The sequence below is a fragment of the Melitaea cinxia genome, chromosome 5 (genome assembly GCF_905220565.1).
Source record: "Melitaea cinxia chromosome 5, ilMelCinx1.1, whole genome shotgun sequence".
In the NCBI taxonomy this organism is placed as follows: domain Eukaryota; kingdom Metazoa; phylum Arthropoda; class Insecta; order Lepidoptera; family Nymphalidae; genus Melitaea; species Melitaea cinxia.
In genome coordinates this window covers 13,788,644-13,914,549 of record NC_059398.1, presented here as the reverse complement: position 1 = coordinate 13,914,549, position 125,906 = coordinate 13,788,644, and the positions used below count along the sequence as shown (strand labels likewise).

At 31.7% G+C, this 125,906-nt stretch overlaps 7 protein-coding genes and 1 long non-coding RNA gene across 11 annotated transcripts; 5 read left to right on the top strand and 3 right to left on the bottom strand.

The window, feature by feature from the left end:
* The first annotated feature begins 4,579 nt into the window (after positions 1-4,579).
* Positions 4,580-93,930, top strand: LOC123653643 (cerebellar degeneration-related protein 2-like). Of its 3 annotated transcripts, none has more exons than XM_045589639.1 (6): positions 4,580-4,941; positions 83,278-83,390; positions 83,803-83,951; positions 84,231-84,671; positions 85,194-85,362; positions 91,846-93,930. In XM_045589639.1, exons 1-6 carry the CDS (start codon positions 4,866-4,868, stop codon positions 93,271-93,273), a joined length of 2,376 nt encoding a protein of 791 aa, XP_045445595.1. In that variant the 5' UTR covers positions 4,580-4,865; the 3' UTR covers positions 93,274-93,930. The 3 variants fall into 3 exon arrangements, with proteins under 3 accessions (XP_045445595.1, XP_045445594.1, XP_045445593.1); XM_045589638.1 differs by lacking the exon at positions 4,580-4,941 and adding an exon at positions 59,238-59,587; XM_045589637.1 differs by lacking the exon at positions 4,580-4,941 and adding an exon at positions 75,151-75,413.
* LOC123653644 (ATP-binding cassette sub-family F member 3) lies at positions 93,921-103,810 on the bottom strand. The gene is made up of 12 exons (XM_045589640.1): positions 103,594-103,810; positions 102,484-102,589; positions 102,211-102,379; positions 101,647-101,861; positions 101,125-101,388; positions 100,317-100,517; positions 99,845-100,027; positions 99,302-99,475; positions 97,750-97,924; positions 96,917-97,097; positions 95,134-95,354; positions 93,921-94,504 (listed from the first exon to the last, which is right to left on the bottom strand). Exons 1-12 carry the CDS (start codon positions 103,664-103,666, stop codon positions 94,349-94,351), a joined length of 2,118 nt encoding a protein of 705 aa, XP_045445596.1. The 5' UTR covers positions 103,667-103,810; the 3' UTR covers positions 93,921-94,348.
* LOC123653646 lies at positions 101,563-102,647 on the top strand. Its single transcript, XR_006743134.1, has 2 exons — positions 101,563-101,630; positions 102,509-102,647. It is a non-coding gene; the product is annotated as an uncharacterized LOC123653646 (long non-coding RNA).
* A 684-nt stretch (positions 103,811-104,494) lies between the features above and the next one.
* LOC123654066 lies at positions 104,495-106,391 on the top strand. The gene is made up of 4 exons (XM_045590027.1): positions 104,495-104,763; positions 104,845-104,943; positions 105,153-105,289; positions 105,486-106,391. Exons 1-4 carry the CDS (start codon positions 104,709-104,711, stop codon positions 106,005-106,007), a joined length of 813 nt encoding a protein of 270 aa, XP_045445983.1. The 5' UTR covers positions 104,495-104,708; the 3' UTR covers positions 106,008-106,391.
* Positions 106,046-107,478, bottom strand: LOC123653642 (protein ALP1-like). Its single transcript, XM_045589636.1, has 2 exons — positions 107,138-107,478; positions 106,046-106,984 (listed from the first exon to the last, which is right to left on the bottom strand). The coding sequence occupies exons 1-2, from the start codon at positions 107,421-107,423 to the stop codon at positions 106,182-106,184; spliced, it is 1,089 nt and encodes a 362-aa protein (XP_045445592.1). The 5' UTR covers positions 107,424-107,478; the 3' UTR covers positions 106,046-106,181.
* Positions 107,479-111,237: 3,759 nt separating this feature from the next.
* LOC123654065 lies at positions 111,238-114,094 on the top strand. 2 transcript variants are annotated; one of them, XM_045590026.1, is made up of 4 exons: positions 111,238-111,309; positions 112,927-113,013; positions 113,088-113,224; positions 113,316-114,094. In XM_045590026.1, the coding sequence occupies exons 2-4, from the start codon at positions 112,950-112,952 to the stop codon at positions 113,865-113,867; spliced, it is 753 nt and encodes a 250-aa protein (XP_045445982.1). In that variant the 5' UTR covers positions 111,238-111,309; positions 112,927-112,949; the 3' UTR covers positions 113,868-114,094. The 2 variants fall into 2 exon arrangements, with proteins under 2 accessions (XP_045445982.1, XP_045445981.1); XM_045590025.1 differs by lacking the exon at positions 111,238-111,309 and adding an exon at positions 112,235-112,347.
* A 2,273-nt stretch (positions 114,095-116,367) lies between these two features.
* On the top strand, positions 116,368-120,687 carry LOC123653640 (transcription factor E2F5-like). The gene is made up of 7 exons (XM_045589634.1): positions 116,368-116,604; positions 116,703-116,812; positions 116,886-116,987; positions 117,218-117,389; positions 118,734-118,805; positions 119,406-119,481; positions 120,393-120,687. Exons 1-7 carry the CDS (start codon positions 116,494-116,496, stop codon positions 120,491-120,493), a joined length of 744 nt encoding a protein of 247 aa, XP_045445590.1. The 5' UTR covers positions 116,368-116,493; the 3' UTR covers positions 120,494-120,687.
* Positions 120,677-124,816, bottom strand: LOC123653641 (WD repeat-containing protein 46). Its single transcript, XM_045589635.1, has 11 exons — positions 124,692-124,816; positions 124,501-124,608; positions 124,198-124,430; positions 123,586-123,837; positions 122,915-123,065; positions 122,524-122,759; positions 122,040-122,204; positions 121,731-121,870; positions 121,378-121,568; positions 121,047-121,145; positions 120,677-120,819 (listed from the first exon to the last, which is right to left on the bottom strand). Exons 1-11 carry the CDS (start codon positions 124,707-124,709, stop codon positions 120,697-120,699), a joined length of 1,716 nt encoding a protein of 571 aa, XP_045445591.1. The 5' UTR covers positions 124,710-124,816; the 3' UTR covers positions 120,677-120,696.
* Positions 124,817-125,906: the final 1,090 nt, after the last annotated feature.

Here is a 125,906-nt window from a genome sequence, read left to right as displayed (position 1 = left end):
GAATGTCGCATTGTGATGAAAACACCATTATCCATTTATTGATGATAATAATATAATAAATAACTAATTTTAAGCGGTTGGGCCGTCTCATTTGTCGCAAGTGGGGCAAGTTCGTCTTAACGAAGAACGCAAATATAAGATCAAAAAGATGACTTACGTTATCGAAGCATTTTGTCAAGCGCTACTCTGTAAATGTGTTTCTTGTAGTTGTAACTCATTTGAGAAAGCAACAAATTCGCCTAAGGTGAGTTTACAAATAAATACACAAAGCGCGATTATATTTCAATTACAACTATTCTTATTGTACGGTCCTTTTTAAAAGTTTAATGAACTAGAATCGTTGTGATATCATAACATGTCTACACTCCCGATAGCTCGAGTCTTTCACTGACTTTCCCGGTTTTGGGATATTACTACAGCCCTTTTGGATCCTCCATATCCATAGGTTTTTCATAATTTTAAGATAAATTATTTTAGAACTAAAGAAGAAGTATCACCTGAGTTTTATTAAGAAATGTTTATCTACGACGTTTATGACGATCTACGTTAGATTGCTGGTGTAGGCTGGATGAGTATTGCGGAAAACCGGGATGTGTCTGGCGCGAACTTGGGGAGGCCTATGTTCAGCATTGAACTGCAATAGGCTCAACTGACTGACTGAATGTTTGTTTATCTATTTCGGCTTCGACTGTGTTCAATGACTCAGTGTATATATATGTGTGTGTGTCTGTGTGTGTATATTCATCGATGGACATTATCGAGAACAGGAAACACGGGGTTTCAGGACGTCATATTGACAAAATTTGAGGCAAACAATCAATATATGAGATAAGATTGAGATATTTTTTGACACATTTTTATACAACTATATACAAAAAGGCACATAAAGGATATGGTTACAACTGAACTAAAACTACTACTTTTCTGTGTAGGTATAGCTTTCAAATAGTACGTAGTAGATTTTGTTTTATTAACACCTCTCACGCCTGTATAAAAACTAACTCCCTTGGATAAAATAATCAAAATTAACACAAAATAAGCTCCACACTTACGGAACTCCCAGGAGATATTACGCTACTTAATAAAATCCGTCAGTCCGTAATAAAGAAGAGATTGTAAGTACATGTTAGATGTTGAACGTTAATAACCCCTTGATACATGAGAAAACTGATTACTTCACACGATCTTTGAACTATAACATAGTGTCATTAAAAATAAAATAATTATTATATTTTTTGCGACTTGAATATGCAAACATTGAAGATAGACAAGATAATGTTGATAAAATCGAGTTATTGTTTATTGTGTGACTTGAATATATCAAATCACTCTTTTTGATAGACAGATAAACAACATAACGATAGTCGATAGATACTGTTTTCACTTTCTTACTGTGAACATTTTTTGTTTATAATCTATCTGTTGTAAACCATTAAATAAGTAGTAAGTGGTACAAAACATGCATCTTACTGTAATCTTTACTGTAAGCATTAAATGAATTGAAAACAAAAATGATATTTTCAATATTAGGGTGAAATTTTAGCTCGTCAAGTGAAGGTGGTCAAACATGACAGTATTGTACCTTTATCGACATCCTCGTAATTAACTCTATATTTAATAAAGTAGAGCTTGAAACTATCTTAAATAATATTTCATATGTTTTGTAAAAATGACAGAAAAGTATTTAAAAGATCGAGCGAAATCATAGTAAAACTTGGTTACGCCTTCATAAGTACGAACTATATATAACAATATAATTAATAATTATTAGACATATTTATCCAAGTTTAAATTGATCGGAAAACGGTAGTGTCTAGTGCACGTAATTAAGTACTTAGTAGAATACAACTATTAATGTACATATTGACTAGTCACAATCATGCCTTAACGAGAAACACGAGCTAGCATGCCCTATTTACCACGTGAGTTGATGCCATTACGTGCAAGAGCATTTATTTGAATATATAATATTAAACTATACTTACATAAATAAAATTACATACCTATTAACATTAGGTATATATTATATGTCTTACTGTTATACTACTAGTAAACAAATATATTTTGCTTCTTCCACCCTTTTCTAACTTGGTCTAACTTGCGTGAAGTAGGCAAAATAAACCTAGGTTGTAACGCTTTTTTCGTCTCTGTATTCATTGGTGTGTCACTTATGACTATCTTTTAATTAAAGGCGAACAAAAATAGTCCAAAGGGGAAATTTACAGAAATGCAGTATGTAACATTATTTTATCAACTTAAATTATTATTTATTCCATGTAATCTATACTAGTTCGTGGATAGTCCATTTACCGAGGAAAGCTAGGCTATGTAAAATCATCCTACAACCAATAGGAGCTAAACATTAATAAGAAATGTTACGAAAACGGGAAAAATATTCTTTTTTGTGAGCTGGTTAAAGCTGCCAAAAATTTATGTGCTATGAAATTAATCGCCATTAAAAGATCTAAAAAAATCTATGACAGCATAATTATCTCTAATCTTCTAGCTTTATTTTAAGTCGTGTCTATCTTTTAAGGTTACAATATCAGAACCTTTTTATGGTAATCAAGTTTGTTCTAAAATAATACAATTATTTGCGAAGGTGGTTTTATAGACATGATATAAATCCTTATCCAAATAAATACGTTATTCATGACAAATATTTCTTTTTTAAAACAAATGTCCTTGATATCATTCGATTTCAATGAGTATCTTAGAATATATCAAAGTTTTAAAATAACTTTGCAACGAATTGTCATAAAAAATGAAAAGGTGATTTTATTGCATTTTAATAAAAATAAAAATTAAAAAATTAATGGCTAATAAGCCAGACATATTAGTTCTTACGAATGAAAAATACTTCATCACAAAGTAATTTTATGAAGATAAACTTTGTCTTTTTAACTTTTAACATTGACGCCTATAATTGAGGAGATAATGAAGCTAGCTACGCGCCGCGTCGCGATGCGCGCCTGTGTAACGCTGATCTCAATAATCTACCTAAAAAAGATTTTTGACACAATTTATATGGAGTTATGTCAAAATTCTATTTCTAGTAAGCACATTTAGAGATAGATAGAGTATTGAAACTGGCCGTAAGTTGCAGAGTTGCACAGTAATGGTTTAAAAATATATTAGTACGTTTTTTCCTAAAATTATCGCGAGTGAAACCGCGTTTAGTAATAGAATAAAAAAAGCTGGAAAGCGTGATAAAGTTAGGAATGATATTGAGAGAGTTTTTCAAAAAGGGCGAAATACTATAAATATTAAAACTGTAAATTAAAACAATTTTCTTTTTAATAATTTATCTTATTGTATTTTAATAAAAAATACTAACACCTTTTTGCGTAATTACCCAGAAGTGTTTTATTTTTTTTAATAAAAAGTCAGTTATCCTCCGTCACCCTGTTCATTAAATTATTCATTTACTTTATATCATTTATAAAACAAACCAAGATAAGATCTAAGTTATGCCTTTTCGTAATGTATTTATTTTACTGTTGTATTGCGTTGCATTACGTTGAACATGGTTAACTATCTGTGTTACTATAGTTCAAGGACGGCGCACTGCGTTAACTTTTAAAAAACCAAATAAAACGTAAAACAATAATTATAACATCACTTTACTTTCACAACTTTTACCGCTAATAGTTACATAACCCTTATTTAATATTTGTTAACCATATTTTAAAAATACCTATGTGTAAAAAAATACGATGAAAGATAAAGCATATAAAAGGTTTTTAATTTAATATCTCGCTCACCGCTTTCTGCTTTGGCAACCGCTAAAGCAACAACTTCGCAATTAATGCCATGCTTTATGCGAAATATAAAATTGAGTAAGCATTTACATAGAAGGCGAATTCTGACGTACGATGAGCGGTGCACTCGCATTTCTATCCAGTATGTATGCTTTTTTTTTCATTACTCTTGGAATAATATGAAAAAAGAATATAGATTATCATTATAAAAAAAACTAAGATAAAGGTAGTTCAGCTCTTTGTTTACGAAAAACAATAAATGAAATTTAATTTATTACATTATAATTATAATTTTTAAATTATTATTAAGGTAATAACAACAAGGTTAATACAGTGTTGTCGCTTTGTCATCATTCTTTCCGCATGTAAAACAATTTTAATTCTTATTGTTTTTAATTGAGGAAAATATTAGGTACTACGTTTTTGTGTATATTAATAAAACAATAAACAACATTTCTTTAAATAAGATACTCGTACTTTTAAACTGCATTCTTTTCGACAAAAATTACTACAACAATGTTATGCTTAGGCACTTCGAATTTGGCGTGGGCAGGTGGGTAAGGTCGCAAAAACGGTTACTATTAACGATCGTTCTACCTGTTTCAAATTAATAAACAAGGTAATAGTTAAAATATATGTTCACAACGATTCGACTGCGCGGAAATAGCTGATGGATGTGGTCACATTACGCGATATGTTGATAAGACACTTAAAGAAAACAACGTTAACGGTTCATTAAAATCAAAAGAACTCTCAGTGAGTGAATGCTTCGCTGAGAGTCCGAGGAACAGGTTTGCAGCGACACATCCCGACTAGCCCGCGAGGTTGCCGCGCAGTGCTTCGCCGGCCGCTAATGTGTATGCGCGCGCACATACGGAGGCTTTAGAGCGCGGGACCACCGTGGACTTGTTTTATCACCTGCGGCATTTATGACAACATTAATATGATTAAATAATTTTTCAGTGATATATTCAATATACATATATCGATAGAACGGTCTAAGTATCTTTCGGAAGCATTTTCGTTAACTGCATAGTGCTAAGTGTTTGTGCAGGCAAAATAGCATGTTTCTTGTGGACTTGTATTAGATTTGAAGTTATAGTAATGGCGAGTTTTGAGGACCTCTCCTACGACTGGTCAACGCTTTGCCAGGACTGTCCCGAGTGTTGGACGGCGTCAGGTTAGTAAAATATTTAATATACCGCTAATAAGTCGTGAATGTACATGGAATACACGCATTGACGTAACGTTTTCTAAAATGGTAAGCAGTTAATTTGAATTTTAGCAAGTTTCATTTAGCAAACTACCCGCAGTTATCACACACCTTTCTTATTTAATTAGATGTTATAAAGTCACCTTTTTATGGCTTAAAAGTGAATAGTATGACTTGATACAAAGTATGTATGTACAAATGAAGTTTGTACTATGCTTTAACTTACAAGGAATTATTTTTTTTTATATCATTCTATTCTTTCTTTGTAAACTCACACTGATTACATGTTACAATCACCAAAATTTATCAAAACTAGTTTAGGTGGTCAATTAATAATCAAGAATCAAAATGTTTTTTGGAAGTTAAAATTCTAAAGAAGGACAAATATATTTTTAAAAAGTTTGTTGCACAAAATTCCATTTATATATGTATTAATATAATAATAGTAATAGTATATTCTTTATGGGACCAAATACTTTAAAATTTCATAACCCGCCAAACTGCGTGACAGTTTATCGGCGGCGTTTATAATACCGGCAAATGTGGTAGACATAATAAAATAATAATGACAATAAAAATAAACATGCCATGTATTTAATATTAAATTTTATACGTTAATTTTCATCCATTTTATCCGTATATTGAGTAAAAAATGTTATAATACTGTCTTTTTACTAAAAAGTTCGTCAAGTTCTTATGAACTTCTTTCCAAAATAAATAATGTGATAAGCAAACATTTAAGTAACATGCTGGACATGTTAGACAAGGAAATCCAATTTGTGTCTTTGTCGTTCGTTTGCTTTATCACTTGGTTGGCATTATCCACGGTCACGCTTTCATCCACTCGCCTCAGAGCATGGACCATCTCTTAAGATGAATTTAGCAGTTTGTAGCAATTAAAGATTCATAATCATGGATCGTGGATAATTAACATTTCTCCATCTTTCTATTGTTGTATACTTCTACTTGATTTCTAAGAGAAAATTAATTTTAATACATATTCATAGTTTTATTTTTAAAATTTTTAATTTAATCATGTTGAATTTAAGCTTTATAAATATATTTTTACATTCACCGGGTACTTTAATTAGTTTATTATTTTCTTAGTAAATTGAAAGATACTTATGGAATTTTTCAGATTTAGATTAACGTAAAATTTATTAGTCGTTAATCCATATTACAATAATAACATTACAGTCACTCTATTTATTTTTACAATAGAAAAAAGCCGAAAAGTAAAAAATTAATTTTTGTTTTTGTTTTATCATTTAAAATGATGTCTAAGAATATTGTATTTCTAATACAACTACAAATAATTTTTTTACAATATTAATTTTTATTTTAACATCGTAAAATTCTAGTACATTTATTTTTAAAACTACAAAATATATGATTACATTGATCACAGCAGCTGTGACCATTCAAAAAAATTGCGTTTTCTCCGCCTCTGCTGTAGAAAAGACATGACGGTAATGTCAAAAAGTTAATTTAATAATTATATGAAACTTAATAGAAAATTTATACCATAGCAAGAGGCCTATGATAATCAAAACAATATGAAAAAAAAAACAGGAGAGGGGTACTAAACATTGTGAAAATCGGTGGTAATGATGTCTACACTTTAAGGACCATACACTTGAACAAAGTTCTTTACGGGGCGTTGCAGGTAGGGGTAACCTAGCCGGCATAAAACGTCCGTAACGTTAAATAAAAGCGTAATATTCTTATGTATAGTCATGTATGATGGCTATACACTGTATGTCTAGTGATGACTGTTATTATTATTGCAGTTCACAATTATTATTATATCATTCGCTAATTATTATATGTATATTTTTATAAATCATTCTAAATAAAATAAAGGTGTTAAGATAATTTTGTACAGTAGTGTTGTCATTTTATCGATAAAAAATCATTATAAAAAGTGTATACCCGAATAATTATTTTCTTACCTCGATCTCCTGATACCTCGAACTTAAAATTATTATTTTTTAATAAGAAACTTCGTTCCTATCTGGTGTCCCACGACACCACACGGTTTTTTTTCAAGTTTATTTTATTAGTAGAAGTGTTGAACTTGATATTGTTAAATGTACTTATTTTTTATTTTACCTGTTACGTCTGTTGTTATAATGAACACCAACCAGAAAATCACATCTTTTAAATTATATAGAACGTGAATCGGAAGTAATAAAAAAAAAATTAAGTAAATACAAACTAATTAAGTTTTAACGATAAATACCATTCAAACACCATTTAGATAAATATAGTTTGTACTTAAAATACACAAAAATTGCATTTATATCTCCATAAATTGTTTTATATAGGAAATAGGTTATAAAAATATTTTACTAAAATATATTATATTGTATAATTATGTAAATGTAATAGCTAATATTTATGTATTTAGTCCAAAGTTCCAATGAAATGGTTAATTTTCGATGGTTTAAGTACAAAAATATTTTTATCTATAGTCTCAGTCTAAAGTCTTTAATTTTATTTTATTTAATAGTTTTTCAACAGATATACATCAAATATAGTATTAAGAGTACAGTTTATATAAATTGTCATGTTAGGATGTATATAGATCCAATTACAGGCAAACACAGTTTCCTCATTTTTAACCGACTTCAAAAAAAAAGAGGAGGTTACTCAATTCGACCGTATATTTTTTTATGTATGTTCGGGGAAAACTCCGTCGTTTATGAACCGATTTTGATAATTATTTTTTTGTTGGAAAGGAGATATCCCTAGTTTGGTACCGTGATAAGAAAACCAGGGTCTGATGATAGGATCCCAGAGAAATCGAGGGAAACTCAAAAATTCGAACAACTTTTTACTGGGTGCACCGATTTTGATGGTTTTTAATTTATTCGAAAGCCGATGTTTATTATGTGGTCACATTTAAATTTAATCGAGATCTGATTACATCTTTTGGAGTAATCTTTGATAACGCGTATTTACTTGACTATTTTTTCGACTACCTCCGTTGTATTACTTGTCGATATAATTGAAGTCGGTTTTTCTTCGTTTGCCTGCAAACACAATTATAGGTTAAAATATTGAGTCTGGGTGTAATATATTCCCAATTCGAACACATAACCCCCGGAGCAAAAAGTAGGGTACAATTGCACTACACACTGCGCCAACGGGCTAGTAGTTTGTATTTTTATGTAGCAATTTTGATAACTACGAGTACTTGAAATTTTAGCCAAAATGAAATTTCACTAACCTCGTTAGTTTGATGATTAATTGTAAAGTGTACCTAATACTTAGTATGTATAATAAGAAAATTTTTGAGAAATGGCTCGTTACTGTATGGAATTTTGCTTTTTACATATTCCTACTAGATGTTACCTTTCATTCTCTGTCGACCCCATAAGAGCAGTATAAAATTGCAGGAAGATATATTTATTTATTTTTAATTTTTGAAGTTATACTTCTTTTGGTGCGATAGAGCAAAATGACGAGACTACATTTTTACGGTGTATGCGAACACCATTACAAAGAACCAACATCCTAATATTAGCTAGTGAACGAAGAAGTTAGCATTGTGAAGTTAGCTAGCCAATAAAGTATAACTTCTTACGCATATATATATATATATATATATATATATATATATATATATATATATATATATATATATATATAAATACAGACTCACTTCTTTTTTTTTTAAATAGAAGCACGTAAGATAATTTCAAAACGTCAAACATTTAAATTGTTTTTACAGAAGTCATTTACTAAGCAAAGTAGTGGATTAATAATGTTACTGCCAAAATTTCATAATTATATTTTTTTCAATAGCTTACGTTGAGCGATAATGAATCACTCAGTCAATAGAAACAAGTTATTTTAAGATACCTACTTAGATTATTTAGCAAATAGCCTAAAACATGCTATACTCGTACCTGTCATAAGCATGTCATGGACAAAAGCTGGTTTTTGTGTATACCGAGACACGATTGTTATCAGGTGTATAATGTAGGTATATGTATGATAACAATCGGTGTCGATGGCTGAACGTGTTAACAAAGTACGGCAGTATGGCAAGGAGAAATAACTAGGCCAAAACCAAATTTTAATATGAATACAACTAAAAATATGTTAGCTTGAATCAAACCAATCTATCATCATCAACTTAATTCTTGTCGTCAAAACAGAAGCAGCACAACAAAACAGCGGTAATCCTGGGGAATTGATATATAATTAATCATTTAAGACAAATTGTACAGAATCTGTTGTGTGGGAAATATTCTAAAACTTATCACGTTTTTTTTGTATTTAAAAGATACAATCGCGCATATTAAAAAGATCGTCATTTTTGAGATTACTAAGTTGAAAGGCTAATTAAATTAAATTGTCTTACAAGAGTAATGTATATAGTTATTAAAATTATGAAACATTGAACTGCATCGTTCATTGTACGTAATAGGTGGTTTTACTTTCGTTCTCATCTAAGGCATTTAAATTTTCATTTAAAAATTTATAATTGTATAATTTTATGGTAAATTGATAATCATAGCAATTGGTTCGGATTTTTTTACTTAATTGTTAACAAAATTCTCACGCTGCATGATGAATTCGTTATTGACCTCGACGTGGTGAGCGATAGATTCTTCACCTTTTACAGTACCAAAATTATAATTCATTACAAAAATAAATGCACACGATTTCGTAATAACACACACACTGAGTAATAGAGGTAATACTCATTCATTAATTTACACATGCCGTGGAAAATTATTCGTGACTTCTTTCATTTGTTTCGAACGTCTTTGATTTATTTATACAATACATGCAAGTTATAGTCATTATTAGTAGCACAAATAACAAAACAAAAGAAAACAATATCGCCATATTAGATGAAAAAATTTAAGCACAACAAGTAATATCTAGAAGGTGACAAAACCTCATATTTTTTTTTTTAAGAAAAAAAAGTAATATCCATGGATAGTCCTAAAATATGCTGAGAATAGTTCGGCAAATTGGTATTCGCAGCTACTGAATTTGAATGACATAGGCATGATATAAGTTTAGCATCTTGGATTTCGGTACATTATTTTAGCTCAGACATCGCATGACGTGTCAATCGCGTTTGTGAATGTTATTTGTCAGCAACTAGTAAAAAAACTGCCTCGTGTTTTGTTTTCGTCCGTATTCTAAATTTAAATAATTTGTGTTGTGATTTGATATGTGATTTGACGTAATAAATACGAAAAAACGTGCGTAAACGTATTGAACTATGTACATTCTTATCCACTTCCTTTTACCTCTTTTTGCCTTCATGTAAATATGTAACGTTTTCCAATTTATTGTTTTGTTTGGAAAGGTTCTGTGTGTCACATGAATAACAAAAAGTCTGACACGGCCAAATAACCGTTAGAATGTGGTTGTAGTCGAATTCTCGACTCGTAGGCGCACTTAAGTTTCCTACCATTGAGGCCACCTAGATTTTTTTGTGTATATTAAGCAATGACGTTAGATTATTGTAAAGTGAAAATTACTTAAAAACTTAACAACTTGAAAACAAAAACTACGAACAATAATATAAACTATTTAATATCTCACAATAAAAACGCATTAAACATAATTGTGTTTGCTCGCAAACGAAAAAAAAAAAACCGACTTCAATTACATCGACGAGTAATACAACGTAGATTGACGAAAAAATAGTCAAGTAACTGCGCGTTATCAAAGATTACTCAAAAAGTAGTTATCAGATCTCAATGGAATTTATATGTGACCACATGACAAACATCAGCTTTCGATTAAATTAAAAATTATTAAAATCGGTACGCCCAGTAAAAAGTTATTGCGGATTTTCAAGAAGTTCCCTCGATTTCTCTGGGATCCCATTATCAGATCCTGGTTTCCTTATCATGGTACTAAACTAAGGATATCTTCTTTCCAACAAAAAAAGAATTATCAAAATCGGTACACCCAGTAAAAAGTTATTGCGGATTTTCAAGAATTTCCATCGATTTCTCTGGGATCCCATCATCAGATCCTGGTTTCCTTATCATGGTACTAAACTAGGGATATCCACTTTCTAACAAAAAAAGAATTATCAAAATCGGTACATCCAGTAGAAAGTTATGCGGTATAATACAACGTAGGTCGACGAAAAAAGCGTCAAGTAAAAACGCATTATTAGATATAACTCGAAAAGTAGTTGTTAGATCTCAAATAAATTTAAATGGGACCAATTGGCACACACCACCTTTCGATTAATTATTAAAACAAAATTTGTCAAAATCGGTCTACCCGGTCAAAAGTTCTGATGTAACATACATAAAAAAAAAAAATACAGTCGAATTGAGAACCTCCTCCTTTTTTTGAAGTCGGTTAAAAACGGCACTAAGACTACGGCATATATTATCATATGAACATTTCATTTATAATATCTTCTTAGCAGTCCGTTTCTTTACATTTTTTTAAAGAAATTAAATAAGCCAGGTGCGTTTTACTAAAGAAAATAATGTACTGTTTTGTTTTTTTATTTTTATTTATGCCATTTTTTTTTTGATTCTTGGACGGAAATGAAGAGCAATTTCCGTATTTTAAATAACTATTATTGAAACTAAACAATGTATTTAGGTTCCTTAATCAGAAATGATAAACAACTTATTATTTATATTCCTGCTGCAGTTAAGGATTATATAACTAAGATTGCTTCCATATAGGCTCCGAGATGTATTAAAAAGTCACGAGGATTTTCCATTTATGTTAGTCAAAAGTATAATTTTATCGCTTGCATTAATATGTATCATGTCTCAGTATGCAGTAGCCAGACTCATTTTATTATAAATTGTGTTTACTTTTCGAATGTAAAATAATTTTACATCTTTCAATAAAATTGTTTTACCAAGCTATTAAACGTATGTAAATATTATTAGAATGCATTTGTCATGCATTATTTTTTGTTATGCTAGCGTTGCTTTATAACTTTATTGTATCTGTATTATACTTCATTGTTACGTTCATGAATGCTTTATGTCACCGATTTATTAATGTGAAAGAAATTAAAGAGTTTTTACATCAATAAAAAAAAAAAAAAACTGAAAAAGGCTACACAAAAATGCCTATTCCTTAAACTTAATCTATATTTACTTGATATTTGTTTAAAAACATGTAATTAGTTCAACTATATAGCTTAACATTTAAAGGGACCTATTATTTTCATAATTGTTAGTCATTTAAGGGGACAAGGTAAGTATAACATTGTCCACCTCCGCAAACAACTTCCTTTAAAAGTAACTTCGTTATTAAAATCATTAGAGAGGTCACTCGCTAATGCCTAAAAGGTCTACAATGTGTAATTATTTGTTATATAATGATAAAAAATTAAATGGTGCAGATTATCGATCTGAAATATAGATAGAGAAGTAAAAAATACGCAGATCAATAAAATAAGCTTAAATAAATAGTAAAGTGTTACGACTTACAAATATAAAAATCTATATATATAAAATGAATGTTTGTCTATATGTCCTTTATAGAATCGTAAACTAAGCATTTGATCATGTCGTGATCTTCAGCATAGTGTTGTGCATGTGCCCAAAGGTTTCTGAGTTGATACAACCAAAAAAAAAAGCGTAGCAAGGTGTATTAAGTATTATGTACGTACGTATGTGTATGTGTATGTATGTATGTATGTTTGTATCTGTTTATGTATGTATATATTTGTATGGTATATATATGAATTATTTGCTCGTGTATATAATATAACGATTGCCACTAACGTTACCTTATATTTCCTCCCTTTTTTTCTTCTGAATGTGAATTTTACTAATACTCAATTTTACACACCTACAAACGTCTGCTCTTGTAGGTCCTAAGGTTGGCTGGTAGAGAATGCTCATTAAGCCCGCCTTTTGTGAAATTCTTTAATGTATTGTGCAATAAAGTATTAATAAATAAATAAACAAACGCGCGAAGGGTACATCTAGTACTAAATAAAACTATCATTTGTTATTTCAAATTAAGTAACATTTATTTTTTTAAGTATAAATAACACACAAAAATGTGTTTTTTTATAAAAAAAAATTACTTTAAAAAAATATTAATACCTAGTTTTCGATTGAAGACTAGTAGAATGCTCTTCTCTTGTTTAGGTGGATTTTACATAAACAAAGAAAAAGACAAAGGAGAAGTAATATTTGGTACATACATATTAAATTTTGTGTGAATAAAACATTGTGTCTTTTCGAATCCGTTATTCGTCATTAAAGACAAAAGAATAATACCTACTAAAAATATAATTTTCGATTTTCGTTATAAGATATCTTTTCATGTTTTTTACACTTCCTTCACACGAAATTCAAAACTGCAACGATGTTATTCTAAAGTTTTCATTTAAAATCAAATTTCACGTCAAAATCCTTTTTTTGCGAGTTGGTTTCATACTTGAATAACGATATTGTTTACAGTAACAATATATTTTATAATACATTGGAATTCAATACGTAACAATATTATACTTACTAAATTTATTTAAAACGCGATATTTATCATGTTTTTTATCTTTATTTTGCGGAGCTCGATATTTCGATATTATCTACGAATGTCTTGTTCACGTGAATAGTGTTAAATAATTTTAGTAATGAAAGTTTTTAGTAAGAAAACTGTGTTAATTAAAAATCTTATATTATACTTAATACAAAATTTTCGTTCTGTATTTCTTAATCCAAAGTAATAAAATATATCTTAAAGTAGTGATATTTTATTTACTGGCCGCTCTAAGACACTTCCTGTTCTGACTGTGCGACTAGTGTTGGATTTTATTGACAAAGGTATCGATATAAATCTTCGTAACGTAAATTTTTGACTAATTTTTGGATAGTTCTTGAATTTATGCTGCATTTCTTTTAATTAGAAAAATAATAATTGTTTCGAATACACATATCGCATACCTATTTTCGTAACATACCTATATAATAATTTTTATTTCATGTACTTTTTATTTTATCTATTTTAAGTTATTATTGTAATATTCTTTACTTCATACATACAGAGACATGTATTCTGTTCCAAGTGAACACTGTAGGGCATATATATTGAATATCAAATAGTAGATATTTTCTTACGAACGATATTTACTCACCAGCTTAAAATTCTTGCTTTTACTATACTGATAAAAAAGGGATTGTAGAAAATTCCATCTGTAGAGACAACGTGTACTCTGTGGAGACAATTTGTATAATACTTTTTAATAAGGACGTTGACCGACCAAGCCCGGAGACTAGTCCGAGCGGAAGGAAAATAGATAACGAGATTTACAGGTTGTAACTTTACTTGAGACTCATAAGTGCAGCGCTTGTAGTTTATGAATAAAACAACGAATATTTAATCGATTTTCACATGTCGATGCTCATCTCAGAAAGAATATGTTTTATTATTTGTTTCCAAAAGGAAAGCTATTGAGCGTACTTATTTCAGGGAAATATTGATCTTAAACATATTTATGTTAGTAATTTCGTAATTAGTATGTCGTAAATTTTCCCTTTTTTCAAAGTTTAAAATACTGACGAATCCTTTATACACCTTACTTCTATAGTTCGTGACTAGTTGGCGTGCACACATAATGGCTAAATAAAAGAATACATGTCAGCGAAATTCTATACCGCAGTATTAGAAAAAAGCTCCGAGCCAGACTTCAATTGTTGTTGTTTTGCTCTGCGAATATCTGAGGTCTTTTTTATGTAATACGATATTTGTCACACTCATGAGACGATGATGGTTTGCCGTGCGTGACTGTGACCAAGGTGTGAAACCAGGTGTCATTGAACGCGAGTTAACGCTAGAGAATCTAATAGACTGTGAGATAATCATTCTCTGTCTCTTAAGCATGATATAAGAGTTAAAGCATCGATTGTAGATTATATATTATAGTGTACGTACCTGTGTGTGTGTTATTTTAATATTCGCAGGATTATCATCATCTTTGTACTTAGTATATCGAGATAGACATTAAAAAAACATAAACATTTTTAACATCATATCAAAAATCGACCGTTCCAGCGAGGATCGAACCTGCATCTCCGACTGACCGTGTCGTGATTTTTGATATGATATTAAAAATGTTTAGAATTTCCTAATGTGTGGGTAACACAAAAATAAAATCGTACAAATTAAAAAAACATTTTTCGATTTATCTCTTTCGTTTTAACTTAATTTAAAAAAAGTCTCTATTTATTAGGGTTCCAAAACATAACCTTAGTTATAGGATTTGTTGGTTTTTTTTTGTACACGAAATCTACAAATATAAAAAATATATAATAAAAAAAATTAACGAGCGTAACAGCGTTTTATGTTACAAACTGTCCACTTTGGCAAAACGTGTTTAATGTTTATACAATAAACGATTGCCAAACGTTATTAGATTCTATGTGATTTATTTGTTTTTACATATTGATTTACACATTTTTCTTTCATAATGTTCAACATTTTATGTAACGTTAAGATTGATTACTTCAACGCTTCACCTGTTTTGTCATTAAAAGTAAAACGATTTTATACATTAAACGTTTTTTTCTCGACATCGGTTATGTATTAATAAGTTCAAGGAGAGTAAGATATCAGAAATATCACCATTGATCGAACTTTAATATGGCCTTAAGTAAAAGCTAGTTGCGTAATTTTGTGAAAAGTGTTACCTAAAATGTAAGAGACATTTATGTTTAACTTACTTTTTAATGACGTAAAAGTGTCGCTACTTATATGACATATATTGTTTTACCATTTATTATTTATTTATTTATTAATACTTTATTGTACAATAAATTAAACAACTATTTATATATTAAAAAAAATATATAATATATTATTTAAAAAAAATATTTAATATTTTTCAATTATATTTCTTTTTTAAAAATATTTCTTTGTTAAATTGTGTTTTATATATTGTAACAATATTCAACATCCTAAATAAAACGACAAAAAAAAAAACTAACATTATTACTGTGATTAATTAAACTCTGTGTAAGAACGATACATAAATATCAGTTTTTATTTTTATAATTATATATTTTCTGTAACAATGTTTAAAATTAAGTCCTTTTATGCTGGTATAGTATAATATTTAAAATAAACAATTTTCTGATACTGAGGACTTTACAATCCCTATATAATGTCTCCGTGGGATAGATGATAGCTCGTTATGTGGCCACCTTTAGAATGACACGAGCAATTTCAAGAATTTCAATACATGTTTTTATAGCACCACCCCAAGAAGTAATGTTATAGATAATGATAGACTGACATAAGGCAAAATATACCTGACGAATAACTATAGAGCTGGCTATATCGTAAATGCTTAAAGATAAATAAAAAAAAATCGTTTTTTACCACTCAGTAACTCAACTCAAGTATATTATTATATATATTATGATTTTAATAACTTATTGATTATCGTCCATCACGGATGCTCGAAAAGAATAATATGGTTATCACTAAAACAGCGTAAAATGGGTCCTAAGTAATAAGACGATATCACGAGCCAAATAAATAATGCTTTCATGTTATTTTTATATGTATTCTCTCGACAGTGTGAGTTGAATTTAGTTATAATATGTACCTAGTAACAATTTAGCAATGTTCGTCATTTCACGAACGCCTTCTCTCAATAAATTGACCAACCATTAGATAGTTGGTGGTAATGCAAATAAGCAAAATGGCTGTACTAAGTGATCGAAATCGCTTATAAACATAACAATTGTAAAAGGTTTTACCGATCTATCACTATTACGTAATAGTGGCAATGCTGCGTCATCTGTGGAAATAATTTATGCTTGTATTTATACTATGTCAGTAAACGTTTACACGAACAGACATTAATTTCGCTGTAGAATTGATGAGGACCTGTCTTAAGAGGCTTGCGCTGATTTCGTTACATTACCTTAAGATTATTTTCATGACTCAAACCCACAAGTAAACCAGTATTAAACAACACGTTAGGTCTACCTGATATTAAATCATTAGTATCCACTGCCGTCTACAGTATTAGTGGAGCCTCAGATTATATGCTTTAAATATAAAAAAATTCCAATTTTTTTTTTTGACAACGAAAAAAAGTTTCGGATTTGCTATTTGGATCCATAAAACTTTCGATAAAAGGTGGTAGTCATATCTATAACATTGGAAGACGAATGGATGTCAATTAGAGAATTAAACAATGGCAGTAACGATGACAAAGTACACTATTAATAGTAATAACGACTGCCGTTACAGCGTACAAGCCTACAAGGTGAATAGCGACTCAAGCCTGCAATCGAGTGCGGCTCACGAACCGCATTCCATCATGTTGATTTACTCCTAAGCATATCAAAATGACAGTGGACATTTCAAATGAATTATACTCTTTTGCGCCTCCGTCGTTATCTTGTCACGTATTAATCCATTTTGTTGTTGAATCATTACACTTATTTTAATCTAAACTGTATTTTAAATGCTTTATTTCGAGTTACATAAATTAATTATTTGAGTGCAGTTTAGAATGTAAAACTTTAACAGTACCGCTCTAAATGGTTTTCTAATGTTCTTAGCTATGTTATTTATGTAAGCTAACCTATTGTCACATCCGAACGTTGTTCCATTTAAGCGGAATGTAAATATGCAACACAGGTAAACATAGGCTTCGAGTGACCTGAATGTATTTATTTTCCGTTTCAACATTCTATAAATAGGTACCTTCACATATTTACTATTCTAATTGTATTGAATTTGAAATAGTTAAAGCGTTATGAAACATATACGTCTAGTATATATTTTTAATGTAGATCATGTATTTTTAAAAATAAATAATTGCAATAATACACTTAAAGAAAACGATCTTATCGGTTAATAATAAATCCTTCCAGATTAGAATTTATAATGAAGTAATATATATATATATAAATATATAATATAAGATAATTGCGTTTGCTCGCAAACTAAAAAGTCCGACTTCAATTACATCGACAAATAATACAACGTAGGAACATGAAAAAATAGTACTTGAATACGCATTATTAAATATAACTCAATAAGTACAGATCTCAATTAAATTTAAATAGAACTATATAACACGCAACACCTTTCGATCAAAAAATTCATCGAAATCGGTCCACGCAGTCAAAAGTTCTGAGGTAATTATTAAAAAAAAAATATATAATCGAATTAAGAACCTCCTCCTTTTCTCCTTACGATTAAAAATAAACAATCACTGTTATAATATAAGCTTATATATATACTTGCTGACCCCGCAAACGTTTCTTTGCCATATATGTCATTAACCCACTTAATCCCCTCCCCCCCTTATAACTTAGGGGTATGAAAAATAGATGTTGGCCGATTCTCAGACGATATGCCCACAAAATTTTATTAAAATCGGTCGAGCCGTTTCGGAGGAGTTCAATGTTTAACACCATGACACGAGAATTTTATATATTAGATTAATTTCAATACAACAAGCGGATAAAATCTACACTAATATTATAAAACTGAAGAGTTTGTTTGTTTGTTTGTTTAAACGTGCTAATCTCAGGAACTACTGTAACTACTACTGTAACTGTACTCTAGTTAACGCTTGTAAAATCGCGGGGCAAAGCTAGTTGAAGATATTAAAAGACAGTCTTATTTTATTTATTCTTAGATATGCATTTGTCATCATGTTAAGTTGTATTTAATGAGAAACTCACTACAGGAAGTCACCTAAATATAATGTTAAGGAACAGATGTTCATATAGAGGTACATTTATTTTTGTCGATCTGTGTGTATTATATTGTAATGTGCAACGGAAATTATGGTATCTGATATTTTAAAATGAACAAATAAAATAAGCTATTAGATTCATTATTATATAGATATCAACTTTTGTAATAATGATTGGTGTAGACAACGGCAATATCTCAGTTAATATTGGCTGAGTCTTTTAATTTCTAGGGTGAGTTGCAAACATTCCTAGATACTTATTCAATTGTAAATGTTCAGAGCATGTCGATTTACGGCAGCTGAATTTGACAGTTAGATAGATTTTAACATTGCGTAATCGACCGACATCCAGAACGTAATTTAAATTGCGCAAGCTGTTAATAAAACTGGCTAAGTGCGTGACGGAAACGCATTTACATAGGATTCCATAGCTGCGGTTGCGCATTTCCTGAATTAAATAAATCGTATTACGATTTGACATAAAATATAATACATCAAATACAATTAATATTAAGTTAAGAGTCACGATGAAAGAATTAAGGTGGGGGCGAGAGACGTGAAACCTAATAAATAGGTTTAAGGTCACAGAGACTATTAAATAAGAAATGAAATACGGCATCAAGTGTTTAATATCAAAATGTAATAAATAAAATAGTTATCAAAATTAAATACTGTGACGAATCGAATATTCCTTGGCATTTATCCGCTAGGATATTTACATTAAATAGTTAAATTTATTTTCATTACTTCAGTTAAATTTTCACGGTCGCTTAATCGAGATGTATTGCCGTTACGATCTTCTCGTGTTTTCACATAAACGCTTAATCACCAACCTCGCAGATCCAGCCGCAATAGCATACCGCTTTTAGGTCATCCCGTTACGTAGTATGTAAGTACGGGTATGCATTTTCCAGAAAAGCGGTGATTAATAACGTACGGTCGTTTTAAAATACTATGTCTACGCGTACATCAATGTCACTCGAGCCGGGTTACTACCATACAGTAATTCCGAGGTATGTTGGTACAATTGTAGAAATGCCAATCCGCAGGGGATTACATGCCAGGTTTTCTTCTTCATAAAAAAAATTGTCTCTGTGTGTGTGAGTGTGTTATGAAACTTACAGTTTGCAATAAATTGTAATAACTTTAAAGTTTTTGAAATAAAAAATTAAATTATTTTATTTATTTATTTTATAATTTGTTGTACACCACAAAAACATTAGAAACAAAGCTATCTTTAAAGCTACATATTTTGAGGTACAACAGGCGGACTTATGGCTAATTAGCCATTTCTTCCAGACGACCCAAATTAAATATTAGTATAAATCTAATATATAAAATTCTCGTGTCGCGGTGTTTGTAGTTATTGAACTCCTCCGAAGTGGCTTGACTAATTCTCATGAAATTTTGTGTGCATATGGGGTAGGTCTGAGAATCGAACAACATCTATTTTTCATCCAGGTGTCTGCCGTGATCTGGGTGTTTGTGCAGTCCTTGTGGGTCTCCCCACCGTGCCCGTTAAGCCGTCGGTCCCGGTTGTTATCATGTACACCTGATAGCGATCGTTACTCATAGTAGGGAATATATCCGCCAACCCGCATTAGAGCAGCGTGGTGGATTAAGCTCTGATCCTTCTCCTACATGGGGAAAGAGGCCTATGCCCAGTAGTGGGATATTACAGGCTGAAGCGTATTAGAAGTTGTAATGTATCACCCTTAGTGTGGTATAGTGCTGAAGATAGTCAATATAACTGCAAATTAAGTCGATTTTTCTATGATATTTTATATTATTTAGGTCCATTGCTTTAATTATTTTACTTTTTTTTTGTACGTGAACAGAAAAACTGCTAATTGGATCAACCTAAATATTTTAATAATTCTTGTCAAGCTATGCAGATGGTAGGTTTCCGTATGCTTATGTAACTTGATGAAAAAATTTCGTAAAAGAAATATTTATATGGGTGTTTATTTAAGTGAATGGAAAGTATCAGTGAGTTATTTTCATCCAAAGATAGCTTGATCATAGTTTTCTAACAATTGTTACACTAATTACACTTGATTGCACGTAATATCTTGGCTATGAAGTTAGCTATATATATATGGAGGTAGTTGGAGAAGTAATTTCTCATTTGACTCGCCCGCGGGTCTAACGCGTGGGTGTGCTATGGTGCAAGTACTATGTTGTAACGATGATACATATCTTAGTTGTTTATTCGTCTTCTATACGTAATTCCTTACACACATGAAGTTATTTTTTATTCACTTATGAAATTGACTTTCCTTTCGTTGGTATTATTCCACAGGTATCTTGCTCTTACATTGTAGTAATATCTTCGTAGCCTTTTTTTATTTGGTTTCATTTTTTAAAAATTTATATTCAAAGTTACATTTGTTATTTTAATTTAAGCCTATTCATATAATAATAATAATCAATTATTATCATCATTACAGCCTACACAGTCCACTGCTGGACATAGGCCTCCACAGGTTTACGCCAAAAATAACGTGAACTCATGTGTTTTGCCCTTAGTCACCACGCTGGGCAGGCGGGTTGGTGACCGCAGGGCTGGTTTTGTCGCACCGAAGACGCTGCTGCCCGTCTTCGACCTGTGTATTTCAAAGCCAGTAGTTGGATGGTTATCCCGCCATCGGTCGATAATCAATCATTAAATCATCTTTAATTAAAACCCCTCTTTTTGCGTTATATTAAACTTACCGTAAAGACTCAATCTCTCCTTCAAAGACTAAATTTAAATTTCAACCAGGTGCATAGATTACAACTACAATAAACACTGATTATTATTTTATTTAAAATGGCAATACCAATTATGTCATTTAATTATTAGCTTGGTATTACGATTTTAATGCTCCGATTAATAATTGATATTAAAACATGCCTTTAATCGAGTTTTTGCTTTTTGAAGCAGTAAGTAATGAAATTGGCTATAAAAATTGCTATTATTATTATTGGATTTTAGATTCTAGTAGACATGCAAGCGAGACACGTGCCTATTTATTTCAGATATCATGTGTAGAATATCCAATATAGGTTGTAAATATGAAGCATTGGAAATATAATGATTAATGGAATTGGTTCGTTTATTTTTTATTAATTTTTATTAAGTAATAAAATTTTAATTATTACATTGTCACGAATTTAAATTATTTCAGCTGCTTTGTTTTTACTATTAATACCAAATAGTGAGGGTAATTCGAAATTGATTCCTAAGCCATTATATAAAACTATTTACGGACGATTGTGTGGATCAAATTTTGAAACATATGTATCACTTCCACGTTTTATGGAAGCAAAAGAAAGAAAGCCAGATCTATACGTTTTGCATAGAGGCAGATGCAAGACACTTTGCCAAATATACGCACCCGTTTGCGCGAGTGACTGGAGGACTTACCACAACGAGTGTCAACTGGAATATGCGAAGATGAAAAACAGAAATCTTTATATACAATATAAGGGAATATGTGAGATGAAACTCTTGACGCATCCGAAAAATCAAGCTTTGTTTGACTATGAATATTATTTTCAGACACTAGAAAAAGTTAATTTTGATAATTGTACAATACATTGTTGAAATTACATATTGTTCGTTTGATGAAAATAAAACATGCAATGAATCATTTGAAAATGTATCTATTAAAGAAATCTAAGAGTTCCATGTCATCTGTTAATCATAAAAAAATGCCGAATAAAACACATTTCTTGTAGGGAGATAGATCTTTTTTGTAGAGTATTGAATTTTCTTAACACACCTTGAGCATACCCTAAAACATTTCAGCATATACCAGTATGCTTAACATATGTAAGTATATAAACTTAGAAGCCATATACATCTGCTTTGTCAATATAAACTACACATAGGCTGAAGACTTAACATTAATCTTCTTAATGGTCGATTAATATTTAAATAACACTAACTTTTGCATATTTTGATAATTTAATTTCACTACATTTTTGAATAGTACTATTATGATGATATGAAATAATAATTAAGACATTTTCTACAGAATTAGTCACAAATTATTGCAAGTTATAAGCCACGCAACGCCTACGTAATACAACATTCTGCATTAATATTATATAGAGAACATTTTTTGTATGTAGTCGATAAAATCAGAAAATAATAAACCGGTTTTAACAATTATTATTTCCCTATTAAATAGTTATATTTGTCACAAGGATTTTAGGTAGTAAATTATAAATGTTACAGTAAGTGAAAACGTGCGAAATGTCTTGTGCAAGATCAGATTAAATCTAGTTTATATACGATAATTATTCAGCCTGTAACATCTCACTGCTGAGTTTAGGCCTCTTTCTACGTGTAGAAGAAGGATTGGAGCTTAATCCACCACGCTGCTGGAACAGCACAATCTACTAGATCGTTCAATAAGTCCCGAGACTAACCTGGAAATGGCGCATATATTAAAAACTCTTTTGATTTTTAAAAAGTACTGGCTATCAATACAAGAATATGTGTCAAATTTTTAAAAATGGAACAATAAAATTATTGATTTTGAAACATTTAAGTGACGCTACGGTTGTAATTTCGATACAATGGAAAAAACGAGTTTCGCGTGTTAATAAAACATTGTTTTTTAATGGGAAAAAATACCGTTGAAGCACAGCAATGGCTTATAAAATGTTATGCAGGATCAGCTCTCTCTAAAGCAACCATTTGTCGGTGGTATGCCGACTTCAAACGCGGTCGCATGGACACCAATGATGGGGAACGCTCAGGTCGTCCAAATGAAGCAGTGACTCAACAAAATATTAACCAAGTCCTCAAAATCGTATTGGAAGATCGGAAGGTAAAAGTGCGAGAGATAGCCGAGATAGTGAAGATTTCAGCTGGTAGTGTTTTCTCTATTTTACATAAAAATTTGGCCATGAAAAAGCTTTTTTCTAAGTGGGTGCCGCGTTTGCTTACAACTAATCAAAAGGAACAACGTATCAATGATTCAGAGCGATGTTTGGCGCTGATGAATCATAATAAAAAGGATTTTTTACGTCGGTATGTAACAATGGATGAAACCTGGATATACCATTTCACTCCGGAATCCAATCGGCAGACAGCGGAGTGGAGAGCGGCTGGTGAAAGCCGCCCGAAGCGTCCAAAGACTCAGAAATCGGCCGGTACGGTTATGGCGTCTATATTTTGGGATGCGCATGGAATACTTTTCATCGACTACCTTGAAAAGGGGCAAAATATAAATAGTGACTATTACATGTGCTTATTGGAGCGATTGAAGTACGAAATTGCGGATAAACGGCCTCACATGAACAAAAAGAAAGTGGTGTTTCACCAGGACAACGCGCCTTGTCACAAGTCCGTGAGAACGATGGCCAAAATTAACGAATTGGGCTTCGAATTGCTTCCTCATCCCCCTTATTCGCCAGACTTGGCCCCCAGCGATTACTGGCTGTTTGCAGACCTCAAAAAAATGCTTCAGGGTAAGAAATTTGACTCAAATAGTGAAGTTATCGCAGCAACGGAGGCTTATTTTGAAGCCAAAGACAAATCGTTCTACACACATGGGATAGAAAAGTTAGAAAAGCGTTGGAGGGACTGTATCGCTCTTGGAGGAGACTATGTTGATGAATAAAAATTAATTTTATAAAAAATATCTTTTTTTAGTACTTAGTCTTGGGACTTATTGAACCACGTGTTACCACGCAATGGACTACGCGTTGGCGGATATATTCCTTACTATAAGTAACTATCGCTATCAGGTATTTATGTTACCAACCGGGACCGACAGCTTCTTGCTCTCCGAAGTATTTTAGGGAGACTCACAAGGAAAGATATACAAACCGAAAAGAAATATATATACAAATACAATATCCAACATGGGGTCAACAGTGGGTGTCGTAAGAGGCGACTAAGGGATAACACGGTTCCACTACCACCTTGGAACTTAAAAAGCCGACCGGTGGCGGGATAACCATCCGACTACTGGCAATGAAATACACAGGACGTAGACGGGCAGCAGCGTCTTCGGTGCGACAAAGCCAGCCCTGCGGTCACCAACCCGCCTGCCCAGCGTGGTGACTATGGGCAAAACACATGAGTTCACGCCATTTTTGGTGTAAACTTGTGGAAGCCTATGTCCAACAGTGGACTGTAATAGGCTGTAATGATGATGATGCTGAATATCCAACATACACCACACCACATTACATATATGTTGCAAATCTATAGAAATAAATACAATTGGAGTGTCTGTTTGTAATATTAAAATAACCGCTTTTTACTAAATGCACATGGATTTTACAAGGTAGATATACCAAAATAACATTTTTTTTACAATTTTCGTCTGTTCACTGACAGTCTGTCTGTTTGTTTCGGCTAATCTCTGAAACGGCTAGACCAAATTGACGGGACTTTCACAGACAGATAGCTGATGTAGTAACGAGTAAGGTAGGCTACTTTTATTTTAGAAATTTATTTATTTTATAACTCTACAAACTGAACAATAACTTTTTTGTTAAATTAAAAAAGTATAATATCCTTTAAATGCATTATTGACAAAACAAATCGCTTTTTATAGAATTTTTCCATTATTAATTTAAAGAAAATTAATATATATTTTTTACATTTCTTCGATACACAAAAAATATCTAAACGGTTCATGTTGTCTTAAATACGAGTAATTGGCGTGGATAGTAGTTATTATGGAGGAAAAAATGTATTTTAAAAACAAATAATTTGTAACCATAGGCTATTTTTATTGTTATAAAAATATTACCCGATATTTATTTCTTTTAATAAGTCCTATTTGATTACTTACATCAATAACATATTATATTCTACGTAAAACATATAGGTATAACAATACTTAAAACGTAATACAGACTTCGAAGTATTAATCAATCAATAAAATGCTCAATAATTAATTAGTGAAGCTTACAAATTGAACATGCCAGATGTTATAGAGTAACTACGTACTAACTGATTTTGCATAATACACCACTTTTTTAGGTAGTTTAAAAAATGAAATTTCTCACCCTGTGCTATTAATAATCATGATAGAGAAATAAAAATAAATTATAGAATATGTATGATTTTCCTATTTCCGTGGTTTATGCAGCACTCCAGGCAGTTTCTTGTAAAATATATAACCTTTTTCGGCATAATAATTCTATTCGAGCACTGCGAATGACATTTTCTGCCACAATGACCATATTTAAAAACTATTACCATATTTTCAGAGTAAACTGATATTTTATCACCGAATATGTCTTTAGATTTATTTACGGCGTTTTCATTTTTCTGCTTTGAAGTATTTTTTTTATTTATCTTCTTCGAAGACTGTCTCTTGTGTGACAACAACATTTTTTCGGTCAAACAATGACCGTCATACAAGACGGCCAAGTCTTCATCTCTTATTTTTGCTTTATTTAATTCACAAATGTCCTTGTAAGTTTTTCCATCAGTGCCACAAACTGGGTCATTCGACGAACAACTTCCCTCAAATGTATAGCACGATTTCATTATCATAGAGATCAGAAATCCCCCTTAAAACAAAAAAAAATTTAAAATATTTTTCACATTTTCTATTAAAAGACGGTCGTAAATTATTTTTATGCGAATCAATATAAAATTGTTAATTGTAAAGTTTTATTTTTTTAATCTGTAATAACTCGACGAGCCGCAATGTTATTCTAAACCTAGGTGTTTTATAATGTTAAATTTATAGTTTTACATATTTCCCTAACGCAGAAGTGGATTTCAATATTATGACAAATTAGAAAAATATATATTATTCAACTTTGTTACTTTATCTGGAGTAGATTGAAATGATATTTTACTTACAGAATAAAATCATATTAATTAAAACTGCCACAGGCCACTACTGATTGTTGATAATAAGCGAATACTTCAAGTGCGTGTAAAATGGTATTAATTGCAAATCTTATGTGTATAATTCATTAACATGAATACTTTTATGTTCTGTTTTAGGGTTTCGTGTTCTTTTTAAAGGTTCTTCAGATTGTTAGTATAATTGCTTATGTTCATTTTCACGGCCAATTATTATTGTAACTCGATTTAGAAGAATACATATTCTTTTTTTCTTTTGAAGAATATGTTTATGTTCCCACGTTTTTTTTTATTATCTTTATTAGGGACTTTTATACATATTACATGACAGTCCTATAGTAAACTTATCAATTATAAAACTAACAATTTTAACATTTTTAAAGAAACTAAATTATAATAATAAATTATTACTAGATCTTAACTTAATACTACTAATTACAAACTCTAGTATAAATTTGGCACTTTGGAAAGTTGGTTCACACAAGATCTGATTGAACAAGCCGACTTCCAATAAATTCAGGCCTAACTTGGACACCAAGTCTCGTCTGCTCCGTTTGTAACGGACGCATTCCTTCAAAATATGTTGTACATCTTCTACATAATTACATACTTCGCAATTTGGCGGTTCCCACGTTTACTAGTAATGAAAATGTGTAATCATTTTTACTGTCTTTAATAATGGGTAGTAAATTGAAATAGTAGTGTCAAATTTGGTTTACATATAACAACCAGTCTCAATTTCCAAAATTTTATATATATCAATAAAAAATATTGTTGAACTGGTGTCAGTACTGTTCTAACATAATAAGCTTTCTACTGCTGAGAATAGATGTCTAATAAGGGACAAGGGTCGGATTTAATTTACTACGTACACGTGTATTAGTAGATAACACTGTTTAAATTTTACCAGACTTACAAACTTCGTCGTAAGCACAAATTTAGTAAAATCAAAGATTTGGAAAAAAAACCAGAATCAGGGTGTGAAATTATGTGTTGGCTTTAGAAAGTTAAATAACAGGGTCAGGTAGAATTCAGAAATGTTTTAGTACAAAATTTTATTATTATAGTTTTTCATACGAATTATTTAATTTCTTAAATGAGTGGTATTTATAACAACATAAATCTAATAATATAATCGAAACATTTAACATATAATAAATAACATTATATAGGTAATTTTGTGCAACGAAATACCTATTTTACCAATTTGTTATGCTGTTTTGAAGTTATAATGTTTATATATGTATTATTTATAAGTATGTTTATCGAAAAAAAATGTAGTATACCAGTCGGCCGTTACCTATAACACAAGCATTAAGTTGCTTACTTTAGGAACAGACGACTGTGTGTGTATTGTGTAAATATTTATTTATTTATTTATGAAAAAATAATAATATATAGTATTTCATTCGTATTTAAGGATGAGTACGTATAAAGATAGATATAAGGAGTACGCATGTTTATTTGTCTGTCAATAAAAAAATTATGTACTTGCATATAATTGTATATTTCGAAAAATCAAATTCAACTGGATACACTCCATAACAAATTATAAATATTGTTCATTAAGTCATATATCTTATACGATATTATCATAAATAATGTAAGAATAAATATAAAATAAATTATATAAAGTTACAACAGCAGTTGGAGAGTAACAGCGCCCACAGATCGCGTGTCTCATTTGACCAACACAACATATGCTAGACGATCATATTTCTGTCAAAGTCTAATGAAACCCTACAAACAACCTACATCGAAACTACAAAAATTAATAAACTAATAACACGCTCAACTATTATATTTAAAATTATTACTAGGTATAAATTTTGTAAGAAAAATATAGGAATGATATTAATGCTACTATAGAAATTCAACTATAAATAATAAAAAAGTAATTCAAAATATTATAAACAAAATATACCCATCACTACATAGTATAAGACAAAGTCACTTATCGCTGTCTGTATGCTTAGATCTTTAAAACTACGCAACGGATTTTGATGCTGTTTTCTTTATTAAATAGATTGAATCAGAGGAAGGTTTATATGCACAATATAGTAGAGGAACACTGATAGTTTTAGAAGTTTCTAATAGGAATAACCACATTTTTTGCGCTTACATTGCAAATATTTATTTTATATTTAGTATTAGCATTGCACCTGTGCGAAGCCGGGGGTGGGTCACTAGTTAATTTATAATTTACAGTAATAGTTGACGATTCTTTTGAATGATGAAAAAATAAAAAAATATAATGGTTATAAATAATCAAAATAAAAGTTACGTTAATTGATTAATAATAAACACCTATCTCATCATCACTTCAGCCTATCACAGTCCACTGCTGGTCAAAGGCCTCCGCAAAGCCACGCTGGGCAGGTGGGTTGGTAACCGCAGGACTAGCTTTGTCGCACCGAAGACGCTGCTGCCCGTCTTCAGCCTATGTATTTGAAACTGTGTTCTTTAAAAGCCACCTATCTAATACAAAAATATATTTTTTAAATCGATAGTTACTATAATATATTCCAAATTAATGTGAAAACAAAAAATACGCTTTTAAGTTTAATATAGGCTTGTACTAAATTAGATTTCGAATAGAAAGCTACTACATAAAATATATGAATTTTTTTTCAGTGCTACACTATAGCGATTAGATTACCTTCATTGCGGTTTATATGCCTACAAGCTATCCAGTGATCCCAAACGTACGATAATTATCGCACATGTATGATAATTCAAGCCTACGTACGATGGACGATCCGTACCCTACGATCGTACGCGATTTGTACGATAATTTTGTCTGTAGTACTGAAGTACTGAAACGCAACGATTTCTCCACAAACTATGAATTTGGAGCAACGATCTTTTTTTGATTTGATTGTTCCGAAAGTACGATAATTTCGCGGCATTTTGTCGCTTAGACGGGCAAAAATTTCTGGTAACACTGAAGTTACCCCATGTTGACACGTTTGGGTTCGAAATTGTCTCTTGTCAAACAACTGTCCAATGTGTGTTTCTGTTATTTCAGGTTGTGGTTTAACAATGAAAGCCTAACTATTTTTTTTTCTGTCTGTAATAATCAATGTATCTTACAATCTCAACCACACTGATCCTTCGTGTCTTTTCTATCCCACGCGACATTGACGAAATCGACAGTGCACAACTGAAAGCCATTAAGCCCAAAAATAATAATAACACAACTGTCCAGTCACAATCTACAGGGATCTTGCTGAACCAATCGGTAACCAAATTTAACACTTTGTAAAATAACGCTAAAGTTGTATCATTATTATACAAGCATCTGACCTTTAAAGGTTGTTGTTTTTATCGGAATTTAGTGTTAATGGTGCAATTGATTGCAAAATTTGCTATGATCGCGCTCCGTTTTACATGTACTTTAGTTTACTGATAAAATTTTATATATCATTAACAATTTTACTACCTATTGTAAGCGTTATTATATAACCAATCATACCATCGTTTAGTTATGTATTTTAAACAATTGGTTAATAATAGGAATACAAAGGAATCTTTATTTATGTATTACATTTATTTTCCAATAAAATCGGCTTATTTTGGAAACTTGTGGCTATTTCGAAATCGTTTTACGTATAGAAACCATACAATTACATTACTTTTATTATACCGATTTCGAAAAACAAATTGTTAAGGAAGAGAGTAGAGGAGCATGTTTATGTAAACCGCAATTAAAAACGTGTACATCGAACTCTTTAAGCTCCCCGAGACATCACTTACGTAACTCGGTGAACTGGAAGCGTATCTTAATTCACAATTCATGAACGCAATTACTTGCGTTCTCAGATGGTTAAACGCCTTATCAACGTCTTCTACTCGTGACGCTGAGAGGGAACTGGGAGAGGTTTGGTCACGACTTCGCTCGATATACCGAAATGTTAATGAGACGAGGCGCTAACGAAAGTGAACAAATGGCATTGTTCAAAGAACAGGTGTGCTGTGATTTAGATAACTGGCTCTGTAATCCTACACCTACAGACACATTCGAACATTGTTACGCAACTTGTTCGAAATATAAAATCGACTTGTCCAATTTGTAGACATCGACTACTAAAATTAACATCCCACATTGTAACTGTGGAAAATACGTAATAATGTAGGAGACTTGCTTCGGTCATTGATTATATATTTAACGTTATAATATTTCTAAGTTTACTGTAGTTGATTTTAATCTTAATAGGTGTATCAGTAGCATGTAAAGAAAAGCAGACGACATTGATGGGATCGCCCAAAGAACGATCATAACCGAGATTATTTTGCTTGTAATTTTGAATAGAATTAAAAGAGACTCAAAGAACATAAATTAAAAGAACAGGTATGTGCAATAAGAAAGCATACGTAAACATAATCCTACTACAAAATTTTCAATATTTGCAAGGTTAGCAAAATAAACATGGTGATGATTCATCTCTACACATTTTAAAAGTTTAATATAAAATCAAAACATACGTGACCTTAGTTTTAAGTATGACAACACATAAAAATAGGTAAAAAAACTTTTTAAGTTAAACGGTTTTATGTTAAACATACATTGCAATGTTTAAGATAAATGTACTAAAAACCAAAAAATAATAAAATAGATACAGTCGTGGGAATTATAAACATATGCATAGACTAGACTAAAATAAAACCGTGGGGCACGTCAATTGTCTACAGTCGTTGATTAAAATGTTTGTTTTGTAATGTTACACTATAATTAGGCAGTTGTTCAACCGACAACGATGGACGTGTGATAAGTAGGGCTAGAATGTGGAAACAAGCTAGCAAGCTCGATTATAAGCGAGTTTTAGGGTTTCATAGTGGTGAGCGAGTAGTACATTTATCATATGTTTTGTCGATTAAAGACAAACTACGAGCAGTGAAACGATTCCTCGCCAGCCAGCAGTGTGAATGTCCAACGATAAACTAGTTGAAACATCTCTTTTATTTACATGGAGTGTATAACTATTGGAATTTCCATGAGCAAGAAAATAGTAAGTAATTTCCTCACCGTCTGCGGGCCAACTGCCTATTTTAACGACGAATTAAACGATTCTTCTATCGCACATTAAGTCGATAATTTGTAGACAATTGACGTGCCCCACGGTTTTATTTTAGTCTAGTCTATGCATATGTTTATAATTCCCACGACTGTATCTATTTTATTATTTTTTGGTTTTTAGTACATTTATCTTAAACATTGCAATGTATGTTTAACATAAAACCGTTTAACTTAAAAAGTTTTTTTACCTATTTTTATTTTCTAGTTTTTAGTTTTTATTTCGCATTCTATTTAATTCATTTAGTGCTTCATTATTGCAAGGCCCATCTTAAATATTGAGGTTGTAAAGTGCACTGTATTCTTCTTGTCAAGCCCTTTTATTTGATACCCATATTGGTGGGATTGATAAAAAATTGTTATCAGACATTTGGTAGCGGCGGCCAGCTTAGATTTCAATTTTGCATAGTAAATTGTATTCTACTTGTTGAGACCTTTCATTTGATACCCATGTTGATGGGATTGATAAAACCTAAGTTATCCGCCATTTTGTAGAGGCCGCCATCTTGGATTTTAATTTTATATAGTACATTGATTATACTGGTTGAGCACTTTCATTTGATACCCATATTGATGGGATCGATAAAACCTACGTTATCCGCCATTTTGTAGCGGCCGCCATCTTGTATTTCAATTTTTTATAGTATATTGTATTCTGCTTGTTGAGCCCTTTCATTTGATACCCATATTGATGGGATTGATAAAACCTACGCTATCCGCCATTTTGTAGCGGCCGCCATCTTGGATTTCAATTTTTTATAGTATATTGTATTCTGCTTGTTGAGCCCTTTCATTTGATACCCATATTGATGGGATTAATAAAACATAAATTATCCGCCATTTTGTAGCGGCGGCCATCTTGAATTTATAATGATAATGAATAAAAATAATTGTATTGTCACCAAAATCCAAAGTGTATACAAAATTTTAGATTAATCGGTTAACAGGAAGAGGGTGAAATTTGAATTACTAAATTTGACCCAAGAATAATAAAAAATAAAACAAACGGGGTGAGCTAAATAAAACCGTTTAAAAATATGTTGATCACTAGCAGACGCTAACTCATGTTCATTTAATAACTAAGAATTCCATTACTGACAATCTATTCTTTCTGTATAATTTTTTTGTCCTTGTTGAAAAATGTCTTATCCTACACAAGAGAATTTAGAGGGCTGTTAATCGGCCGTGCCATGCAAATGAGAATTGCACTTAAAATTCATCTTGTGTTCAACGGTGGAAAACGCTGTGAGGAAATTTACATGTGTTGAAAGAAATTCTGAAGATTTTTGTATGCATACACCGAACCGCAACGGCTCAGTATGTGTGCATAATTGGCTCCCTTTTAAAACAAATCTTTGGCCATCCATAAATTATTATACGTCTAATATTATAAGCCGGTGATTAATATCGTTCGATTCAAGCTCGGGATAGATATTTTTATTTGTACAAATATTTCTTTCCGGTTTGGGATGTCTGTCCTTGTGGGTCTCCCCACAGCGCCGTTCCCGTTGCTCTACGTTTAGTTGTCGGTCCCGGTTGTTATTTGATACACCTGATAGTGATCGCTACTCATAGTAGGGAATATATGCGCAAACCCGCAGTAGAACATCGTGGTGGAACATCATTAAGCTTCTCCTACATGGAGAAAGAGGCCTATATAAATATTGCTTACTTTTTATTAACAAAAAATGGCTTGGCAAGGAAAGTTCACTAATAGCGCCATACCAAGTTTTAGTGTTCTTATGTTAATCGTTTTTATTGCTAGTAACTATGAGATTATTTTATAGAGACACAGCAGAGAAACAGCTTTATATATACCCTAATTTAAAATAAAGTTACAAAAGAAGTAAATATTTTAGTAACACCTCCTTCCGTTATTTTTTTAAGCGTATTAGATTCTTTTACAATTTACTTTCTTTTTGTACTACCAAATGTTTCATTTAATCATAAAATAATATAGAAACCCCAACGTTTTCTAGAAATGTATTGGTTTACAATAAATACAAGTGAAACAGAATATTATCAAAATGTTGTATAATGTTATATTGCAAAACATACAAAAAAATGTAACTTGAATCATGTGTCTCGGTGGCTACTGTAAAACCATATTACATTTCCTAAGTATATCCAGTTTAAAAGATTTGTGCAATAAAAATTAAAGAAAGGTTATTTGCAGAACGTTAGTATGAAAATGTTAATGTCATAATAATTCTGCACGCTCTAGTTATTCCTGGTTTTGATATTGAAGTTTTCATTACCGATTCTAGATTTTGAGACATACTTGTAAAATACATATCGAAATAATTTACTCTGAAATTTCATACGTTACGAATAACAATAATACTTTTACCGGTCGCCGGAAAATTTTAGGTCTTTACGAGTTTTAAAACCGTATACAAACTTTCTTTAAATGTTATTCTAACGGCTATAACTTCTGACTTCCTTTCTTTGTCATACATAGCCGTAACTTAAACCTTTCGAAAGGAATTTGTTATCGTTAAAACCCGTGTTTTCACACAGTTCTGTGAAATGATAGTCGGGAATGGGAACTTTCTATTTCTTTGATAAATTCAAGTAAGATGTTTTATGTTGTATACCTTTCGCTCATAGTTGAATAGATTGAACAAACACAGGTCATTACAGTTAAGTAATATCATGCCATCTGGATAGGTCTTTGACCAAAGCCTAAAATGGTAATGAAAGTTGCGCAAAAACATACTTGATACTGCGACTATACAGGGCTTGTATACAACGTAATTATTATTTCAATTTGTACATTTTTATGTACTTTTCAACTGAAGTAAGATAAAAAAATATGTAGAAAGTTGTTTTTTTCACTGATGTAATAATCACCTTTCTTTATTACATAATTTTGATAATTTTTGAACTGGAAACTTAAGACAAAATAAGTTATAGTCATAACAAGTCATGACAGATTAAATTTATGGCAACATTCGGCTTAGCAAAATGGTTGATGTTGCACCCATAGTTATGTATTTATCCATTAATTTAACGTTAATTTGCAAAAAAGATGTGATATTTAAAAAATACATCCACACTTCAGTACTCTTAGATTTATTGTCTTTTGATAAATGACCTGAAACAAAAATCGAGTCCGAGTATTAAAAATAAAAAAATCTAAGTTTCTAAATAAGTCAGTGTAGAAAAATGAACAACTGAGCATCTACTTTAAAACTAGCCACATTTTAACGTTAGGTATACATTGACCATGCGTGCAGCTAACATCATGTTACAGTAAAAACTGTTATTAAAATAATGTAGTAAGTAATTTTTTGTGAGTTAAGTACACCGTGTATCTGATGACCAAACAATTAATTTTTACTTTCTTAATATTTTCCAGCAGGCCTAGCATGCGCGCCACGACAAAATTTTGTCTACCCCTTTTCTCGTATTATCTCTCTATGTCTACAGTAGCTAACATGCGTGCACGCGATACTCTTCTCGTTACGTCAATAGAAGAGATAATCATTAAATTTTAGTGATCTGTGATATTTATCTCTACGGAAGCTAACATGACATCGTAATTTTGTCGAATTTTGTCGTTTTAGGAAGAGAAACTTCTCGTTTTCAATATTATCGACGAGAAAGACGATAAATAAAAAATAAATAAAACCGGGTGCCTATTTTTTGTATACCATGGCGTTTCCCTATTATAATTATATAATTTCGGTATACGAAGAGCGGGAAATGCGAAAAGTCGAGTGAAGTGTGCCATATAATGACACAAAAAACGTATTTGCGCCCTGTTGCTTCTTATTCTAAATAATAATAATACTTTATTTCAGACCAAAGTGTAAGTCCATATTGGGTTAGTACAACAAGACAAGACAACATTCAGAATAAAAAACAAAACAAAATTATATTTGAAAAAATCAATAAGTAAAAATAAAATTAAATAGAATAAAAGTAAAATCAAAAATCAAAAAAAAAATAATTCAAAAATTCAAAAATTCAAAAAATTAAAAAAAAAAAAAAAACAATGCGTGATAGAATTACAATTATCTAATGTGCGACAAGATATAAAGCACAACACGAGCATATTGTTTTACATATATAATTAAATTCATTTACTTATGCCGTTTTATTTTCCATATTAGATTTTTTAAATTAGATATACACTTTTTATCTTAGCCAAAAGGCCGAGAACATTGTTAAATAAAACATGTGTCACTCGTTTGAAATTATACAAACGTTGGCTCATCCCGGTTTGGCACGATTGGTCAATAACCTTGTAAATTCAACTTTACGACATAAGAAATAAGAATGATATTCAGTTGTGATTATGGTTGATAATGTTTCTCTACTCGACAAGGCGAAGTCTTCGGAAGAGAATTTTGTCTCTCGTAGTGCGCATGTTAGGGTAATCGAGAAAATACTCGATGTAGACATTATCTCTCTCTCTCGTCAAGAGATATCTCGTTGTATGCATGCTAGGCCGGCAGGTCAGGTATGCCTACGCCATCAAAAAACCTCAATACACAAAATCATTTAAATATGATCTGATACCTATGTTGTAATATAAAACTGAAAATGGAAATTGTAAATCTCATATACCTTCTTCTTTTCTTTATAAATAATAATTAATCGCTAAAATTGATAATTATACGAGTATAAGTTTCGAAGGACTGCAACAAATAGGATAATTTTAATTAGCACGTTGGCGTAGTTTGTAGTGGCTTGTAGTGGGCTTTATGCTTCGGAGGTTGTGTGTTCGATTCCCATCTGAGTTTGGGTGTAATATATGTATTTATTTATTTATTTATTTATCAAAAAGTACATTAAGCTATAACAGTCGGCTGTTACCTATAACACAAGCATTAAGCTGCTTACCGTATGAACAGACTATCGTTTGTTTATATTATAAGATATTTATTTATTTATTTATAATTATGTTTATTTTGTGAAAGTATTGTTAAGATAAGGTTTATAATATAAAAGCATATTTAAACAAAAATTGACATAATTATTCACAAAAACTAACAACAACGTAACTATTGTCTTCATTCGACGTCCCTAATACTTTAACGCATAATATCATCTTAACAACTCATTCCCAAGAAGGTGGCAGCCCTAGGCAAGCTAGAATCATAACTCAAGTAGATCTCGAATCGACACGATGAGGATTTACAACACGTCTCGCAGAGTTATTGGTAAAAGTCATTTTGTTAGTCGCGTTATACTTAACAAGTAGCCCCACACTTTCATTATTTTGAAACTTACTATATAATTATGTGTTTTAATAATTTATTTTCTTTTGGTTTCAGGTAATGTATACACATTTATTTTGTTGTTGGTATGGTGTTGATTGCACATCAAAAATGTAGTAAGTACTTAATTCTTATGAAGATTTAAAATTAACATTATTCTATTAGAATGTATTGATATTATAACTGATAAATTATGCTATAGATTTTTGATTGAAACAAAATACAAAATGTCATCCCAGTCTCTAATATCGAAACTTACATAAACGCAGCTGGAAGTCCCCAAGAAAAGTGTTACAGAAAACATTTATCTTCACAATTATTTATTGCCTTCGCATATTAAATGTGCCTTTTATTCAATACAATCGTAATTAAAAACATAAAAATTCCGCTTGTAATGACGCTACTGTTGAGCAAAGGCTTCTGTTGTTTCACTCTACTCTTGTTTCTTTTTCCACTATTTTTAATTTGTCAACACAAACATTACACATTTATAAGTCACACTAGCAGTCGGCAGCGTGTTTTCTTCCTACTTTTCGTTCGTATAAAGGTCAACGGCGTTAAGTAATAACACTTCATTGCTTAAGAATAATTTCGTTACAGAAGTTAGATTAAAGGTAAAAGTGAGTAATACAAAGTTGTTTGCTTTCATGCTTATCATGTTATCCTAAATTTAACCTAAAATGTTATTCAAATGTATGTTAACCGGTTTTGATTTACCCAATAAATAATATTTTTTTTGTCGATTCATTGTTTCTATTTTTAAATTTTTAACTTTTTTTAAATTGTCTATAAAAGGAAGTAGAAGAAGTATTAACAATATTTGATCATATCAAAAAATAGAGTTATGTATATTCTACTTATCTAGTTAATGTGATATCACAATATAGGCTACTGACATTTAATTGTGTTATACACTATTGCATATAGGGTTTCTGGGTTCACCTGCATAGCTTTCGTCTTTTTATTTACTATATAAAGTTAGTTTTAGTTGTTGTATTTTAGTTGTTCGTATTAAATCTTCTTAAAACTATTTAACAAAAGTCATAACTATGAAATAAAATAGACAAACTGTCACCTACTTTCAAATATTAACATAATTAATTATGTAAATACGGATTATGCTTAATCATTATATTTATTTAACCTTGATTCAATTTTGAAAGTCATTTGCGTTCGAAACAAGTCGACAGAAAATTTCATCACGTACCCATTTATTTTTAAACAGCAATACTATTATTTAATTTTGCGAATCAATTCGTATTAAAATGCGTTTTTATTTAAATAGGATTGAATAAGATTACATCATGTTCAATCATGTAAATATTTATTACATACTAGTTGTTTACTGTGTTACTTAATATGGTTTCTTCCGCGCGATATTTACATCGTAAAATTTCTTTAAATCGTATGAGTTTCGTGATATTGCGATTACTCAGTCAAAAGTAAGAATGTCATAATATAATGTACAGGTAGTCATCGAGTTTGAAATTATATCTGCATTCTACAAAAGGTCAAACCACGAACTTTGAATATAATTTAATTGCCGTATCTTTCGCTGTTACTCTACCTTACGTCATATGATATTTTGCTGCAATAAACACCTTTTATGGTAAAAGCTGAAACTTTCCATATAAAAATAATGTTAAATTATTTTCCTTATTTCATCGAATATAATATAATATAAGTTTTGAATGTATTCTGTTATATATATTTTTTATACAACTAGGTCGGCTCAATTGATGGTAAGCTATTAACGTAACTTATAGACTCCTGCAAAATCAAAATCATCGCAATCCCGTTGCTGACCATACCCCCAATCTCCCCGGGAGCTCTGGTCACCTTACTCACCACTGAACCCAACCTGCTTGAAAGCCGTATTTTTTTTAACCGACTTCCAAAAAAGGAGGAGGTTCTCAATTCGACTGTATTTTTTTTTTTTTTTTTTTTTTTTTTATGTATGTTACATCAGAACTTTTGCCCGTGTGGACCGATTTCGACAAATTTTGTTTTAATCGAAAGGTGGTGTGTGCCAATTGGTCCCATTTAAATTTATTTGAGATCTAACAACTACTTTTCGAGTTATATCTAATAATGTGTTTTTACTTGACGCTTTTTTCGTCGACCTACGTTGTATTATACCGCATAACTTTCTACTGGATATACCGATTTTGATAATTCTTTTTTTGTTGGAAAGGGGATATCCCTAGTTTGGTACCGTGATAAGGAAACTAGGATCTGATAATGGGATCCCAGAGGAATCGAGGGAAACTCTCGAAAATCCGTAATAACTTTTTACTGGGTGTACCGATTTTGATAATTTTTAATTTAATCGAAAGCTGATGTTTATCATGTGGTCACATATAAATTTTATCGAGATCTGATAACTACTTTTTGAGGAATCTTTAATAACGCGTAGTTGCTTGACTATTTTTTCGTCGATCTACGTTGTATTACTTGTCGATGTAATTGAAGTCGGTTTTTTTTTTCGTTTGCGAGCAATCACAATTATTTTTTTTTTTTTTATCTATGATCTAATAATGTAAGGTCGTAGTATTTCCCCAAACGGGCTGCTCCAGATTTGGAGCAGGATATTTCCTTCTGAATCCTGCCTCAGTTATACATATATATAATTTAACATAATTACGCTATAATTATGAAGGCTTTAACACGTGCTTGTGAATCGTCAGGTAACTTCACCGCACCGGTTCTGAATTGAAATCCTACTGGAATAAACCAGTAATAAAATTAGTGTAAATTTTAGCTTGTTTTTTTTTTAATGTCCACAAGCTTAGTCGCTCAACGTGCAATGGAACGGGCTATGCTTGGGGTTTCTTTCAAAGATACAATTAAGAAATGAGACTATCCGCGAGAGAACGAAAGTAACCGTCATAGCGCACAAAATTAGCAAGTTGAAGTGGCAGTGGGCTAGTCACCTGTGTCGAAGGACCAATGGCCTTTGGAGCAGACGTTTCCTGATGTGGAGATGTCTAATTTATTATTTTTGATAACCAATAACTTGAAAACTAGAGAAAATAAGCCAAAGTTAATTTTACCGTTAGTAAAAAGATTTGAGAAGGCAGTTACAACGAGGCCTAGACTCTAGACGACAATAATATACGGAAGCATGAAAGTTCAGTGCCTCCCACGGGGTCTGGCTATAACTAAATATAATATAATAAAACTCGTTTATGCAATATGAAGGATTGCATAAATCTCAACATTTATAGTTAATATAATTGCTATAATGGATAAATTTAATTTTATTACAAACATTATTATAGTGTGTTCAATGAATGGTTTCCAATTTAGTTAGTTCTATGCGGTAATCTTATAGTAAAATAGATTCTTATGGAGTTGGTTTTATTATTGAAGTGGGAAATAGCAGGAAATATATTGCTCGAAATCTGGACAGCTCGAATGGGAAAGTAAGTCAATCTTACAGAAGATAGCGCTTTATTTTTACTGTATATTTGTTTTGATTACAGTAGCAAAAACTCCTGAAGATGCACTGTGTCTACAGCAGGCGTAGGTCGGCCACGCGCAAACTTGTGACGCTCTTGGTGTTTTAGGCATCCGTAGGCTAATAACTGCTTTTTATTCTATTTTTAATCGTAGTATACGCTTGTTTGTTACCCACCCCATTGATATAAAAAGAAGAGAATCGATGTATTGTATTGTTTTTTTTTTATTTTATTTTTTTTAAGTATAATTAGCGTACATATTTTTAATCAAATCCATTAAGACTTCGTAAGTACATTGTTGTTTTGTTATGTTTCTAAATATGATAATATAAGCCATGCATTCCAAACTATTTACAGATATGTGTATGTGTGATTGTGTTTCGTACAACTGTCAGCTTAAGCTGAAAAGATAAAAATCATATTGACAAGCCATTTATCTAATTTGAAACAGTACTTTCACCGAACTCTCGATACATTAATGTCTTTACATTTCTATTGATGTTATGTTGCACTTGAACTAAATAATGTGTGTCAGAGACTTAAGCCCTTTTTCTATAGTCAAAAAACGACTCCTTTTACTCAAAAACCATTCAATTTACAATATGTCGTGTTTGAAAATGAACGTGAGCAAAATAGTTTCTTAGACCAATGCGGCCAAGCAGCATGATTGTACCTCTTAAAATTTTGGTGTCATTTGAACAATTAATAAAATATATTTTCATCTTTATTAAAACACAGCCATATTATATTGTAACTCGCCTGAAAATAGAAATAATCCTTAACTTTTCCTTCATCTTTCATCTCATAATAAAATTAAATATATAGAATCGGTATACTCAGTGAAAAGTTATGCGGTATAATACAACGTAGATCGACGAAAAAAATTGAATACGCATTATTAGATATTACTCGAAAAGTAGTTTTTAGATCGCAATTAAATTTATATGGGATTACATGACACGCACCACCTTTCGATGAAAACAAAAACCATCGAAATTAGTCCACCCAGTCTAAAGTTCTGAGGTAGCATACATAAAAGAAGAAATACAACTGAATTGAAATCGCATAATAATAAATTCTCATTGCCGTTACTGTCATTATAACGCTTAGTGCACGATAATGCTATTGTAAACATAATTTGTAATATGTTTGAGCATTATTCATATTAGCTATGTATTGATTCGAAATAGGTTTGACTGAAAGTTTTCTGCCTTTATTACATTTGAATACGATTCTGAAGTTATTTATCTTGACAAGATTTTAACACAAAATTCCATTATGTAACATTAAATATTAAATCACAAAACGTTAGAGTAAATAGAACATAATATACTGAACTAATTGTGTAAAGTTCAGTATATAATTTCCCATTTAATATCTACTATTTCATATTTAAGATAATGTAGGACAAATATCTTAGATCGAATCTTAAAGACTAGTAGACATGAAACGTTTCGTACCAACTAACAACATATCAACTATCAGCATATTTTCTTAGGTCGACCTAAAATTCTAAAAAATAATGATTTCGACTTTTGAATAAATACTTACCCTTTTTCATTACTACGTTGTAAAGGGATACAGCAATTTGTTTTTTGTAAAAATTTGAAATTTTCATTTGTCACAAGACAAATTCCCTTTCAAAGAAAATCAAAAGAGCTAATGAACAACAGAATGTCGATGATAATATCTTATTATAAACTCCTGTATAAGTAATATACCTACTTATATTATCTACACAGTTTCTCGGTATTATAATAATCGTATCTGGTTGCATGTCAACATTATTTATAAATACATTTATATAAAAAAATAAATACGAACGTTAAATTATCTTTCAAAAATTAAAATAACATAATTAGGTAACTTCCACTTACTTGCAATTCACACTTATTTAACAAAAAAATTGTATTAAACATGAGCTTGTCGTGTTCACATAATGTTCAAACATAACAAACCAATTTTTTGACAACTTCTTTACAATTCTCGAGATAAAAGTAACGAAAGTAAAATTGATTCGTGTTTACGTCATAATGGATGAGGGTTGCGGAAAACCGTGATGTCTGGCGCGAATTTGGGGAGGCCTATGTCAAGCAGTGGACTGTAATGGGCTGAACTGACTGACTGACTTACCTCATACAGCATATTTTTAAAGTATTTTTTCTAAAAATTAATTAGAACAAATATAATAAAAGAAAATATACACTTCGGTGTTCAGAAAAAGACTACTTCGATTTTATGAATTTAGATTTAAGGTGACACAATCTTTAAAAAAAATCTATGTGAAATGTATTCACAAACCGTTATTACTATGCGATTGATACAGTCACCTTAACAACAGAATAACATTATGCTTCTTAGTACTATTACGGCATCGTTGTAAAAATAAAATCTCAAGGTTTTAAAAAGTATAACTTAGTCGGTACAAACGAAAATTAAAAAAGAAAAAAGTTAACTTTTTCAAAACAATATTAATTTTATTGTGAAGAAGAAATAATATAAATACGCCTACTTTGCAGTACGTCATAAAATGGTTAAAATTTAATACTTATGGTCAATTATTTTTACAGTTTCAATGACTTTTCAATGACTTACTTGGTATAATAAAAACCCATATATTACTCACAAGATCAAAAATTTTATTCACATGGAGCAAGCGAATTTGAGTTAGTATTATATTATGGTCTAATAACAAACAGAATTTAATTATAAAGCGCTTTCACGATTCGCATCTGTTTCAATTTCCAATTTACTTGAAATATAATTACAGCGGTAGATAATGCATAACAGTTAAAATTTATATGTGAAAGTAAGTGAAAGATAACTAATTATATATTAATACTATGTTGCACAAGAATCAATGACTGATTTGAATTGATTATTTATCTATCGTTAAAATGTCTATATATATTTAACCTAAAATAAAATTAATAACAAACCGATGCAATTTCGTAAATGAAATTCATTGTGTTTCTAAGGAATCTATACTAATAAATCGTGAGCCGGTTTTTTATTGGCTTATACGACGAAAACTACTGAACCAATCGGAATTATACTTATACCATAAGATTCAGAGCGTTTCGGAGAAGGTTTTACTATATGATATGTTGGAGATTAACTGATTATTTGTCGTGTAAAAATATGGACGGACAGAGGTCGCTAGTATGCATATAAATAGAAATCATTCATTTAAGCACAAGCAACTTTATACTTATAGGTAGAGCTCATAGTAGTGCTTTATGGAATAAAAGTTACAAATTTCTTTCCAAAGTAGTACACACAACATAAGTGTGGACATCTTAATATTCCTTATATGTTTAACATTCTAGGTCTCACGGGCTCAGTGAGATTTGTTGGGAAAGTGCTAGCTTGTATCAACCTCAAATGTTTTCATTACCTCTATACATGCTTAATGACTATCTTTACATGAGCTTACATCTATGATTACCATTCTCTTGCTTTTTGTATACGACAGGATGGAAAATAGTATTATACCTAATGGGATATAAAATAACTTCTTTTTGTGTTATAGAATAAAACTAGCTGTGCCCGCGACTTCGTTTGCGTGGAATTTAACAAAAAAGTTATTTTTTAGTTCCCAGAATTATACCTAAAATAAGATTTTTAAAATAAAAGTAGCCTAAAGTACTCCTTATTACATCAGCTGTCTGCCAGTGAAAGTCCCGTGAAAATCGGTCTAGCCGTTTCTAAGATTAGCCGGAACAAACAAGCAGACAGACAGACAAAAATTGTAAAAAATGATATTTTGGTATATTTACCGTGTATACATATATGTATTTAGTAAAAGGCGGTTATTTTAATATTACAAACAGACACTCCGATTTATTTATTTGTATAGATGAATGTAATAAAAAATTAATCGTCAAAATGTGTGTGCGCGTAACTTTCGAACGTATGCACTGAATTAGATAATTCGTGTTTCATCATTACAGCCTATACAGTCCACTGCTGGACATAGGCCTCCACAAGTTTACGCCAGAAATAACGTGAACTTATGTGTTTTGCCCATAGTCACCACGCTGGGCAGGCGGGTTGGAAAATTCGTGTTTGTCTTCGTTTTATTAGAACAAAGTTTGTATGAAAGAACATTTTAAAAAAATAATCGGATATGACTGTATGAAGTAGTATTATAAAGTTGCAAATAGTCTATTCAACATTCAAATAACTTTAAATATGTAGGTATTGTTACTTGAAAGTTTAAATATCATGGTTATAAAACATGAGAATTAAAAAAATGTATTCGCCAATCTTGGAAAGTTAGCAGTATTTTACAGGTATAATTAGCATAGACTTATACCATTTGATTAATTAATAAAACCTGCCTAGTACAAATTTTCTTTACACTGGTTATGTTCCGTAAATACTACTGTTGTTAAATACGTATTAGAGAGATACTATTAGTAGGTATTGTTGTTTGAATTTTAGGGATTTTTGTTTAAAATATCCCTTGTACTTGTTATGGGCCTCCATTACGAAACTATCAATGTCATCATCTGTCATGATGATAGGTACGTTATGGTTTCATCTGTATTAATTACTATACAAAACATTTATTTTCAATTGTACTACGGTCTAAATATTGAGTAATTCTGATTTTTGCTTATTTATATGGTATTTGTTTATTTGTTTGGTATATTTTTGCACACATGAAAAAGATTGCGAATCTGTACTAATATTATAAAGCTGATAAGTTCGTTTTTTTTTCATTTGCTCATCGCAAGAACTACTCCTTCGAATTGTATTTTTTTTTTTGTTTTGAATAGTCTGTTTACCAAGGAAGTCTATAAAATATTTCGGTGTACGTTTTTTCCTCAAACAAACGTGGCTGTAACCGCAGGTAACAGCTAGTAACTATCTAAAATTGAACTACGTCAATTGTACGAGTTTCTGGTTTAAAATCGTGTGATATTCAAATGAAACTTTCTTGTATGAAGTTCTAAAATATGTTAATGTAGCTACTATTCAAATTTAAATGTTATAAAAAGTAATACAATAAAATTGTGTTTCCATTGTTTTTAATATTCGCACATTAATTAGAAGACTAATTTAGTTTTGTATTTAATAATTAATTATTAATTTTACTATAAAATGTTTTTGATAATGGTGATTAACGTCTCTTGAGATAAAATGAATCTATCACGTTTCTAATACATTTACAACAGTTTACTATCTATATGAACTTACGCTAGAAAGTTTCCCACGTAGTTAGTTATACGAATATCCATTCTAAATGAGTGTTTATCTAATACTATTACCTAATTTAAGAATAAAATTACATCAAAATAGATATAAAGATTTCGTAATATTAGGAGGATCTATTTATATCTTAGGCTAGCTTCAATTCGCGGCTTCGCCTTCACGAAACCAGGAGCAACATTGTTCATTCTGTAAAATTTCTGTTCTGCCAACAACGCTTTTCATCTAATCTTCTATTATTTTGCTAGTCTATACGTAACTGTCATTGATAAATAAGATATCCTCATATTCACGTGTTTTTTCACATTTAGGCATTCAACAAAACGAACCCTACTTAAGCAATTATAAAATATTAGTATAGATAAACGCTGTAATTTTTTTTTTAAAAAGGAGTCATTTTTCATTAAGTATCTTTACTACTAACACGAGATTATATAACGTCCTGTTAAGAAATATGTTAAGACATGTTAAGAAATTCACTACAAATCTACTAGACGATATAACCTGTCTTATTCTAGGATCAAAGGTACACTTACCGCATCGGATTTATCCCGTAACGAATTATCATCTATCAAGTTGATATCTCGATGGCTGTTCGTGACCGTTCCTGGCAACTGATTTCGAATTCCCTTATAATGTTCAATCATACCTTTACCGGGACGAGCGAGTGGCGTGAAATTAATGATAACGATAATTTTAAGTCGGGCGTTGAATTGTCTCGCAAGAATGTACGGTATGACTATAACTGTATATAATCTTTTTATATTTGTACCTATAACCGTATAACTATGATCATAGAGTAAATAATGCAACAAGTAAAAAACATTATTTTTACGAGTGTGTTTTATAATTAAATAATCTTAATAATATTATCTTATGATTAAATTTTATTTTATTATATTATAATTAATAATTTCATAATTCTATCGGTCACTGTATTAACTAGGACAACTACTAGATTCTAGTCGTTGTACTAATAGGTACATTTAGTTGTTGTTTACAGGCTGAATCTGCAAATCCTTATATAACAATCATAACTCTGCTTCATATAAAATTAATCGCGCCATCATTCATATTTATAATTGTAAAATATATGGATATTCAGGAAGACATCAAGAATATCTAAATACCTGCATATCTTGTCGGTTATTTTATAGGCCTTACGTTAGCGGCATTTTTCCGCATGTAGAATTTGTGACAAGAAGCCTAGTCTGTCTAGCTCAGCCTAGATTTAGCTTATCGTAAATAACATTAAATGTGCATTGACGAACGAATTGAATTGCAAATAACGCTATAAAACACGATGACTACTAGGAATCGGTCCCTGGAGTGATTATTATTATTCTATTTTTCTTTAATTAATCTCTTTAACTATTATAATTTAGCTGTCTAAGAAACAATATTAAAATAGTAATATTTGTTATTTTAGATGCGAATGCAAACTTAGCACAAGGCTGGTCCAGCATTTTTTTACTCTGCACATTGTTTCTGCACTGTATGGTACAGTATCTATCTAAAAATAATTCAGTAAATAATAACTTAAATCCTTATATTTTTTTAATACTTTCAACAAATAAAACACAAAATTAGTAAATCAAATTTTATGATTCTCTCACTATTATAGTACTACATTTTCAGGAAGCAATAGAGGTTATAAAATATCACACTATAGCATATATTAGCTAATAAATGTTATAATAAATGAATAAGACACGCTAAACATAATTTCTTACTCAATGTCTCTTACTAGCAAAATATCATTTGTACATTACCAGTCTCATTAAAGTACTGTAAGATATATTTGGCAAAAGTAAAAAACTATTATTCCTCAGGAAGGCAGGATGAAATAATAAATTATTCGATAACTATAAATGCGATTAAGTTTAAATTGTCGTAGTTTTAAATTTTACAAGAAATTTTGATTGACAGGTGTAGTTTATGTTTAATTCATATCTCTTCAAGTTCTTGTCCTCATTATAAAACTTTCTTTTTAGGTACTTGTTAATAAATATTAAAAGATATTAACAGATCTTTGTCTCATAATTTATATCTGTTATACTGTACTTTTCAAAATGTATAAAAAAAATTATCACATAATTCATTTACTATGCTTATTACAAATTGTTATATCACACCTAGTAATTCTCTCAATGTTTGACAATTGATTGAGAGGTACAATCATGACAAATGATAATAGAATTGTATCAATTTAGTTTAAATAGTAACTACTGATAATGTTAAACTATTTAATATGAAGGAACACATTAGCTAAACAGTCATGTTCAGTATTTATTTGTAAGCTCTATTTAAACAAAATGTATAATGCTTTTTGTAATGGTATCCAATGTGAGCTAACAACTGTGAGAAAAATTATTGTAATATCCTATTCTTTTTTTTTTTTTTTTTGATATCGCAGGGTAACCCATTTACGGGTGATATCCAGGATGCCCGGGTAGACATTCCTAGACCGTATGTCGGCTTAGCACTTGGGGGTGCACTACCGACCAAAACCCCTGCGGGAGCCTTCAGCCGCTTTAATTGGAGGGTCCCGGAACTGCAGGCAACAGGATCCCTCCAGCGACAGGCTGGCCTCGGCGAAAAGACCAGACTTCTCCTCCATGGGACTGTCCGGCTCACCTCTGAACAATCCCGACGACGCCATGTCTAGCAGGACCGGGTTCCCATCCCGGCCCGACATGGGCACAGGGGCGTTACTGGAGACGCATTAAGTAGCGCCTCCTACGCACCCCCGTTCGTCGCCTGCGGATGGAGGCCTCGTCGGCGGCCCCCTCTCTCATCCGCTCGTCGTTCTCCTTCTGGGACATTACTGTCTCGCAGAAGGAGACCATCGCCTTCCAGGACTCGTCGTCAGAGAGCATCGTGGTGATAACGCTCGGCAGTGACAAGTCCCCTCCGAGGACTGTCGTCAGATCGCGACGTAGCGCCGCCCATCTCGGGCACACCTCGAGGGTGTGCTGGGCAGAGTCCACCGCCGCGCCACAATCGTGACATTCAGTCGTCAGCTCCCTTTGGGCCGTCCGACACAAGTATTCACCAAAGCAGCCGTGCCCGGTGAGAACCTGCGTCAGACGGAAGGTGAGGGGTTTGCGCTTACGGCGCATCCACCGCTCAAGGACCGGGCGCAAGGCAGCCGTTACGCGTGTGCCATACGGCTGCTCCACCAGGTCCTCCCCCCACCTCCGCATTAATGCTTCTTGCCCCATCCGGCGCACCCGTAGGATCCCGTCCAACGTGAGGTTCTCACCGAGAGCCCTCCTACCCGAGACGTATGAGTAGGTCTCGGCAAGGACCTCCGCCACGAGCTCCCACGGGGGGTCGCCAGCTAGAGCAGTAGCTGCAGCCCACGATACCGTACGATACCCCCAAATCACCCTCACCGCGATGATCTTCTGCGCCGACCGCAGTGCGGCCTTATTCTTCGCAGTGAGGCGATCCGCCCAAACTGGAATATCCTATTCATACTTGGTTAAGATTTTTAATAAATTAGCATTTAAAATGAATTTATTTATAAATACACAAACAGACCCTAACTTAGTCATATAAATATTGTAAATTCACAAAGTTTAACCTTTAATATTTCACACAACTTGGCTCGAAACATAATAAAACAACTTTCTCTATTTGTTTTCTTCAGTGTGATGTACAAGTGATCATTTGTTGGTGTAATTTACGGTAATCTTTATAAATTCTGATAGATCAGCCACATCGTACAGTCCGGCTACAATTGTGCACAGCTGACAAATAACTCCACTTTCACGCTCAAGACACGTCCATAGAATTTGTTTACATTGGTAATGAAACTCATTTATCTATATTATGACAGGGAGACGGAACCGAGGGGTAGGATAAGACGTGGAAAAGCATCAAGAGTTTTACTATGGCTTTTTTTTCTAAACGTATCAATAAAACTAATCATTTTTTCTATAATATAAAAATGAGTCGCTGAATGTGTTGCTAAGCGCAAAACTCGAGAACGGTTGGACCGATTTCGCTAATTCTTTTTTTAAAATATTCCTTGAAGTACGAGGATGGTTCTTACGGAGAGAAAAATTCTAAAAAAAAAAAAAATTTAAATTTCCTGAAAAAGTCTAAAAACAACACTTTTCTATACTCCCATACAAAAGATTTGTGATAATACTTAAAAGTCAATTTGAACTTTAATACCATACGATAAAGTTTGTGTTAAGCGATACGAAGTTCGCCGGGTCAGCTAGTTTTTTATAGAAACCGTGACAATGGATATTTACAATGTTTATATGTCACATTTTTTTATGTACACAAAAAAAATTCCATAAAAGTTATTCAAGACCAAAGCATATTTGTCGATTCTTTATAGTAAGACTTCTTGTTTTTTTTTTACTACATGCTTTAAATCTATTACGGAGTAAGTATTGTTTAAATTGTTTAACCCAGTGCCTTAAAATTCCACTACGGTTAACGATAATACAATATCTATCGTTAGTCGCTATTTCTCTTCAACCAGTGACCCCCACCCCATTAATCAGCCGAAGCTAAACAATTACACATAGTATTCCAGTATCCTTAAGCTAGCTAACTTTCTAGTTCGCGCTAATCATGTCGTCTTATCTTATCTGTACATTACCTTTTCGACCACACCATTGCAATGAAAGTTAACATGCGAAGCGCCTGACCTTTGATTTTCCCGTCTGCAAAGTTGCTATTATTTTGTAGTTTCAAATAATTTAATAAATAGGTTTTTGTACTACAGCTATTTGCTTTTTGATAATTTTACAAATTAATATTATGAAGAGGAAGTGTGTAACTTCTTGTTATTATAAATTATTTAATCTGCTCGCATTTTATTGTTCTTATTTTAAAAGTTCTTAAATTTTTTTTTTTCAGTATTAACTATTTACCCTTCAAGAAACGAAAAGCAAATTTTAACATTTTTCGCTATTAATTTACTCTAGTAGTAGTAACCTTAAAAATAACTTAAACAGCATAAATAAAGAACATTTAATTCAGGAATGATAATAGTTTGGGCGTTGTCGTTCCACTCATACTAGTTCGGTAAAGGTTTTCCTTGAAATATATATGTACTTATGTAGTGATTGATTACGTAAGTAATACTTATGGTACTGGCCGCAATATCACTCAACTATTGGTAAAAAAAAAACTCTGTATGAGTTCGCCTTATTTGTACGTTTAAAATTATTTTTGTAATAGTATACGTTGACTTGTTACGTATTGTATCGTGTTACTGAACGTAGAAGGAAATATTATCTAGTTGGAATCATGTATCCGGAAGGCGGAAACAGTCGTGTTATCAATATGGCACAAATTGTGTTATTTACAAACCTTGTTTTTGTCCATATGGCAGCTTTATTTTTCTCCTTACTTAGAAAAATTAACTTTCTTAAATACTATACGGTAGAACTGGTATGGAACGACATGCTATTATTTAGAAGAAAATTTAGAAAACCGTTAGTTAAGTTATTAGTTTTACGTTATAAATAATTAAATATTTTAAATTATAGTTAAGTTTTGAGATAGTAATGTACTTGATCGTGTATTAATTATCTTTTTGTGATTTTACATCTATATATCTTAAATAATTACTGATCCGACGATTCTAAAGTACACTAGTAATAGCAGTAGGTAATATAAGCGTAATTCAAAAAAGTGGAAAATAAAATTCTATTTTTAATTGTAATAAATATTGAAAAAATAGGTTATTTCGACATGACAGGCGACAAAAAGTAATGATGAATTATGCAACATATCCCTTCAAAATATTTTAATTTTTGTAAATTTAAAAATGAATTCATTCGTTTAAAATAAAAATTGGATACCAGTTTAGAGGTAAGAGTAGCTAATACAAAAACTTATATTACTAACATACACACGGCTTAATTGTCCGTCATTACCGTCTTATATTATTTCCTCTTTGGTATTACGTACTTTTTTGTTATGAATAAAGCTAGACAAAATCACTTACATAAGAATGTTCGTTCGGATGCAAAACTATCCTGAATGTCTCTTGCAGGAAGCGATAATCACGATACATAATATAAAGTAGGTTTAACATCCGTAGTTTAATTTGTCTTAATTCACTAACCAATATTATAAATTGACGCCAAAATCGTATAATAGGTAGTCAACGTAACTGATTATTATGTTTGTGGTCGTGAGATCGATATTCGATTGTGACACGTATTAAAAATAATTTATATTTTAAATTTATAAAATATCAAATTGATCTCTTGCAAAAATTGGAAACTAAACCGAAGACACCTTTTCCAAGCTAATTAAATAAAAAGGTTTCACTGTGTAAAGTAGTAAATAAAGTATAGTTCTTTTTTTATTGGTGATGCAAATATAAATAATGATATTACCAAAGTTATAGGAGAATAGATACGAGTGGAACGATGTAATACTATTAAATAGTACTACTGTGTGTAGCTGTGAAACAGTAGTGTCCTAACGCTTGAAAGCTAAAATCGACAACGTGAAAAAGTTCTTAATTAAAACAATATAAAATATTGAAGAATTTATATAGGGCGATTCGCTTGTTACGTAGTTACTATTTAACCTATCTGTATTTTAATATCTAAGATTTTATTTTTGTGTTACCCATACATTAGGAATTCTAAACATTTTTGAATATCATATCAAAAATTGACCGCTCCAGCGGGGTTCGAACCCGCGTCTCCGACTGACCGTGTCGGCGCTCTGTATTTTATTTTGCTATCTGTATTTTTCTCACTTCAGCAAATCACTCAGAGTATTCGACGATAATACGACTATCTGCTCCGAAGCGAGCTTCAAACCTTTTTTTTAATGCACTGTAAAACTGGCGTTGGTAAAGCCAATTTAACTATCTAGGTTTATTAATATTTTGACGGATATTAAATAACAATTTATCAATGATCAATTCAAGTGAACTAATTACATTATAAACCTCCGTCAAATCCGCTTCTACGCCCGTCAATAGTCGTAATCACGACGGAATGTAACGATGAATTCTGATATACAATTTATACATAATAATTATTTAAGTTATGAAACAATTTCGATATTCATTCATTAATTGTATTATTTTAGAATGTGATTAAAATATTAGCCATCTTTCCTTCCGTTAGGATCTTTTTTCACGTGGAAAGTGGATGTTATCCAACTTCAATAAAAAACATATTTTGCCTACGATTGCACATGATTTTAACAAACGCCCTATTAAATTATAATTAAAATATTTAAACAAATAGCAATTGTCCGATTAATTTATTTTTTATCATCAATAATTGTTCTACATAATTATGTTTAATTAATTATTTATAAACCCCTCCAAGCAAACCTTCAGTATAAAGCCTTGCAGAATACATTAAAATGTCATTGTATAATATTAAAGTTACACAAATTTCCTTTTAATAGTAAGGCCATAAAAATAGTTGATTTTCGTAACGAAAATAGATTTTTTCTGTTTTATTGGTATTCATACCAAATACCGTTTGATTTGAAAAAAGCCTCTTTCTCTATTAAGAAGCATGGGTGGAGCCGAAACAGTCACGCTTGCGCAATCTTCAACTAAGATTTTTTTTCTAAGCTATGTATTATATTTTTAGCAATCAAGTATTATACTTATGTATATTCATCATCATCATCATAGGCCTTTATGTCTGTTCCAGACGATTTAAGCTGTGCCTGAAGAGATTTTTTTCTGATGGCTGTACAAGCCGATACGGGAGCGGTAGACTACACAGTTCCAGTTTAGTTTATGTATATTAGTACAATGTAATTCATACATATATTGCTTAAATGGTGAAGTTAATGATAAATTATATCAATATTATTATCTTCCTAACCTTGTTGTTTAGTTGTGAAAATGCACTAACGTTACACAATTATAAGATAGAAGTTGTAAGATCGCTAAAATGTGTATTCAATAAAATATTTTCTATTCTATTTTAGAATTAGTTTTAAGTGGCAATTTATGTTATGTGTCTTCTTCTTTTTCCTACAATCAAACATATTTATATTTAATAAACTATTTTTTTAACTACAATTACGTACCTAAAAATTAGTTTTCTGCTGTAACAAAGTGCAAACTAAAAAATCCCGTTGAGAAAAGAAAAGACGGAAATCGCAGTACCTTTGGACCATGATGCATTTGGATTCATGGATAAAAACAAGGAAATATGTAAATTATTATTTATAAAACAACAAAGTAAAATTAAATTTGGATTTAACCCTTAATTTAATTAAAATTTGATTAATGCATTTTTTACTCTTGATAACGTCGAAAACACAGATGATGGATGAGAAAACTGCTAGTCGGTGGAGATGAAGTTAAAAATAAATCGTTTATCTAATTTATAAAATTCTCGTGTCGCGGTGTTTGTAAACTCCTCCGAAACGGCTTGACCGATTCTCATGAAATTTTGTGTGCATATCGGGTAGGTCTGAGAATCAAACAACATCTATTTTTCATACCCCTAAGTTGTAGGGAGTGGGATTCAGGGGGTTAATGAAATATATGGTAAAACAACGTTTGCGGGGTTAGCTAATATATTATAATATTGTTGCTAACAAAGTTTTCAAGTTTATTACGTATGAAAATATTAGTAACAATTTAGAACCTTTTTTATTAATTCACATGAGTTGTGCTATGTTATGTTATGTATTAAATTATATAATGTATTAAATTATATAATGTATAAATCTAACTATAGTACATCACTCTGATTATTTCTATTAAGTTTCAATAAAAACAAATCTACCTAGTTACAACGGTATATTTTATAGCACGTCTCATGTATATACACAACTTATCCATCAAAAATAGGTTTTCCTTCAAATCGTTCTCAGTTACTACGTTCAAATAAATCACGATGCTAATTGCAAATTTTAAAGCCATACATTCACAATTCATACATTAATTTCATAGTCATACATTAATGACTTGTGCCTCTCCATATAATTATGTAACAAAAGATTTCTGATTAATTGACCTTCACAAAGAATAGTGTGTTGTGTAAGCCTAGCTCTAAACAAATTAGATTTTAAGTTTATCTTTGTCACATAAAAATAATGAGTCTAATGTCTTGACATAGACAAAACAAAAAAAGGCAAATCATTTTACGAGTTTTACTATATTAAAATTGTAACGTAAATTTAGTAACTTGATAGTGCTAATAAACTAAACTGACTTAGGCGGATGTTAAGTCTGTATACGTTTTGTTTGACTATGAGTACACCACCCTCTCAAAAAATGATTGTGAAGTAGCTCTACACCCACTTTTAAAAGGGTAAGTGATAACCAAAACTTCCCCTTCCTTTACCACCCTCAGTCCTCTTCTATAGTGATCTTAACAAACATCACATCTTTTTTTTATATATATCTAGATCGGCAAACAAGCGTACGGCTCACCTGATGGTAAGAGATTACCGTAGCTTATAGACGCCTGCAACACCAGAAGCATCGCAAGCGCGTTGCCGACCCAATCCCCAATCCCCCCCCCAGGAGCTCTGGTCACCTTACTCACCAACAGGAACACAATACTGCTTGAAAACAGCATTATTTAGCTGTGATCTTCTGTAAGGTCGAGGTGTAACCCCAGTCAGGCTGCTCCAGATTTTGAGCAGGAAATTCCTGCTGTGCCCTACCTCAGTTATCTAACTTTTCTAGTATTATAATTTTTTTAATAGTTTATAAATATAAGGTGTTCGACTTCTGACTGCGTTTCTTTACATGGAGGGTTCTATAGTTATTCCGTCTGAAAAAAAATTCTAGCCCATTTTTAAATTTAACTTTGTTTAAATACAGGACCTATTTCGGCTTATGCGATTCTTTAGTTGTATGAAGCAGTAAGTATTTATATTTCACTTTATGGATGTTTTTTAGGGCTAAGAAATATAGTATTGGACGGTTATGCAGAAGTACCTTGCAAGAGTAGTTCGTATATTAAGATAAAGTAAAATTTAAAAAGTTATGTGGCTACGGTAGTAAAGAATATAGCCACTCCCTCTCTTCCCGTGGGTGTCGTAAGAGGCGACTAAGGGATAACACAGTTCCACTACCATCTTGGAACTTACAAAGCCGACCGATGGCGGGATAACCATCCAACAGGCTTTGAAATACACAGGCCGAAGACGGGCAGCAGCGTTTTCGGTGCGACAAAGCCAGCCCTGCGGTCACCAACTCGTCTGCCCAGCGTGGTGACTATGGGCAAAACACACGAGTTCACGCTATTTTTGGCGTGAACTTATGGAGGCCTATGTCCAGCAGTGGACTATTATCGGCTGAAATGATGATGATGATGAAAATTTAAAAAGGGTTAAGAATTTTTTTCCACGCGGAACCTCATCTGTTACACCTTTCCCCCATTTGAAGGAACGCAGTTAGGAGTCGAACAATCTATATATTATGTATATAATAACTATTCAGCCCAATTTATCATGACGCCAGTATTATACCAATTGCGATAAAAAAAAACATTAAGATAGCGCTTTTGTTTTGATCGTCAAAATAGAATTGGTCGTTAATAAATGTAACAATTGCCCGATCCCACGGATGCTGGCACGCGACTGAAGCGTTACGAGAATTCCATAATAACTATTATCGTTCAATCGAAATATGTCTGAGGTATCCGTTTTGTAATTGTTATTTATACTCGTACACCGACGTGAAACTGCTAGATTCCACAGATTTTAGTGTAATTGCCGTGATACTTTCGCTCCTAAGTGGTTACTGATTCTGGTAAAGATTTTATAGAAAATTTATGCCTATCTAGATGGAAATAGTTTCTTAATATATGGTAAATACATTGGAAAGAGTATAAACAATTTGACACTATGAAGAAAAATAGTTCTTATAAAGTGCTACGGGTTCATGTATGTTTATTAATTTAATTGATACAAATATCTGTCTAGACTTATTCGTAAAGTGTTTTTTTCTTGTTTTTACTATTAACAATACCACCAGTGTGCTAGTCAGAAGAATACGATGGAAGAAAGTGCATTAACATATCTGTCCCTAGAACTGCACTTCCCGGAATTTCAAGAACGAGATGGCGAGATGTCGTGGAGCAGGATGAGAGCCAATGGTCTAACCCCTAATTAACTACCTAACCTAACCTAACCCTAATTCCACTTTTGCTCGATACACAACATTGAGCAAAGTAGAAGAGTGCTAGTCAGAAGAAAAACCCTGGCTATAAAACCTGGAAATAATTATTATTCCCAACTTTTCACCTCCCAGCAAGAAAAAAAAATGTTCTTTTTTCTTTTTCTCCAGCTTGCTTATGCTATACGTATACTTTGGCGTATTTTTCAAATATGCTTTATTCTTCAGCTAGGTGATAAATATCAATCATTGTATGAAATGAATGAAATACATAAAATTAGTCATTGTACTAATATGTGTATTCGAAGTTACGCGATCATACATGCTAAATTATATTACTAGTTTCACCAACATTATTAATACCTACATGTACGAAAGAGTTATTATAAAATTGACTAAGACTTTAAAAAATAGTAATATATTTTAATAATAACGCTCATTACAAAGCTTTGTTGTCTTAGCGACTTACCTGATGATGTAACTCATTAGGATTGTTCATTAATTATTTTAATCGTCTTTTTTTCTTACGTAATATGCTTTCGCCAATAAAATAATGTGGCTATTGTCAGGGACCTGTGAATAAAGCTTTGTTCGCGATGTGGCCGGTAATAAATTGTAACTAAACACCCATTGTCTATCGTGATTTGTTACTTGCGTAATGTATAATTGATATATAATCGTTATTATCTCTTAGTATAGATTTTGATAATTACGTTACAGCTTTATCATTTTTACGTTTATCTTGATAATATTGATTCTTATAGAATTTGAACCGGATTTATTGTAGACGCTTTGGGTTCTTTAAAAAAATACTTTTTTTATTAACAAACTTGGTTACAAAATTACACACAACATTAAAACCACAGGGTTTTTTACAGTCACATTTGATTGATAGTTTTAGATTTAAAACCTGAAAAGATTAAAAACCGAAAAAAAATTAGATTTAAAACCTAAAATCTGTGGCATAAACCGTATTTTCTGTATACGTTCAGAAAATACAGTTTGTGCCTAGGAAAAGTACATAAGTAGATAAAAGACTAAGTATTTGTCATTAACTTTTCTCAATATATGAATACGAAAACTTAAAATATACGTAATTTATTATACTAACCTGACTTGTAGGTATAGATAGCTTAAGCTTGTATTATTTATTTCCACGACTATATAATATAAGCTTGTATTTTTTTCCACGACTATATATATTGATTCTTTAAATAGCTGTGTGCATCATCGCATTGAAAAACAGAAAAAAAGTAGGAATATTTTTGGAATAATTTATAAAATATTCTTTAATAGACATTAATCACAACTTTGTATAATAAGTTAAAAAAGATAAATTGACACTGATCCAACAGGTTTTTTATACATATTGATGATGGTGATCTAACGTGGTCAACAGTTCCTTAAACCGTGATGTCATGCTTGTTTGTGAACCAAGGGTAAATAAAATGTTTCGTGGTGATTCGCACCTTGAAGGAAAAAAATATAATAACCGTGATACAAACTCCTGGCCAACTAAATTGCAATAAATCTACCAAGTGTATTTTCTTCAACATTTGACTTTAAATTTATTTATTACATTACATTCGTTTAATTTACTACTCAACACAAACTCATAAACAGGACACAGTTATATAAGAGAAAATAGAAAATGTATGTAAGTGTAAATATAAATATTGCAGAGATCGAAAAAAAAAGCAATTAATTAAAACATAAATTTTTAAAACGCTTTTCAATTCATTTTATAACATATTGTATTTAAGTATTGTTTTCTAATGTTTACGGGAGGACTGTCTGTGTGGAGGGAGGGAATCCTCCCGTGACCATGGTTGCTGTAAAGTATCCGAAACGTCGGGAATCAAAAGTTAACAATAAACCGCGATAAAATCCGAAAAAAGTTGTTTCATTAAATGTATTTAAGTATATCGTGTTGCCTGTTGAGAAACCAATACACTAATCAAAAATCAAATAAAGGTAAAAATACGTTACCTAAAATCACTAACGATCAGTGTACGAACGCCTTACGTTATAAAATAGCAAATCACTTAGAGACTTTTTAGGCAGGCGTTACAATCTCGATCACAAAAATTTAAAACTAAATAAATAATTGTGTTAACTTGTAAACGGAAAAAATTGACTTCGATTATATCTGCCAGTAATTAAACGTTGGTACACGAAAAAATAGTCAAGTAAATAGCCATATCTTAAAAAGTACGTGTCAGATTTTAATTAAATTTAAATGAGACTAAATGACATGACTTACACTAATGACATGACCTTTCGATTAAAAAAATCATCGAAATCGGTTCACGCAGTCAAAAGTTCTGAGGTAACAAATTAAAAAAAAATATCGTCGAATTGAGAACTTCCTCCTTTTTTGAAGTCGGTTAAAAATCCATGTTAATGATAATAAAAACATATAAAAGTAACATGAACATAAATACAAAGTTTTTAAAAAACGTCATAGCATTACATGCTCTTCTTTTTATATCCTAATGATTTGATGAATTATGATTTATGGCGCTGGATAAATATGCCCAGTGAACCATGGCGACCCGCCGACGCCGCAGCGACTCGCCGCCCGTATCGACTTGGGCCTCGTCCCGCGCAAGCGTGCTGTCATGAACAAAAACGCAGAGTAGAGTACGCATGCGTCCTGTTTCGATATTGTGCTCGAGCCCGAGTCTTGCGACACACGAATCCTCTTTACACTGTCGCATAATTGATTGTCCAGTCGATACTGACATTGAACGGTCGCTGCGCGACGGTCGCCTGCCTCATTACGATTATTTATATTCGCAAGCGATAATACAACCGACCGATAGTTTCCCAAACTAGTCCGTGATATGGCCTTATTCGGTGATAGAGTGTATGGTTAGTTGTGACCTATGTGATGTGTAGTTTCTAGTGTGAAAAGATGGATGTGGCTAAGGACAAGTCTGCCTTTCATGATGATTTCGGAGACGACGACTTCAATTCCCGTCGATGCATGCTAGACGGTTAGTACTTACTTGTATATAAACGAATTTAATATTAATGTAATCTTCCACATTCCTTTTTTATCTTATATCCAATTAACATAACTCCGTTCCTTTGTATTGATTTTTCTTGCAAATACCATTGGATACGATGGAGTCGTATTTACACTTATAAGCAGATACCTGTCCCATTGTGTACATCTTTCATTATGATTCACTGTAGAAAAATGCTTTAAGCAACATACTATAAAACTGATATTTTTATTTACATGAGTGACTTGTCTACATTTATTTGAATCCAGCAACCATTTCATTCCCGAAAGAACATTCTAAAATTAACTTTTTGGAATTTTAATATTTCATTTACATAATGAGGATTGAATATATTTGTATTTTAATTCTTGAAGAAAGGAAAGGTTACTTCTAATGTATAGTTATATCTGAAAAAAAAAGGTGTGGAAAAACGTGTATTAAATGCGACAAAAATGATGTAAGGTCGATAAAACTCTAACTTGCATGCCATGATCATTATTATTGATCAGTTCAAAGTTTTATTGAGACGGACGCGTGAGTCACCGGTTCATAACACAAAAACGTGAGTAAAATCGGTTGACAAGACTCGTTCAGACATATGCCAACGTTTTGGCAAACGAACCTTGGCTAAAAGAACCTTGCAGCGTGCCGCCGCGTGCGTTCACCCTGCTCCCCTCGGAAACTTTTATAGGGTTTTAAAATCGATACCAAACCCCTATCTATACTAGGAGCTTATTCTCAACAAGCGTTTTTATAACGCTTCCTAATCACCTTCTTGTATCGTGATAGCAGGAAATCGATTGGATTGCAGCTTAAACTTATTTGCAATCTCATTAATATTCCCAATGTCACGTCAATTAATGAACCGTTAGAGCAAAACTCGTCACAGTCAAATTCTTGGTAATTTAAATATTATATTAATCAGCTAATATAAAGTTTTTATACTGGCACCTACTTTTATTTCGAATAATTTTGCGTCTACTTTACGTAATTGAAGCATCTTCAGTCTATGCAGATAAGATAAAGAAGGAAAGTAAGCTAAGCTAATCAAATGCTTAAAATACATTTTAGAGAAAGTGTATTGTAATTTAACAAGCGCAAATAAGAATAATGTTTGGCATTAATATTAGACTTGGCAGTCTGTTCTTAACTTCTTGTATTTTTTTATCCAATAAGTAAAAATTAATAAAACTCAAACGGCTGTAAATCTTTTGATTGATTAGAAGTTGACATGTAATTAAAGTTGACAATGTTTTTTTTTTATAAATGTGCTAACTACGCAATAAACATTAGACACATAATGTTTATAAGAAGAATTTTATCGCACTGTAGTTTCTTATAAAGTTTGAATTATCATTTATATAGTTAGAAATTAGAATACCTACATATACACGATTTATTTATTTCTTTCCAGAATAGACACGTCAGAGTTAGAATAGTATACGATCACAATATAATAGAATTGTAGAAGACTGTTATCTATTTATTTTATAGAAATCCAACATAATGTACTGTCTATCGTTCGTAAAAAATAACATTTTAAAAATTCATAAAATAACATCATAAAATAACCAGTATGATTAAATTGCTTACAGATTAACAACTATGTATGTAAAATATTTCAAGAAAAGATAAAGCCCAATTCAATATAAAAAGTATGTAAATGTAATTAACCCTTGTGACTGCGCGAAATCAGAATTATTGTGTCTTGTCACACGTTCTGAGTGATAAGAATTCTTTGTGATTTACGCCGAGTTGCACGAAAAGAAATTAAAATTTAAGTAGAGATGAAACTAATTGAATCACAAGAATTACATAAAAGTCTTGCGATTAAATTAGTTTAATCATTACTTAAATTTTAATTTCTTTTCGTGCAACTCGGCGTTACTCTCGTAATATAGAGACACTGTGTTATACGGAATGCTATACTTAAAGATTTTCAATTTCAGTGCGATCGCTATATATAGCAGCTATAGCCTGCATGCATTTCTGTTCAATAATTAAATTTTAGCGCGAGAGGCTACATAGTTTTTTTTTTTCAATTAATAACCTAACGACAATCTCCCCGTCTACACTGTATTTTAATTCGCTTAATATTTTGTTTGCTTGCAAACGAAAAAAAAAAAACCGACTTCAATTACATCGACAAGTAATACAACGTAGATCGACGAAAAAATAGTCAAGCAACTACGCGTTATTAAAGATTACTCAAAAAGTAGTTATCAGATCTCGATAAAATTTATACGTGACCACATGATAAACATCAGCTTTCGATTCAATTAAAAATTATCAAAATCGGTACACCCAGTAAAAAGTTATTACGGATTTTCGAGAGTTTCCCTCGATTCCTCTAGGATCCCATCATCAAATCCTAGTTTCCTTATCACGGTACTAAACTAGGGATATCCCCTTTCCAACAAAAAAAGAATTATCAAAATCGGTACATCCAGTAGAAAGTTATGCGGTATAATACAACGTAGGTCGACGAAAAAAGCGTCAAGTAAAAACACATTATTAGATATAACTCGAAAAGTAGTTGTTAGATCTCAAATAAATTTAAATGGGACCAATTGGCACACACCACCTTTCGATTAAAACAAAATTTGTCGAAATCGGTCTACCCGGTCAAAAGTTCTGATGTAACATACATAAAAAAAAAAAAATAAATAAATAAATAAATACAGTCGAATTGAGAACCTCCTCCTTTTTTGGAAGTCGGTTAAAAAAATATTGTATAGTATTATTATATCATACTGAGTTTCATTAGAATCACTCCATTTATTTTGATTAACTCATGGACAACACAAATTACCTACACAATATTTTATTTATATAGGCTCACACAGAGCAAGCTTGTATATTACACATAAACTGAACCGTATAATTTAATAAGTACGTATAGACATAACTTCCAAACGACTTTGGACAATTCTTTTTTTTTTTTTTTGTTTTTGCCAGGACAATATTTGTGTTAAAAAAATTTAAAAATCTATATGTTACATAAAAAAGGGGTACAAAATTTGCCCAGTTAGCTAGTTTCTCATATTACATTTAGACATTAGTATTTATAATCCCATAGAGGTTTCAATTAAGCGCAACATCTGCTCGACCATCATTCAATCAACACCTGCCGTCTCTGGTAATGCAGCCGTTCTTTTAATTGAAGACTGCTTTTTATTTTGTTGTATTCAATAATTTTTTATTTAAAGGAATATTCGTAAAGGCTTAGATTTTATCTTCGTAACTACTTCTGTTTATTTGTTGCAAGTCTAAGGTTTTAAAGGTAGGCTAAAGGCTAAGGCTTGAAGAGCTTTTGACCTTTCGCATTAATAATTTTTTACAGATGCTTTTTTAGTAACAATAAAAATATTTACGTATTAATTATTATTAAGTAAATGTGGAGTTTTATACATAATATAAAAGTGTTTGCTATCCCTTAACAATATAAAAAATTGCATTTCTTATTAAACTCAAGCCTATTGCTCTATTTTTATTTTACTTTTTTTACTGTATTCCTGCGAGACTTATTGTGTTTGCTTTTTATTATAGCTTTAAATTTCTTTGTCATAAGGCTCATATTGCTGTGAAGGTCTTAGAGCTTAAAGTACTAAACGAAGCGACAGTGCATAGCGAATCGCGTGTGTAAGGTGTAATTTATTACTCATTGTACTTTAGAGTTACGATGTTGATCGAAGAACTCGTGACACAGTACCTTTTTTTCTATTACTCTGTATTCTCTGACAAATTAGTAGATTTTTATCGTAGTAACAAAATTATTATATTTTTAAAATGCATATAAAATAAATATAGAGATAAATAAATTAAGAATGTTTTCTTTGCAAATGAATTGTATGTTATAAGCCTTATTCTTTACTCCAGAAAAGACTGGTAGAGACTTAGACGTGTTTGTCATTTCTAACTTACAGTGTTAAAATTAAAAAAAAAAATTGACTACAATAAAAATATTTAATTATGTTTTTAAGTTATACCAAAGATTAAAAAGTTTAAAATCTTTATAATACTGCTGTACATGTCTATACAACTTAGGTCACGTTGATTTTTACACGTTACGACCTATTACGTGACTATGGATTTAAACGTAATGAGAAATATGCCACAGTCTGTTATTTCACAATAATGTAACTTTGTTAACGGTAAAGATTAATTAAAATCGATTGACAAGTTTAGTTGATTAGATTAAAACAAAAATATACAAATCCTTCTAATTTTAATATTATAAGTAGGAAATATTCTTCATTAACATAAGTCTAATATTAGTACAAGAATTAACGAGATAAGGTTCAGACATTTCCTGTTAAGATTATATTGTAGTAAATAATAATATTATAAATATTTTTAATTTTTTTTTTTTTTTTTGTTAATATATCTTATAATAATCTAAGACTTTGTGTTTCAAACGTTCTTTAAAGAAGTGATGACTTATTTAGACATACATATGTGAAAGCTAGACGTTCTTCCAGTTAATAGTTACAAAAAAATAAATAAACTAATTAACTAAACAATTTTATGTGCCATTAAACATTTTTCAAAATATTTAGTTCGCTCTATGCGGAGGAGACGTAAATTTGATTTCTTTACAATAATTATTTACGAGTTTTCAATAAATAATGGAATCTAGTCCGTGGATTACGTGTATAAAACCGGTGTACATGTCCTTGAACTGAGAAGATCTCGAGATCCGTTCGGCTTTATATACTTTTCTTTTAATAAGGAGCGTTATGACGTTTTTCAAAACTTTAATACACTTTTGACACAACTTATATACTTATACTATACTACTACTATTATAATATACTAGCGACCCGCCCCGGCTTCGCACGGTTGCAAAGCTACCAGTGTTTCTCTACTATATTATGCATGTATTATACATATAAACATTCTTTTGAATCGCTTTATTTACTAAAGAAAACCGCATCAAAATCAATTTGTTTTATGCTGTGTAATGATAATAATTAACTAGCTGACATCCAGCGTACTGCCATTTTTGTGTGAACTGATTGTTTATAGGTTATCTTTATCAAAATCTTGTCCAGACAAAAGTAATAAAAATATATTTATTTAACCATAGAAATGTCTTCTTTTACTTATTTTTCGCTACTATTTTATTACCTAATTAAATAATTAATAAAAGTAAATATAACTACAGACATCCCACGCTGCTTTCGTCTCTTTAAGCCACGATACTTAATTCTTTCTCTTATTTCTAATTACTTCCGAATGGTTTACTACCCAGTTTTAATTAAAACTACACGAATTGTACTGTGTCAATAATGAAGTACGATTTACTGTTATTTTTCCAATTAATTAATATTTTAATTTAAACAATAGATAAATTATAAGGTAATTTTCCACTAATTTAAATTTTTAGAAGAAAATTTTTAGATGTGATTGCTCTTCTCTGGATTTGGGATCAACTAAATTTTTTTCAAGCCAAGTCTAATATACTGTACATTCCTTAAACATTGTTTAAGATTGTCCATATTTAAAATAATTACCTATTACAAACTAATTTTCTTTGCAATATGTTCGGTTCGGGAATTGTATTTCGTACCAAAATCGGCGGATAAATCTGAAAATCAGGTGCTAACTGGTCCATGACACGTATGAAATAATGTGGATTTAACTACCCATCTAAATAGTTCCATTTTTTATTTAAAAATTAAAGATTTTGTCGTATAAAACGCATTCGATTAGTTTTATTACAAGTGAACTGTTTAAGTTTATTTATGTATAATGTATATAATGACATATATTCGTCAGCTATGACTGCTTTTACAATCCACTTTATAGCATGACCTCTTTTCTAATATATTTAAAAAACTGAAAAATCTTATATATAAAATTCTCGTGTCACAGTGTTAGTTAAAATACTCTTCCGAAACGGCTGGGCAGATTTTTATGAAATTTTGTGTACATTTCGGGTAGGTCTGAGAACCGGTCAACATCTATTTTTCATACCCCTAAGTTATAAGGGAGAGAAGATTAAGGGGTTAATAACATATGTGGCAAACAAGGTTTGCGTGGTCAGCTGTAGTAATTATATAAAAAAGTGCATGTAAATGAGAATTCATAACTTCGAACGATCAAGCGAGTTTTGTAATTTACTACAACTTTGAAGCAGCATCAAGCTTTGTTAATGATGTAACTTTCTTGACCCGAAACGATGATCATTAAAAATTTGATCTGTAAAAGTAAATCCAATTAATTTACAGAAAGTAAAAACTAAAAGGTGGTGTAAATGAATAGTAATTACTGTGTGTGCTGACGATGAATCTGTGAAAAGTTTTTTTGTATAGAAAAAGAAAACCCTTTTTGTATTTCTATAAACCTTGTCATTAATGTAGTAGTGTTCATGTTAAATTTGTATATAACTTTGATAAGCAGTAAAACCTGATAAAATCGTATCCCTATCTGTTCTACTACTAAATTAGATAGAGCTTAATGTTTGATGTCTACATTAGTGTAACATTGTTAAACAAATAATACAAAGGTATAAAAAACTATATCAAATCGAACTAAAAATAATTATTTTAATTTTTTTTTACTGTTTGTTTTTATGACGGGAATAATATAAACATATACCTACATATATTCTGTAAAGTTTTATTCTGCTTACTTCCAGAGACAGATACAAACAAACAAACAGATGAAGGAACAGACATACTTACGTCACGGTCGTTGTAATAGGATTTTATTTATTCCTAAAGTGATTAACAGATTATGTACGATAATATTGTTAAAAGAGATTACGATTTAGTCGTGAGATTGAATCGTAATTATAATAAGTGAACCTGTTCCCGACCTGCACCTAAGACCTTAATCTATAATCTGTACCATTATATAAATCCAGTTATATGAATCAATAAAGGTTCCATCGTTTGTTACAGTTTTTTTTTTTATTAGAATATAATTTAAAATGTAATTTTTCAACAAGACCGTAAAGCTGAATGGAACAGGTAGCTTAGCTGGTTTACTATTTAAATCCATCCACAGTAAATAAAATCATATCATAATTATATATTTTAACAACATGAATTATGGACCTTCAACTCCTTTGTATTTCTTAACTCATTGCCTTTATTTTATGTTTAGTATCGCAAACGTTATCAATAAACCAATAACAATTGTAGGGAACAATTACAATTTCGTTAAAATTAACGCCAGCTTAAATCAACATTTTTGATAATGGGAATCCGAAATATTAAACGTCTGAACTTGCGATAACATAGCGATTACTGTAACTGAACAACAATGCTACAATACTAGTGTAGTGTTGTAAAATAGTTTAAGTGAATGATAAATTAATTTATAGGCTGTGCTATTTTGTGAGAATTATAAAAGAAACTATATTTCGTTGCATCAGAGTTGTTGTATTCATAAAAAGATTATTGATTAGATAGATATTGATAGATTGAGCAATTTTAATTATATCTTGGTTTTTAATATTTTTATAGAATAAAAGTAATAAAAAAAGTGCTATGACATGGTGTGATACAGCATACGGTATCAATTTGTTCTTAAAGAAAGTTAATTGGTTTTATGTTACGAGTACTAACTTTTCTTTAGTTTTTGAGACACAACCTACTACAATGTGTATACAAGAGTACCAATGCTATCTACTATAGCACTTACGTAAAATCAAATGCAGGATGAAAGCTTGCTGAAATACCTTGTACCTACCGACAATATTACCCTCTACCTAGCAGGTACGTGGGTTACGACACTAAAATGAAATGAAAGCATTATGTATTCTATTATTGGTCAAGAAAAGTAAAAATTTTCCATTCTCGTCGAATCTAATCATAAAAGTAGGAAATGTCAGCACATCGTGTTCGCGCACGCGCAAGGGAGAACAATTTGTTGAAAGTCGAATCAATTTGTTTTAGAAAGTAGATTGTTCTAAAGTTTCGCCTTTGTTCGATCATTTTGTAAAAAAATATCATTTTAAGTAAATATACGTAATCTATTTTAAATCACTATGATGTTATATTATAATATTTTTTATTACTTATTTAAAGTAATATTTATGTAATATACTTGATATGTATTTCACATTTTATTTTTAATATATTCTCAGTATTTTCACTTAAATACAAGTCTAAAAAAATTAATTTAAAAAAAATATATATTTAATTACAAAACCTGTATTTTTCAATATGAATTTCTCTTTCTTTTTCTAACGCAAGATATAAAAGTATTTCTTATTAACTATAAATTACAACAATTACGAGTATATTTAGGTGTAACTGTAGTAAACTCAGAAATATACAATTAAAAGAAAAACATTTTAGTTTTTTGTTTATTTGAAATAACAAACCTAGCTATAGATTTACTAGAAATATTCGGACCAATTTGACGAGAATTGAAAATAAGTGCTTCTACATATGTACAAAGTAGTTTGTAATTGTGTTACAAATAGTTTTCATTTTATTATCTATTGTTCATTTATTATTTTATTGGTCATTTTTTTAAAATCCCTATAGTTACGTTTATGTATGTACACTATGTGGAATAAATGTAGAGTGAACTATAGTATGAGAATTACTGTCTAAGATCAGGACAAGGTCAAGGTAAGCCTCTGGTGGTTTAAATAATTGCCTGTAACACATATAACAAGCTGTTGAGAAACAATTTTTTCTCTACTAAGTTTTTTACTAAATATAATATTATATTTAGTACTAGCTACTAACTTATCTACTAACATGTATCGATAAAATACAGTAATTGTGTAGGAATAGATTCATGTCATTTTTAGTTTATAAACTTAATGATAAGCGGCCATTAGTAATGCACTCTTTTCGTGACACCGATTAGATTATAAGACCTTGTAATAGATAATTATGTCCGATTTAAAAACAATGTCAAATGTTACTGTAGATGTATTTATAATAACATCGCTGAAACTGTTTCGACTTATAAAACCATAATGATAAACATAATTTCATAATTTTTTTCTAAAATTTCTTAATAGCTAAATGGTTTTCATATTCTTGAAAATAAGTTGTGATATCATAATCCATAATTAAATATGCATTATTAAGGATGGCTCAAAAAGTACGATTTACAATATAACACGATTAAATGCGACCACATGTCAAAAATGTAGTTGAATTGAAAACTTCCTCCTTTTTTGAAACTGGTTAAAAATGATCTGTTATGTCAAAATACACTTTATCTCGAAAGCGTCTTGCATGCTCTCAGACACGACCGATAGTAGGTATATAAACAAACCCACAAAACATGTAACCGAGACGAATTGACGTAATTTGTAATGATGTAAATTGTAAACATTTACCACATGAACCAGTTCATTGCGAACGTTCGTGTGTCGCAAAGAAATTAACTTCAATATCGGTAATATACTTAAAAACGTATCATTTTATCTTATTCATATTGTGCAATATTAAAATAAATAATAAAACAAAGTGTTACGATATTTAGGAATCAAGCGATTTATAATGTATAATTATTATTATGTTATCAAAGTGATAAGATAATCTTATATGTCACATCTTCAGCTCATTTATAAACTTTATATAAAGTCATACTTCAACTTCAACTTTATATACTCGTACAGCTGACCCCGGCAGACATTGTTCTGCATATCTTGTGAACTGTCAGACGCGTACAGTTAAAATACTAGTTTTATGAAAGTTTTCGATTGTCTGAGCAAATATCTTAAGTATATTTCAACGACGAATTAGGAAAGTTTTTAATTTTAATGTATGTATGCAAATAAATATTTATAATATCTGTAATTAATAAACTCTACATCTGCATAATATTTTACAACATCCTACTCACAACAAAATTGCACGTGGACGAAACATCTGGAAACTATACGCAGTTGTACAGGAAAATACTTCGAAGAAAAGGAGAATATTAACTTATAGGTTTATTTTTAGCATCAATTCATAAATAATGTATATGAAATACGCAATTTGTTCGTACAAGCCGGCAACATTACCCATCTAACGTTCCGACATAATTGAGCATATTTATTTTAACAAGGCGAGACAATGCGCCAATTTCACAATTCGAGCGATTATAATACATCGGACTGATACGTGCATTAAGCAAAGCAAAATATTTCGAAATTGACTTATATAACGACAATCGCTCGTAGAACCCTGTTGGGCCTTATGCCAGACACCTTTTCTTCGTATACTGTTTATTCCAATGCTTGCTTAAGCTACATTTTTTAAGTAAAATTTTTTTACGCACCCATGATTTGAGGAACAAGCTGGTTAATTCGTGACGAGAGTGTTACGAAAAGAATGATCGGGAGAGGCGAACGGAAGTTGAGAGGGAGATATTTTTGATATAAGGTAAATATGTAATAGGTAAGGTAACAGTTATAAGGAAGATGTAAGTGAAGATAGAAAGGGAGAGAGAGTTACGTTTTGTAAGTACTTCAGTCGTGTTTTATTCATTTGTGTATCTGTGCATCTATTTGTTTCCTGCCAGTAATATTATAGTTGAATAGATTACAAACAAAAACATCATTTTTTACATTAATTTGAAAAATCGCTACACTAGAAATATCTTAAAATGTTTAGATGATTTTTATTCTTATATTTAAGAGTGATTTTTATGAATTAAGTCAACTTAAGAGATTTGTTTAAGTCTCTAATAGAATCTGAAGATAAGTGCAGTTTAATTTCTGAACTGCTGCAAGACAACACAGCAGACTTCACAGTTATCAGTTGATGTTAAGCTGGTAAGCCTGCAACGTCAGGAGCATTGTAAGCGCATTGTCGACCCTATACTGACCCTCACCTGGAGCTCTGGCTACCTCACTCACCACAGGAATACAACACTACTCGACAGCAGCATTATAGCTGTGGTCTTCTGTAAGATTGACTTACTATCCCACTTTGGGCTACTCCAGTTTTGAACATCAATAAATATTGCCTGCTGTGCCCTACCTTAATAGAAATAACAAGAAAATAGAAAATTCATTCTCGACGAAAACCGGGCAATATTAATATAAAATATATACAAAAGAGAAAACGACCTTACATTAGTTCAATAGTTAAGGCGTTTCACGTGTCAACATTCTACTGTTCTGAACTCATTTAAGTTGACGTAACAAAAATAATTACTTGGAGGCTTCTTGAGACTCAGAGTTAAAGACCGACATACCACCAACGAAATAATAGAACATTAAGTCGCACACACTGTTACTAACGGTTTATTGTGTTCAATTTTAGTAATTACTTCCTCCTATTATTTATTTGTATGGACAATTTTGATACGTTTGAAAAGAGTTTGTATGGTACTTTAGAATAATTCATACAATGTTTTTATACAAAAAAAGTTCATTTTAATTTCGCTAATACTTTATTAATTACATGAAAGACGATATACTAACTTAACAGAGTGCAAAGGCGGGCTTATCGCTGATAGTGATTTCATGATAAAGAAAGCATCGGAAACAGGATATAACATAACATAATAACATAAGTACGCAGTGTCAATAATAGCTTTAAGAAAAAAAGAAAAAAATATTTTTATTTGATCACAACTAGTAACAGTAATACTTAGAAAATAATACTAGTTCATAAAAATAATATAGTAATTAAAATGTAACCTAACAAATACATTACAATATGACATGTAATAATTCATACAATGTATGTATAAAGCACATAAATACATATAAACTACGTACAAGATATAAAGTATCATAAGATCAACAGTAAAAACTTTACGGACAAGAAGAAGGCCTTTAAGTTACGAATATTAAATAAAGTTTTTAATTCGTTCCTTCCTGGAGATTTATGTTCAAATTTATTTTCGTATTATAAGATTTAAATAAGATTTAATTTATTACACCTACTCTATTTTAAATAAAGCCTTCAAGTAAGAATATCCTTCATACAAAATTTAAATTATCAGGCATAGATATCACAGAACAAAGTAAAAACTAATTCTAATTATCTAAGAACTTGAGATTTAGGTTTGAGATTGAAAAAAAATCTTTAAACAATCTTTATTGCAACAAGGTCGAGCGCTTCTTTTTAAGTCTTCGTAGTTAAATTTGATAGCTGATGAGCGATACTGGCCTTGTGGTAAACATGTATATTGTGTGGATGGCACTTAAGACTATAACTAGCTATAACTTTTTTATAGTTAACTTACGTATGTATACATATTGTATATTGAATATAGTATATTGTATACACTTTATTGAAGCTAGTTATAATTACGACTCGTCCATCCGCTCTAGATTAGGTAGAACATAGGATACGTTACAATGTATAAGATTCATAGAAATAAGCAAGAGACGCAAACTCAGCGTCTGGTCGGCCCACCCTGACATCCGCTGGGCACAAGACTGTAGTAGTTAAGACAGAGACATTAAAGCCTCCAAATCGGTTACATGTCTTTCATTTTATTTTATGTAAATTAAGTTAGTTAGTAGTAATTAATATAAATTGTTTCCAAACGCTCCGAAACCAAAAGTAGCTATAAGCAAACGTGTATAAAACATTGTTTTATCAGAATTATCATTTAATTACAATCAATTACAAAAGAGGTATTTCACGGTCATTTTAAAAATAAAATATTTCTTAATTAAATTTTATACAATTATTAAAATCAGATAAAGTTCCACGACCTACAAACCTTGTCCATACCATTTGTGACTTACGTGATTACTTTCTTATTCTTAATACTTTCAAACAAAATGAAGTTTACCATGTACGTTCATATATAAACAATTTTCATTTAGTTTTTAACTTAAACTTTAGTAAAAACTAAATAATTACGAATGTTTAATTTACACTACGTTGGCGCAACGGTCACAGCACTGGTTAGTGGCTGTTGCGCTGGCGATTGTGGGTTCGATCCTCACACATGACAAACATTTGCATTGGCCATACAGATGTTTGCCGTGGTCTGGGTATTTGTGCAGGCTTTATGAGTCTCCCCACCATGCCTCGGAGAGCATGTTAAGCTGTCGATACCGGTTGTTATCATGTACACCTAATAGCGATCGTTACTCATAGTAGAGAATATATCCGCCAACCCACGTTGGAGCAGCAGCGTGGCGGATTAGGCTTTGATCCTTCTCCTATATGGGGAAAGAGGCCTATACCCAGCAGTGGGATATTACTGGCTGAAGCGTAATTACCATTACTGTCTTAGCAACTCTATATCGTGAACAATTATTTCGTTATTATTAAATAACTAAATAATAATAACATTGCGCACTATTCGCTGTCTGCTAACCCGCAGTGGAGCAGCGTGGTGGATTAAGCTCCAAACCTTCTCGTATATGGAGAAAGAAGCTTATGTCCAGCTGTGTGATGTTATAGTCTGTATCGTGATTGTGCATTTATATTATATGAGTTCTTTTTTGTTACCAAGTCCTGCAAACAAATAATATTTCTCATAGTATGTGTGTAAATTCAAAATGACACATCTTCGACAGGCGCAAATAAACTTAATTTTCCAATAATTTCTAAGTAGCGTTCTATTGTTTTTTTACACAGTTTAGTCTTCAAAAACTTAAGTCGCTGAAATGAAGATAGATGTACATTCACTGGCGCTAAATCTCGTTAAAATCATATTTAACGATAGTACAAATTACATATAAAACCAAGAAATTTAAAAAATAGAGATTATTTCGTTAAAAATCATTATAAGATAGAGGAAATTATACGTATATCTTTGTCTTATTCTTAAGTTGAGGTTTGTGGCGTAATTAATAATAAAAAATAAATGAACGCGTCACACTCAACAGCTCCCGGTAGGATTTTTTCCATTGTTAGGGATCCGGAAACACAAACAACATACATGTAGAAACGTCCAGACCACTACCAACATACCGACACAAATGTTTTTCATGTGCGGAGATCTCTCCCGCGACCGCTACCGCTACAACCAGTGCTGTGACCGTTGCGCCAACGTGTCAATTATGTCTGGAACCTCGAACGGTCAATAACCTTTTGAAGTTTTTCAATTTCAAATAATTTAGTCAACCTCGCTTTGATATATTATGATTATTGTTCGTACGTAATACCAATTTAAAATTGTTGAATAATAATTTGAACATATCTTTATACTTTTATTTTATTTTTTATTTATTTTTTTATAAAGAGAATAAGTGAAATAATTTTAATTTTTATTACTTTTATTTATTTTTGCTTATGAAATTTTCTGTAGGTACTTATTAAAAATTTTGCAATTATTATATAAACAACATTTTTTTTTAAGTTAACCTAAATTTTTGAAAATTGCGTTCAGAAAAAATTAATACATCTTCATGAAACACTGTAGATTTGACACATTAATGACGTAATGTGTTATATAAACATATATTAAAAAAAATATGATACTACCTACAGCGAAATCTGAGTAGAGAACGTGCAATTCACATTCTATTTCCTTAATTAAAAATACTTTTAAATTCGAAAATTAACATAATACTTCTTACAGGAGGAAGTCATATGCTATGAGTAGGTTCCAAATTGAACTACAAAACCTAACTTTTGGACATTTATAAATCTTATATAAAATAAATATATTTTTTAGCTTTTTATAATTTTAGCTTTTATCGACCTGAAGCATGCAATGGTGCCACTTTAAAGCTTAGAAATAATACGGTCGTCGTAATTGTTGTATTTACTATACAATTGTCAGTGTTTTCTTATTTTTACCTGGTAATTAAGATTAATTTTTATTCAGTTAGAGATAATAATAGATCGTTCACCGACTAACTGTAATATAAATAATACCTATAAGTAAAGTTTCTTAATACTGTAAATACTTGACACCTCAAATGCATTTTAATTCATGCTTGTATTAAATGAATTCGCAGGTACTATTACTTGCTGTTGAAAATATTGAAGTAACTAGGTATTGACTCAACAAAGCCTAATGCAATTTAGATTTCGTTTTCGCCTCATCAGCTGTGTACATTTATTTTAATTAATTTAAGCTTAGACACAAATATACATCAAAAGTTGATTGAATTATTTGTTCTAAATTATTACTAATTGTATAGAAGAATTTATTTATAAAAGGTAAACTAAACATAATGAACTGAACTATAAAAATGAGTATACTAAAAATATAAAAAACTTAACTATTCAGACCAAACCAGATCAGACCTACATCCTGTAATGACTTATAATAAGAAAAATTGAGAAAATCTCGCGGTATTTTATTTCTAACTTCATCCTAAATAGATGTGATATCGGATAGCCGTATTTCACGAAGCGTGAGAAAGCAATTGCAACGATTAAGATCGAATACTTTCTTTGTGATCTTGTAGGTGTAATTTTGACATGGCGTATTATCATACCAAACGCCTTGATCGATTATTGCGCACTTTCACCGTTGATAAATCATATTTGATTTTTGTTTAATCCAAATTAGTACAAAGTCTCATATGAAAGGTGAATTTTGATAAAATTTCATTTGGTATCTAAGCTATCAGTAGTTAAACCAATGAAATGAAATTGGGGAGACAGGCGATCGCGCGTCAAACTTAATTGCAGTGGTCCGCGCGCTGCTCAGTTTGTTCTGCGCCGCCACGTTGATCACGTCGACGTTGGCGCTGGCGTGTCTCACTGAACGCATTAAAAATATGGCAACCGCGGGCACTGACGGTAACTGAAAATCACACCGTAGTGAGTGACATTCCAAAGTTAAGTGCCCGATGGAAGAATGACGGAAGAAAATGAGCAATGCGACTCCTTCAATTCATGGGAATTGAATGGACTTAACTCTTTAGACCTATGGGATTACACCGTGGAACTGGAATGTCTGCAAGGAACCGAAGGTTAGTGTTGCGTAAAAGAGAGGGGGCGTTGCGGTAGCCGTTTCGCTCGCTGGACAATTCGCAATGCACAAAATATGGGCATGACACCTGAAAATTGAACCATAGAATTAGACAACGTTCGTTACGGTAGCAATTTGACTCACAACAGTGACGGCATTATGTTTTGTTTTCTAATGTTTACGCGAATTTTACTCATTTAATAAAACACTTTTTTCGGATTTTATCGCGGTTTATTGTTAACTTTTGATTCCCGACGTTTCGGATACTTTACAGCAACCATGGTCACGGGAGGAGTCCTCCCGTGTTTGTGAAAAAAGTGTTTTATTAAATGGCATTATGTTTTACCATTTTATTTGCTTTATGTGGTTATTTTCCAAAGGCTTCAAATTTTAATTAAAAAAAAATTTATCAGCATGCGCCAGAGTCATATTTCCCTTGGTGTACTATTAAAAAGATAAGCCATTGTAAACGTAAATGCAGTGTGAGTGGCTACAAGTTATCTTCTATATTTATCAATAATTAAGTCATTGTTTGAATGATTACATATTTTCACTCTTGACATTTATCTTCACGCGATATGATTTTTATATAAGGAATAATAACTTTTTACAGCGACGGCGTTAACACCGTCTCTTATTTCCTTAAGTTGACGTATACAACCTTCTAGACGTGCGAAGGCATCATTATTATTTTGCTATAAAAAAGATTAATTCAAGATTCATTAATCATGTTACTACGTAGATTGATTTACTTTATATTAATTATATTCTTTGTTTTACTATTTTTTTTAATATGTTAATGTATATACATATTATGACTATTGTTGTCTCGAACTCGTTTAAATGTGTTTTGATTTATTTATTTAAATTAGGATCAGAACCTTTGCACCCAACAGGTGCAACTCATTGTTATAGTCGTCATTTACATTAAAATATTTTCAATATTTGAAAAACCTAGTTTTGTTTTCTCTATGCTTAAATGGCGCTTCTATTAATAAAATTTTATATAAAGGTTTACTTACATATCTCGAAATATATCTTTTACTGTAATTTGTGACAAAAGGATTTTCTTTAATAATACAGTTTAGTTTGCAGTGGTCTGGGTGTTTGTGTACTCGTAGTCCTTGTGGGTCTTCCCACCGTGCCTTGGAGAGCACGTTAAGCCGTCGGTCCCGGTTGTTATCATGTACACCTGATAGCAATCGTTACTCGTAGTAGGGAATATATCCGTCAACCCGCATTGGATCAGCGTGGTGGATTAAGCTCTGATCCTTCTCCTACATGGGGAAAGAGGCCTATGCCCAGTTGTGGGATATTACAGGCTAAAGCGTAAGAAATTATTTCTTGAAGTCAATTTCTAGAAGTTGTTAGCTTGGTCTTCTAAATTATCTCTTTATTTGTTATAATAACTAATTTCCTAAAATAAGTTGAAAATCAAATATAATGAAAACGTTATATATGAAAACTATATAGGAGGTATATGGTTTTTACGTTCGTTTCATCAACATAGCGTGAATACAAATTATTACAAGCAAAAAACGAGTTTTCAGACGTACTTAACTCGTTTCATACACGGTGAACCATGATTCGATGTTTTGACTTGCTTCTTACAATTAATTAACTTTAATAAGAAAAAAAAAAACGCCTCATCATACCGGTTTCGCTGTAATGGATCTTAATTATAATTTACTTTGTTATTAGACCTAGCATTATATAAGAAGTATACTACTATACTCAACATAATTTTATCTGGTTGTTTTTAAATATTATTCATTACCAAGTAGGTCCTAACACATACAAAATAATCGAGGTTAAGCTAAAAAAAATTGTTCAGATTAGTTTACGCTAAAATAATAAATAAATGATCGTTTTTCGAATCTATTATTATTTTTTATATTGGTTGACGTACGGGCTCAATATATTTGTCAGACATACAGAGAGCTTCAATATTCTATGTCTAAATTTAGCTAACTTATTAAGTCAAAACATTTTCGCTAAACTTGCTTGAAAAATGCTGATAGATTATTAAACTAGCTATGGAAATGTGAAGAGATGAAAAGGTAGAAACAGAGCAGACAGAAGAGCACAGCTATGGAGATTCAACTAGGAATCCTAGGTCACACAATGGACAACCAGGCTGACAATGATTTTAATGCTATAAAATTACGCAAAAATAAATTGAATTAATAAAATAAATAAAAACAAGTTGATGTATGTATATTTACTGAAATTACTTGATTTAAATTCGCCTTTAATGAGCTACACAGGAGTCGTAAAATTTATACTGTAGATTAATCATTTCATAATCATCATCATTTCAGCCTATCACAGTCCACTGCTGGACATAGGCCTCCACAAGTTTACGCCAAAAATGGTGTGAACTCATGTGTATGTATGCTGTGGTTACGGCATCAAAAAATATAGCCACCCCCTCTCTTCCCGTGGGTGTCGTAAGAGGCGACTAAGGGATAACAAGGTTCCACAACCCCCTTGGAATTTAAGAAGCCGACCGATGGCGGGATAACCATCCAACTGCTGGCTTTGAAATACACAGGCCGAAGACGGGCAGTAGCGTCTTCGGTGCGACAAAGCCAGCCCTGCGGTCACCAACCCGCCGGCCCACCGTGGTGACTATGGGCAACACACATGAGTACTGTAGATTGTCCTACCTATAATAAAATTGAACCCTGCTGAAAGTTCCAAATAAAAAATGACGTTTGTATGGGAAGATATTGTAAATATTGCGTGTTTGAAACAGGGATTCCAAAATTTTCATACAATTTTCATATAATTTTTATCTGGGCTATCTGTATCCAGATAGATCTATCTGGATTCCAGATATCCAGATTTTTTATTTGAAACTTTCAGCAGGGGAACATCACTACAACAACAATAAATTGAATAATCATATAATGTTTAATTTTTTATATATGTATATTCGAGGTAATTAGTGATCATGCAAGAATAAATATCGTATCGAAATGACGTAAACGTCGTTACTGATTTTTTATTGAATAAAAAATAATACTTTTACTGCTATTCACAGCTGTTACCAAGAATTTCATAACTACCGTATAATTCTTACGAGATTAGTAATAATGAAAGAATATTATATTCTCTTTAAAAAAATTAAAAATTTATTTTAGAAATTTTCAGCAAACATTCATAAATATATGTCAATTCTTTAGTTATCTTGTAACAATACATCAGTTACATTATCACCGTTTTATTAAAATCTTAAAAAACAAGATTTCTATTTACATAAATACAAAAAATACGTTATATACTTCGTATATGTAAATAATTTACAATCTTATTTTATACCGTTAAACATTTTAAATCATATAGTTAAGTAACTTCTCTAGCTACTGCTACGCGCCAATAAAAGAACCAATTGACAGTACAATAGTTTTTGCCTGTTCATCAAACTTGATAAGTGACCAAACGTTAAACTAATGAACAATTGAATAGTAGTAGATAAATAAATATCTGCCAACCCGCATTGGAGCAGCATGGTGGATTAAGCTCTGATTCTTCTCCTACACGGGGAAAGAGGCATATGCCCAATAGTGGAATATTACGGGCTGAAGCGTAGATAAACAAATACAAATAAAGGTCCATTGTCTTTCCCAAGTAGGATATTGATGCGTTAAAAGCTACCCAATTATCTCATAATGATATCTATTTGTAAGTAATGAATATTTATATTACCTTTACTATCTTTTTAATGTGATTATTATTTATCTGAAGTACAGGATAAAACTAGGTTTAGAATAAAGTAATGATACTATCTTAATATAAAAAGTCTGTATATAAATGTGTGGGTTCGTCTCCTCAAAGGATAAAACAAGGATAAAAGGAAAATGAAAAAAAAATAAGTATTCTAATTATATGCAGAAATAAAAATAAAATAAGGAAATTAAAATTGACATTTTTAGCATAAGGTAATTAATTTAAAAAGTCTGTATATAAATGTGTGGGTTCGCCTCCTCAAAGGATAAAACACGGATAAAAGGAAAATGAAAAAAAAAAATAAGTATTCTAATTATATGCAGAAATAAAAATAAAATAAGGAAATTAAAATTGACATTTTTAGCATAAATGAATTAAGAAATTCTGTATTATTTATTTATTTAAACTGTCATAATATTTTTTTTTCTTAGTATGCCGTAATATTATGTCCATTTCAATATTATTGATAAAAGTTTTGACGTATAGACAATTTGTAGACCGTATCGGTTTTTTTTATTATTCGTGAGGTATATATTTTATATGTTAAACTTATTTGTTTAATTGTAAAATAGGTAAAAATGGCGATAATTTTTGTTTTCTATTGAATATAAGATTTAAGCTGGGGGGTTAAAACTGAACTTCATAAAAGTCTCACTTATTAACCGACTTCCAAAAAAGGAGGAGGTTCTCAATTCGACTGTATTTTTTTTTTATGTATGTTACATCAGAATTTTTTAACGGGTAGACCGATTTCGACAAATTTTGTTTTAATCGAAAGGTGGTGTGTGCCAATTGGTCCCATTTAAATTTATTTGAGATCTAACAACTACTTTTCGAGTTATATCTAATAATGCGTTTTTACTTGACGCTTTTTTCGTCGACCTACGTTGTATTAGACCGCATAACTTTCTACTGGATATACCGATTTTGATAATTCTTTTTTTGTTGGAAAGGGGATATCCCTAGTTTTGGTACCATGATAAGGAAACCAGGATCTGATGATGGGATCCCAGAGTAATCGAGGGAAACTCTTGAAAAGCCGTAATAACTTTTTACTGGATGTACCGATTTTGATAATTTTTAATTTAATCGAAAGCTGATGTTTATCATGTGGTCACATATAAATTTTATCGAGATCTGATAACTACTTTTTGAGTAATCTTTGATAATGCGTAGTTGCTTGACTATTTTTTCGTCGATCTACGTTGTATTATTGAGTAAAACTCTCCTCTATTTGCATCGCATACATTCGTTGTTTGATATTTTTTACCGAAAACATTAACCTAATACACAAGAAAGAACTGGATACTTTAAAAGACAGCTTTCATAGAAAACTGATTTCGTATAATAATATTATACGTTTACTAGAATTGGCTAAGGAAATTGACCTGATACTATTGTGTTACAAGATCATTTACCTAACTCTTGCCCTCCAGATGTAAGATAGAGCTTTTTTCAGGCTATTAAAAGTATATTATTATACAGAAGAAGCAAAATCAAATAAAGGTTTGAAATAAAGAGAAAAAACTTATTCGTTAAGACTGTGTCAAAAGTTATGGGGAAGGCTGGTACTAAAATGGTACAATAGCCAAAAGAATTGCAGCATGGAAAACTTGTAGCTATTACCCTAGTCCTTCTGCAGACCGTCACTATTTATTTGTAGACACTGTTGGATCAAAATTTTGTTGAGTGTCCAAATCAACGAAAGAATCACCTGGATAATCTCTGTTTATTCTGTTAAACAAAAACATTGAATTTTCTGTTACTTTTCTTTATTACGAGTATTCTACATTTTTCATATTTTTCTTTATTTACTAATTTTTAAGTTTCATTTAATTGCTATTACATAAATTAATTTGTTTTTAAAGCAGTGAGCATTTTGTAAATACAGCATTTCTGGTTTTAAATATAGTTTTAATATACCAAATTGTTACCGAATACCCAAATGATGATCCAAAATAAAATAAAAATTATAAAATCAGTATTAATATTATTTTTTTCATTTTACGTTTTTTAAAAAAATGGGGCGTAATACCTTGTTTTACCATAAGAATGGCTCTTTTTAGTTTTCTATTCGTTGTTACTTATAAGTTCTAATATCCTCCATATAGGTATATATTATAATAAAGCATTAAAGGAACTTTCCCATTTCTATTTGAACGCAGAGATTAATTTGTCAGTTACTACTTTTTCACTTACTTTTTCAACGTTTAGTTTGAGTGTTCAATTGATCTTATCATTAAATAACTCGCTAAAAAGTTTTACGTTATTTCACAGCTCTGGTGTTTTGCGGGTTCGATTCCCGCTCGGGATGGATATTTGTATTTGTACAAATATTTCTTTCCGGTTTGGATATCTGTACTTGTGGGTGTCCCCAACGTGCGTCGGAGAGCACGTTAAGCCGTCGATCCCGGTTTTTATCATAAATACCTGTTAGCGATTGTTATTCATAGTAGGGAAAATATACGCCAACCCACAGTTGTGCATTAAGCTCAAATCCTCCTACATGGAGAAAGCGGCCTATGCCCAGCAATTAGATGTTACAGACTGAAACCTAGGTACTAGGTAGGACTGATAGGTAAGAAAATTGTATAAAAGAAATTTGAAAGTATTAGTCGCTCAGTAAATTAGGGACCAAAAAACGTTTTTCACTATCGTGAAATGAAACGACCCTCTTACACTCCACACAAGTATGTATATTGCTCTTAAAAGCCTTAATGTAAGTTTATATGAAATATGTAAGTTTTAATTAGTTTCTTACAAAACTTTGTTCGTATTAACTCATTTTGTACAAATGCCGAGAAGTAATCGTGAATGGATTTACGTAATAAGATAATAGTTATGTATTCATTTGTGTTAATAATGCGTGACTGAAGAATGTCGACGTCTGAGGAATACACGCAAATTCTGTATCAACACGTACGGTCTACACGAAAAAATGAAGTAGTTACATTTTTAAATGTAATATAAATATGTAATAATATTCGGACACAAAATGTTGAGATAAGGTTCGACGAGTATTAATTATTATGCGATGTTACCTCAGCATTTTTTTTTTATTTTATTATTATTTTGCCTGATATGATATGATAATTATGAACGCTTCATAGATTTAGGTCATTTCTTAATTTTTTATAAATATTGTATTAAATAAATAAAATAAATATAATATTAGTTAATGATATACCCAACTCAATAAGGTTAATTATTTTTTATATCTATATACGAGATAGCTTTAATACATTGAATTTCTTACAATACAATATTTTATTTTTAATTTTTAGGTATACAAAAAAAATTTTATGAACATTTTTATTTATTTTTTTAATAAATTCTGTTATGGACCAAATACTTTACAATTTCTTAACCAGCCAAACTGCCTGACTACAGTTTATCGGCATTTAAATTGCATAGGTACTTACGTCATCAGCACGCGACTTAGATTCGGTGAGAATTTAACACAATATAACTATTATGTACATAAATATAGCGCTATTTAAACAAAAAGTTTATTATTATTTTTGTTATGAGCCGGTTAGCTTGCTTTAAAAACAACTAAATTTTAATGTACAACAATATTAATGATGTAATGTCTACGCTAGCTATGTTTACGCTTGAGTAAATAAAAAAAGAGATAGAAAGAGGGTACGTCAACCTTAATTTAGACTGAACTTCAATGTTTTTTTAAATTAAATTCAACATCAAGGTATTTAACTTGTTCTCCTTTCACATTTCGTCGATCTTTATGAATTTGTATCGCAGTGACAACAGAGCAATATGTCATGCAATTACTGTTGAGGGCTTAAGTAGGAAGTGACTCAGTGGATGCGTTACACCAGTTAACTATTTAGTGTTTCATAAAATTCTTTTTTTTTTAAATTAATGTCGTACCTACTATAATCATAATCATATTTCTCAAAATATTTCGATTTCTAATCTTTATCAACCATTTAATTATCTTAACGCATCACAAATGATACAATGAGATAATATCGTCCGATGAAATAATTGCAGAGTAAAGATTATCCGTCGTTTCATCCGCATTACTATCAACTCATTTGCATATCTTATGCTACTTTCACAAAATTCACGAAGATATAATATATTAAAGATTATTAATGTTCTTGTTACAGATTTGCAGCTAGCGGCTGAACTCGGAAAGACACTTTTGGAACGAAACAAAGAATTAGAAACTGCGTTACGTCAACACCAAAATGTTATTGAAGATCAAGCACAAGAAATCGAAGTACGTATACCTAATTAAACTGATTTAAACTTTTAAATCCCAAAACAAAACTAGCTAATTAAAAACCTCCCTTAAACAAAAAATTAAGGCTGTTCCAAAATGTAAATAAATAAATAAACGCCTTACACTCGACGGCCCCCACAAGGATTATCTCCTGTTTTGGGGGTCCGGAAACACACACAATACATAAGCTCAAACGCTCAGACCACGGCAAACATCTGCATGGCCAGTACAAACGTTTGCCATGTGCGGGGATCGAACCCGCAACCGCCAGCGCAACGTCCACAAACCAGTGCTGTGGCCGTTGCGGCAACGCGTCTTCAATATATGGTATAGATATCTATTTCTGGTATTCGAATGATATTTTAATATCATTAATAAAAATTCAATAATACAATTTCACCTATTACAGTACCTAACGAAGCAGACAGTAGCATTGCGCGAAGTAAATGACTCAAGACTGCGAATATACGAGCAACTAGAAGTGAGCATCCAAGATTTGGAGCGCGCAAATCACAGGCTAGCCGTCGACCATTCTGCCGACAAGAAGCATATTAAGACGTGAGATCATTACCGTTATAAATAACTAGTCATCTTTCGAATCTTTCTTCAATCATCGCATTTTCTTTTCATTATTGCACTATGTTTGCAAAATGGATCAATTATTTTATTATTGTGACAATAAATTGCTCATGTAATGAAGCTTTCAAATATTTATGAGTTGTTAGAGCTGAAAAGTTACTATGATTAATGTATTGTTATTAAGATGTTAGGAGCATATGTACCTATAGGATATAAAGAATATCATGTTAATTATTTATGAAATGTTCTTTTTTTTAGATTATGCAGCAACATTGAAGGTTTAGAAAACAAATGCGAAGAACTCCAAAAAACCGTAGACAATTTGAATGCCCAATTAGAAATCGTGCGACGGCGTGCGGAACGAAAACCTGAAAATGAAAAACCCAAAGAAAAAGAACAAAAGCCTGCGGAGGTAACAATATCCAACAATAAGAATGTTAATATTACACCACAAAAATCAATAGCACCTCTTCCTGAACTAACAAAAGAGGATGAAGACTTATTGAGGCTAAGTGATGAGTTAAGAGAAAATAAAGTCGCATTCGCTCAAGAACAAAGAAGAGTAACCGAGCTAGAAGAACAATTAGCATCGGTGATACAAGAGAATAATAGACTGCAAGAACAGCTTCGAAATTGGCATCAAAGAGATGACGAACCTAAATCAATGCATGAAGAATTCTCAATCCTTGAAGAAGTTAGGTAAGTGTGATTGATTTCATTTGTTTTTGAAATAAGTAGCTGGGTTTTTTTTGTAATTTCATCCATAAACACACAACCCGACTGGGGTAGTAACTCGCAGCTAAATAATACTGCTTTCAAGCAGTGGACTGTTCCTGTGGGTGAGTAAGCTGACCAGAGCTCTTGGGGAGAATTGGGAATAGGGTCGGCAACACGTTTGCGATGCTTCTGGTGTTGCAGACGTCTTTAAGCTACGGTAATCGCTTACCATCAGATAAGCCTTACGCCTGTTTGCTGATCTAGTTATATAAAAAAATCTTTTAATCCATCATAATGAATACATCTAAGAGGTGTAGCCAGGTCCAGCTCCTTTGGCTTATAGTGTAATGTTTTATTTTTTAACTTTTCCAATAAACAGTTTTTTTTTTCAGAGAACAGAATTTTAAATTAATTTTATTCCTAAATAATGCGTATTGCGTTTAAAAATAAACGAAAATTTTGATCACGAAACTTTTTTTTTAACACTATTACAAATACTTTCAGACAAGGCCAGCTTTGTATCAGATGTCTTAGAGGAATGGAACGTGACGATATGTCTTCCATTCTCGATGGGGACGACGATGATAGAAGCGCTATCAGTTCCCTTATCCTTACCCCTGGTCAACAAAGTCCAAGAGAAGATCACGTCACCAATAAACTTGTCAAATTCGACGTAAGTACAGGATATAAGCCTTGCATGTTTCATAAGTTATATTTGTTAAGCTGTATAACATTATTTCTCAAGCTTTCTCATCTATTATATGTTTTTCTTTCTAACACAACTCTTACTTTGGTCTTTTCTCTGAAAATAAATTTAACTTCCCTATATTAACTCACCGCTCGCAATTATGTGCAATACTAACTTACTAACCATAACCAAAGATATTTTGTTATCCAATTTCGACAATATCCAATAAATATCACATATCGTAATACTGAAAGAATCCATCCACCGCAGCCACAGCCATTAGTGTATTTTTGTTACAAAAATGCATCTGATCAGTAAAAGAAATCAAGGTTGGTACGTCCCCTCCCAATCTCATACGATGTTTTGATCGTTTCTAGGCGACAAAACTATTCCAACTGCCTCTGATGTTGTTGATCACGCTTTGCATATGCATTATGAAGCGCATTTGCAGTAGTTTTCTTTGGATATATCGCATGTAGTCGAAGGTACGTCCATTACTGACACGTTATTAGACTAAGAGAATGCACGCTAAAGATCATTGGTGAAGGTGTTCCATCCATCCGACATGTTGAATGGTCGTTTAATAATCTGCAGGACCTCTGTTTTTATTAATCTCGTTTTCATTCATGTTTTATATAATTACATCTAACAGTATATTTATAGTTCATTGTGACTGTGTCCTATTTACTAATAGAGTGACTAAAGTGATTGTGTGCATTTCTCATTAACGTGTGCTTTTATCAGCTAAACTGATTATTAATTGTTAGTCAATAATGGTGGAGTAATGGGTGTATTTTTGACTATATATTTATTTCGACTTCATTTAACTTTGTAGTGATACAAGTAACCCTAATTCTTTCACGAACATGTAAACACAGGTAACTTCCACCCTTAACTTGTACCTTATCCCACTCTTACCTTAATTGAAACTTATATTTTTTTATAACGGGGATTCCCAAAAAATTTCCAGCCTTAACTATTATATGTGAATTAATAATAATATAATAATAAGAAAACAACTTGAAGCCAATTTAAAAAAAGTCAAACGACATACAAAACAACTATCCAATTTATTATATTATAATTCCAGCCCATAAATGTTTAAAAAATATAGAAATTTGGTACATGGTGACATTATTATGATACTAAGTTATTTTTGAAATTAGTTAGTGTTAAAAAGAGAATACCAACACCAAAACCCAATGTTTTAAAAGTAGTTTGAATAGTATACATTTTTTTATTTTATTTATTTATTTATTTGGGAAACATACAATATAAAAATCACATACAATTAATTTTCTTACAAAAACACATTAATCACTAAAGTTTCCACTAACAATAATATACAGACATGTCATTTGTCAAAAGTCGTAATTTTAAATCAATTAACATAATATAAATTAAATTAACTATCAAAAAAGACAAAAAATCACTTAGATATAAAAATTTATGTGATTTATAAAAAAAAAGTCACAAAAAGAGTCGAGCGTGTCAATTGTGTCAAATGAAAGGATTATAATTTAAAAATAAGTCAAAGATTAGAATTAAAATTAAGATTAATAAAAATTAATGTAATAAATTAAAGGGATACATTATTATATCAAGAAATACATTATATATTTTTTTAATCAAAGAAATACATTATTATTATTTTTACTTATTACGTCCCTAACGTGCTGCTTAAATGAGGTTAGGGTACAATTAAAAATGTCAATAGAGTTAAATATGTCGTTATAGTTTTTACAGGACCTGAGAACAAAGATGTTTCCAGCATATTTGGTCCTGGTTACAGGGACAGAAAATAACTTTTTTGAACGCGAACTCGTCCGAGGGCATCTCAAATTAATATTTTGTAACAAAAAAGGCGAATCAATATGAGATTTCAGTATCTTATACAAAAAGACTTGGTCTCTCTCTAAGCGCCGATCAAGCAACGATGGGAGGGGTAACGGAGCGGTAACATCATTGCGACTTAAAGCTTTAAAATTAAAGTGCCTTTCAAATTTTCTTTGAATTTTTTCTATAGCTTCAATATAAGTTTTGTATTGAGGGTTCCAGACTGTCGATGCATACTCTAATATTGATCTAACATATGAGTTGTACAATAATAATAGAGTAGATCTATACCTAAAATCTCTACCACATCGAAATACAAAGCCAAGCATTCGGTACGCCTTTGTAGTTATATGCTCGATGTGAGAATTAAAGGATAGTTTGCAGTCAAGAAGAACGCCCAAGTCTCTCACTTCAGATACCCTGTTAAGCATAACATTGTTTAAAAAATAATCATATTTCAAAGACTCAGTCCTTCTAGAAAAAGAGATAATGCTACACTTTTTGGGATTCAGAGTCAGGTGATTGTTTGTACAATAAATACTTAATTCGTTCAGATCGATTTGTAATAATTGACAATCAAGAGATGTTTTAATTTTCTTATATATTTTCATATCATCAGCATATATCAGTAAGTCAGAATATTTGAGGATAGAACCTACGTCATTTATAAATAAATTAAAAAGAAGCGGGCCGAGATGAGAGCCTTGGGGAACACCAGATGTTACTGGCATAAATGTTGAACAAAAACCCTTTACTGTAACGGCCTGACTGCGCTCCCTCAAATAAGATTCAAACCATCGCAGAAGGTCACCATGTATACCAATTTCAAGAATCTTCTGAAGAAGTATAGAGTGTGGAATCTTGTCAAATGCCTTAGAATAATCCGTATACACAGCATCAACCTGATAACCCTGATCCAAGGCAACAGATACCTGATGTACAAATTCACAGAGGTTGGTTTCAGTGGATCTTTTGTTTACAAAACCATGCTGCTGATCAATAATAATAGGCCGTAAGACAGGGAATATAATGTCATAAATTAATTTCTCAAATAGTTTAGGTATAGTACTTATTTTAGTAATCGGTCTATAATTTTTTATATTATGTCTGTCGCCTGACTTAAAGACAGGAACAACGTAACACTGTTTCCATACAGCAGGCATAACGCCGTCGGTCAAAGATAAATTAAATAAGAATGTCAACGGGAAAGCCAGAGACTTATAACACTTTCTCAAAAATGAAGGTGGGATACCATCAGGTCCACAGCCCTTAGAAATATCGAGTGATTTCAAATATTTTTCTAATACGTCAATCCTGAAAACTATTTTGCCAATGGTATTTGTACCACTTACAGGAGTAATCTGGGATGAAGGACTCTGCCACACTGGGGGCTCAAAAACGGAATGAAAGTAGCTATTAAATAATGAACAAATATTATTACCCTCGCCAGAAGTCTCATCGTCGAAAAACATTGTTTCGGGAAGATCGGAGGAGTACTTTTTCGATTTAATGAACGTCCAAAAATACTTGCTATTGATTTTTATTCTTTTTTCAGCATCGATTATAAATTTATCATAACACACTCGCATGACTCGCTTTTGACGATCACGCAGAAGGCTAAAAGTGTCATAGTCACATCTACGACCGTAAATCTTCCATTTCTTGTGATACTTTAACTTCTCCTTTATTATTTTTACAAGAGAACGAGAAAACCACGATGGATAGCGAGTATCATGTCGAAAAATTTTGATTGGGACGTGTTTAGAAATAATGTTATTAATCAAATCGTAAAATGTAGCCACCGCGGCATCAACATCCATACCCTGAAGCAGAATCTGCCATTCCACAGAAGCAATATCATTGTTAATAGCGTCATAGTCAGCATTGTGAAACAATCTTACAACACGCGGAGCAGAATGAAGCACCTGTGGTGAAGACGATTTAAGAATCACATCCAGAGCCGGGTGGTGAGGATCCTCGTCGATCAAAGGCTCCTTACAATGAGCAACTAAACACTCCCTTTTTGAAAAAACGAGATCGAGAATTCGGTTCTTTGTGTTGAATATGTGATTATACTGCCTAAGATCCGTAAAACTAATGAAGCCTTGCAATGCCTGTACTAAATTATCGCCATTTATTGTGGAGTTTGTCATATAGGGTGCATGATCGGCGGAAGTCCATTGTGCTGAAGAAATATTAAAGTCACCCAAGATAAAAAAATCATCATCCGGATTGTTAACAATGACATCGGATACACTCTCAAAGAAATGCAATAAGCTATCAAAGTGTCGAGGACAGTGAGGAAAATAACCACAAAAAATGTGGAGTCTTTCTGATTTGTTTGAAGATTTTAAATCAACACACAATTCGATAGCCTCAGCTGCAGCACCAGGCATTGAAACCGTACTAAACGAATACACCTGCAGCTCTCGACGCAGAGCTATGAGCACACCTCCACCAAGATGATCCCCTCGCGTTTCATAATCTCTGTCACATCTATAAACTGTGTAACGAGAGTCGAAAATTTCCTGATCATAAATACCTGATAAAAGCCATGTTTCAGTTAGACAAACAATGTCATAGTCGACATGCATTATATTACGAAAAAAAGCATTTGTTTTAGTCCGCAAACCACGGACGTTCTGATAATACACTGATAGGTTTTTAGTTTTCATATTTGAACAAAAAATAAAAATATAATTTATACCACATATATAAAATTATTCTCAAATGATATCGATAATGAAAATTATAACACAAAGCAAGACAAAATCCCACGAATAGTAATAACAGTATAATAAATACCATTTACATTCATAGTATTTACAAAAGAAAAACACGGGTCGCAATAGAGAAAACCATTAAATTGAAAGTAGCGAGAACACCTGGACGAGTCACAATACACAAAATAGACAATATAAAAAGTCAATTCAATTAAACAAAACAAAAGACAACCCAACACAACCGGAATCAAAAACAAAACATATATTAACATTATAAAAAAGGCTCTTACTTGATCTTGTTTAAATCAGATACTCTAGATATATGTATCACAGGTGACGTATCAGAGCGGCGAACATTTATAGTACAATTTTTGACCCATACATATTTATACAGTTTTTCCTTACAAATAGACTTAGCACGCTGCAAAAGGGCCTTATTAGTGCGGGTTAAGTGATCATTAAAGTGAATAAAAGAGTCACCAGAAATATTTATGTCAGTACATTTAAGCCTTAATTTTTTAGTAGACGACAAAAATTCATCCTTCTTCCAGCGTGCCAAAAAACGAACAACAATAGGTTTAATTTTTTTAGAATCATTATTCTTAGGGGCTACACGAGTAACAAAATCAATATCTTGAGATGGATCAAGTGAAAATTCCGCTTTACTAGAAACGTCCCTAAGAATTTGCATTAAGTTCTCTCCTTTCCTCTCTGGAATGCCAAAAATCTCTACATTAGACCGCCGAACCCACTGCTCCCGCTTGTCATTATCCACTTCCGCACTGTCAATGTGATCCTTAATGGAACCAAGTTCAGATTTTATATTGATGCACGATTTCATGTTTTTCTCAAGATCGTCTACACGCTTCACAATTGTCTCATATTGGCTATTGATGAAATTCATGGATTCCCTGATTACAGCGAGCTCATCTCTAACTGGCTTAAGTTCCACTGAAATAGCCTCAGTAATGGCTTCTCGCAGTTCAGATTTAAGCATTGCCATCTCGGAGGCTATTATATCCTTGACAGTATCCAGTAACGTAGGGTTTATCTCATAATTAGCAGACGGTGGAGGAGAATCAGCGCAGGAGCCACCTCTGCGAGCATTTACATTTTCTGTGCCGGGCCTGATAGGAGTGTTATCATTTTTCACCAACCTGGGTTGATTAAGCGAACAACCAGGGCAAAGCCAAGAGTGTTTAAACTCCGCACTAAAAGCCTTTTTTCTATCAGAAGGAAATAAGCACGCCACATGATAATTCAATTTACATTGAGTACATTGTAAAGATCCAGTCGTACCCTCAGTCGTTGATTTACAACAAGCGAATTTCATGTTGACGGTATTAGTATATAAGGATATACTTGCTAGTCGTAGTTTATAGTCAAATATTTATTTATTTAATTAGTCTCTTATGGATGTCACACAATTCAAAGTCAAGTTCTTTGTATCAACCTTTGTCTGTCAAAACTTTAAACGTCACGCTACCTTACACTATAATCACTTAATTAGTAAATTCAACACAAGTAGTTTTAAATATTACTATTTCGGAAACTTCACGCTAAAGTATTCAGTTCACTAAACGATTTGATATATATTTTACACTTCTATAGATAACTTTTTTCACCAATCTAAAATAAAAATGAAAGAACAACAAATAACACGTCTATCTCATAAAAGTCTGTACATCATACATTTAAGAGCTTTTATTGCCTCTCGTTGAGAATCCCTGGTTTATAATAACAAATATCATCGCATTTTCGTTACTTTCTATATCATTTCAGTATTGAATCATTATTATTTGTAATTAATTTCATTGTGAATGTTGAAATCCATGTTAATCCGCATATATAAACTTCTTTACTTAAATCATCACCTTTATATTAATTAAAAAATTAAATCTCATTACAGAATGCTAAGGAAAAGCTACTCCAAGGTATATGGGCTAACAAAGAAGATGGGCATGATAACCCATACAGAGAGCTGGTACAGAAATACGAAGCTCTGCTTGAAGTTCAATTATCACAGGTGAAAAACATAAGAAAGAACAAATCAAATTCATTTCCCAGCGCACAAACTCAATCCGGGCCTATCTCACTTCAAGACGAATTGCAAACATCTGGTGACTATACCCAATTTAGCGTCAAAGACACAGATGAAGAGAGTGGGCACGGAGAAGAAGCACAGAAAGACAACATGCAAAAGAAAGTCGAGTCAACATCTCGCAAGAAGATCATCCAAACTCCTGACTTTTCTGAAGCAGAAACGTCAAGTTCCGGCTTCTCAGATGAAACCAGTAATAAAGCCACTCAGACAGAACGCGAGAGGCCTGGTTCCTTTTTATGTACGATTGCAGATGGTGAAGACTACCGCTTCAGCATTTATGATGATGCTAGTCCAATGGACAGCCGTTTCCGCAACAGGCCTGAATATCGTGAATTGTTCAAGGAAATATTTACTATTTTGAAAAAGGCGGCTGAAAATAAAGACGACGGAGAACAGCTACCATTACTTGATGATACAACTATAGGAAAAGTACCACCAGTGACCCCTGCTACGGAGGAACTTCCCGGCAACTTAACTGATGATACACAAAGCGTATTGTCGTCTGTAATGTCTGAACAATCGATTCCAGTATCTGATATTACTGCTCCGGATACGCCTACACTCAAAGAAAAGGAACAACCTATTCCTGAGCCTGTGAAAAAGCCTGAAGGTAAACGGAACAAAACGGAAAATAAAAAAGAAAAACCTGTAGTTGAGAATGTCAGCGAAAAACCAAAGGATACTGAAAAGGAAAGAGAGAAAGAAAAAGAAGAGGAAGAAGAGAAAGAAAAGGAAAAAGCGAAAGAAAAGGAAAAAGAAAAAGAGCAAGATAAGGAACGTGTTCTGACACCGCTGGTGCGCCAACCATTAGAGTACATTGCAGCTACTAGAAAGAAGTCCAGACATCGCAACCGCAAACACAGCCAAGATCGACAAGGAGCTGACTCTCCCGTGTTCCCATCGCCACCTAAAATTACATACCAGAAGTCTTCGAACAAAAAGAGACGAGACTACAGGCCTATCGAAATAAGCCCACTTGTGAAAACGTCTGAAGCTGAATGGAATGGATCTACTCTTCAATTCTACAATAGAAACTTGAATTCCCCTACACCCAGTGTAAGCGGCCGGACGGGCAAAATCTACCAAGGCTGGAACTCGGAAACTGATTCTTGGGATATCAAACAAAGTACTGCATCTCAGGAGATACACAAATTGAGGAAACTGGAACTTTCCTACGCCGAAGTACTGCGAAATGCTGATAAAACAAAAAATAGGCGTAAGAAACACCAATGAACGTGTTTTATATTTATTCATCGACCCCTTTCGTTATCATGCGAAAGTCGAGTGATCAACCGCCATTTGTCTTCGCCAACTGGACATAATTTTAGTTTTAAAGGTTTTGTGATCTGCTAGCGTTACTTTTTAATTTTTACAATAAACCATTATCGGTTGCCATATCTGTTCTGATATAGTTCATTCTATAGTATATTTATCATACATAAACTGCATTATCCCATCAAAAATAGTCCAAGATCTAATTTATTATATTGTAACACAAATATTCTCTCCCTCCGATATAAAAAATAGAGTAACGTTTTTCTTCATAAAATTAATTATGCATTTATAAAACAGACGAAAGTATATAATGGCTTAATTTGAACATTATAAATATTGATTATTCGCATTCGAATTTTATACTTGAACAATTTAAACTGAATGAGTTTTATCGTTTAACTTTATTCCATTAACATTTCAGTCACTATTTTTATTGTATATTATGTATTTGAATTATGAACTTTAATTTGTAAATATTTCTTTAAGTTAATTTTATAATTTAATTTGCCATGGTATCTGCGAGTACTTCAATTCATTGTGGAATTGTATGCTGAAATTTATTTAATGTGGATGGAGAGGTCGAAGGTATGAAATAAAAATTTGCATTAAATATTATCAGTTTTTCATTCTCCTTTACTCAACGGCTATAAACGAGTTAATTTAAATAAAGACAACACGACGCATATATTACATAATTATAATTTAGTGGTACTTTTTACATTAGCAATCACAGATTCTGCCGTCTAGGAAAAAAGTAACGTATGGACATATTCTCTGCTTGACGTCACTACTGACATTGCCAGTGATGTTGCTACTGATATATTTTATGATAAATTTAAGAAGAAAGGGGAATCATTTTACAATTTGAAAAATGTATAAATCATACAACATTCACTTAATAAGGACGCCATAATAATAAATGCGTTTAAAATTAATTTCCCCATTGTCCAATAGCAACAGTGTCAAATACGTGTACAGGTTACTTTTTCCGTGGACGGTAGGATTATGCATATAACGGAATTGTTCTATTATCCTATTTATTCTGCGCCTCGAGCTCCCTCTCTACTATCTTGCGGTATTCATCGAACCCTCCCTCGATGCTGACTACAGAGCCCCCGCCGCACACCCAAAGCTCCTTACAAACCATTCGTATTAATCTTTCATCGTGAGATACGAGTATTACTCCACCCTATGGACAAAATAAATTATTTAAATTAATTACTCGTACGACGTTTTGGAAATAAAGCAAATACATTATTACTTAACACTTCTGTATACGTTTATATTATATTATAGAGATTATAATGACGATTTCGCAAGCAGCTCCGCCGATTTAAACGTAAATCCTTTGGGGACTTATATTCAGCAAGAATTATTTTAAGCAGACATGTTAATGTTTTGTATTAAAATTTCAGAATGGAACCAAAGAGATTGGTTATCATAGTTAAGGTATGAAAGTTCACAATCCTTACTAATTTTAATTTTACCAAATATGTTATCTAAATATAATCAAGTATAACTTTATTATCTAAAAATAAATACAATATAAACATATTTCAATTAATATCTAGAAGTGCAAAAACAAAACAGTTTTCATAAAGACTACAAATTTACGGAATATACAGTTTGAGTGTTGTACATTGGAATTAGCAGTTTCTTATGAATGTAAGTACGACGTCTTTTGTTACTTTGTCATTATCATACCGAATTGTTCTTATAATTAGTTGTAATTTTATTTTAAACTTATATTTATTATAAACATTTCGAGTCTCAAAATAAAATGGAATTCAACGATATAAGAAAATTAATATAACTCACAGTATACTTATTAATCGCCTTTCCTAAAGCTTCTATTGTCTCAATGTCCAAGTGGTTAGTAGGCTCGTCAAGTACTAGGAAGTTGGGGTTGCCCATACACATCAGTGCGAACGCCACTCTCGACTTCTGACCTCCAGATAAGCTACCAATAGTTTGCAGCGCTAAATCACCGCTCACGCCGAAACTGCCCAGCTGTCTTCTGTACTCTTCTATGGTTTTACCTGTTTAGAAAAAAATAAATGAAAAAAATATATAAAAAATTCCTTAAGGTAAAATTTAGGACGTTCCTCTTGTGTAAAAAAAAATGTACGATATCAATTTGGTAATTCTAAAGTCACGTTTTAAAAACGTTAAAATTAATTGTTTTGCTTAGCTTAGCTTCCGTAAAATACGTTCGCTAATAGGGTAAGGGGTTCACTTACCATGACGAGATATGACTATGGGAAGATTTTTTTATATATTTGAAATAAAAAATATCTAATTATTAATATGTACGCTATTTTAATCACGAATTCATAAGAGAACTTAACTTTTGTGACATATTTGTTCACTGAAAGTGTGACAGCGTGACAAAGGGGAAGGATCAACGCGAAGGGATCCAAAACAGTGAAATTGTTCGTGACGTATTTAACAGACAGCCCCTAAGAGTGAAAGCGAGACGAGTCGCCAGTGGAACACAAGAGAGTAGGGGACGCGGCACAGCGCGCCTCACCGGGGTAGGTGTGCTGCAGCAGCTCGACGGAGTGGGCGCGCATGTGGAAGGATCAACGCGAGGGATCCAAAACAGTGAAATTGTTCGTGACGTATGTAACAGACAGCCCCCCTAAGAGTAAAAGCGAGACGAGTCGCCAGTACAACACAAGAGAGGACGGCACGGCCCGGCCCGCCTCACCCGGGTAGGTGTGCTGCAGCAGCTCGACGGAGTGGGCGCGCATGTGGAAGGATCAACGCGAGGGATCCAAAACAGTGAAATTGTTCGTGACGTATGTAACAGACAGCCCCCCTAAGAGTAAAAGCGAGACGAGTCGCCAGTACAACACAAGAGAGGACGGCACGGCCCGGCCCGCCTCACCCGGGTAGGTGTGCTGCAGCAGCTCGACGGAGTGGGCGCGCATGTGGAAGGATCAACGCGAGGGATCCAAAACAGTGAAATTGTTCGTGACGTATGTAACAGACAGCCCCCCTAAGAGTAAAAGCGAGACGAGTCGCCAGTAGAACACAAGAGAGGACGGCACGGCCCGGCCCGCCTCACCCGGGTAGGTGTGCTGCAGCAGCTCGACGGAGTGGGCGCGCATGTGGAAGGATCAACGCGAGGGATCCAAAACAGTGAAATTGTTCGTGACGTATGTAACAGACAGCCCCTAAGAGTGAAAGCGAGACGAGTCGCCAGTAGAACACAAGAGAGGACGGCCCGGCGCGCCTCACCCGGGTAGGTGTGCTGCAGCAGCTCGACGGAGTGGGCGCGCATGTGGAAGGATCAACGAGGAGGGATCCAAAACAGTGAAATTGTTCGTGACGTATGTAACAGACAGTCCCTAAGAGTGAAAGCGAGACGAGTCGCCAGTAGAACACAAGAGAGGACGGCCCGGCGCGCCTCACCCGGGTAGGTGTGCTGCAGCAGCTCGACGGAGTGCGCGCGCATGTGGAAGGATCAACGCGGAGGGATCCAAAACAGTAAAATTGTTCGTGACGTATTTAACAGACAGCCCCTAAGAGTGAAAGCGAGACGAGTCGCCAGTAGAACACAAGAGAGGACGCAGCGGCACAGCACGGCGCGCCTCACCCGGGTAGGTGTGCTGCAGCAGCTCGACGGAGTGCGCGCGCATGTCGAGCTGGTCCACGTGGTGCTGCGAGAAGTAGCCGAACTTCAGGCCGCGGTGCACGCTGCGGGTGCCGCTGCTGGGCGACAGGATGCCCATTATTATCTTCAGCAGCGTCGTCTTACCCGCGCCGTTGTCGCCCACCTAAAACACAAAAAAAAAAATTGTATCAAAAACAAATATAAACAAATTGAAAGTCTAATGTATGTGTGTTAAAAGCGACCAATGTTTGTTTTCGGAGTTGAGAAAACGTTTGCCAACTCCGAAAACAAAATCTAACTAAGATTTGTTAAGAAACTATTTATGGTTTTAGTAAAATTTTCTCAACAAACAAACTCACTACAACTATAACTGATGAAGAAGTCGATTGTGCATATGAAAGAAACTGCTACATAATAATTGTGTTTGCTCGCAAACGAAAAAAACAGACTTCAATTACATCGACAAGTAAGACAAGGCAAGTAGACGAAAAAAATTAACAAACGCACTTGTCGTCACTACGATTTTCGAGGGTTTCTCTCGATTTCTCTGGGATTCCATCATCAGATCCTGGTTTTCTTATCATGGTACAACACTTGGAATATCTCCTTTCCAACAAAAAAAGAATTATCAAAATCGGTTCATAAGCGACGAAATTATCCCCGAACATAGGTACCTTAAAAATATATCTATATTTATATACGGTGTGTAGTTTAGTGTGTATGTGTATGTATGTATGTATGTATGTATATATATATATACGGTCGAATTGAGTAGCCTCCTCCTTTTTTTAAGTCGCTTAAAAAATAATACTCACGATACATATCCTAGATTCAAGAGTTGCTCCAAGATTAACATTTGAAAAAATTACTTTATCCTTTGAATAGTAAAACCCGACTTCATTCAGTTGTAATATTGGAGGAGAGAGCGGTTCTGTCTCTGGAAACCGAAGTACTACATCGATTTCTTTCTCTACTGGTTTTAACTCTGGCCTGGAACAAATAATATTTAATTATTTCTTAATAAATGAATCCATAAAGACTAACAGTGACAAAAACAAGTAAGAATGTACGCGTTTTTTTAGCGACATCTATATCATCACATACCTACGAACTAAAAAACTGACGTATTCTACAATTTCTACATCGCGATATTAAAATTATACGAGCGATTGAACATATATGTACAAGAACCCGACAACAACCGTCGGAGAATCCTTCCTATTCAATGGTGGATGAGGAACTGCTCTGGTGTAGAGGAGAGAGACTGGATTGATATTTGTGTTTATACAAATATTTATAACCAATTTGGATATCTGTCTATGTTGGTATCCACACTGTTCCTCGTAAAGAATGTTGAGCTGTCGGTTCCAGTAGTTATCATAAATACCTGATTCTACTCATAGTAGGGAACGTTACATATAGGGGTTACTCATAGTACGAAATGTTGATTGATGTACGAGTTAAGTTTAATTAATATTAAAAAAATATTCTCCACTCATCCTATTCTATATATCTCCGCCGTATTGACTGGTTGAAGACGATATACGAAAATAAGGATGCAAATAATAATGATGTGCTAGAAAGTCGAAATTAGCAAATTGTCTCTTTCCAAAGGTCGATGTGCATTATTTATGGCCAGGTACTGTATGCTGCTGTCCTTAGACTAAAATGTCCATGAGGATAACAGCATAATAGAAAAAAAAATTAATGATTATAAAAACATTACATATTTCACAATTAATAATTATTATAAAAAATCTTTTAAGATAAATTAAAGAGAACTTAGTAACAATATTATTCAATATAATGTATCTTATATATAAAATTCTCATATGACAATGTTAGTTGCAATACTCCTCCGAAACGGCTGGACCAATTTTTATGAAATTTGTGTGCATATCGGGTAGGTCTGACAATCGGCCAACATCTATTTTTCATACCCCTAAGTTATAGGGGGGGGGGGGGAGATTAAGGGAGTTATTAACATATATGGCAACCGCAAATAACGTTTGCGGGGTCAGCTAATATATATAAGTAAGTCGGCAAACAAGCATACAGCTCACCTGATGGTAAATGATTACTGTAGCTTATAGATGTCTGCAACACCAGAAGCATCGCAAGCGCGTTGCCGACCTTATCCCCAATTCCCCTATGAGCTCTGGTCACCTTACTCACCAACAGGAACACAACACTGCTTGAAAACAGTATTATTTAGCTGTGATTTTCTGTAAGGTCGAGGTACCCCAGTCGGGCTGCTCCTTATTTTGAGCAGGAAGGTTCCTGCTATGCCCTGCCTCAGTTTTAACATCTTTAAAGTCAACGGACAGGAGTATGGCTTGACAATTATAATATAAAGTAGGTACATACAGCTTCTCTAGCATTTTGATTTTGCTCTGCACGGAGGAGGCACGGTTGGCGTTGTACCGGAAGCGGTCGATGAACTCCTGTGTGTGGGCTCGGTGCTGCTGCTGAGCCTCGTATTCCCGCTGCTGATTCTTTAGTTTTTCCGTCTTAGTCTTGTGGAACTGCTCGTAGTTTCCTCTGCAAGTTAATTTTTTATTTGATATAAATATGTGTATTTAAAATGATTAACAAATGGTTTTTACTAGTCTTATACTGAATCCAAATTTATAATTAATTCATGGTTAGGACTTATCTCATTGGAGATCCTAAATAAATTTCAATGACATTTCCAAAAATAAAAAATAGTTTTAATGTTGATTTCGATAAATCTTTCTCTGATTTTGTTTACTATACATAGAATTACTTATTACAAACCATGCTTGAGTCTGAGAAATCATTATTTATACAACCAAGTAATAACATCAAAAAATTACCTCTACTTATATTCTTTGTAAATTGCATAATATTACAAAAACCAATCTCATAACATTCATATACATTACCCACCTGTATGTGTCAATCCTTTGAGTATGTAAATGCATTATGTCTGTAGGTACAGTATCCAAAAAGTTCCTGTCGTGAGAGACAACAAGCAGTGTTGTGGGCCAGTTCTGTAGATAATTTTCTAACCAGATGATGGCTTTTATGTCCAACATGTTAGTAGGCTCATCGAGTAATAAAAGATCAGGTCTGAAAGATGAAAATCATAAATGTATACCTCACAAAACTGTACAGCTAAATCTCATCACATACTCTAGAATTAATTATTACATTTACCAATACTATGTGTAAGATATTATGACACACACAATCTTTTACATGTTACATTATTTTTTAAGATGCTATTGCATGGTTTCATATATTTTGAGTTTATGCTTGTGAGATTTCTTTAATCAGACTTGGAGCATCTAATATTTGTACACAACCAAACTCTAATTCAAATCTGTTTCTTCAAAAAAAGATTAAATTATTTGCTTACTTCGAAAACAAAGCCCTCGCAAGTGCCAATCTCATTCTCCAACCTCCTGAGAATGTTTTCGTCGCACGAGACTGCATTTCAGGCGTGAATCCTAAACCACTGAGAATTATTGATGCTCGTGCTGGAGCCTTATCTGCCTCAATGTTCTCTAACTGTGCATACACTTCAGTTAATTCTGCCGATAGATTTGGATCTGTTGAACTAAAAATAAAAGGTAACTTCAATGTAATTTTTAATTATTTTTTTTTAGAAAGTATTACAGATAATTATAATTAAAAAAATTGTGACATATTACCTATACATTAACTTTTGTATATTTGTTTGACAAAAATTTATAAACAATTTGGGAGAAATGATTAACTTAACTAGTGGTCGCCCAGAAGTCGAAATTCGACCATAATTGAAAATTTAAATTAAGAAAAACAATAAAATTAGAAAATAAAGAACCTTTTTAAAAAAAATTCAATTTGACTACAGACTTTGACAATCAACAAACGAATATAATATGGGTGTGTGTTTTAAATACATGGTACTGTGTGTAATGTTTTTTTAGTAATTTAATTTATATTTTATGTATAGTTTTTAAAAAATATTAGCATTCTGCACCCCTTCTCTATATAAACTATAAGTGTGCGAAATTTCATACTCCTCCGTCTGCACAATTCTCGTAAAAAGTGGAAAAAAGTTTTTGCTTCACATATTAATATATAGATTATTTAATTATAATAGCAATTATATATTTAATACTGCCAACATATTGCTAAGGAAATTCTCAAATACGGTAATTTTAAAGAAAAAACTATCTTACCCATTATTAATAGCAGCTGTAATTTCTTTCTCTCTTTTCAACAAATTCTCTCTAACTGTATCACACTCTAGGACACTCTGTAGGGCTATTGTGTCATCTCCGACTACTTCTTGTTCTACGTGTAATATGGAGATGTGTGAAGGTATCTTCAATTGCTTGCTTGATATCAAACGCAGTAGTGTCGTCTTGCCTAGACCGTTACGTCCCACAAGGCCATACCGTCTTCCACATGCAAGAACCAAGTCTGCCCCTTGTAACAATACTCTAAAAAAAATATATACTACATTAGTTGCTTTTCATTATTTAAAACAGCATATGTGCAGATTATAAACTATTATTCTAGTAGTAACTTAACTGTGTTAATATATCCACAATAATATGATTCTTAGTAAAATATAAGTAAATATAATGTAAGCAGGTCATTAGCATAAATGCACTTTATTTACTACGGATAATACTGTTTTTATAATCAAGGCAAACTGGTAAAATTCCTTATATATGAACAAGTAAGTAAATTCTTACCTGTCCCCATAAGCAATGTCGAAGTTTTCTATCCTTATGTCTTGAGTTCTATTGGTGCCTTTAGCTTCAAGTTTGCTATCTTTCTTTGATGTGACTTGTGAAGCTGTAGCAGTTTGTAACACTGGTGCAGCAACGGGAAGCTTTGCATCTTTATGTTTCTGTTGTTTCTGCTGCAACTTTGCTTCTGCTTTTTCTAACTTTTTTGCATCAACTTTCTATAATTACAAAAGTTTATATTCTTATAAGCTTTTAGTACATTCTTGTAAAATTGATATTCTTATGAAAGAATAAATAATATTTATAAAAAAAAATTAAAAAATATAACTAAGGGAATAAGGTAATGCAACATTGGTGTCTCAGAAAAATCCTATTAATTTATATACATCTTTTGTAATTAAATTTACATATACATGTTACATAGGGGAATAAATATATATTCCACCCATATGGGGCAAGAATCAAATCCACAGACCAAGAACAACTAGAGCAGACTGCAGGGACACTACAAACTGCACCAACATGTTGGGTCTTTTTACAGCAATTATATTTAAATATTTAATTTACCAAACTGTCATCTCTCGTTGGTAACCAGATACTCTTAACATCATCTGTTTCCTGCACATTATTTTGCATAGAAGCCATGTGAATGGGTTTATTTAGTATTTTTCTTGGTCCATTTGTGCTATTCGTTTTTTCTGGTTGTAACATATCCAATAGTTGCTCACATATTTCCCTGTATTACAAACAATTATTTATGATTTATACTATTTTACACATGTTTTTTGAATGTAATGTTTTTTGTAAGTTTAAGTTAATATTTAGAAGAATAATCAGTACCTGATATCTTCTTCTGACTTTTCAGATATTCCTTGTAAAACTTCTCCTACTGCTTCATAAACTTCCTCTGTATCTTCGAATTCTCCGGCACTGTTATCCAATATGTCTGTGAATTGTAACATATCTTTGTTTTAATATAAATAAAATGAGAGTCACAGATACTATGATGTTGTTGTACAAATTTATATATCCCATCTACATGGAATCAACAATAGAGATGGTGCAGCTTATGAAGCGGCTGACAAATCTAAAGCGTGCAAATACAGGCTCCGAATATGATTTAGTCCCATTCGGTGTCGAGACCCTTGGTCCATGGGATCCTAGCGCTATAAGGCTTTTTAAGGAAATAGCAAAAAGTTTATTCAACATGAGAGGAGACTGAAGAACTGGCAGCTACCTCGGACAAAGGATTAGTCTAACTATTCAACGGGGAACACTGCCAGTATCTTCGGAACCGGTAAGTTTATAGACAAACGGGATCTAATTATATTTTCATTAAAGAAAAATTAATCTACCACCTTTGAGGATAGAATAACGCTTAGCTCTGGCACTGCGGGAAGTGCAGCCCTTCTGCCCTTGCGTGCGAAAGCGCGTGAACGAATGCGTAGAGGAGCGGATGAGCTCCGCTCGGAACGGCGGGCGAGGGCTGCACTCCCTCCGCGCCTCTGGCTTCAAAAAAACACTCAAGGGGTAGGGCAGACCAAGACCACGTGGACAGTAGGGTGCTCCGAATCGGTTTTGGGTATTGCGCGAATTTCTATACCTATATTCTAGCACACAAGCCCCCCTTCACCCCCTCTCCCCCTAAACCCCATAAATTAGATCCCGGTTGTGTATAGAATAGTCTCGGAACCTTACCTAAAGGGACTCCTTTTAATAATATATTTTAGTTATTATTATTATATTATATATATTTTATAAGGTTTTTAGTTTTTGGTTCATTGTTCTAGTATATATTTTTATATATAATATAAATTATAAAGCCGTTTATATCAATCTCTATATTAAATCATTTGTAGCAGTAAAACATATCTATAATTCATATAAAGATTGTAAACTAATAAGAAAATAACATTACATAGATTTATAACCTTACAATATATACCATACCTTCAACATATTTTTTCAACTCGTCATCAATCAATGGAAACTGACTTTTAAGAAATTCGCCACAGTTAGCCATTTTTACCGAAATGTACTCGGCTATAACGTAAATTGAATACTTGTATTTATCATTTATTTATTATAAAATGTAATTGGAAAACCGATAGGACATCAAGCAACGTCAATGAAAAACTATTGACTAGTGATGTGCATGTATCTGATGTAGGACTGGAGACAATTTCGAGTGTATAGAATAAATTTTTACCAACTTTTCTAATCGAATTCAAAATAAGTAATTTGAGTCGCTATTGGAATTTACTCCTTAAAAATGATAGTACACGGATGACCGAGCTTAGTTCGGCTTTTTTTGCTAAATCGTGTTTTTTAGAAACTTTATTTAAATACGAATTACATACTGATGAAATATGAATAATATTTTCGATTTTACCATCATAATAAAGAAAATTAACTAGTTATTTAAAAAAAACACGAGTGTAATTAGAAAAAACCCGCAAACGAAAAAAACCGACTTCGATTACATCGACAAAATCAAAATCAACGTTACTCAATTAGGCCCCAAGAACACTTTGGAATCGTCATTTTACAAATTAAAACTAAAAATAAATTATAATTTTTGTAAAAGTAAAGCTACCACCGATTCGGAATGTAGATTCGCTTTGTCGAATACTGTATTACATTGTTACACAGCGTTACTTTTTGTTTTATTGGACAGTAACTTCTTGTAGTGACTTTCTGTAGCGTTATTTAATGTAATATTTAAATTTTAAAAGGAAAACTAATTTAATCGTAACATACCTAATCATAATTGTATAATTCTGATAAAATCGAACACTTTAACTATTGAGAGTTGAACTACAACACTAGTTTTCTGTCAAATTTTGGCGTTGTCAAATGCAGATAATCTTTTATTTTGTTTTTCTACATTTTCCTAGCTAATAACAAAATTAATATATAACTTAAACTTTAAATATTATAATGAAGAAACTCTTATGGACTTGAAATAAATTGTGATTACTGTGATATTATAAATATACATAAAAACCTCGTTGTTAGAGACATACTAGGCATTATTATCTTTAAATGTATAAAATCGCAATAAAATGAATGAAAATATAGACGACAATGTAGCCGTTTTGGCTATTTTAGATAATCAATGTAAGTAAACAGTTTTAAAATCGAAATTTCTTAACAATTCAAATAGTTTATATGTTTTATTATAATATGTACATTTTTTAGCCTCTCCATATAAACAAAACATCAATCTGAACAACTACAATCTCAACGCTCATCAAGTTAGTCAAGAAGAAATAGAAACAAATGAAACCAGCAAACAAAGTATGTTTAGCTGTAACTATAATATTGTATTGTTATAGGTATAAAACATTTATTATTGACTATTGTACCTCAAACATTTTTCAATTACATTAATGTAATATTTTAGGTCAATTAAGAAGTTAAGAACGTAGAAATACAATTAGAAAATTGAAGTCAATTTATATAAATATAGGACAGTTAATTACAAATAATTGATTCATTTATTTCAGATTTTAATTGGACAAAGAATGCGACACTGATGCTTTTAAATCTATATGAAACTAAGTTAAATATGTTAGATAATCCTAAAAAGAAATCTAAGATGTGGTCATCAATGGCAGAAGAATTAAAATCATTCCACGTAGAGGTATCAATACAAAGTTAAATGATAGGAAATGAATGAAAATTTTACTTTTATACTTAAGTTTTTTAATCTTAATTTTCTGTAAAAATGCATTTTTTTTCTGTTGCTAACCTTGTTTCTTAACTGTTTTTTTTTTTTAATGATGTAAATTTAAGTCCTTTTAAGTAATGCTAATTTAAAATTATAAACTACATTTTAGGTAACACCCGATCAAGTGAGGTGGAAAATTAATGCCCTCACAAAGAAATACAAGGACTGTATTGACAATGGCCAAGGTTCAATTGCATTTAAATATTTTAATGAAATGCATCAAATCCTTGGAAGATACAGTGAAGACAGTGGGACATATAGGCTAGCATCAGGTGTGGTGCAAGGAGAAGAAAATGAGAAGGATCATAGTGTTATAAATAGAAAGGTAGCTTTCAAAAATAACACATCTTTTAGAAAACTTCGAGCTGAACGTAGAGCGAAAGTAGAGTTAGATAAACAATGGATTGAGTATATAAGAAAACAAGAAGAACAAAAGTTAATGAGGGATGAAAGGTATGAAAGAAGTTTACGATTAAAAGAAGAAGAACTTCAATTAAAAAAGAAAGAACTAGAAATTAAACAGTCAATAGCATTAAGAAAATTAAAATTGAAAGAGAAAAAACAAGAAGAATTTTTAAAGATTGAAAGAGAAAAATGTGCATTGTTAAAAAAGTTATTGGCTGACCAGTGATTATTAAAATAATAAGACATAAATAAATGAACATTTTGTATGATTAAATATTTGAATATATTGTATAATTATTATATAAATATAAACATACATATTTCCTAGGCCAACTATAGATTTGATTAGTAGTAAATCAAATATTTAAGTTAATTTTCACATAAATTTCCTTGTGAGCTATTATATATCTTCTAGGTGATCATTTTCATTAAGACAATAATTATGTAATATGCAGGCAGCTACAGTTGTATCTGTGATAAAAGCAATATTTCTATACCCTGTAAACAGTTTCACTCTTTTGAATCTGTTTTTTAAAGAATTGAAAGCCTTATCGCTTAATTTTCGGGTAACAGCATGTAGTGCATTAAAATCTCTTTGTTCTTTAGTCAATCTTTTGTTTTCTCTAAATGGAGGGACAAGCCACGGCAAGGATGGGTATCCAGAATGTCCAACCAAAAACGTATCATTGGGAAAAAGAGCATTTTTGTTTTGTATAGCTGTATGATATATCGGCGATTTCTTTAAAACTCTGGCAGAATTCGATGAACCTGGTTCTCCACAGTAAATATTTGTAAATCTCAAATTGGCATCTACTGTAGCTTGCAAGATAATAGAAAAATATCCCTTTGGGTTACAATAATCCCTTGCATTTTTTGGTTTTTCAATTTTTATATGACTACAGTCTATAACTCCAAGGATATTGCATATTCCAGTTTCAGCTTGAAAATTATCACAAATAAATTTAACATCACTGTAGTCTTGTGGCCATTTTATAGCTTCATTCAATTTACTAAGAACCCACGCTACTACTCTTCTTATCACACGAAAAGTTGATGATATTGAAATATCAAATCTTGATGCTATGGGTGTAAGTGGCTCTGCACTAGCAATAAAAGATAAGAATATATAAAAACAAAGTTTAGGTTCCAATGGTTTCATGCCAAATTTGTGTGATGCAATAAATCCTGATTTTTCTAAATCATCTGCAATAATCATAAACTTAATCTATTTTCAATGAACCATTTCAATACATATTTATACGAAAAAAAAAAAATAACCATAACCTATCTAACTTAAAAATGACGGCCCTTAATCTAAAAACTAGCAAAAAAATTTATAAACAAATATCAAGTTACCAATAAGCCGATAAGCTGTTTTTCTTGATATTCTTAAACGATTTTTGAATTCTGTATCTGACCAAGAATCAACAATATGTAGGTAGTCATCAACACGCTTTCGTCTTAATCGTATTAAATATTGCATAAGGGGAAAAAATAATCTATCATCTTCATCATCGTCTTCCGAAAATTCAGATTCCATGATTTCCTTGCCGCACACATCGCTCCAACTACTAGAATCACTATCATCACTACTTTCAGGTAAAGTTTCCGCTAAGAACAGTATTAGATTTTTATCAGTCATTTCCTAAAAACTCGTAACTTCGACTTAACAAATTAGTAATATTTATGAACTTTTTAAAAATACAATTCGTCAATAATATTTATATTTTTATTATTAAATTTGACGTTTCTTATAGTGATGAACTTGTACGTAAAATTAGAAACCTTACTCGATGTGTGCAGTGTGACTTATTGACTTTTCAAGGAATTATTTTTATTTTACTTATAAACTTGTAATCAAAGACATTTTATGACTTGGTACAGGAATAATATTGATTATTTAAGTTAGTAACAAACATATATAATATGCTGTGTGGTTACGGTAGTTAGAATATAGCCACCCTCTCTCTTCCTATGGGTGTCGTAAGAGGCGACTAAGGGATAACACAGTTCCACTACCACCTTGGAACTTAGTCGACCGATAGCGAGATAACTATCCAACTGCTGCCTTTGAAATACACTGGCTAGCTTTGGGCGTTATTTAACGTAATCGGTTTCAGTAACTAGTTACGAAGCTAATAACCATGTACGTAGTTTCGCCGATACGAATGTAACGATTATTTTACGTACGCAGTTTTATCAAAAACTTGACACAACGACCGGTGCATAAGCGTTTTGCCTAATAACGTAACACAATACTGCTTACGCGTAGGATAAAAAGAGATGGCTATAAGTAGTATAGGTGCATCTTTGTTTTCGAATATGCTCATGCGATTTTGTACGCAATTACAATGAGCTTAAGCTTATTTTAATATGTACAGTTTTTTAAAGTAATTTTAATTTCGGTTGTGTTTCTTTTTAAATATTTTCGAATTTACTATTTAGTATTAAGATTAATGTTATTGTCTCGCGTTGAAGTATATACTAAAAAGTGTGGGTTTTTTGTTTATTTTTAATTATAATGTATCTCGAAGAATAATTAAAAGCTGTACATAAAATCAAATGAACTTCTAAATACGCCTGCATCGATTATTATCTCTATACAAAAATCAAAAAATTAATTTAAATAACATGTTTTGCAGCCAGTCGTAAGCCTGGACAAAGTATGACGGGAAGTTAATTTTATTATACTATCCATCATTATTAACATACGTAATGGCATTCGTATTTATAACATATAACTACTTCATAACCATAATACAAACAAAAGTAATATAACGTAGTAACTGATGCTGTATACAGAAATAGCTAGTTACGAAAAATAAACAGTTTCGAAACTAGTTACGCGTATCCACGAAACTACGTATAACCGATTACACATAAAAGACGTTACGACCCACGACTAACACTGGCCGAAGACGGGAAGCAGCGTCTTCGGTGCGACAAAGCACCAACATCCTAAAAAGCTAGCCCTGCGTTCACCAACCCGCTAGCCCAGCGTGATGACTATGGGCAAAACATATGAGTTCACGCCATTTTTGGCTCGAACTTATGGACTGTATTAGGCTGAAGTGTATGTGTGTGTGTGTGTGTGTGTGTGTATAATAGGTGTTATATTATTGTACTTTGGTTGGTTTAATACTTTTAAATGACAATATTTAATAACCGAGTAACCGAAAACCAAGGATATAGACTTGGGTAACTCATGAGTGAATGATACAAATGAAACATATCTTTTCTAGTGAGCTAGTCACTCATTAGCTCACTTGCGTTTCAAATATATCTCCAGCTCACTAGGCTTATGATTTATTTTCGAGAAACTGACGTACTGAGCGAGAGTAAACGAGACTGAGCTAGTGATCAAGTCGATCGGACGACGGCGCTTATCATGCGAAAGAAAGATAGTTAGCTGTGGCTCTGTATCTTTTCGATTCATATTTCATAAGGTAAGAGACTCAATCATCTTGCTTTGAACAAGCGAAAAAGTATTTTTGTTGACAACATTAGATTGCATTATAAAATTATTTCACTGAGCTTTAGAGCTGAAGATCTAAATGAGTGATATATATCCTAAGATCAAAATGATTTACATATATCTTTTCTTTTCAGTGACATAAACTTCGCAAGGCTACAAGGAACTTATACCCAACCTCGTATGTGCACAGGCCACCGATTGGCGGTCCGAACGAAATAGATTCGCGAGAGCCTTCTGTCTCTTTCATTAGGGTGACCAACAATATGATGTAGGTAGATACTAATATAAGAACAATTTATTTGATTTCATACATTAATTATTCTTTAAGGAAAGGATGGATTAAAGTGAAATACATTATGGAGAATTTATAAATATTTATTTAGTAGATATTTACAGTCAAGTTCACACATTACTAAATAAAAATGGTTTTATGCAATTTTTGTCTTAAAGTCGATTTGTAACCTATAATTTGACGCACTTAGGCGCTGAGAAAGCAGCTAATTTAGTCTTCCTTTTGAAAAAATTAAATTCAAAAAAATTACAAAACCATTTAAAAACGGATGACTTATTTGCTTAGTTTTTTAATTATTATATTAATTTAAAAAAATTAATTTAATTTATTTTGATTTAAATTATAATTTGATCTTAATTTGGTTTTAATTTTAATTTGATTTTGATTTTAATTTAATTTTGTATTTGTATTTTGTTTCTTGTTTTAGATATTTTATTTCTAATTATATACTTTTTTGTTCTAATATTTGCGCTCTGCTTATTATATGTGTTAGTTATTAGCGGAAACTTGATTGGTTTATGCACTATTTTGTTGCTGTTCTTTTTTACTTTGTGTTATATTGTACTGTTTGTTTCTCAAATAAAAATAAATAAATAAAACTATAAATTTCGTTGAATATGAGCACCCTACTTCAATAATTGAAATCTACTTATATATATATATATATATATATATATATATATATATATATATTCTACTAATAATTTTACTTTTCTAATTACATTTCAATACAGTGTCAAAGTTATTGATAAAAAATGTTCTCATTCTAATTATAATAATATCAATATCTCAGAACGACATTTAATGTTTTTTTAATAAGACATGACAAATATTTTTTTTTCTACAAACTATACTCCTGGTTACACTTTAGAAAGGGACACAGGGCTCTCGAAGCTCTATTTATTTCGGACTCTCTGACGAAGTAATTGTTTGTAATAAATCTTAGCATCGTGTTCATAAGGTTTATTATTATATTGAAGTCAAACTGAAAATACACATTCCATGTTGGATATAACTTCCTGGCCGAAAGCCTTTTAAGTTCAACTATATTTAATGTTTGGGGATGCGGGGAACGAGGTGTTGAGTCCCTCGTCCGTCATTGCAAAGGGAGGATCCTCGGAGACGGGTGTTATGTCTGGCGGGCTAACGCCCCGACGATTGTTGTCGGTAGAAGGTGTTGTCTTGTGTATATACTCAATCGCTTTGAAAACTTTGATAGCGCGATGTAGGATACGTCAGTTTTCTCTAGTTGGTTTGCCGCGCGATAGATGTCGCCACAAATGTATAGACGTCATAAAACAAGATTGGATTTAGATTTGGACATTTGACAAATACCCTGGAACGTAAATTGGTACGAAACTGTAAGAAACAATAAAAGAATTATAAATAACATGAAATATTTTTTAAACATACGTATATTTTTTTGTAGGTTAAATAATATGATAGAATATATTGGGAGTATTCTTTTCAATTTTAATTATCACGAAACGTCTCAAAAACAGTTACTTTCTAAGTCTTTTTTTTTTAAACACTAGTGCTGTAACAATACAATATTAAAGTTTAAGTTAAATTTCTGATCAAAATTTTAATCAAATGCACTTTACATTACATAATCAAAACGATCAAATCAAAAACTCATACAAAATTAAATCGACTTATTGTGAGTATCGAATACCGAGTCGTATGGTTACTTCACTATTTACGTCCCGATGGCAAAGACAAATGTCAAAACGGATCTATTGCTATAACAGCTGTAAATAAGTAGGTACATGTTTGTTTTCGGGTTAGGTCAACGCGCTTTTGGTCTTTTTGGCTATTTTTTTATATTGCTTCCAGTATAAATAATAGATTGTTTTGGGTTTTGTGGTTAAACTAATATATATAATTATATTGTAGGTGAGTAAGTGTTTATGTAGGTTTAATTGTACCTAGTTTAGCATATACGTGTATACACACATATATTTTAAATGGATTAAATGGATGGTTGGTGCTAACAACTCTACGCTACTACTACTTTACTACTACGGTACTAATAACTCTGTTGTAACGATGTGTAAATTCATTGCTACTGTACCGACTCGCAACATAACTCGAATGGGTTTGTGAACGGAATTTGGGTTGAAATTTAGAATCATTTGGCACGAATTTAAGGGTGAAAAAGAGTTGAGGGGGCATGGGGAGTCCCCCTCAACCGCATATATACTACTCGCCACTCATACTACTCGCAATACAAGGTAATGCGCCATCCTTGAAAAAAAGAGAAATCTCAAAGACCTAGCCTTAAAATTAGGTTTTTTATCGACATAATTTCGTTCCGTGACGTTTCCGTCGCTTCTGAAGCTTTGGCTGCACAGGGCTTTCGCTTAGTCCCTGCGCACATCCGGTTTCCAAAGATCACTCTTAGAGGTAGGACAAAATACTATGTGGCGTCGGAGTAAGCTGATTCCGTTCTCTGACCATTTTGAGGCATAAGTTAATGTCCGTTAGATTCCTTCCAAATAAAAAAAATAACTATTGCATTTGTTGCAACCGCGTGTCTACATTTGTTTCTTAACGCAAAAGGTAGCACTGTCTTCGTACCAGAACCGATTTAGGCTAAGGGTACAAGCTCACCAATATACTTATAGTAGCAACCAAAGAGGTTATAACCACTACGTTTTAGTAGCAGCCTATAAGAAAACCTTGTCCAAATGGTCCTCAGTATTGTTACTACTTGTAGCTATATGTTGGTTCCTGGTTCATGTTTTGGGGCCCCTAGTTTCTCCTGTTTGAGATATTACAGAAGTGATGAATATGCAGGTAATGGCATACTTATTCGAAACTCAATCCCCTTCTCCCAAATGCCCCTATCCTTCCTAAGCCAACATATCACATTAAGACTAGCCCATTGGCGCTGTTTATAGTAACCCTGCTTTCCGCTCCTGCATATTCTAGAGTATATCCTAATCAGAATCATAAATCTGCTATAGACTTTTTTGTAGCCTCCCCTTCCCTCGCTTGGAATGTCCTCCCATCCACTTTTGGCAGTGATCACACATCCTCATTATTTTTTCAACGCATCAACAACTTTCTCCACCTATTAATTGTAATCCTTAGACTTAAATTTAAATTGAAGTTTGTGGTTTGTGTGTGATTTCTCCCCTTATGCCTGTTGATAGCATGATTGACACCCACCCTGACTCTCAAGATGATAGATATATATTAATTTGTTATGACTTTTTTTTAATGCTATTTTAAACTCTGCTAGTATCTATTTAGCTGAAAGCATCACTCAAAATTATTAATTGAACTTACTGAAAATTGTTAAAAGTAATTAGTTTTTAATAGTTGAGTTACACATAAAATATTTAATCATTTGTTTGTAATTTATTTTCACAGTAGAACAAGTGTCTGAAGATTTAATGTCTATTACATCAATGAATTGCAATGATTCTCAAGAGAAATGTGATAGTGCAGGGAAAGCGAGTATGTATGCAATAAATTTATTTGATACCTTTTATATACTTCTAATATTTTTACAATAATTTTTGCTTTGTAAGGTGCGGTATGGACATATAATGCAACTGCAATTCTTCTAAAATTATATGAAAATAAATTGGAAATGTTGGAAACTCCAAAAAAGAAAACTAGAATTTGGAATGCTATATCAGAAAGTTTAAAAGATTATAACATTGAGGTACTAAATCTTAAACACTTCATGAAAATTATGTTTTTATAATACCCAACATTCGCCTTTCTTAATAAAACACTAATTAATATTGTTCTAGATGTCATCAGATCAAGTACGGTGGAAAATATATGCATTAACAAAGAGATACAAGCAATGTCTGGATACAGGTCTACATATGAAATTTAAATATTTCAAAGAAATGGACAATATTTACGCACAATATAATGTGGACTGTGATACATTTAACATTGGTGAATTTATGCATAAGAGAAAAGATTTTAAGCAACCATATTGTAAAGACACATTAAAATCAAGGACGGAAAGCAAAGCAATGATTGAATTAAGAAAGATAAGATTAGCAAGTAGGCTTGAATCTGAAAGGACACAAAGTAAAATAAACTTAGAAAAGCAATGGCTAGAATATTTAGAAAGACAAGAGCAAAATAAATTGATGCAAGATGAGTTATTTGAAAGGAATTTGAAATTAAAGGAAGAAAATTTGGAACTACGTAGGCAGGAAATTGAAATGAAAGAATCTATAGAGTTAAGAAAGTTAGAAATAAAGGAAAAGAAAGATGAAGAATTTTTAATGATTGAGAAAGAAAAATGTGAAATGCTTAAGCAAATATTTGCAAGTAGAGTTTTATAATAATAACAAAATTCACACACAGACACCTACAACTTAATCTGTGTTGCTTTATTATATGAATTAAGTATTTTATGTGAAGAAGAAAATTTTAAAAATTAAGTTTTTTATGGAAATAAATACATATGTTATTAAAAATATTTAAGTACATCACACTTGTCAGAGCCTAATATGCAAAACCAATGTGTATGACAAACCTGTGAATAAAGTTACAACTGCATTGCCGTTTATATAGTAGAAATTTGAAGCTTTATGCACCGTTTTTTCCCTACTTTTTTTTATAACTCGATTTTTACACCAAAAGCATCGCCAGCGCATTGGCGACTTTGAGCTCGGGTCATTTTACTATTAATTTACTTACCAACAAGAACAAATGAGTCTGTTTTACCTATTTAACGGATGATAGTATCCGATAGTAAAAAGTTTTCATCGAATTTTACTAAGTATGTTTATAAGATGGCTATTCTATTCACATATAGTAATCTAAATATTGTAGTTTTTTTAATTGAGGAGAAACAGGCCGCTTCTTCCACCTACCCCACCCCAGCCTGGAAAATAATGATACTTGTAATAAAAAAAATACTAATTGATAGATTTTGAATAGCTCAATTCAACTACGTTGTCCTTTTAAATTGCTCACCTCAAATTATATAATTAAAAATCAAATTTAAAAAAAAAAATTCAAATATTTTCAAACTCCTATATCTTTTGATGTCATAGATATTTGATGTATACAATATTTTAAATTGCTCAAAGTGTTAAAAAACTGCTCAAGTTGCATTTATAATTGCTCAAGTATAGTTTCGAACAGATCTACTTTCCTTAATTTTTAAATAAATATAGTTTGAACAAATAAAATAATGACTTTGTAAAAAAAAAAATACTAATAAATAGATTTTCAATAGCTCAATTCAACTACGTTGTCCGTGTACGTATATCATAAGCCAGGTGAGCGCTGCGGATGCGCATAGACAATCATGGGAAGCAAAAAAATTGCGGATATTCGTAATAAAAAAGATACTAATCGTTAGATTTTTAATAGCTCAATTCAAATACGTTGTCGTTTTAAATTGCTCACCTTAAACTATTTAATTAAAAATCAATAAAGTCGTTGAAAAATATTCTTTTAGCAATATTTTCAAACTCCTATATCTTTTGATATATAATATTTGATATTTTTTGATATATAATATTTGATATATAATTATATGATATAAACGTTAAATTTGTTCAAACTATTTTTATTTATTTAAAAATTAAGGAAAGTTTAGCTGTTCCAAACTGTACTTGAGCAATTATAAATGCAACTTGAGCAGTTTTTTAATACGTTGAGCAATTTAAAATATTGTATACATCAAAAGATATAGGAGTTTGAAAATATTGATAAAAGAATATTTTTCAAAGACTTTTTTGATTTTTAATTAAATAATTTGAAGTGAGCAATTTAAAAGGCCAACGTAGTTGAATTGAGCTATTCAAAATCTATCAATTAGTATTTTTTTTTTATTACAAATATCATTATTTTATTTGTTCAAACTATTTATATTTATTTAAAAATTAAGAGAAGTGGCTCTGTTCCAAACTATACTTGAGCAATTATAAATGCAACTTGAGCAATTTTTTAACACTTTGAGCAATTTAAAATATTGTATACATCAAAAGATATAGGAGTTTGAAAATATTTAAATTTTTTTTTTAAATTTTATTTTTAATTATATAATTTGAGGTGAGCAATTTAAAAGGACAACGTAGTTGAATTGAGCTATTCAAAATCTATCAATTAGTATTTTTTTTTATTACAAGTATCATTATTTTCCAGGCTGGGGTGGGGTAGGTGCTTCTTTCGCTGTCAAAGTCTATTGCATAGATTATACACTTATATACTGGGTTTATTGTATTTATAAATTGTATCAAATTGTATCGTCATCCGTCAAATACCGTTATCCACAACTGGTGAAACAGGCCCGAGGTGAACGTTTTCTAAGCGGATTTTTTTTTGTATTTTATTGGAAGCATTTCAAGTATTCTAAGGGGTGGTTTCATCAGTTATGGATAAAGTTTGTCCTGCAAATACCTAAGCTACGAAGTCTTTGAAAGTGGGAGTTAGAACAGGCCATTAAATAGTATACTAATACAATAATTAAAAATTATGATATACGCTTAAGTTAAGAACCTTTTAACTATAAAATAAAATATTAAAATTCAATATATACATGATTTTTAATTTTATAATGTCACAAAAATAATAAGTAAAAGTAAAACTATTAAATTACTAGCTGCCCGGACAGACTTCGTGCTGTCAAAAGGTAATAGCAAAAATAGTTTACTCTGTCTACGGTAAAAATAATATTTTTTTTTCTATTAAAACCTTCCGTGGGCTTTAATGGACATACAGAAAATAAATTAGCCGAATTGGTCGAGCCATTCTCGAGTTCTGCGCTTAGCAGCATTCATTTTTATTTTTTTATATAGATTAATAATCTGTCGATAGCTTGGTAAGTATTTTTACTCTGTGATTGATAAAGCAGTGCGTACCAACTTTATATCCCGCCGCAACGCAAAATTATATGGAAATAGAATATAAAAATATCACTAAAAATATAAATGGTAGAATCATCAAAACACAAATATGGCAGAGCTATATGGATATAAAAGATACGAAAAGTCATTAGGATTATTGACAACGAGGTTTGTGTCGTTATTGCAAAAAGCGAATAATGGAGTTTTAGATTTAAAAATCGTGAGTACCTACTATTATTTTGTTACATTGATTGATGTCAGTTTGCGCTCGAAAAAAAAATTTGAAATTTATGAAATATGAGTTTTTTTTTTCGTTAGGCGACGGATTTATTGGCAGTTAGACAAAAGCGAAGGATATACGACATAACAAATGTATTAGAGGGCATAGGCTTAATAGAGAAAAGAAGTAAAAACAGTATACAATGGAAGTAAGTAAATTTGTTTATTTACATTTTATTTCTTGTTTTTCTATCCATTTGCCATATCTACGATTATTTTCAGAGGTGCCGGTCCAGATGGTAATGCTACTGAGGTTGGCAAAAAAGTGAATTTGCTAAGAAAACAAATAAATTTACTGGAACAGCGTGAAGAACTCTTAGATAAGTATGTTATTTTTTATAACTGTATATTGTGAAATTCTTCAAGTATTGTAATCAAATTGTTATAAGTAGTTTTAAAGCGAAATTACAAAAGTAACATAGAATTTTGTACTGACTATAAGCCTTGTTCGAACATGTATTTATTTCTAAACACTCAGTAAATATCTTAACAAAAGAAAAGATATATTTTTCTTAAAGGTCTTACAAAAAACATGCCTTTTTTTCTTGTTTTAGACAAATGCATTGGATAGAACAAAGTATTAAAAATGTTTTAGACGATCCAGATAACGATGCAATGACCTTTGTGTCAGAAGATGATATAAAAAAATGTTTTAAAGATGATCAAATACTTGTTTTGGAAGCACCATTAGGTGCTGATTTATCGGTTGGAAGAACTCCTAGTAAGGTAAATAGTTTGACGTTTGTCATTGGGATGTAAATAGTGAAGTAACCATACGACACTGTATATGATACGATAAATTGATTCCATTTTCAGTTTTCTAATGTTTACACCAATTTCTTTCATTATAATGAAACAACGTTTTCAGATTTTATGACATGAAGACATGGTTTTCTCGTGACCATGGTTGCTATCAAGTATCTGAAACGTTGGGCATGTTAAAAAAACCTAATAAACCACGATAAAATCCAAAAAAGTTGTTTCCTTAATTTTATTAGGTACAATAACATTCACTCAATCAAAAAACTACTTTTTGAATAATCTTTGATAAAACGTATTTTTCTGACTACTTTTTCGTCTACCTATGTTGAATCAAAAAACTACTTTTTGAATAATCTTTGATAAAACGTATTTTGCTGATCACTTTTTCGTCTACCTATGTTGTGTTACTTGTTGATGTAATTGAAGTCGGTATTTTTCAGTTGCGAACATACACAATTATTTTCAGTAGAGATCACTACACAATTTTTAATTACTATTAAAATCGAATATTGCTGGTGAAATTCAGTAATTAATTAGTTACATTAGTATTTAAAAAACCCTTTTTTGAGAAGTTTCGTGATAATTAGAAATTGCATGCTACTATAAAGTAAGCATGAAAAGAATACTCCTAATATATTGTGAACTATTATTAAACTGTTATTAATAATTCTTTTATTGTTTCTTACAGTTTTGTACCAAGTTACGTTCTTAAGGTATTTGTCAAATGTCAAAATCTGCCTACTCAATGTGCATTCTTATGTATATGTATGTACCTAGATTTTTAAATCCTTCATTTCAATACTAGCTGTGTCCGCGACTTCGTCCGCGTGGAATTTAACAGAATAGTTAATGTCCAGTTTGCAGATTTATAAAATAAAAAATCTGAAATAAAGGTAGCTTAAGTTACTCCTTATGACATCAGCTATCTGCCCGTAAAAGTCCTGTCAAAATTTGTCCAGCCCTTTCAGAGATTAGCCGGAACAAACAGACAAACAGACAGACAAAAATTATAAAAAAATGTTATTTTGGTATATGTACCATGTATATATTCATATGAATTTGGTAAAAAGCACTTATTTTAATATTATAAACGGACACTCCAATTTTATTTATTTGTATGATGATTGATATAATTGAACATAAAGAGATTTTTACTTAGTTAAGTTTAAGTCTTCATAAACATGGTTTTTAATAATAAAAGCAAAACTGCATATCAATAATTGTTCGAATTATTTGCCATTGTGACATAATAACGAAAGACAGTACTGAGTTTCTTGTAAATAATAAAAGAATAGTTTTATGTTGCAGGAGATTTTCCTGCATGTAAAATCAAGTGAGCCTATTGGCGTTATACTATTATGTGATAAGGAAAAAGAAAAGGTAAGAGTATTAATATTGATTTTATTTATCCTTGTCCTAAATCTAGATACTTTTGAATTACAGCCCAATGTACTAAAATTAGCTTAAGAGTGGTTGCAGCCCAAAGAGTAATTTAATTTCTCTTCTGCAGTCGCATTTTGAACATGATTCTCAATTTTAATATGACAAGTCAACATTCCTAAAATTAAAGACGTGTTTAAGATTTATAATCTTTTGAAAGAAGTTATAAATTGTTGGGTTTCTTTAAATGAAAATAAAAAAATAGGTCAAAGTCACTGGACTGTCTGTTACTGAATTTAATAGTTTTAGCAACTGTATTGAGCTGTAAATTAAAAATGTTTTTGGCCTTAATTAAGTCTGGGTGTCACAAGTTACCTTTTTTTTTATAAATTGACTAACTAAACACTATAGTAGAAAATACCTATGTTTCTATTATTTTATTAATGTTATTTACATAATTTATATAATATGTATGTATAGTATATAGCAATTAAATTTGTTATGTATTTTTAGTTAGTACATAAAAAAGTTAATACATTTTAAATATTTTTTTATTTATATGTAAAAGACATTTATTATTAAAATAAATATGATTTACAGGTGCCAAACGAAGATACTATGGATGCTGAAGTTCAAAAATATACAGAGCAAGGGGAAGATATATCACAAGATTGCAGTAAGTTTATTTTGTTTATTTAAACAGAATTTTACAGTGGGTATAAACTATATATTTTATACCAGAACTACATTAATTGTTTATGATTAAACTGAATATTGTAAAAACAACACTTGTACTCTAAATTTCTAAGCAATAAGCACATAATAATTGTGTTTGCTCGCAAACGAAAAAAAAACCGACTTCAATTACATCAACCAGTAATACAACGTCGACGAAAAAATAGTCAAGCAACTACGCGTTATTAAAGATTACTCAAAAAGTAGTTATCAGATCTCAATAAAATTTATATGTGACTACATGATAAACATCAGCTTTCGATTAAATTAAAAATTATCGAAATCGGTATACCCAGTAAAAAGTTATTACGGATTTTCGAGAGTTTCCCTCGATTCCTCTGGGATCCCATCATCAGATCCTAGTTTCCTTATCACGGTACCAAACTAGGGATGTCCCCTTTCCAACAAAAAAAGAATTATCAAAATCGGTACATCCAGTAGAAAGTTATGCGGTATAATACAACGTAGGTCGACGAAAAAAGCGTCAAGTAAAAACACATTATTAGATATAACTCGAAAAGTAGTTGTTAGATTTCAAATAAATTTAAATGGGACCAATTGGCACACACCACCTATCGATTAAAACAAAATTTGTCGAAATCGGTCCACACGGGCAAAAGTTCTGATGTAACATACATAAAAAAAAAAAAAAAAAAAAAATACAGTCGAATTGAGAACCTCCTCCTTTTTTGGAAGTCGGTTAAAAAGTATTAAAAATCAATATTTTCTTTGTTCAAATAGCCTTTAAAAGTGTTTTTGAATCATTGTTTTATATTATTCATAATGTTATTCATTACGTATTTCGTAATTTAATTAAAAAAAAAAATGTATAAATAATCATTTTTGTTTCAGATTATCTCTTAAGATTAAGCCCACCAGTAACAATACAAGACTTCTCTTTTTCTTTACACGGTACAGAAGGATTATGTGATTTATTTGATATTCCTTGTTAGATGTTTTAAAATTGTTTTTAATTTGACATTTTTATTATTCGAGAATTTAAAGACATTTTTACAGTTTTTTTGTAATCATGTATTAAATGAAGTTTAACTTTGATTTTATTAAGATGTATATATAAATTATGTAAATAACAATCAGATTATATACTGTGTCGAAATAAATGACGAAATAAAAAGTTTTTTTCTAACAAACATTTTTATTTCTCAGTTTTCGGTTGAGAAACAAATCTATCAAGAACTCCAAATGATTGTTTTGGTTTACTTTCCTTTTGAGGCTCGTTTAGTGACTTCTTGGCTTCAATTATTTGGTTGACGTATGCCTGTAAAGAATTTATATGAAATAATTACCCGTATTTTTTTACGAAAACAATCCATAAAGTTAATTTGTAATGAACAAAAATGTGTTTAAACAATATTAATTTGCTTCTTAAAAAATAACCTATATTTAAATTTTTACTATTTTATTAGTATTTAAACAACTTTTTGAGGTAAACTTAAAACTATTTAATGAGTATAGATGAGAAAATAAGAGTAATTTCAATACTACCTTTCTTGCGACTTCCTTTATGATTTTCTTTCTTGCAATATTAGTTTTACCCTTCTTCTTTTGTCTTGGTGTGAAGTCAACCTTCTTAGGTTTCAAATACTGTAAAAAAAAGATTTAAACATTATAATTGAAGTTTTAGCAAACATGCTTAATACATAGTAGACTAGTGCATTGTGCGGTTTCACCTGTATAATTAGGAAGGAAAATAAAATAGGACAAGAGCTTAGTAGTTTTTGTGTGAAAGAGTAACAAACATCTGTTCATCCATCCAACCATTACGAACATTTGCATTTACAATATTAGTAAGACAAGTAGTATGTGATATACATACCAAAAGATTCTTTTTTGCTTCCATTTTCTCTTTAGCAGATGGAACGTCAATTTCCATAACTTCATGTGGATTGAGAGTAATGAGTTCTGCAGGAATCTTTTCAAGTAGAGCTTTAACCTCTGCCTCTTTTCTTTGTTTTTTAGTTTGGAATGGATTGCTTTCCAGAGCATCGAAGTTTGGTTCACCGCTGCCTGTAATAAATATTACCATTAAAATTTTCTTTCTCTTTTATATTAAAATAATAATAAAAAAACAAACGACTATTAATATGTGCACACAAATAAAAGGCGTAAGATTTAAAGGTTTGTTTAAGTTATAAGGTTTTAGTAGTTTTAGTAAAAGAAGAAAATTACCTGGCACAATTATACTTGTGAAACCATTACTAGTTCCAATTCCTAAAATATCTTCATATGGACAGAATTTGAAGTTTTTCATAGATTTTCCCATATTATGCCTGAGATAAGGTCTTTCTACAGTTTGTGAACAGCAGTTACTGAAAAAAAAAATGTAATAATTAAAAACACTTATGTTTGAGTCTAATAAAATGTAAAAAAGGCAATATATATAATTTTTTTTGATTAACTACATTATTTTAGTACATAAAAAGAAAATTGTTTAAAAGCATAACGACAATGAACTGACACGAAAATGTTTATACATACTTGTACACTTCAACAATGCTTCCCAGACCAACAGCTAACATGTCTTTTTGTGAAAATTCAAGATCAACAGGTGCTGTGCGTAATTTGTAATGCTGCAATGGTCCATCAAGGTTCCGAATATCCCATATTTTCAAACTTCTATCTACTCCGGATGTAGCCATGTACCTTAAAATTAAAACAAAATATTAGTAATTTTCATGAGTTTTACATATAATATAATAATTCTTGAACTGAGAATTTTTATTATTGTATAAACAAAAGTTAAGTAGCTGTCAGTAGAGTTCAGTTTATATTCAGATTTTTAAGCTTAGGATAATAACACTGAATGGTAAGCATTTATAGTCGATTAAATATTATGAATCTAGCTGCTAATGACTCTTTTTCTTATATGGACTTAAAATATATGATGCAAAAGACTGTCTATAAAATCTCGAACTGCTTAATTCTTACATTTTACTTAACATTATTGTAAGAATTTACATACATGCCCCTATTGTCTACAGAAATAGCTGTTAATGGTGTTTTATGACATAATATTTTTGCTAATGGCTTTTTTACACTTGGAGACCATAATGATACCACTCCTTTTGAGTTTCCTAAACAAATCGTTGCATTGTAAGGATTTTGCGTCATAACTGGTGTCCTTCCCATATGATTGTTGTAATGACCAACAATTTCTCCTATTGAAATATCAAGCCATGTCATAAATCCAAATTCATTCTGAAAAATAAAAATTGTTACAGTTATTAATAAATAACGTAACCCACACACAAAGATATAATAGAAAGGTAATATCAGAAAGCTTTAGATTAGGAAAAACTACCTTACTTAAATAAGAAATATTCTATAAAAAGTAATTACATTAAATTACTTACGACAGCGGCAAGTAGAAAATGGTAAGGTAAAAATTCCATTCTTAATATTTTGTCCATTCTTTTAATGCAGTGAATCTCTGTTCCTGTATTATCATAAATATACAACCATTCCTTTTGGGCAGCTGCTACCATTGTCTCAATGTGTAACCAACTATAAGCATAAAGAAATAATTAATAAAACTATAACTAATAACCTATTGTTGTACAGGCAATGTTTTATATTTTAGGTAAATTAAATAAAAATGGAATACACAAAATTACAGCTAAAATTTAATCCAACACACACAACATAGTTATTATATAATTATATATATTACATGTATTGTTTCTGGTTCTACAATAAAGTATATTTGTATTGTATCATTGGAGATGAATCCATCATGCTGCTTCAAGATATTGGCAATTAATCTTGATAACAACCTCGACCAACACATATGCTTTCCGAGGCACATTGGGAGGCCAACCAGGACATTTACCTCCATCAGAAACAAATATATAATACAAAGACAAATATCTGCCTCAAGCGTGAATAGCTTCCAGAAATGCTGGTTCATTCAACTACATGCACAACTATACTAGAATGTTTGTTAGTCCATCTCCAGTAAAAATAATGAAATAAAAAGAAATATTTGGTTCAGTTATGAATAATAACTAGGATAAGAAAAGCTTACCTTATATCATGTATAGATTCCATAACATTGATTTCAAAGTGTAGTTTTTTAGTAATCCAGTCAAAAGCAGCTAAGTGACCCTTGTTGCTTCCCAAAAGAAGATGTCTGCCATTCCGTGAGTACTTAGCTTGATATGGACCAAAGTCTAGGTTTAACTCAAAGGCTTTTGTGGCTGCGGTGATATCTACATTATCCACTATAACCTTTTGAGTTATCCCTGTAGTTCTATTGTCTTCATCAACCTCTAGAAAACTGATGGAAAATTATTGTTAAAGTTTACTTTACTCATTTTTTTAATTTAATGACTTTTTTCAATATATATATATATATTACCTGACCTCGCAAACGTTGTTTTGCCATATTGTTATTAGCCCCCTTAATCCCCCCCCTTATAACTTATGGGTATGAAAAATAGATGTTGGCCGATTCTCAGACCTACCCGAAATGCACTCAAAATTTCATAAAAATCGGTCCAGCCATTTAGGAGGGCTATTTTAACTAACATTGTGACATGAAAATTTTATATATAAGATATATAAATTAAAGTTAAGTCTCTCATATCTCATATTCTAAATACCACAAATTGATTTAATTATAGCTGTGAAAACTTACCCTTGATCTTCTGTTAAAAGAATATCAGCTCTTGCAGCTTGCTTTTGAGCATATTTGTGTTTGTTTTCTTTCTTTTTCAATTTTAATGCATACAGAGGATGTTTTACACCTTTGCCTTCGAAACCTTCGCCCCTTGAATGATGCTCTAACTTTTCAGGATTAATTGGAGCCTTTCCAGGGAATTTTTTATCTTTTTCTGCAGTCTGTTTCTTGTTTTGAGTATTGCTTTTTTTCTAAAAAGAATTGTATAGAATATTACATTGCAGTTACATAAAAAAATGGTAAAATAAAGTTTAATATTACCTTAAACTTGTTGGCTCTCAATAACCTCGCAGTGGGTTTAATTTTATACACTTTAACTTCTTCATTTGTTTCATTGGGCTTATCTTCTTTAGTTTCAAAATAACGAACCTAAAAATGATGAATTGATAACAATAGTTTACATATGAATTACATATGAAAAGAGTTAAATGAGATGTTATATGAATACATACAAATTTATTTTCCTTCATTTTATTATAATACACGTTTCACACGCTTGCATAGCCCCCAAACAATGCCACATGATAAAAATGACAGTAAAGTAGTAAACTCACAGACTACTATGATATAAATAGGAGTCAGTGTTGCCGTTAGGACAATTTAGTTTGTGGCTACATCAAAGAAAACAGTTGCCAGTTTTGTAAATAAATCACTTTCGAAATTCCGCTAGAAGTGGCTAAAGTGTGAGTTTTCCAATTACAGAGCATAATGTGACTCAGTGGAGCACAATGCTAAATTGTGCTGATGCTTAATTGGAACTTGAATTCGTTTTGAAATACACCTAAAAAAACTACGACGGCTTTATTTTACTTTGAATTACTAACTATAATATACTAGCTGAGCCCCGCGGTTTTACACGCTTTAATTTAAAAAAAATGCGTATGCGTAAACAATAACAACATTGCGCTCCGTTTGACATTTTGACATGAGTAGTATGGTATGGTATGGTATGGTTAACACGGGCTGGTTTCCGCAACTCGACGACTTTGCGCCTATTTTGCGTGTGTGAGAGTGATTCGATTCACTCTTGCCACCCAAGCTCCTCCAGAAACTTTAGAAGCTTTTTTGGCTTCTTGAAGATCTCCGGAAGTGTCTCCAGGGTGCCAAGATGTTGTGCCCGGTAAGCCGCTACACCTGGACAGTAAAGAAGTACATGCGTAGCCGTTTCTTCTGTTCCCATGCAAGCCCTGCACAGGGGACTGTCGGTAATGCCCATATTAAATAGGTGTTTGTTATACGGACCGTGTCCAGTCAGTGCCGCAGTTATTAGTCTCAGTTGGCGTCTGTCCAGATTTATTAGAATTCTTGCCAATTTGGCATCAATTTCTGGCAGCGCCAACTTGGCTTGCCTACAGTCCTCAATTTCGGACCATAGTGTGATATGTTTGCGTTTTATGCGTTGTCGAATTTGGCCTTTGAGCCAGCAAGAAGGTAACGGTATAATCGGTTCGGCCCCTATAGCCGTCATACTTGACCCCCTTCTTGCTAGCTCATCTGCCTTGTCGTTACCGCGTGTGTTGTTGTGACCTTTGATCCATTGTAGTGTGATGTCATTATTTTCACCTACCTGCATCAGGGTGTTATGGCATTCATAGATTATACCTGACGTGGTCGAGTTACTATCCAGTGCCTGTAATACTGACATGCTGTCCGATAGTATACGGATG

What these genes read in the sequence shown, in the direction of transcription:
- LOC123653643 (XM_045589637.1), top strand. Translation starts at nt 75,299, where the DNA reads ATGACGGAAGAAAATGAGCAATGCGACTCCTTCAATTCATGGGAATTG. An exon ending in TCAATCCTTGAAGAAGTTAG is followed by an intron (nt 84,672 to 85,193) that starts GTAAGTGTGATT and finishes AAATACTTTCAG; the next exon opens with ACAAGGCCAGCTTTGTATCA. An exon ending in ATAAACTTGTCAAATTCGAC is followed by an intron (nt 85,363 to 91,845) that starts GTAAGTACAGGA and finishes ATCTCATTACAG; the next exon opens with AATGCTAAGGAAAAGCTACT.
- LOC123653644 (XM_045589640.1), bottom strand. Translation starts at nt 103,666, where the DNA reads ATGGCTAACTGTGGCGAATTTCTTAAAAGTCAGTTTCCATTGATTGAT. An exon ending in ACAGCTGCTATTAATAATGG is followed by an intron (nt 100,518 to 101,124) that starts GTAAGATAGTTT and finishes TTTTATTTTTAG; the next exon opens with TTCAACAGATCCAAATCTAT. An exon ending in AGGCGATTAATAAGTATACT is followed by an intron (nt 94,505 to 95,133) that starts GTGAGTTATATT and finishes TTTTGTCCATAG; the next exon opens with GGTGGAGTAATACTCGTATC.
- LOC123654066 (XM_045590027.1), top strand. Translation starts at nt 104,709, where the DNA reads ATGAATGAAAATATAGACGACAATGTAGCCGTTTTGGCTATTTTAGAT. An exon ending in AAATGAAACCAGCAAACAAA is followed by an intron (nt 104,944 to 105,152) that starts GTATGTTTAGCT and finishes CATTTATTTCAG; the next exon opens with ATTTTAATTGGACAAAGAAT. An exon ending in TAAAATCATTCCACGTAGAG is followed by an intron (nt 105,290 to 105,485) that starts GTATCAATACAA and finishes ACTACATTTTAG; the next exon opens with GTAACACCCGATCAAGTGAG.
- LOC123653642 (XM_045589636.1), bottom strand. Translation starts at nt 107,423, where the DNA reads ATGACTGATAAAAATCTAATACTGTTCTTAGCGGAAACTTTACCTGAA. An exon ending in AACAGCTTATCGGCTTATTG is followed by an intron (nt 106,985 to 107,137) that starts GTAACTTGATAT and finishes TGATTATTGCAG; the next exon opens with ATGATTTAGAAAAATCAGGA.
- LOC123654065 (XM_045590025.1), top strand. Translation starts at nt 112,239, where the DNA reads ATGGTCCTCAGTATTGTTACTACTTGTAGCTATATGTTGGTTCCTGGT. An exon ending in TGATAGTGCAGGGAAAGCGA is followed by an intron (nt 113,014 to 113,087) that starts GTATGTATGCAA and finishes TTGCTTTGTAAG; the next exon opens with GTGCGGTATGGACATATAAT. An exon ending in TAAAAGATTATAACATTGAG is followed by an intron (nt 113,225 to 113,315) that starts GTACTAAATCTT and finishes ATATTGTTCTAG; the next exon opens with ATGTCATCAGATCAAGTACG.
- LOC123653640 (XM_045589634.1), top strand. Translation starts at nt 116,494, where the DNA reads ATGGCAGAGCTATATGGATATAAAAGATACGAAAAGTCATTAGGATTA. An exon ending in TTGGAAGAACTCCTAGTAAG is followed by an intron (nt 117,390 to 118,733) that starts GTAAATAGTTTG and finishes TTTATGTTGCAG; the next exon opens with GAGATTTTCCTGCATGTAAA. An exon ending in GTGATAAGGAAAAAGAAAAG is followed by an intron (nt 118,806 to 119,405) that starts GTAAGAGTATTA and finishes TATGATTTACAG; the next exon opens with GTGCCAAACGAAGATACTAT.
- LOC123653641 (XM_045589635.1), bottom strand. An exon ending in GAATCTATACATGATATAAG is followed by an intron (nt 123,066 to 123,585) that starts GTAAGCTTTTCT and finishes TTATGCTTATAG; the next exon opens with TTGGTTACACATTGAGACAA. An exon ending in AGCATTGTTGAAGTGTACAA is followed by an intron (nt 121,871 to 122,039) that starts GTATGTATAAAC and finishes TTTTTTTTTCAG; the next exon opens with TAACTGCTGTTCACAAACTG.